The sequence below is a fragment of the Salvelinus fontinalis genome, chromosome 10, assembly GCF_029448725.1.
Source record: "Salvelinus fontinalis isolate EN_2023a chromosome 10, ASM2944872v1, whole genome shotgun sequence".
Lineage (NCBI taxonomy): Eukaryota > Metazoa > Chordata > Actinopteri > Salmoniformes > Salmonidae > Salvelinus > Salvelinus fontinalis.
This window is the reverse complement of record NC_074674.1, coordinates 30298969-30428067: the sequence shown is the minus strand read 5'-3', so window position 1 is coordinate 30428067 and position 129099 is coordinate 30298969. Positions and strand designations below refer to the sequence as shown.

The 129099-nt window shown below is 42.2% G+C and overlaps 7 protein-coding genes and 9 non-coding genes across 25 annotated transcripts; 10 read left to right on the top strand and 6 right to left on the bottom strand.

Moving 5' to 3' along the window:
• Positions 1-7889: 7889 nt before the first annotated feature.
• Positions 7890-12742, bottom strand: LOC129863993 (procollagen C-endopeptidase enhancer 2-like). Its single transcript, XM_055936506.1, has 9 exons — positions 12528-12742; positions 11039-11147; positions 10683-10941; positions 10407-10531; positions 10076-10212; positions 9238-9617; positions 9068-9145; positions 8523-8693; positions 7890-8370 (listed from the first exon to the last, which is right to left on the bottom strand). Exons 1-9 carry the CDS (start codon positions 12629-12631, stop codon positions 8240-8242), a joined length of 1494 nt encoding a protein of 497 aa, XP_055792481.1. The 5' UTR covers positions 12632-12742; the 3' UTR covers positions 7890-8239.
• Positions 12743-19771: 7029 nt separating this feature from the next.
• LOC129863992 (period circadian protein homolog 1-like) lies at positions 19772-31688 on the bottom strand. Its single transcript, XM_055936505.1, has 17 exons — positions 31495-31688; positions 29831-30452; positions 29444-29697; positions 29210-29331; positions 28884-29085; positions 28374-28754; positions 28096-28249; positions 27704-27944; positions 27422-27536; positions 27020-27271; positions 26766-26924; positions 26365-26670; positions 25149-26248; positions 24883-25048; positions 22380-22557; positions 21972-22122; positions 19772-21806 (listed from the first exon to the last, which is right to left on the bottom strand). The coding sequence occupies exons 2-17, from the start codon at positions 30145-30147 to the stop codon at positions 21492-21494; spliced, it is 4413 nt and encodes a 1470-aa protein (XP_055792480.1). The 5' UTR covers positions 30148-30452; positions 31495-31688; the 3' UTR covers positions 19772-21491.
• A 7798-nt stretch (positions 31689-39486) lies between these two features.
• On the bottom strand, positions 39487-56384 carry LOC129863991 (vesicle-associated membrane protein 2-like). The gene is made up of 5 exons (XM_055936504.1): positions 56031-56384; positions 45426-45528; positions 45020-45178; positions 44789-44840; positions 39487-44526 (listed from the first exon to the last, which is right to left on the bottom strand). Coding segments are annotated over exons 1-5 (333 nt in total). The 5' UTR covers positions 56033-56384; the 3' UTR covers positions 39487-44509.
• Positions 56385-67316: 10932 nt separating this feature from the next.
• On the top strand, positions 67317-67450 carry LOC129864255 (U8 small nucleolar RNA). The gene has a single exon (XR_008761218.1). It is a non-coding gene; the product is annotated as a U8 small nucleolar RNA (small nucleolar RNA).
• A 344-nt stretch (positions 67451-67794) lies between these two features.
• On the top strand, positions 67795-67876 carry trnas-gcu (transfer RNA serine (anticodon GCU)). The gene has a single exon. It is a non-coding gene; the product is annotated as a tRNA-Ser (tRNA).
• A 404-nt stretch (positions 67877-68280) lies between these two features.
• Positions 68281-68354, top strand: trnat-agu (transfer RNA threonine (anticodon AGU)). Its single transcript has one exon. It is a non-coding gene; the product is annotated as a tRNA-Thr (tRNA).
• A 486-nt stretch (positions 68355-68840) lies between these two features.
• On the bottom strand, positions 68841-68922 carry trnal-uag (transfer RNA leucine (anticodon UAG)). The gene has a single exon. It is a non-coding gene; the product is annotated as a tRNA-Leu (tRNA).
• A 183-nt stretch (positions 68923-69105) lies between these two features.
• On the bottom strand, positions 69106-81251 carry LOC129863990 (uncharacterized). 3 transcript variants are annotated; one of them, XM_055936501.1, is made up of 5 exons: positions 80678-81251; positions 71817-71874; positions 71532-71564; positions 70421-70578; positions 69106-70251 (listed from the first exon to the last, which is right to left on the bottom strand). In XM_055936501.1, exons 2-5 carry the CDS (start codon positions 71863-71865, stop codon positions 69526-69528), a joined length of 966 nt encoding a protein of 321 aa, XP_055792476.1. In that variant the 5' UTR covers positions 71866-71874; positions 80678-81251; the 3' UTR covers positions 69106-69525. The 3 variants fall into 3 exon arrangements, with proteins under 3 accessions (XP_055792476.1, XP_055792478.1, XP_055792477.1); XM_055936503.1 differs by having other exon boundaries at positions 80684-81251; XM_055936502.1 differs by lacking the exon at positions 80678-81251 and having other exon boundaries at positions 71817-73728.
• A 9659-nt stretch (positions 81252-90910) lies between these two features.
• LOC129863987 (trimethyllysine dioxygenase, mitochondrial-like) lies at positions 90911-100887 on the top strand. Of its 8 annotated transcripts, none has more exons than XM_055936496.1 (8): positions 90911-91029; positions 91411-91585; positions 94886-95062; positions 95778-96057; positions 96838-96957; positions 99295-99531; positions 99863-100001; positions 100191-100887. In XM_055936496.1, the coding sequence occupies exons 2-8, from the start codon at positions 91414-91416 to the stop codon at positions 100320-100322; spliced, it is 1257 nt and encodes a 418-aa protein (XP_055792471.1). In that variant the 5' UTR covers positions 90911-91029; positions 91411-91413; the 3' UTR covers positions 100323-100887. The 8 variants fall into 8 exon arrangements, with proteins under 8 accessions (XP_055792471.1, XP_055792470.1, XP_055792468.1 ...); XM_055936495.1 differs by having other exon boundaries at positions 91408-91585; XM_055936493.1 differs by having other exon boundaries at positions 90911-91231.
• A 503-nt stretch (positions 100888-101390) lies between these two features.
• Positions 101391-109525, top strand: LOC129863983 (H/ACA ribonucleoprotein complex subunit DKC1-like). Its single transcript, XM_055936480.1, has 15 exons — positions 101391-101496; positions 102533-102591; positions 102709-102795; positions 103145-103236; positions 105481-105665; positions 105778-105842; positions 106257-106383; positions 106480-106610; positions 106888-107031; positions 107143-107263; positions 107467-107585; positions 107812-107915; positions 108264-108303; positions 108448-108600; positions 109025-109525. Exons 1-15 carry the CDS (start codon positions 101445-101447, stop codon positions 109088-109090), a joined length of 1545 nt encoding a protein of 514 aa, XP_055792455.1. The 5' UTR covers positions 101391-101444; the 3' UTR covers positions 109091-109525.
• LOC129864266 (small nucleolar RNA SNORD17) lies at positions 102850-103062 on the top strand. Its single transcript, XR_008761228.1, has one exon. It is a non-coding gene; the product is annotated as a small nucleolar RNA SNORD17 (small nucleolar RNA).
• On the top strand, positions 103282-103361 carry LOC129864257 (small nucleolar RNA SNORD83). Its single transcript, XR_008761220.1, has one exon. It is a non-coding gene; the product is annotated as a small nucleolar RNA SNORD83 (small nucleolar RNA).
• On the top strand, positions 105973-106184 carry LOC129864267 (small nucleolar RNA SNORD17). Its single transcript, XR_008761229.1, has one exon. It is a non-coding gene; the product is annotated as a small nucleolar RNA SNORD17 (small nucleolar RNA).
• LOC129864262 (small nucleolar RNA SNORA36 family) lies at positions 106668-106800 on the top strand. The gene has a single exon (XR_008761224.1). It is a non-coding gene; the product is annotated as a small nucleolar RNA SNORA36 family (small nucleolar RNA).
• LOC129864256 (small nucleolar RNA SNORD83) lies at positions 107312-107389 on the top strand. Its single transcript, XR_008761219.1, has one exon. It is a non-coding gene; the product is annotated as a small nucleolar RNA SNORD83 (small nucleolar RNA).
• Positions 109526-109671: 146 nt separating the features above from the next.
• Positions 109672-126754, bottom strand: LOC129863989 (55 kDa erythrocyte membrane protein-like). Its single transcript, XM_055936500.1, has 12 exons — positions 126281-126754; positions 114909-115037; positions 114659-114737; positions 114397-114482; positions 114184-114252; positions 112633-112829; positions 111759-111862; positions 111539-111619; positions 111343-111423; positions 111043-111245; positions 110856-110930; positions 109672-110681 (listed from the first exon to the last, which is right to left on the bottom strand). Exons 1-12 carry the CDS (start codon positions 126401-126403, stop codon positions 110505-110507), a joined length of 1404 nt encoding a protein of 467 aa, XP_055792475.1. The 5' UTR covers positions 126404-126754; the 3' UTR covers positions 109672-110504.
• Positions 126755-129099: the final 2345 nt, after the last annotated feature.

Below are 129099 nucleotides of genomic sequence, written 5' to 3'. Positions count from 1 at the left end.
GAGGAGGGAGACAGGTGGCGCGGGTCTTGGACAAAAACTCCCAGAGATCCTGGTAAACATCCGGGAATGTTGGTCTGGAGGGCAACCTCAGGACTCTCAACCGACGTGGAACCATAAGGTAAGGGAAAGCAGGTCCTCCGTCATCTGGCTGCTCAGGCAGTAATCTCCATCCTCGACCAGGAGATGGTGGGGTATGGCGTTGTAGCCATGGGAGGCCATGAATGACTTTGTGTACGGGTGCCTCGATGAGGAGGAAGGGAAGGCTTTCTTGGTGCAGGGGTCCCACTGTGATGGTGAGTGGTGCTGGGATGTGTGTGATTGTGTGGTCAGTGGTGTCACGTTCCTGACCTGTTTTCTGTTAGTTTGTGTATGTGTTAGCTGGTCAGGACGTGAGTTTGGGTGGGCAGTCTATGTTTTCTGTTTCTATGTTGGTTTAAGGGTGACCTGATATGGCTCTCAATTAGAGGCAGGTGGTTTTCATTTCCTCTGATTGAGAGCCATATTAAGGTAGGTGTTTTCACACTGTTTGTTTGTGGGTGGTTGTCTCCTGTGTCTGTATGTATGTTCGTGCCACACGGGACTGTAGCGTTTGTTTGTAGTCGTGTACCTGTTCGTGCGTTCTTCAAGTTATATGTAAGTTCGTGTCCAGGTCTGTTTTCATCGTTTATTTGTTTTGTAGTTTATTCAAGTATAGTTCGTTTTCTGTCTACGTCGTGTTTGTTGTTTTGTCGTGTCTTAAATAAATCATGTCATCATACCTCGCTGCACATGGTCTTCAGATCCCTCTCTCCTCTCCTCGTCTGAGGAGGAGGAGGATTTAGAGAACCGTTACAAGTGGTTGATTATCCAGCGCTTGAAACGGAAAGGAGAGCGGGTAAGAGGTTATGTTCAGGGAGGAGGCAAGGGCCTGGTCAATGAAATTCCTCACGGCACTGGAGTCCACGAGAGCTGTAGAAACAACACACGAGGAACAGCCAGCTAGTGAAATCGGTACTAAAAAGGGTTTGGCGGAAAGTGATGATGATGGAATACTCACGCCTACCCCAGGAGACGGATAATCACGAGGCCATCCCTCTGCTCTACTGGATCCCGGGTTGGGATGTAGTGGACACCGTTGAAGCTGGTACCCCTCCTTTTTTATTTATTTTTATTTCACCTTTTATTTAATCAGGTAGGCAAGTTGAGAACAAGTTCTCATTTACAATTGCGACCTGGCCAAGATAAAGCAAAGCAGTTTGACACATACAACAACACAGTTACACATGGAGTAAAACAAACATACAGTCAATAATACAGTAGAAAAATAAGTCTATATACAATGTGAGCAAATGAGGTGAGATAAGGGAGGTAAAGGCAAAAAAAAGGCCATGGTGGCGAAGTAAATACAATATAGCAAGTAAAACACTGGAATGGTAGATTTGCAGTGGAAGAATGTGCAAAGTAGAGATAGAAATAATGGGGTGCAAAGGAGCAAAATAAATAAATAAATACAGTAGGGGGAGAGGTAGTTGTTTGGGCTAAATCATAGATGGTCTATGTACAGGCGCAGTAATCTGTGAGCTGCTCTGACAGCTGGTGGCTGGTGGCTGGCGTTTGACAGTGATGAATGGAGGTCGTTTGACCGCTGACCCATTACGGATGCAGCCAATGAGGCAGTGATCGCTGAGATCTTGGTTGAAAACAGCAGAGGTGTATTTAGAGGGCAAGTTGTTAGGATGATATCTATGAGGGTGCCCGTGTTTACGGCTTTGGGGTGGTACCTGGTAGGTTCATTGATAATGTGTGTGAGATTGAGGGCATCAAGCTTAGATTGTAGGATGGCTGGGGTGTTAAGCATGTTCCAGTTTAGGTCGCCTAGCAGCACGAGCTCTGAAGATAGATGGGGGGGCAATCAGTTCACATATGGTGTCCAGAGCACAGCTGTGGGCAAAGGGTGGTCTATAGCAGGCGGCAACGGTGAAAGACTTGTTTTTAGAGAGGTGTATTTTTAAAAGTAGAAGTTCAAATTGTTTGGGTACAGACCTGGATAGTAGAACAGAACTCTGCAGGCTATCTTTGCAGTAGATTGCAACACCCTTTGGCCGTTCTATCTTGTCTGAAAATGTTGTAGTTAGGGATGGAGATTTCAGAATTTTTGGTGGTCTTCCTAAGCCAGGATTCAGACACGGCTAGAAAATCCGGGTTGGCAGAGTGTGCTAAAGCGGTGAATAAAACAAACTTAGGTAGGAGGCTTCTAATGTTAACATGCATGAAACCAAGGCTATTACCGTTACAGAAGTCATCAAAAGAGAGCGCCTGGGGAATAGGAGTGACCACAATAGGGACAGAGCCCCAGCTGTCCCCGACGGCATCGCTCAGCGGCGGAGAGGCGTGTGGCCCCTAACTCCATGGGTTCAGGCTCTGAATCAGAACGTTCAACGAAGGAGGGAGAGAGGTGATGCTACCGACGCTCCCGAAGAAGGTTATCCAGGCGGATGATCATCGCGATGAGTGCGACCAAAGAGAGGGTGTTGTCTCAGCATGCCAACGTCTGGACCGCTTTACGCAATCCTCTTCTGAATAAGGTGCGGAGCGCCGGCTCATTCCATCTGCTGGATGCTGCCACTGTATGAAAGGTGAGGGCCTACTCCGAAGCAGTCTGGCCATCCTGCCGCAGTTGGAGTAGGCGCTCATCCCCCTCTCTGCCCTCCGGTGGATGATCGAAGACTCCTCTGAACAGAGCCATGAACCACTCATAGGAACCCAGCTCCTCTCCTCTCTTCCAGACGGCCGTAGCCGACTACAACGCCTGCCCGGTCTGCAGGGAAATAACCGTGGCAACCTTGGACCTCTCAGTAGTGTGGTCTCCAATCTGTTGAGTGAAATAGAGGCAGCACTGGAGGAGGAAGACACAGAATTTGGATGGAATCCCGTCATATTTGTCCGGGAGGAACAAACAGGCATCGCTGACCTGGGCAGACTGCTGAATGGGCTGAGGTACTGGCTAGCTGGGTCGACTCATGGTAGAAGATCCTCCACTCATTCTAGGTGACGGCCCTTGAGGAAGATCTAGACGTTGAGGAACACTGAGGACCTCATCCATCGCAGTCCCCGGTTGCGCCAGCTGGTTTTGGTATTAGTGAAGTAGGTCTCCCTGTTCGTCGACCATCTTGGAGATGTCTTGGGTTGGCTGCTGCTTCCATTTTGTGAGACAATATTCTGTAAAAAACACGCAGGGAGTCAGGAAGCAGGTGTAGTCGGCAAGTTTAATCTGAACGAGCATAGAGTGAATACAAAACAGGAGTAGCGTCTGAACAAGAACACAGAAATACTGCCTGATGGGTAATACAACGGAGTGCTAGATAAAGGGAAAGTAATCAGGGTAGTGACAAAGTCCAGGTGTGCCTAACGATGGGGCGTAGGTATGCGTAATGATGGTTGCCAAGTGTGCGTAGTGATGGGTTGTCAAGGCCTGTGGTTAGTAGACCGGCGATGTCAAGCGCTGGAGCGGGGGAGCGGGAGTAGACGTGACAACAGCAACCAGTGGTTTAAATAAACGGTCAACCCAATTGTAAATGTGAACTGTCTCAAATGTGGTTATAACAGTTATGATGTGTGCAATGTCATTACGCAGACATTATGTTAACACACATTATCATAGCATTATGTTGGCAGTCTACTGTAACTGCAGCCATGTATAATATGACTGGTCTCCTTGGTTTTTAATTCTTAAAATGTTCCGAACCAAAATCGCCCAACCAAGGATAATTTAGCTATTTGATTTTGGATTTTAGGGTGCTTTAGGTATACATTTTTTGTGGATGAAACATTGAATTTGACTTACTGGTATAAGTCCATAGAAACAGAGTTTCATACATGGATAAATAGAGAGTCAAAAAATAAATCAAAAGGAAGTTTGTTTTAAAGGGTAGGTCCTATATCTGAGAGCTATAGGAAAGATAAGGAAATTATTTATAGTTTTTTTTACCCATATTTAAGCCATTTTTGGGCACTAAACTACTTCCATATACAGTATACTTCCATTATTTTTTTAAACTGGTACAGGGATACCTTCAGACTAGTCTTGTGAGGCTTGAAGGTGTTTTAAAGCACAACCTGGTCTCATAGACCTAACATATTTGTAACACTCAGATTAGTATGATAAGGCAAAAATTAAATGAGAGTGGTTGGTCATATAACGCGAATGTCTAGCAAACCTAAGGTTGTGTGTTTGAATCTCATCACGGACAATTTTAGCTAATTAGCAACTTTGCAACTACTTACTACTTTTTAGCTACTACGGAGCTATTTGGCATGTTAACTAACCCTTCCCCTAACACTAACCCTAACCGTAACCATTTAACTTAACTCCTAACCTTAACCCTAACCCCTAACCCTAACCCCCTAGCCTTGCTAACATTAGTCACCTAGCTAATGTTAGCAACAACAAATTCGTAATTCGTAACATATATGTTTTGCAAATTCTGAACATATTGTATGAAATGGATGATGGACATCCACAAATTAATACATACCATATGAAACGTAACATACAGTATCATACTAAATGGAGTGTCTCGGCTTTACGTACAGAATAATACAAAATGCTCTGAGACCAGGTTGCAGCCTAGAGAAAAACAACCAACATGTACATGTTTGTGAGAGTCTCACCTTTCCATAGAGAAAGAGTGTGCAAAGCTGTCATCAAGGCAAAGAGTGGCTACTTTGAAGAATCTCAAATATAAAATATAGTTTAATTTGTTTAACAATTATTTAGTTACCACATGATTCCATATGTTTTATTTCATAGTTTTGATGTCTTCACTATTATTCTACAATGTAGAAAATAGTAAAAATAAAGAAAAACCCTGGAATGAGTAGATGTGAACAAACTTTTGTCTGGTAGTGTACGTGTAGGTAGAGGTAAACTACGCATAGATAACTATGCATAGATAATAAGTAGAGAGTCGCAGCAGCGTAAAAATGGGGGGGGGGGGGGTAGCAATTTGCAAATAGTCGGAGTAGCCATTTGGTTAGCTGTTCAGGAGTCTTATGGCTTGGGGGTAGAAGCTGTTAAGAAGCCTTTTGTACCTAGACACGCCTGCCACGTGGTAGCAGAGAGAACTATGAGTAGGGTCTATGACTAGGGTGGCTCGAGTCTTTGGCAATTTTTAGGGCCTTCCTCTGACACCGCCTGGTATAGAGGTCCTGAATGGCAGGAAGTTTGGCGTCAGTGATGTACTGGGCCATACGCACTACCCTCTGTAGTGCCTTGCGGTCGGAGGCCAAGCAGTTGCCATACCAGTCAGGATGCTCTCGATGGTGTAGCTGTAGAACTTTTTGAGGATTTGAGGACCAATGGCAAATATTTTCATTCTCCTGAGGCATTGTCGTGCCCTCTTCACTACTGTCTGGTACTACACTGCCAGGTCTCTGACCTCCTCCCTAGAGGCTGTCATCTCATCAGTGATCACTGTTGTGTTGTCTGCAAACTTAATTATGGTTTTGGAGTTGTGCTTGGCCATGCAGTCATGGTTGACCAGGGAGTACAGGAGGGGACTGAGCACGCACCCCTGAGGGGCCCCCGTGTTGAGGATCAGCGTGCCAAATGTGTTGTTACCTACCCTGACCACCTGGGGGCAGCCCATCAGAAAGTCCAGGATCCAGTTGCAGAGGGAGGTGTTTAGTCCCAGGGTCCTTTGCTTAGTGATAAGCTTTGAGGGCACTATGGTGTTGAATGCTGAGCTGCAGTCAATGAATAGCATTGTCACGTAGGTGTTCATTTTGTCCAGGTGGGAAAGGGCAGTGTGGAGTGCCATACAGATTGCGTCATCTGTGGTTCTGTTAGTGCGGTTTGCAAATTGGAGTGGGTCTAGGGTTTCTGGGATAATGGTGTTGATGTGAGCCTTAAAGCACTTCATGACTACAGACGTGAGTGCTACGGGTCGGTAGTCAATTAGGCAGGTTACCTTGGTGTTCTTGGGCACAGGGACTATGGTGGTCTGCTTGAAACATGTTGGTATTACAGACTCGGTCAGGGAGAGGTTGAAAATATCAGTGAAGACACTTGCCAGTTGGTCAGCGCAGACACTTGCCAGTTGGTCAATCTTAGTCCTGTATTGACACTTTGCTTGTTTGATGGTTCGTCAGAGGGCATAGCAGGATTTCTTATAAGCGTCCGGGTTAGAGTCCCACTCCTTGTAAGCGGCAGCTCTACCCTTTAGCTCAGTGCGGATGTTGCCTGTAATCCATGGCTTCTGGTTGGGGTATGTACGTACGGTCACTATGGGGATGACATCATCGATGCACTTATTGATGAAGCCAGTGACTGATGTGGTGTACTCCTCAATGCAATCGGAAGAATCGCAGAACATATTCCAGTCTGTGCTAGCAAAACAGTCCTGTAGCTTAGCATCTGCGTCATCTGACTACTTCCGTATTGAGCAAGTCACTGGTACTTCCTGCTTTAGTTTCTGCTTGTAAGCAGGAATAAGGAGGATAGCGTTATGGTCAGATTTGCCAAATTAAGGGCGAGGGAGAGCTTTGTACGCATCTCTGTGTGTGGAGTAAAGGTGGTCTAGAGTTTTTTTTCCCTCTGGTTGCACATTTAACATGCTGGTAGAAATGAGGTGAAACGGATTTAAGTTTCTCTGCATTAAAGTCCCCGAACACAGAGCGCCGCCTCTGTATGAGCATTTTCTTGTTTGCTTATGACCTTATACAGCTCGTTGAGTGTGGTCTTAGTGCCAGCATCGGTTTGTGGTGGTAAATAGACAGCTACAAAAAATATAGATGAAAACTCTCTTGGTAGATAGTGTGGTCTACAGCTTATCATGAGGTACTCTACCTCAGGCGAGCAAAACCTCGAGACTTCCTTAATATTAGATTTTGTGCACCAGCTGTTATTTATAAATAGGCACAGACCGCCACCCCTTGTCTTACCGGAGGCAGCTGTTCTATCTTTTGCCGATGCACAGATCGGACCTCATCCAGTTTATTATGCAATGATTACATATTGGCTAATAGGACTGATGGTAGAGGCGGGTTACCCACTCGCCGTTGGATTCTTATAAGGCACCCCGACCTACGACCCCTATATCTTCGTCTCTTCTTCATGTGAATGACAGGGATTTGGGCCTTGTCCGGTGTCTGAAGTTAATCCTTTGCGTCCGACTCGCTAAAGAATCAATCTTCGTCAAGTACGAGATGAGTAATCGCTGTTCTGATATCCAGAAGCTCTTTTCGATCATAAGAGATGGTGGCAGAAACATTACGTACAAAATAAGTTACAAATAACGTGAAAAAACACACACAATTGGTTAGGAGTCCGTAAAACAGCAGCCAACTCCTCCGGCGCCATTATACATTATTACATTATCTGCTCACCGATTTGAAGGCTCCAATGCCGTTCCACCTAAAACACAGCCAAAACATCTGTTATAGATGCGGTAAAGAGGTCTTGGAACTCGACCAAAACAATGGAATTGCCATGGAAACGCGTGGGGGAATCTCCTTATTACCCCCCAGCAAAATTTGCCTACATTAGACTATTGTTTATAAGTGTATTTCAATCTATACGAATATCCACTTTGTTTGATAAGATCTGTTTAATGTGCGCCAATTCGAGGTCCTTCTTCTATCCCCCACAGTCTGCGTTCCATTGACCTCTTTACCGCATCTTTGAGGTGTCTATTGTCAGTTAACGCTTGATCTGATTGAATCTAGTCCTAAATGACTGTGAACTGTAGCAAGCAACTGTGTATACTAATTCTTTGAGAGGGTGGTGGCACCTGTGTTGTGTCATTGGAAGGTCTACGCTATTGTAAATCTGACCACTAGGTGGCAAACCATCATTGTGTTGCTGCAAAAAAATATAAAGTCAATGTAATAAATATTTACAACCAACACCATGTGTTATAAATCCTTTATTTAGAAACATAAATTACACATTTAAGGCCTGACATTTGCATGTGTATAAAACTACAAAAATAATACCATATATAGCCCTATTATGAGGTGGGTAAAACTGTTGCTGTGTGATGCTTGTCATTTCATCTGAAGCAGTGAGAAACCCATGAAAGGAGTTTTCAGAAATTAAGTTAGTGTCATCAAACATTAAGTGAAAAAACAAGACCGTTCCGTTTCGGTAAGGACTTCTCAGGAATAAAGATCATTTTTTGGCACCATAACCTTGGTTGTCAAGGTATCCATGCATGAGACTGGATTTCCTGGCCCCTGATTGGTGGACTGGGGTGTGAGGTTAGCATGGTTGGTTGTTGATATTGGTCAGCAGTTTGTGATATGGGGCCTTGTAAAGGGCAGTGAAAGCCCCAGGAGCCATTGTGCCACGCCCATCCTCATCCACATGGCCCATCAAGATGTAGGGCATTCCTGAGAAATAGATTAAAAATAAATGTACTAGGCATTCCGACAATACTGTCTATGATGACACAACAGAATTGAATGTCAGCAGTATGTACGCATTTGTGCGTGCAAAATATTGTACATGCTAGTCAGATTGACTGGGAAGAAAAATAGGGTACCTCTGCGGATGACAGGACACTTCTTGCAGGCTGACACCAGTTTGACAGACATGTTCTCTCCAGCCTGGGTGATGGTCAGCCGGCCAGCCTTGTAGGCCTTGATGAGAGACACACCGATATAGACGCTGCCCTGAGGACCAGGGGTCAGCGCTGTCACCTTACCCGTGATCACTGAAAGAGAGAGATAGATAGATTAGATGTGCACTGGTGTAGCTGTGTTTATGTACTGTATATGGTGTGACTGCTGTGTTTAATTGCCTAAGAAATGCGGTGAACTTGCTGTGAACTCAGAATTGCTGTGTAATGATGGTACAGATTGTTAAGCTTGATTAATTTGGCTATCCAGTGGTCTGGAGTGGTCTAGTGGTCTAAGCTACTCCTGCTGGAGCACATGTTCCATGTACTGCTGCCAGCATGGGTTCAAATCTGACCCACTGCCCTTTCAGCATTCTCTCTCTCTTCTACCTTTCACCTCTCTCGATCCAATAATCATACAAAATATATTTTTTTATTTGGCAATGATGCTGCTGTCTAGTGGAACTCACCAAATTCGCTGGCACAAAAACTGCTCTTGATGTTTCCATCCCTCTTACATGCCTTTGCACACAGTGGGTTCAGGGGAACTAGAAAATAACACACATATGTCACACAAACACACAGACTTATGTCTATATAAACTCAGCTCTTGCTAAACCAGTGCTGCAGCTTCTCTTACCTGGCCTCTTTCCGTCTGGTCTAGTCACTCTGGTCCTGTCTGAGCCTGGCCTATTTGGTGGGCGGGTCCTGACTGGTTTGACTGGTTTGGGTTTGACAGTGTGCTCCTTGGGCTGTGGGGTTGAGGGGGCCTGGTATCTGTCTGTAGTGGGTGGCTTGGTGGTAGTAGTTGTTGTGATGACTGTTCTCTCAGGTAGGATGGGTTTGACTGCAGGCCTTCTGGGGACTGACTCTATACGAGGTCCTGATCCTGTATTGTCTACTGTGGGGGTTCTGGATCCACGGGGGACGCTGGTGTAACTGGCCATGAAGCCATCGGATGTCACGCTGAGGTCAGACACAAACTGCACAAGGAGCACGTTCCCATTGGTCACAATGGTTCTGTGGGCGGAGAGTGATACAGAGGGAGGATTGGATCAGAGTGGAGTACAGTGAGATGTATGCTCGCAGCTAAAGGAAGTTCCAAAGACAAACAGACATACTGGTGTAGGATCTTCATTTTAGCCAGTTTCTACAGCAGGAAAATAATCCTGCAATAACAGGAAAGGTGAATTATTATGTGGATTAAAATTAATAATAAACATTTTTTGTAGGGGTTGATACATTTTTCATAATTAAGTTAAAATCAAGTCTGAAATTTCAAAGGGTAAATTATAAACTTCAGAAGCCTTTTTAAACCTCAAATTCACTGCATTGAAGGAAAGTTCTCCTGCAACAGGGTGATCAAATTAAGATCCAACATCTGTATATCATCATAGACTTAGACCACAGATAAATATAAGCGTAAACACAGGAAGTCAGACAAACACACAAACAGAGTACATTCTTGTACCACTCACTGGGGGCTGACGTCTCCACAGTATTTTCCAATGAGTCGAGAGTCATCTTTCTCTCCACCGTTGAAGAAGGCCACATAGTCAAAGCGGCAGTAACTGTCTGACTCCAAATCAAATTTATCAAACTTCACCTCAATCACCTAACCCACAGACAGAAATAAACAGAATGACAAATACGTTACTTACTAATAACATCACTTGAATCTCCAATATATTTATACATTTAGGTGCACATTCGGTTCTGTGGTTTGTGCAACACAATGACAGCATAATTTACAGACGTCCATGCAGAATAAGGAGCATGAAAATCTGAGCATTGTGGGTAAGGAATGACCTGATCAGGCTCTACTGTGACGAGCCAGGAGCAGCTGATGCCTGCTGGGTAATTCTTCTCAGGCCAGTTGGGTGTTTTTACTTCACCCTGGGCTTTTGTCATCTTGCCTCCACAGAATTGGTGATCTGAAATTATTCATAAACAGATCAATAAATAATCAAGTGAATACAGGATTTGACATTGGTATTAGCCTTTGATACAGTGAGCTAATGGACATGGGAAATTAGAAAGCTGTTGTTCCTTAGAAAAGAGCCCAAGTTATACTGTAAAGCTCACCATCCACATGTGGTTTTCCTCCATTGAAGTAAGCAAGGAAGCCCCTCCCTCCAGTCTCAGAGTCAGACACCATCTCCAGCATCATGGTGTTGGTGGTGGAGATGAGAGTACCCGGCCTGAACGTTCCACAGAACCTCCCCAGTTTCTGCACCATGTTGGAGTGGCCGTTGTACACATCCAGGTAGTCATAACGACACATGGCGTCGGCCTCCATGTCGAAGATGCGGAAGGAGAGCATGACCACATTGCCTTCTGGGACCTGGAGTTCAGAGAGGGCAGAAAAGGCTTTAAGTCAGTCTCTAGGCAACATTCTGAGTAATAGAGGAGTGATATGTAGTGCAGGGCTAGTGACTCACTGTAATACGCCAGGTACATTTGCTGTTGGGTTTGTAGTAGCTTGGAAATCCTTCACTGCCCACAAAGCCTGAGTCTGCAACCATGTCTCCTCCACAGTGAAACACAGGCCTGAGAGAGAGCAGGGTGGGAACCCAGTGTTGTGGTAAGCATTAGCCAGCGTTTATCATATGCTGTATATAATACATTAACCTTGAGTTTGTGACTCTCGTGCATGTGCACACACACATGCACACACACGTGCACGCACACACACACACACAGACAGAAAATCATACACACACACACATCCTGACGTACAAGTATTGTGACTCACCTCCTCAACAGAAAATCTCTAAATCCCTAAGGCACCCCAATGATAATGCCTCCCCTTGGCACACTGGTTTCATGAGAATTGGGAGTGTGTGGGGGGGGGGAGTATAGACAGGATGGGGACTGGACAAAGATAGTGGGGGTTATGGTGTCCTTGACTGGGGGGATGGAGGTTGACAGGATGAGGACTAAGTTAGTGGGGGTTATGGTGTCCTTGACTGGAGCTTCCTCAAGGAGACCTCCCCTTAAATGTGTGCTTTAATTTCTCCCTTCTGCTTGTCCCAGTTTCTAACCCCGGCATGTCCAAGTCTGCTCCAATATGTAATCCAAACTCCTTTTTCAAAATAACACAAAGCTTGCTTTATACAACGGAAAAATCCCAAACCTAGCCTATTGCCAGAATACTTTCATGGATAAATATATTATTTTATGCCAGAGGCTTCACAGAAAGTCATGGGGACAGACACATTGGAGACTGTCTGTACAGAAGACAGAGCTGCTGGGTGCACTTCTAACAGCTGGGTCTTGTCAACTGGGCTGAAGCAAAATAAGTCATCCCTTTTATGGAGTGTCAAAAAAGCTAAATAAAGACATTCTCAACAAGAAACGAAACAAACGTTGTTCTCATTGGCCACTTGTTAAGAAAACCAGTCAATTACCATTATTCCAACCTGAGAAACTTTTCCAGGGCTCTAGCCAATACAGACCAAATCTAGAGCTCATTGAGAAAGTTCACATTATAGGAGCTCAGACATGCAGAACCCCAGCAGAGAGAGAGGCCAGCTGATGAGAGCCTAGATGTCCAGTCAGTCCTGATCCAACCCCACACAGGCACATACAGACAGAACCCAAAGCATTAACATCTGGGGGAGCTCAACCACATCAACATCATGGACCAGTCAGTCACAACCACAACAACACTCCCATACCCCCAAGCAAATATACACATGCAGGAAGCTCGGATAGGGAGTTTTGAGCACACTGCGTGAAATCTGAACATGGCACACTAACAAAAGTACTCTGTGCACTCTCTAGAAATGGCTATGGTATATTTAGAACCATATAAATAATGTAAAGTGCATCCTTGTGGATATTGCCCAAATGGAGCCATCACTGTAAAGCCTCTTGCAAACAGACATTACACACACACCAACAACCTCATACACCCATATTCCCTACCTGGTGTAGTTAGTCCCTGGCTGGCTCTGGCTCTGGCCCTGTGCCCATCCTAAACAGAGAGCCAGGAGAACAGAAAGACCCCAGATACAATCCTCACACTTCATAATGCCGAAAGCAGACACAGTAAGAGGGCAAACCAGAAGAAAGAGACGGGAGCAAAGAGTGGAGAGAGATGGAGGACGTGGGGAGGGAGCCACAGGAAGAGAGAGAGTGAGGGAGAGAGAGAGAGAGAGAGAGAGAGAGAGAGAGAGAGAGAGAGAGAGAGAGAGAGAGAGAGAGAGAGAGAGAGAGAGAGAGAGAGAGAGAGAGAGAGAGAGAGAGAGAGAGAGAGAGGAGAGAGAGAGAGAGAGAGAGAGAGAGAGAGAGAGAGAGAGAGAGAGAGAGAGATGCTAAGAGGGTAGAAGGAACTAGAAGGAGTCATGACGGGGGAGACAACGCAAGGGGGAGGGGAGTGTTTAATTAGAACCAGATGCTGTCTCAATGTTAACATTTGCCTCAATGAAACAGAGGGGGGGGGGGGGCACAAAGGAAAGAGAGAACTAAAAGAGAGCAACAGAGACTAACTTCGCACAATGGCTGGACAAATGTTTGTGCAATGGATTCATTCAAAGGCATAAAGAACTGCACCTTTACAACCAAGGTCACTTCTCTTTACATTCCAGTACGGCCATCTGACCAGTGACCACTACACTCTTAGAAAAAAGGGTTCCAAAAGGGTTCTTCCACTGTCCCCATAGGAGAACCCTTTCGGGTTACAGTTAGAACCTTTTTTGGTTCCAGGTAGAACCATTTTGGATTCCATGTAGAACCCTCGGTGGAAAAGATTCTACCTGGAACCAAAAGGGTTCTATCTGGAACCAAAAAGGGTTCGTCAAAGGGTTCTCCTATGGGGACAGCCAGATAACCCTTTTAGGTTGTAGATAGCACTTTTTTTTCTAAGAATGTACCTTGACTGATGTATTTAGATCAATGGTTCTTTATCAAACTCATGACATTTTTGATATTCATGAATATCATTGACAGGTTAATCTAAGCAACATTCCAAAGTCGGAAGAATGTAAAGCTACACCCAGTATCTGCAGCCCTCTAGAGCTCCACATACAGACAGAATCCCAGTTAGAGGGGCTTTATCTGCCCCCACAATGCAACCAGATAGGGCACAACACTCCAGAGAATGCTGGGGGAGTGTTTTCCATGATGGCCCTATAACCCACATCGCTCGGCTGGGGCCTGTAGAGGGAATGCTGTTTCATACAGGCCATAAAAACAGCCTCATTCAGGGGGACAGAGCAGTAGAACCATGATCAAAGCCCAGGGGAATCCAGAGGAGGGGCATTGACATATGTCTATACATTCACATCCCCTAGTCATAGACAGATGGTCTCTCATTTTAACATGGATTCATGACTTACTGATTGATTTATATAAGCTAGCTAGAGTCAGGGGTCTGCTTGAAATGTTGTTATGGTTCAGTAATTATAATGTTATGATGTGCCCTCTTATCAACAATGCTATGGAACGGCTGCGCGTTAGCTTGCCTTGGACTCCAAAGTCAGTGTCTGCTGAATGTTGTACAGATGTAGGAGCTCAATTTGACACCTCTTTTGTTCCTGAGAATTTTCCTGCACTACAGGAAATGCTCATTTGTAGTGTATTTAAGGTTTAAAAAGGCTTTTAAAGTTTGTAATTTCCACTTAAAAATGTCAGACTTGATTTGCCCTAATGAAAAATGTATCAACCCCTACAAAAAATGTCAATTAATTGTAATTCACATAAAAATTCAAATTTCCTGTTGCCGCAGGATTATTTTCCTGCTGATGCAAACTGGCTCAAATTCAGATACTACATCTGCATGTGAGGCAGCAGTGGAGGCAAGTGGGAGGAGCTCATTGTAATGGCTGGAATGGAATAAATTGAACAGTCTCAAACTCATCAAACATATGGAAACCACATGTTGGACACCATTCCATTTACCCCATTCAAGCCACTATAATGAGCTCGTCCTCCTATAGTTCCTCCCACCAGCCTCCTCTGAGAGTCAGAGAGCGCAGGAATGTGGTGACTTGCAGAGTGAGTCCGCTTGGGGGGCGGATGGTGTCTGTGTTTAAGGGCTGCTAGACTGTAGGAGTATGAGTAACCCTAACACCTGGCTGGAGTCCAAGGGTGTAGACCTCTGTTTCTGCCAGGATTCCAGAACAGTCCATCACGATAGACACACATCCCTGCAATGGGGCATTATGGGTTTTTGGTGGGGGAGGGAGGGAGGGCTGGATGGAAAGGAAGGTTCTTGGAGCAGAGAACAAGACATGAACTGAGGCGATGGAACGAAGGGGGTGGGAGAATGAGATAGTTTAAGTGCCACTACAACCAAGGGATACTCAACAGTGCCAAGTATTTATGCTGTAGATTGAGTCATGTTTATTTCAATCCCCCCTGCACACTCAAAACATCTCTGGAACTAATTAGGGGTAAAAAGGATATTCAATAAGAGATGCGTCAAGGAACGATAGAGAGAGATGCATGAAATGGAGTGACAACAGCCTTCCATGAAGAATGAGTGAGGAGGGTGACAAACTGCAACTGCTGTTCTCAGAAGAATCATAAACCATCAAATCAAAGTTTACTGGTCATGTACACATATTTGCAGATGTTATCACAGGTGCAGTGAAATAATTGTGTTCTAGTTCTAACAGTGCAGTAATATCTAGCAATACGATAACAACACACACATCATTCAAAAAGTACAAAAAAAAGCTACAAATTAAAAAATCCGAATCTCTTCTCTCTCCTGGTGGTTTCACTCGAAAGCATTCGCTCCTACTTAAAAAAGATCAGTGTCCACTACATGCACACACACAGAAAGAATATAAAATCCCTCACAAATATTTACTCTTGCAATAAAGATGTAAAAATATCCAAGCACACGGAGTAATGGGTGCGTCAGGTTATTCAGAGAAATGTCCAAGGCAAAGAGAAACAGTAAACGGACACTAAATTAGACAGTGTGGTGTCCATAATCATGAGAAGGAGGGTGAACATTATGGATATAAACAGCCAATAGGCCTGGTCACCACACGTCTTCTGGGAAGTATTGTGTTTAGATTTGGATCATAGACACTGAGGGAGCAATGAACTTGAGACGCAGAATTTTTTAATACAAAATGGTTAGATATTGACATTTTAGCAGACGCTCTTCTCCAGAAGCAATTAGGGTTAAGTGTTTTGCTCAATGGCACATTGACAGATTTTTCACCTAGTTGGCTCGGGGATTCGAACTAGCAACCATTCTGCCCAACATTCTTCAGCACATTCCCCGCCAACTCAGGTCTCATGGGGAAATCCATACTCTACTTCAGTGGTATTCAAAGTCGGGGTCACAAACCTCAAAATGTAACATATATAGATACAGTTGAAGTCTGAAGTTTACATACACTTAGGTTGGAGTCATTAAAACTCGTTTTTCAACCACTCCACAACTTCCTTGTTAACAAACTATGGTTTTGGCAAGTCGGTTAGGACATCTACTTTGTGCATAACACAAGTAATTTTTCCAACAATTGTTTACAGACAGATTATTTCACTTATAATTCACTGTATCACAATTGCAGTGGACCAGAAGTTTACATACACTAAGTTGTCTGTGCCTTTAAACAGCTTGGAAAATTCCAGAAAATTATGTCATGGCAATAGAAGTTTTTAATAGGCAAATTTACATAATTTGAGTCAATTGGAGGTGTACCTGTGGATGTATTTCAAGGCCTACCTTCAAACTCAGTGCCTCTTTGCTTGACATCATGGGATAATCAAAAGAAATCAGAAAGACCTCAGAAAAAAAAATGTGGACCTCCACAAGTCTGGTTCATCCTTGAGAGCAATTTCTAAACGCCTGAATGTACCATGTTCATCTGTACAAACAATAGTACAGAAGTATAAACACCATGGGACCACGCAGCCGTCATACCGCTCAGGAAGGAGATGTGTTCTGTCTCCTAGAGATGAAAGCACGGGAGTGGCAGCATCATGTTGTGGGGGTGCTTTGCTGCAGGAGGGACTGGTGCACTTCACAAAATAGATGGCATCATGAGGTAGGAAAATTATGTGGATATATTGAAGCAACATCTCAAGACATCAGTCAGGAGGTTAAAATGGGTCTTCCAAATGGACAATGACCCCAAGCATACTTCCAAAGTTGTGGCAAAATGGCTTAAGGACAACAAGGTCAAGGTATTGAAGTGGCCATCACAAAGCCCTGACCTCAATCCCATAGAAAATTTGTGGGCAGAACTGAAAAAGCGTCTGCGAGCAAGGAGGCCTACAAACCTGACTCAGTTACACCAGCTCTGTCAGGAGGAATGGGCCAAAATTCACCCAACTTATTGTGGGAAGCTTGTGGAAGGCTACCCGAAACATTTGACCCAAGTTAAACAATTTAAAGGCAATACTATCAACTACTAATTGAGTGTATGTAAACTTCTGACCCCTTGGGAATGTGATAAAAGAAATAAAAGCTGAAATAAATAATTATCTCTAGTATTATTCTGACATTTCACATTTTTAAAATAAAGTGGTGATCCTAACTGACCTAAGACAGGGAATTTTTACTATGATTAAATGTCAGGAATTGTGAAAAACTGAGTTTAAATGTATTTGGCTAATGTGGACGTAAACTTACGACTTCAACTGTATATATAAAGTGCATTCGGAAAATATTCATATCCCTTGACTTTTTCCACAATTTGTTACATTACAGCCTTATTCTAAAAGATATAAAATTATTTTTCTCTCATCAATCTACACACAATACCCCATAATGACAAAGCAAAAAATACTTAAATATTTTTTTTTGTAAATGTATGAAAAATGTACAACTGAAATATCACATTTACGTAAGTATACAGACCCTTTACTCAGTACTTTGTTGAAGCACCTTTGGCAGCAATTACAGCCTCGAATCTTCTTGGGTATGACACTACAAGCTTGGCAATGACACTACAAGCTTGGCACACCTGTATTTGGGGAGTTTCTCCCATTCTTCTCAGCAGAACCTCTCAAGCTCTGTCAGGTTGTATGGGGAGCGTCGATGCACAGCTATTTTCAGGTCTCTCCAGAGATGTTCGATGGGGTTCAAGTCCGGGCTCTGGCTGGGACATTCAGAGACTTGTCCCGAAGCCACTCCTGCATTGTCTTGGCTGTGTGCTTAGGGTCGTTGTCCTGTTGGAAGGTGAACTTTCTCCCCAGTCTGAGGTCCTGAGTGCTCTAAAGCAGGTTTTCATCAAGGATCTTTCTGTACTTTGCTCATTTTATCTTTCCCTCGATCTTGACTAGTCACCCAGTCACTTTCCTCCAGACGTGACGCTTGGCATTCAGGCCAAAGCGTTCAATCTTTGTTTCCTCGGACCAGAAAATCTTGTTTCTCATGGTCTGAGAGTCCTTTAGGTGCTTTTGGCAGACTCCAAGCGGGCTGTCATGTCCCTTTTACTGAGGAGTGGCTTCCGTCTGGCTACTCTACAATAAAAGCCTGATTGGTGGAGTGCTGCAGAGATGGTTGTCCTTCTGGAAGGTGCTCCCATCTCCACAGAGGAACTCGGGAGCTCTGTCACAGTGACCATCAGGTTCTTGGTCACCTCCCTGACCAAGGCCCTTCTCCACCAATTGCTCAGTTTTGCCGGGCGGCCAGCTCTAGGAAGAGTCTTGGTGGTTCCAAACATCTTCCATTTAAGAATGATGAAGGCCACTGTATTCTTGTGGACCTTCAATGCTGCAGACATTTTTTGGTACCCTTCCCCAGATCTGTGCCTCGACACAATCCTGTCTCGGAGTTCTATGGACAATTCCTTTGACTTCATGGATTGGTTTTTGCTCTGACATTCACTGTCAACTGTGGGACCTTATTACAGGTGTGTGCCTTTCCAAATTATGCCCAATCAATTGAATTTACCACAGTTGTAGAAACATCTCAAGGATGATCAATGGAAACAGGATGCACCTGAGCTCAATTTCGATTATCATAGCAAAGGGTGTGAATACTTATGTAAATAAGGTATTTCTGTTTAATACATTTGCAAAAAAATTTAAAAACCTGTTTTTGCTTTGTCATTATTGGGTATTCTGTGAAGATTGATGAGGAACATTTATGTAATCAATTTTAGAATAACACATTTTGTTTTGTTACAGCCTGAAATTCAAATGGATTAAATGTATATTTTTTTGTCACTGGTCACTGGTCTACAACATGGATCCTGTTGCAAAACAATTAACTTTTTGAATAAACACATTGTTATTTTGGGGGAAAATACAATACATTACTGAGTACTACTCTCCATATTTTCAAGCAAAGTGGTGGCTGCATCATGTTATGGGTATGCTTGTAATTGTTAAGGACAGGGGAGTTTTTCAGGATAAAAAAAAAGAATGGCGCTAAGCAGAGAAAAATCCTAGAGGAAAACCTGGTTCTGTCTACTTTCCACCAGACACTGGGAGATGAATTAACCTTTTAGGAGAACGATAACCTAAAACACAAGGCCAAATCTACACGAGTCGCTTACCAAGAAAACAGTGAATGTTCCCGAGTGGCCTACTTGAAAATCTATGGCGTGACCTGAAAATGGTTGTCTAGCAATGATTAATAACCAATTTGATAGAGCTTGAAGAATTTTGAAAATAATAAAATGGGCAAATGTTGCACAATCCAGGTGTGGAAAGCTCTTAGAGACTTACCCAGAAATACTCAGAGCTGCCAAAGGTTGTATTAGTGGTGTGAATACTTGTGTAAATGTGATATTTCCAATCAATTTGCAAAAGTTAAAAGAAAAATGTTTTGACTTTGAAATTATGGAGTATTGTGCGTAGATGGGTGAGAAAAAAACGATTTAATCTATTTTGATTTCAGGCTATAACAAAATGTGTAATAATTCAAGGGGTATGAATCATTTCTGAAGGCACTGTACAACTGTTTTTGAGAAAGACAATTTGAAAGATCAATAAATACATAAAATTTCATTTTGATAAGAGATATAAATGCAATGAATTGAAGGTTATTTGTTCACGTAAAAAAAATCTAAATTTACAGATTTTAAGGTTGTGTCATTAGATTTGGGGTGGGATCGCAAAAAATTCTTGAAAAAAAGAAAAAGACAAAAAATGGGGATTGAATTTCTGGTGGAGAAAAAAAAAGGGCTCAACGCTGAAAATGTTTGAATACCACTGATCTACCGCATAACAGATAATAGCAAACCAAGCAAATATTAAAATAAAAAGCTTGATATTTATGGTTTTCAAGAGAGAGATTAACATGAGTGCATTCTAGCGTATAGGTAAAGTTTTCTAGAGGACTCTACTGCTAGGCTAAAAACAAAATAGACAATAATTTGAGTCTCTGTTCTTTAGCCCAATGGTGAACAGTCTGGCATCTGTTGAAAGTACAGTTGACTGGCACAATGCCCTAACCATTTGGCCATGAGTCCATCCGTGGGTGGAGGTGAGAGTGCCAGTATAAGAAAAGTCCCTCTGCCTCCTTGCTCACTGGGCCAGTGTCCAGCAGTTCTCAGTCCCTTCCTGCACATGGAAAAGACAGTGTAATGTTCAGAAACACTTTGCACTTCGTTTTGCAATTCCAGAAAGGGAGAATACAGACGATTTGATTTAAGAAGCGGTGGACAATAAAACAGCATTCTTAGGGATATATTGGTGGCATCTTTAAATTACTTCAATGTGTTCAAATATCTAGCAATGTGTTCAAATACCTAGTTCAACCACCGTGGCCAACTTCAGAAAGTCCATTTTGTATCACCCATCAGGCTGCTGCCCTTGAAATTAGCCTAAAACAATCTGTCACAACACCCTCTAGTGGCAGAGAAGGCAGAACACATGACTAGATTTTAGCTACATTCACATCCTCCTACACACCACAAGAGACAAAAAAGAAACCAGAACCAAATTATATATTTCATTTTTTTATATTACATAACAAAATCCTCCAAAGAGATGTAATAATAGTGACCATCAAATCATTTTATTTACACTAATGAAATGGAGAAAAAGTGAGGGAAAAAGGGGCAGCAGAACATATTGGCTTTCACCAACTCTGTATGATCAAGGCCTGCTCTTGTAAAGCTCAGTCAGCCCTACTCCTTTCCTCCCCACTCTCTCACATCACTGTATGGTCCAATCAGCAAGACTGGCGCCATCGGGTCTGTTACCGTGGGAACACCCATCTCTACTCCACCTTTTTGTACAGAAATACCCATAACGATGCAAACAAAAACATGGTCTTTAGAAAATGTGTATTTCTCTGGGGGAGACAAAATAGTCAGGATGTTTGCCCAATAATGCTTAAAGCGCGTTACAAGCATTGCAGTGTCAAATTATATTACAATAAAATGAACCATTCAGAACATTACATTACAGCCCACAAAAAAACTGTAGTATGCCTGCTCTTGGTTGATATACTGTAATAAATACACTGTACAATAACTGAAATTACTTTGAAAATATTAAAAATAATTATACCAAATATATTTTTCAACATGAATTTTGGATTTCATTTTTTTTTTACGACTGATTTGACAATTTTCCAATATGGACATTGGACAATTAAATTACATTGCGTTGATACACGCAATAACTTGTAAACTACCAAATTGTCACTACAGGGGAGAAAAACCCCAAAGCAGTGAATTACAAATGGAACATGTCTTCAGTCCAGTGGACCAGGCACCAAACATGCCAATAAAATATTTACCAAGGGCTTCTCTTTCCAGTTTACAATTTGAAATACATCAAATATTTACACCTTCTTAGATGCAATATATATTGAGCTACATTCTCCATGTGTTTAGACAGGAACAGGTATTCTTTGACTCCTTATTTTCACTTCTTTGTTCCAACACAACACATAGACCGTGAGCTTGGCCCCCGTCTGTCCCAATGCATTGTGGTTTACAGTCATTGGCCATATAGAAGTCCTCAGTTGCCATTTACAGCCACAGAGTCCCCTTTCTCTGTTACAGATGAGGATGTTACCTCCAACTCCTTCACTCTGGTGTCCTTACAGTCTCCTTCCTGCTCCCCTTGCCTCTCAGCCTCACCCCCCTTAGTGTCTGTCTGGGGAGCTTGTGGTGGAGAGATGGAAGTGTCTGTTGCCATTGTAACATGTGTCTCTGTGTGTGCAGTAGCCTCTTCCTGTAGCTGTAGGACCCCAGTCAGATCCATGTCCTGCAGCTCCACATCAAAGGGCCGGGGGGCGGAGGTAGCTGTAGGAGAACCGCACCCGGTACAAGTCTAAACACAAGCAGAGGGACAAGAGATGAATAAACACATCCTTTACAAGTACATTATTTTTTGTATTACTCTCCACTGTCATCTATACTGATTCCTGTGAATCTTTGGGGTCGGAGAGGCAGGGTGTAGCTACTAGCTCCAGTGTGTGTCTGTGTGCTGACTTACAGGGTTGTTGATGGCCTGTGGCAGGCGTCCGGTGCCCATCCAGGGGTGGACCTGGATCAGCTCTCTCTTCTGCTCCTCAGTGAAGTGTGGCTGCTGTTTCTGCACCGCCCTCAGTACCATACGATCTTGCCTTAGAACAGTCTCCCTGTCCCTGTAAAATCATACACATGTCCATAGATAAGCCATAGTCTAAAATGTTGTATTAGCAGCATAATGGTGTGTGGAGAGCTTCTATTTTTCAGTCTGCATTAATAAATAATATACAAATATACTACTTGCATTCCATGCACATCAATCATAAATACAATAAATGCTACAGCTATTTAATTATTAATCATGACTGGTTACGGTAACTATGATTACAATTGCCATGACTACAATTGTGCAGTGACCATGACGATTTCTTACCTGGTGGGCATTTGGTACGTCATCATAACCTTGTCATCTGTGTTGGCCATAAGGAGCCAGATAGGGTCCTGAAGGACATACTTCATGAGCTGGGCCTCTTCAGCCCCGCCTGCTGCCTGCTTATGGTCGTTCTCCGATGAGTCAATGCTGCCAAAGTACTTGCTGGTGTTGCTGCTTCCTGTGGTTGAAAAAGAAACATGTTCAGTTATGTTCTGAAACGATCAGTCATTATATACACTGCTCAAAAAAATAAAGGGAACACTTAAACAACACAATGTAACTCCAAGTCAATCACACTTCTGTGAAATCAAACTGTCCACTTAGGAAGCAACACTGATTGACAATAAATTTCACATGCTGTTGTGCAAATGGAATAGACAAAAGGTGGAAATTATAGGCAATTAACAAGACACCCCCAATAAAGGAGTGGTTCTGCAGGTGGTGACCACAGACCACTTCTCAGTTCCTATGCTTCCTGGCTGATGTTTTGGTCACTTTTGAATGCTGGCGGTGCTCTCACTCTAGTGGTAGCATGAGACGGAGTCTACAACCCACACAAGTGGCTCAGGTAGTGCAGCTCATCCAGGATGGCACATCAATGCGAGCTGTGGCAAGAAGGCTTGCTGTGTCTGTCAGCGTAGTGTCCAGAGCATGGAGGCGCTACCAGGAGACAGGCCAGTACATCAGGAGACGTGGAGGAGGCCGTAGGAGGGCAACAACCCAGCAGCAGGACCGCTACATCCTCCATTGTGCAAGGAGTAGCACTGCCAGAGCCCTGCAAAATGACCTCCAGCAGGCCACAAATGTGCATGTGTCTGCTCAAATGGTCAGAAACAGACTCCATGAGGGTGGTATGAGGGCCCGACGTCCACAGGTGGGGGTTGTGCTTACAGCCCAACACCGTGCAGGACATTTGGCATTTGCCAGAGAACACCAAGATTGGCAAATTCGCCACTGGCGCCTTCTGCTCTTCACAGATGAAAGCAGGTTCACACAGAGCACATGAGCACATGTGACAGACGTGACAGAGTCTGGAGACGCCGTGGAGAACGTTCTGCTGCCTGCAACATCCTCCAGCATGACCAGTTTGGCGGTGGGTCAGTCATGGTGTGGGGTGGCATTTCTTTGTGGGGCCGCACAGCCCTCCATGTGCTCGCCAGAGGTAGCCTGACTGCCATTAGGTACCGAGATGAGATCCTCAGAGCCCTTGTGAGACCATATGCTGAAACATGCACATTTGTGGCCTGCTGGAGGTCATTTTGCAGGGCGCTGGCAGTGCACCTCCTTGCACAAAGGCGGAGGTAGCGGTCCTGCTGCTGGGTTGTTGTCCTCCTACGGCCTCCTCCACGTCTCCTGATGTACTGGCCTGTCTCCTGGTAGCGCCTCCATGCTCTGGACACTATACTGACAGACACAGCAAACCTTCTTGCCACAGCTCGCATTGATGTGCCATCCTGGATGAGCTGCACTACCTGAGCCACTTGTGTGGGTTGTAGACTCCGTCTCATGCTACCACTAGAGTGAGAGCACCGCCAGCGTTCAAAAGTGACCAAAACATCAGCCAGGAAGCATAGGAACTGAGAAGTGGTCTGTGGTCACCACCTGCAGAATCACTCCTTTATTGGGGGTGTCTTGCTAATTGCCTATAATTTCCACCTTTTGTCTATTCCATTTGCACAACAGCATGTGAAATGTATTGTCAATCAGTGTTGCTTCCTAAGTGGACAGTTTGATTTCACAGAAGTGTGATTGACTTGGAGTTACATTGTGTTGATTAAGTGTTCCCTTTATTTTTTTGAGCAGTGTACAAATATCCATGACCATCAGTGCTAAAAAAATAATAATAATCTGTCCGGTGTTAAAACCTCTTTAAGGATCAATTTTCGCCCAAAATTACATACCCAAATCTAACTGCCTGTATCTCAGGCCCTGAAGTAAGGATATGCATATTCTTGATACCATTTGAAAGGAAACCCTTAAGTTTGTGGAAATGTTCAAATAATGTAGGAGAATATAACGCATTAGATCTGGTAAAAGATAATACACAGAAACAAACATGTTTTTTTATTTGTACCATCACCTTTAAAATGCAAGAGAAAGGCCATGATGTATTATGCCAGCCCAGGCGCAATTTCAATTTTGGCCACTAGACAGCAGCAGTGTATGTGCAAAGTGTTAGACTGATCCAATGAACCTTTGCATTTCTGTTAAAAATGTTGTATCAAGACTGCCCAAATGTGCCTAATTGGTTTATAAGTACATTTTCAAATTCATAACTGTGCACTCTCCTCAAACAATAGCATGGTATTCTTTCACTGTAATAGCTACTGTAAATTGGACAGTGCAGTTAGATTAACAAGAATTTAAGCTTTCTAACAATATCAGATATGTCTATGTCCTGGGAAATGTTCTTGTTACTTACAACCTCATGCTAATCACATTAGCCTACGTTAGCTCAACCGTCCCGCGGTGGACCGACCGATCCTGTAGAGGTTAAACTCACTTGTGTCACTCCCTGAGGTGCTGCATCCATTAGAGCCAGAGGACCCGGAGCCAGAGGACCCGGATCCAGAGGCAGCCGAGCCGGTGCCTGAGCAGGCGTCCTCTTGCAGCAGCAGGTCCAGCAGGTCACTGGAGGTGGACATGGCGTCCTGGTTATCAACATCAGCCTGGAGGAAGGGAACACAGGAGATAGTGGTTAATGACAAGAACTCACTAGACTCAAAACCTTTTTGGAATTACATTTTGTTGAAATAGTTTAAAACCCACATTATCGTACTCTTTGGCATCACCCTTCATGTTGCTGTTGCGGTTAACAGAGCCTTGACCTCCGACCTGAGACGACGAGCCAGGTGGGGGTGGGGTCTGCTGCGCCCCTGTTGACATGCCCTCCTGCCTGTTGCCTGGCAACTCCTCCAGCTGCAGCAGGTTGAGGGGGGAGGAGCATCGTGACTGGAAGAGGGGCGAGTTGGTCCCTTCCAGGGGGGATTGGCATGTGGACTGAGGGGTGCTGGAGCGGAAGTTGCCACGTGGGACAAAAGTGGGATCAATCCTGGGTAAAGCAAAGCAAGGAAGCCCGGGCACCGGAATGGGATTTGGGAAAGGTAATGTTGGGTTGGGATTGTGAAAATGTTGTGGGATCATCGACAAAGCAGGATTGACGTGTGACGGGTTGTGTTGAGCTAGAGGCATGCCATTCATCTGCGTCACATCAGGGTTGAATTGAGCCAAGACAGGATTGAGTTGTGGTAGTGGGATAGCCTGGTTGAACTGCGGTAGTGCCTGGTTAAGTTGTGCCATACCAGGGATACTGGGGTTAAGGTGAGGCATGGCTGTGTTATACTGAGGCATGGCTGTATTGAGCTGGTTGAGCTGTGGTACACCTCCATTGAGTTGAGGGAACATGTAGTTCGGCAGAACAACCATCATCGGGGGAGCCATTGGCATGGGGATCTGATTGGCATGCAGGGGGTACTGGAAGCCTGGCTGGGGGCTGGGGTAACCCAACTGCATGGTGTTGGGGTTCACCCCGGTGTGGGCCAGGAGTTGTTGTTGCACGTTGGGGTAGAGGGGGAAGAAGGGTAGGACCCCTGGAGGGTACTGGGACACGGCAGGAGGGAGGCTGGCCACAGAGGTGGGCCAGGAAGAGGACGAGGTCAGGGGTCCCTGCATCATTAGGGGTTGACCCATGGGGAACATGGGGCCTTGCTTCCCCTGCCCTTCCTTTCTGGAACTTCTGTTCATCCCTGAGCCTGTCTTGGGGCAGCCCCCGTGCTGGGAGCCCTCCTGCTGGTGCCTCAGCCTCTTGGCCCCCCGGCCCCTCCTCCGTCCGTTACCACCTGCTGGGTAGTCCTTCGAGGTGTGCACTCCTGACACACACACACACACACAACGGTTGAGCTGCATGGAAAAACAATGGATTCTCATCCACAATCTTTCACAGACATAATAGAAACTAAATCTCCACTTGAAGTGTCCATCTTACCTTTGTGTGTGGTGGTGTGTCCTCTCAGAGGAGGACCGGGGTCCAGCATGCGGAGCTGTCCCAGGTCCCTGAACCGGCTCAGGAACACCTGTTCCTCCTGCAGGGTGTGGGCAGACAGCACCTCCTTGGTCAGACCCAGGCTGCCTGAGCATCCAGCCGACCTGCGGCTATCCCTCTCAGGCTGGGCAGGGCTGGGTGTTGCTGGGCTGGGAAAGGTCGAGGGACGGGGGGTCACTGCCGTGGTGATGGCGTTGTTAATGGCTGGGGTGGTGGTGGTGGGAGGTGTCTCCTCCATCATGATAATATCTGCAGGGAATAAGGTTGACAATATATTTGAGACTAGAGAGAAGAGACAGAGGGAGGTAAAGAACAGCCAGTCAGATAAGAGGGATGTGTCCTACCTGACTCTGGGGGCTTCTTGTCCCCTACATGGACGATGGTGCTGCTGAAGCTGCATTGGGACGTGAGAGAGACAACACTCTCAGCCTTGCAGTGCAGCGCCAGAGGGCTCATCTGTGGCCCCCCTTTAGACCCTTCCTTACCCTGTGACCCTTCGAGATCTGTAGGGAAACAGACATTTGGTCCAAAATACCTGCAGACCTTAAGAGGCATAAAAAATACATAACAGGATTTCAATAGGATCTGTATTGTATACCTTTAGCTGTTCCAGACAACTCCCTCTGCTTGTCATCGTCTGACGTTGATGATGTGGTGCAGGAAGAGGAGCCACATTTCCTCTTCACTGTGTTGGGAACGTTACAGCTCTCCAAGTAGCGTACGATGCTGTCCAGACAGTTGATCTGCTGGTAGGAGTAGTTGGCTGACGGATCTTTCCTTGACTGCACTGAGGCCAGGGTTTTAGTTGGCCCCAGGTCTTTGTTTAAATTCTCTGGCATCACCAGGTCTCCTGAGAAGAGGAAAAGGAAATACTGTTAGAATTTCCTTTTCATCTCGACCCTTGTGGTTATACTTTTGTAATGAAAACGTTCCAGACATTTTAGAGCACCTCATGATAAGACATTTTACTACAAATATGACTACAAAGTCAAGTGTTTACCAGCGCTGGCGTGTTTGCGGAGCGGTGGGCGGTTGCGGGACTCGATGAAGACCTGCTGACCATTGGTCTTCACCATGTGGACGTCCTTACACATCTGCTGGAATGTCATCTGCTGCTGTAGGACAGATAAGAGGGTAAAGAGTTAGACGATGACACCTCAACTTTCTTCTGAGTCAATTCTATTAATTAAAATAATGTGGTTACAAAATAGTAACAAACTACAAGTTATAAAGTACCTTGCTAAAATCTGCATAAAACATCTGTGATTGTATTAGTACTCACTGGTCTCTGGATATTCATCTGGATGATCCCCTTGGTGGAGGGGCTGCTGCTGCCTGAGGAGCCCGGGCTGGGCCTGTGTGACTGGGATCCGTGGGAGCTGCAGTAGCCCTGGGAGGCACCACTGTGGACAGGCTGCACCAGCACACGGTGGATCTGCTCACTGAGCCTGGGGATCTCTGGAGACATGGCCCGCACCTCCACTTCCATACTAGGGGTGAACACATCTTCGTTCAGGGGACTCCTGCAGATGAGGCGAGAAGGACAAGGGAATGGGGTTTAGAACAATGCAATATGTACTGCTTGATAGCTACACAAATAGGTTACAGTTCAGTTAAAATGTGGCTATTGCAAGCTTGTGAAGGTCATTGACGTAGCAGAGGGTGACTACTCACGTTCTGACTTTGTGTCGACCCACGATGAAGGCAACTTTGCGGCTCCAGGGGTTGACGAAGGAGGACCAGCTGGTATCTATGGTGAGATACTCCCCGTTCCGAGCACACATACGCAGGGGCGAGTGTTCAAAGGGCTGCCCTGCTGACTGGAGAACTGAGGGGAGAACCAAATATGTTAAAACTATGATAGAGTATAACTACATAACCATTCATCTATTTGCTGGTTTCTAAATCCTTACAGAATGTATAAGGCATGACTGTTGGACAGGGGTACTCACTCTTCTTGTGTATGGCCACCATGACAGGCCTGTCATCAGGGTGGAGGTACATGAGGACAGGAGTCCCAACCAGGTCCTGGGGCAGGTAGCCTAGCAACGGCACAGCTCTTTCATCTACTTCCTGAAAGAGACAGCCAGGGGTGTGGCTAGTGTTAAAAATCCTCTTGTCCGCTGGGATGCGGGGAGCTTCGTATCCTGAGTGCACCTTCTCAGCGATGAGCAGGCAGCAGGGCTGTGGTTGGGACATGTCGGAGTCCCGTAGGGTTAGCTGGTAGGGGGTCATACGGAAAGGGTAGTACCGCACTTCCCCCTCACTGTCCCTCCCACTACTGATACGGCAGAACATGGATTTCTCCTGGGTGCAGTCCACAGGGGAGGTCACTGTGCGAGATCGGGGGGGGGGGGGGGGGGGGGGGGGGTACATTAACATGACATACACATGCAAAAATGTGATCATCCATTTCCATTTGAATTCAGAGCTAAATTAAAGGACTTCTGTAGGAGACTTACTGGAGCCAGTACAGGAGGCCCAGGGGGGCAGGCGGCAGGGAGCCGTGCTGCTGTAGAAAGTGCTAACGTCCTGGGGGGCCAACAGCTCAGAGAAGAGTGTCCCCTGGAGTCGATTGGGCTTAGTGCGCAGCATGGGAGAGGCCTGGGGGGAGATGTACACCAACTTCCCAGAGAGGAAGGACACTCCCACTGAGAACGTGTCCTGTAAAGGAGAGAGAATAAACAAGGGAGGCTAGAACAATGGTTTGTTGGGTTTAAAAGCTTTTAGTCTGTTTGAGAGCTGTTGGTCTGGTTCTAGTAGATGAAGATTGTTCTCTAGTTCTTACCGTGTTCTGGAGTGTGTATTCAGAGGTGATGTTGTCCAGTTCCTCTGTGGTAAAGGCAGAGAGGTCCAGACTGCAACCGTGGCTCTCCTCCACACTCCACTGGTGATAATACTCCTGATTCGCTAAACACACACGTATAAACAGTATATAGATAGTAAGCTTGCTATTTCATGCTAAAGCCACACAGTATACAGTACATCTAGCAAAAAGCAGGCTCAAAAAGCAGCATCTTACCTCGGACTTGTTTGACACAGTTGAGTGCATACTGCAGGGAGGCCAGGGTGCTGGAGCGGCCTTTTGCCCGGTGGTCTGCAGGCATGCGGATCTTTAGCTCCTTCAGAGCCTTGAGCAGCTCTCTCTGGGTCTGCAGCCAGGCTGGCTGGTCACTGCTGCATCCGCTGGTGGACGGGTGGTCCTGCTCCGAGCTGCCACTCAGCAGGCTGTAGACCATAGAGCTGTTGGGAGGGGAAGGGCTGTGGGAGTTGGCACTGACAGGGGCAAAATAACATGACGTTATTACCACTGCTGAGCAGACACTTTCATAGTTATATAAGCGGTGTCTATCGCCTACCATCTGAAAATGGTTGTGGTGTTTCAAATATGAATTGTTAAATGTGTTACCTTTTGCTCTCTGTTGTCTCCATGGCAGAGTCCTTCCCGTTATGGGAGCTGCTGCAGGCTGATGCCTCATGCCCCATGTGACCTTCCACCTCTCTCTCGGCTGAGTCGTTCCCACTCGAGTGGGCATCTGTGTCATCGGAGTTTGAGGACTTGCCCCCAGACCGAGTTCTCTTTCCATTGGAGCTACCAGAGCTGCCAGTCTGACTTAGTCCAGACTCAGGGGACTGGCAGCCCACCTTCAGTCCCACCACATTTTCTTCTACACCTACTCCACTAGTGTCATTTCCAGAAGTGGTGTATGCATTCTCATCACTCATAATAACCAGTATGAGTGATTTACTATTGCTGTTTGACAAAAATGATATGTCAAAACAAAGAACTGTGACACTAATACTGCTACTAGGTGGGTCTACTAGACTTAGATAGAGTCATGGTTTGGTCAAGTAAAAATGAGCCAGAAGATAAACTACCATGTCTCATTGATCTTGAGATTGTATTTTTTTTTGTAAATACTAAGCTTATGAATCTGATAAGCCAATTGAAGAGAAGATGGGTGAAACCTTTATCAGTTTGCTCTTCCTCATGGGCACAGTCAGTGTGTGAAATGGTTTTGACAGAATACCTGATGAAAGAAACAATTCCCAATTTATGAGTGGTGAGTAACATGACATCATGAGTCATACATCTGTGTAAAGACAGTGTTACATCTCATCTGCAATTAAACATCAATAAAATGACACTGCTGTAAAAGTTAGTGTTCACCCAAACTACAAATGTACATAACTAATTGGCTTGATTTTAAATAATCTAAGGTCATATGAGCATCCAAGTAAGGACTTTCTAAGTAAGGATTTAACTAATTGCAAAAATATTAATGTTAGGCTCCAAACATACTCAAAAAGTTGTACATAGCCCAATGTCAATCTATTAAGACATTCAAATAATATAGCTAGCTAGGGGAACTATCCTTTTCCCAACAACCTCACATTCATTTTTGGTGGGCTCAAAAAACTTGCTCTCCATATATTCCATTGACCATAATAAATCATTACATCACTTCGAAGGAACAGTTAACCGATGTCAGGTGACATAGGGTAAATAAACTAACTTTACAGCCCATTTCATTATCTGGCATGTCTTGAGGGTTTACTGTAAGTAGCAGGAAGACACCGTTGGGAGATATTATTGTTGACGACAGAAGACAACGTGGGCAGGATGACCCCGGTGGGGGATGTTTGTGTTGACGACAGCGAAGGCAACGTGCCTCAGCTAGACTGTCTATGGCACAACCCGCATGCGCTAATGCATTTATTCTACCTGACACAAGTCTGGCAAAAATAGTTCTCACTTGTAGGGAACACGAAATGACCAAAACAACATTAAATTGTACCTCGATATCTGACCGTATATTGAAATGTGTATTGATATACAACATAAATCCTTTAACGTGTCAATACTCTTGCCAGCATGCCACAACAATGCTAGCTACACTAGCCAATGTCAATGCTGTTGCAGATAGCTTGATCATAAAAAAAATAAAAATGATTGCTAGCTAAGTTAGCTATGTAGCAACTATTTATTGTACTAATAATAATCTAGGTAGCAAATTAGCGTTACTTTTACCAGTTAGCTAGCAAGGTTTTGATCAAAGTTGACATTCTCACCTTTTTCCATGAAGAAAAAGTACGCTCCGTGGTATTTTTTTTTTTAATGTCTTCAACAATATATTCTGTAAAGTTACGCTTAAAATGATTGAAATTGCAGAAACCTAGAATGACATCTTTAGCGAAACAACTCAACGTGAATCGCCTATAACTACACAGAATGTGTAGAGAACTGCACATTCGCTTTATATGACTGGGAGGGAACACGGAAAATAACACGTGTTTGCTCCCACGTGTTGCAGTGATTGGCCCACAACTAACACTGACTCCGCCCTAGTGCAGTGTCCCTGGCCTGGCGAATGCATTCATTGGTTGAGTAGGGCGGTGTCTTGACTGCACGGGGCTCTGCTATGCTTTTCTGTCACGTTGTCCCAGCGGTGCCCTGTCGGTTCCAAAAGCATGCTCGAACGTTTGTTGGCAACGTGCCTCCGTCAATACTCTGAATTGGCGACATTTCCTCACCCCATCCTTTCCTTGTGTACTTTACTTAACACATGCATGTTAACCATTGTAGGGGTTTCTTTATATCAAATTGTTTCCCCATACTAACTCTGGTAATAATAAAGGAAACAATGCATGGAAATTGGTAGGACACATTTTAACTCAATTCCAGACGTTATCCATAGGCCGACTTAATGAGCATACAAATTCTACTGCAGCAGTATGACAAGCCTTTGCACAGACATAAATCATTTCCGCACCAAAAGTCTACACTACTGCCAGAGGAGGAACCCCCACCCCACTGATAACACTAGCCTACTATTAAAGTTATGTCCTTAATTGAACCGTTAACACAGAGGTATTAAACCCTGGTAAAAAGCTGTGGGATGGGCCTGGAGAAATATAACCCCTCTCAAATTCATAGACAGAGCCATGGAGGCAAGGACTGACCATCCATTAAATCCAAAAAATAGTTTTAACCATGTTTTGAGGTTATACAGTGTTTGTTTACATGTACATTGTTTATAAACATTGGAGTAAAACAAGCTCATATATTTGGTTCTGATGGGGTATGACAGTTGAACTAAGCTCATGACGCATTTATACTTTATATTCTTCAAGAATCAATGGGTATCATTCATTTATAAGTCCAAAAATTGATGTAGCAAATAAAGATTCTAGCTTTAAAAGACAATTCATTCAGTCCCATCCCCTTTAATTGTTTTCAGATTCTAATTGTTTCTAGATCCTTATGATATTTTAATTATTTATATTGTTTACATATCCCTTTGGGCATTAAAATGAAATATCATTTAATCTCAGGCAGTAACACCAACAACATGTGTCATGTGGTGCAGCTATGGGGGGTGACACATGGGGTGACATGCATTCACAATTCAATGAAGTAATTGTTATGGTAAACATCCACTGGGTGGTGCTACTGACTGTTTGGACCTGCCTACCTGGGGTGTATTCATTCAGCCGATTCTGTTGCAAAAAAAAATCTTAAAGCTGCAATATGTAACTTTTGGGGCATTGAGTTATAGATCTGTCATTCTCATTGAAACAACATCTAGGAAGCAGTTGATCTGTTCTTTTAATTTTTTACCTTCATTTAACTAGTCAGTTACTAACAAATTCTTATTTACAATGACAGCCTACCCCAGCCAAACCCAGATGACACTGGGCCAATTGTGTGCTGCCCTATGGGGCTCCCTATCATGGCTGGATGCGATACAGCCTGGATTTGAACCAGCAACTGTAGTGATGCCTCTTAGCACTGAGATGCGGTGCCTTAGACCGCTGTGCCACTTGTGAGCCCACTATGTACTGTGTGTGCTATTTCTATGCTTCCCATTCTTAAGTTTAATTTTTGCATCTTTTCCTTTGGGTTTTGTACACCAGCTTCAAACAGCTGAATGCAATATTTATGGTTATTGGACATATATTTCAAATCAAAACAAATCAAATCAAACTTTATTTGCCACATGCGCTGAATACGTGTAGACTTTACCGTGAAATGCTGACTTACAAGCCCTTAACCAACAGTGCAGTTCGAGAAGACGAAAATATTTACCAAGTAGGCTAAAATAAAAAGTAACAATAAAAAGTAACACAATAAGAATAACAATAACGAGGCTATATACAGGGGGAACCGGTACCGAGTCAGTGTTCAGGGGTACAGGCTAGTTGAGGTAATCTGTACATGTAGGTTGGGGCAAAGTGACTATGACGAGGTAACAAACAAACAGCGAGTAGCAACAGTGTACAAGGGGGATCAATGTAAATTGTCCGGTGGCGATTTTTATGAATTGTACAGCAGTCTAATGGCTTGGGGGTAGAAGCTGTTGAGGAGCCTTTTGGTCCTAGAATTAGCACTCCGGTACCGCTTGCCGTGTGGTAGCAGGGAAACAGTCTAAGACTTGGGTTACTGGAGTCTCTGACAATTTTATGGGCTTTCCTCTGACACTGCCTATTATATATGTCCTGAATGGCAGTAAGCTTGGCCCCAGTGATGTACGGAGCCATTCACACTACCCTCTGTAGCGCCTTACGGTCAGATGCCGAGTAGTTGCCATACCAGGCGGTGATGCAACCGGTCAGGATGCTCTCGATGGTGCAGCTGTAGAACCTTTTGAGGATCTGGGGGCCCATGCCAAATCTTTTCAGTCTCCTGAGGGGGAAAAGGTTTTGTTGTGCCCTCTTCACGACTGTCTTGGTATGTTTGGACCATGATAGTTCATTGGTGATGTGGACACCAAGGAACTTGAAACTCTCGACCCGTTCCACTACAGCCCAGTCAATGTTAATAGGGGCCTGTTCGGCCCGCCTTTTCCTGTAGTCCACGATCAGCTCCTTTGTCTTGCTCACATTGAGGGAGAGGTTGTTGTCCTGGCACCACACTGCCAGTTCTCCAACCTCCTCCCTATAGGCCATCTCATTGTTGTAGGTGATCAGGCCTACCACTGTTGTGTCGTCAGCATACTTAATGCTGGTGTTGGAGTCGTGTTTGGTCACATAGTCGTGGGTGAACAGGGAATACAGGAGGGGACTAAGTGCACACCCCTGAGGGGCCCCAGTGTTAAGGATCAGCATGGCAGACGTATTGTTGCTGTCTCTTACCACCTGGGGGTGGCCCGTCAGGAAGTCCAGGATCCAGTTGCAGAGAGAGGTCTTTAGTCCCAGAGTCCTTAGCTTAGTGATGAGCTTCGTGGCCACTCTGGTGTTGAACGCTGAGCTGTAGTCAATGAACAGCATTCTCACATAGGTGTTCCTTTTGTCCAGGCGAGAAAGGGCAGTGTGGAGTGCGATTGAGATTGCGTCATCTGTGGATTTGTTGGGGCGGTATGCGAATCGGAGTGGGTCTAGGGTGTCCGGGAGGATGCTGTTGATGTGATCCATGACCAGCCTTTCAAAGCACTTCATGGCTACCGACGTGAGTGCCACGGGTCGGTAATCATTTCGGCAGGTTACCTTCGCTTCCTTGGGCACAGGGACTATGGTGTTCTGCTTGAAACATGTAGGTATTACAGACTCGGTCAGGGAGAGGTTGAAAATGTCAGTGAAGACACTTGACAGTTGGTCTGCGCATGCTTTGAGTACACGTCCTGGTAATCCGTCTGGCCCAGCGGGTTTGTGAATGTTGACCTGTTTAAAGGTTTTGTTCACATCGGCTACCGAGAGCGTTATCACACAGTCATCCGGAACAGCTGGTGCTCTCACGCATGCTTCAGTGTTGCTTGCCTCGAAGCGAGCATAAAAGGCATTTAGCTCGTCTGGTAGGCTCGCGTCTGGGTTTCCCTTTGTAGTCCGTAATAGTTTTCAAACCCTGCCACATCCGACGAGCGTCAGAGCCAGTGTAGTAGGATGCAATCTTAATCCTGTATTGACGCTTTGCTTGTTTGATGGTTCGTCTGAGGGCATAGCAGGATTTCTTATAAGATTCCGGATTAGTCTCCCTCTCCTTGAAAGCAGCAGCTCTAGCCTTTAGCTCGATGCGGATGCCTGTAATCCATGGCATCTGGTTGGGCTATGTACGTACAGTCACTGTGGGGACGACGTCATCGATGCACTAATTGATGAAACCGATGACTGAGGTGGTGTATTCCTCAATGCCATTGGATGAATCCCAGAACATATTCCAGTCTGTGCTAGCAAAACAGTCCTGTAGTGTAGCATCCTCGTCATCTGACCACTTCCGTATTGAGCGAGTCACTGGTACTTCCTGCTTTAGTTTTTGCTTGTAAGCAGGAATCAGGAGGATTTCAGATTTGCCAAATGGAGGGTGGGGGAGAGCTTTGTATGCATCTCTGTGTGTGGAGTAAAGGTGGTCTAGGATTTTTCCCCCCCTGGTTTTTCATTGGTTGCACAAAATTTGGTAAAACTGATTTAAGTTTGCCTGCATTAAAGTCCCCTGCCACTAGGAGCACCGCTTCTGCATATTCTTCTTTGCTTATGACCTTATAGAGTTGGTTGAGAATGGTTTTAGTGCCAACTTCGCTCTGTGGTGGTAAATAGACGGCTACGAGTAATGCAGATGAGAACTCTCTTGGTAGATAGTGTGGTCTACAGCTTATCATTAGGTACTCTACCTCAGGCGAGCAATACCTTGAGACTTCTTTAATATTAGACATCGCACACCAGCTGTTATTGACAAAAAGACACACACCCCACCCCTCGTCTTACCAGAGGTAGTGTCTCTGTTCTGCCAGTGCATGGGAAAATTCCGCCAGCTCTATATTGTCCGTTGCTTCATTCAGCCACGTCTCGGTGAAACATATGATGATGTTACAGATGTTACAGTTTTTAATGTCCCGTTGGTAGGATAATCTTAATAATAGGTCATCAATTTTATTTTCGAAAGATTGCACGTTAGCACGAAGAATGGAAGGCATTGGGAGTTTGCTCGCTTGCCTCCGGATTCTCAGAAGGATCCCCGATTGGCGTCCCCTTTTCTGGCATCTTTTTTTACGCAAAAGGCGTTTATCTGGGCCTGTTGCAGTGAAAGCAGGATATTCTTCTCATCGGACTCGTTAAAGGAAAAAGTTTCTTCCAGTTCGCGGTGAGTAATCGCTTTTCTGATGTCCAGAAGTTCTTTCGGTCATAAGAGACAGTAGCAGCAGCATTATGTACACAATAAGTAAAAAAATAAGTTACACAAAACACAGAAAAATAACAGTGGTTTAGATGGTACATTGATTCTCTACATTTGCTTGTTTTGTCACGTAAACTGAAATTAAGCAAACTTTTTGAATTTTAGCAAACAGGAAATGGTGTACTGATTTCTGCATATTGCACCTTTGAACAGAAGCAAACAGAAATGAAACAGGGATAGACCTACCTGAATTTGTCCAATAGAAACTGTTGTTTGCTCTGTTTGCATCCATTTGGTTCTTGAACAGTAAACTGTTTCCGTAATGAATACACCCCTGCTGAGGCTTTCTCCTGACAAGACTGCATTTGCAATCTCTAGGCATTGTGAGGGGATATACCTATAAACACTAATGTCAAACCAATGAAATGTTGACTCAAACCTATATTTCCTATGGCAAAAGTGTAGAAATCTGTGTTATAATAATTCTATGAATGTGCTGTGTCCATTTCAATTACAGTTGAAGTCGGAAGTTTACATACTCTTAGGTTGGAGTCATTAAAACTTGTTTTTCAACCACTCCACAAATTTCTTGTGAACAAAATATAGTTTTGGCAAGTCGGCTAAGACATCTACTTTGTGAATGACACAAGTCATTTTTCCAACAATAGTTTACAGACTGTCACGTTCCTGACCTTATTTCCTTTGTTTAGTCTTTGTTTAGTTGGTCAGGACGTGAGCTGGGTGGGTGTCGTCTATGTTATGTATTTCTATGTTTAGGTTGTCAATTGGCCTGATATGGTTCTCAATCAGAGGCAGGTGTTTTACGTTGTCTCTGATTGGGAACCATATTAAGGTAGCCTGTTTTCACTGTTGGTTTGTGGGTGATTGTTCCTGTTCTTGCGTTCATCTGTTTTTGTGTTCTCTAGTTCGGGACTGTAGCTTCGTTGGGTTTTCGTCTGTTATTCTTTTGTTCATTATTGAAGAAGTATTCTAATAAATATGGATACATACCACGCTGCGCTTTGGTCCTCCTCTCCTTCTACCGACGGAATCCATCACACAGACAGATTATTTCACTTATCACTGTATCACAATTCCAGTGGGTCAGAAGTTTACATACACAAAGTTGACTGTGCCTTTAAACAGCTTGGAAAATTCCAGAAAATTATGTCATGGCTTTAGAAGCTTCTGATAGGCTCATTGACATCATTTGAGTAAATTGGAGGTGTACCTGTGGATGTATTTCAAGGCCTACATTCAAACTCAGTGCCTCTTTGCTTGACATCATGGGAAAATCAAAAGAAATCAGCCAAGACCTGAAAAAATATATAGTAGACCTCCACAAGCCTGGTTCATCCTTGGGAGCAATTTCCAAACGCCTGAAGGTACCGCGTTCATCTGTACAAAGAATAGTACGCAAGTATAAACACCATGGGACCACGCAGCCGTCATACCGCTCAGGAAGGAGACGCTTTCTATCTCCTAGAGATGAACGTACTTTGGTGCGAAAAGTGCAAATCAATCCCAGAACAACAGCAAAGGACCTTGTGAAGATACTGGAGGAAACAGGTACAAAAGTATCTATATCCACAGTAAAATGAGTCCTATATCGACATAACCTGAAAGGCCGCTCAGCAAGGAAGATGCCACTGCTCCAAAACTGCCATAAAAAAGCCAGACTACGGGTTGCAACTGCACATGGGGACAAAAATCGTACTTTTTGGAGAAATGTTCTCCGGTCTTATGAAACAAAAATATAACTGTTTGGCCATAATGACCATCAATATGTTCAGAGGAAAAAGGGGGAGGCTGGCAAGCCGAAGAACACCATCCCATCCATGAAGCATGGGGGTGGCAGCATCATGTTGTGGGGGTGCTTTGCTGCAGGAGGGGCTGGTGCCCTTCACAAAATTGATGGCATCATGAGGTAGGAAAATGATGTGGATATATTGAAGCAACATCTCAAGACATCAGTCAGGAAGTTAAAGCTTGGTCGCAAATGGGTCTTCCAAAAGGACAATGACCCCAAGCATACTTCCAAAGTTGTGGCAAAATGGCTTAAGGACAACAAAGTCAAGGTATTGAAGTGGCCATCACAAAGCCCTGACCTCAAGCCTAGTGGGCAGAAGTGAAAAAGCATGTGCGAGCAAGGAGGCCTACAAACCTGACTCAGTTACACCAGCTCTGTCAGGAGGAATGGGCCAAAATTCACCCAACTTATTGTGGGAAGCTTGTGGAAGGCCACCCGAAGCGTTTGACCCAAGTTAAACAATTTAAAGGCAATGCTACCAAATACTAATTGAGATGTGATGAAAGAATTAAAAGCTGAAATAAATCATTCTCTCTACTATTATTCTGACATTTCACATTCTTAAAATAAAATGGGGATCCTAACTGACATAAGACAGGGAATTTTTACTAGGATTAAATGTCAGGAATTGTGTAAAGCTGAGTTTAAATGTATTTGGTTAAGGTGTATGTAAACCTCCGACTTCAACTGTACGTACAACTTCATCTGAGTGTACAGTTCACACACAGTGTTCTTCTTTCTGACTTGGCCTTTGGTTCCTGCTTTTTGGAGTGGATTCACAATGTTGGTGATCTGAACACTCAACAAATGTTGTCTTGACTAACATGGATGGATACCTTCCCATAGTAACCCTAGCTAGCCTAAATATAATTGTATAATCCACATCTTCTCTCCAGGATGAGGAAACCCTAAATAGGTGAGAGATTATGTGTATGATTCATACATTCCATGAAAGCTACGCATGCGATGGCTGTCTGCTAAAATATTTTGTGAAGACAATTTATAGTTATTTTAGGTTCATGTTTTTGGTGTGTGATTAATCTCTTTCTTCCTCAAATTCAAGTGAGATATGCCATCCTGTCTTGGTGACATATGACAAATATATCTGGTTTGCAACACAGTTGTACATAAATCAATTCTATTTGGACCCATTTTATCATAGATTTTATTTAATTTCATCATTAGTTTCAAACACACGCACACCCACGCTGGGAATTTCTAACTCGGAACAATAAACACACGTCATCAGAATGATTGGTTTTCCAATATATATATATATATATATATATATATATATATATATATATATATATATATATATATATCCATGATGTTCATCAATATAATAAGAGATTTACACTACAATTGTTTTTTTATGTACTTCTGGTTTTAAATTGGTTTCCTCTGGTACATTGTAATCCACTTTGTTAAATATCCAATCCCATTCAAAACAAAAACACAATAAATAAAATAAAAAAGACTGAACAGAACACATTACCCATGATCCCCCAGTCTATTCCCTCCTGAAAGGCAAGGCAAAAAGAGGCAATGTTGACTGTCACTCCCCCAACCGCAGTCCTCAAAGAACAAAATAATATTCCCTCCCCAAAATGAACAGCTCAAACAAAAATAAACATATTAACAACAGAGGAATCTGTTTCGAATCGTGACACCATTCTAAGAATTCTGGAAATTTGACTAGAGGGTAAAAATAAAATGTATTTTTCCAGTAACATCCCATTTCCTTGACTTGTCTGACATGGTTAACATAGAGGTCAAGTCTTTATTTAATCTTTCCTCCCCTTCCAATGTACACACAACCGAAGCCATTGACATCATACCAAAGTTATTACTAACTTTATGCAAATTACAAAGAAAACATAGGGTCTGACATTTTATTTGATAAATTTCATGTGTTTTAGTTAGAGCATTGTGATTTTATTGTCAACCTGTGAAGGTCCAGTGCCTCAAAAGGTTGCCTCCTATGTTGAATCCACTGAGCACCTCTTAGGGTTGGCAATAACACAATATTCTCATCCACATCATATTCTAGCCCCACAAAATGCACCCAGAATACAACAGAAAAAAGTGCCTGGACATTAAAAGTTGCGCAGACCCATCCTCACAGAGAAAAAAGGCAACAAAAAATGAGCACTCACAGAACATAAAGTTGTCTATTTTTGTATCTAAATTTACTGAGCACTCTTAGGACAACCCTTGGATTTGTGAACAACACAGCAGTCCTACCCCGACCCGTAGTGTCATGTCGCTCCAATCCACTGAGACAATAATAACTCGAAGGCAGCCCTCTATTTTTTGTCACCTTCAAAATTGTAATTATTTGCTATTCAAATGTTTATATAGCTTCATGTAGTTTTTTGTTTTCACATTGTAGATTTGATGAACTGTTATAATCCCTGACCTGAGGAAATAGGAACCCCTTCCCCCAAATATACCCCCACACTACAACACCAGACAATACAGACTTGTTTTTCTACATGTTTTGTTTGTTTTGTTAAACAGCTATAGATAACGTTCATATTTTTTTTATCTTTAAATTGTTGTCAGCACGACAGAGACACACAAAAGATAAATTGTGCTATTATTAGTTATAGGAGCATATGTCTAAAGACTTGGTACAGATTAAAGTAGTTTTATGGTGGGGGAGGGGGATGAAGCACATTTTACTTAGGTTTGGATTCTCTTCAAATAGCACATAATGTCACCATCTATTTGCCGGTATAACATGTTGACTACGATCTGAAAGGGTTAAAAGGTCATGTGACTAGGTATTTTGGGTTAAGGGTATGCTTTCAAAAACAGGTTCCAGTACTATTGCTGTTAAAGTGACTCGGATAAAATATGTTGTGTTCCTCTACTTGTTTTTGATGGCAGTTGGCAGCATAGGCAAGAAAACCTGGTCTTTGGTAATTTCCCTCTGAATTAGTTTGCTCTACTTAAGTGAAATAAAGGGGGAGGGTGGGGGATTTGCTTTACAGGGAGATAAGGCCATTTCCGTTAACATGTGTGTGATAGAGAGAGAGAGAGAGAGAGAGAGAGAGAGAGAGAGAGAGAGAGAGAGAGAGAGAGAGAGAGAGAGAGAGAGAGAGAGAGAGAGAGAGAGAGAGAGAGAGAAAAAGAAAGAAAGGAGAGAGAGAGAGAGAGGAGAGAGAGAGAAAGAAAGGAAGGAGAGAGAGAGAGAGAAGGGGAGAGAGAGAGAAAGAGAGAAGGGGAGAGAGAGAAGGAGAGAGAGAGAGAAAGAGAGAAGGGGAGAGAGAGAGAAAGAGAGAATGGGAGAGAGAGAAGGAGAGAGAGAGAGAAAGAGAGAAGGGGAGAGAGAGAGAGAAGGGGAGAGAGAGAAAGAGAGAAGGAGAAAGAGAGAGAGAAGGAGAAAGAGAGAGAGAAAGAGAGAAGGAGAGAGAGAGAGAGAGAAAGAGAGGGAGAGAGAGAAAGAGAGGAGAGAGAGAAAGAGAGAAGGAGAGAGAGAGATGCTAAGAGGGTAGAAGGAACTAGAAGGAGTCATGATGGGGGAGACAATGCAAGGGGGAGGGAGAGAGAGTGAGGGGGGAGAGAGGGGGGTGAGAGAAAGAGCAAGGGAATATCTGTGTCGTTTATTCGTAAAGTGATGGGTGGTTGGGGAGGCCTCTGCCAGTGAATATTCCTTGAGCATACCTGGAAAAATGGCAAACTTGACCCGTCTGAAAGAGTCAGTGGGCTAATCTGTTACCTCATCACTCTGCTCATCGAATTCAGTTGTCATGGAAACAGCTTGCCCACATCGGTAAGGTCTAAGTGGCCTAATCTGTCAAGATAAACTAGGGATATTCCCAGGGCGGCAGTGTTTCACCAACACACACTCACACACACATTCACAGTGTAGGATCCTGAATCAGTGAGGGGGGAGCTGGGGACGGAGGTGAAATAGGAGGATGTAGGAAGTATGCAGACCCGGTGGAACATAGGGGAAGAGGTCATGTTGAAGTGACATAACCTATGGGAACAACTATATATCCCACAGTTCCAGGGGTCTTTCTGTTACTACTCATAACGTAGACTAATAGAGCTGGCAGATCGATAGCACTAGCAACAGGTAGGCCTTTACAGGGGCATGGGACAAGAGGTGACCATGCAAGAGCAATCCATTAAGACCATACCATTAAGGGCACCAATGAGAAAATAACAGAAAATAAAAGCCTCTCCCTAGTTTCTTGGCAGTGTTTATCTTACAGAGCTGAACCGCAAAAAGACACATACACGCAAAAAGGTAGAGAGGAGCGCTGCTTTGAGTTCAGTCTCCTCTTTACATGTCTGCTTCACACAAACACAAAAATATGCTATATAAAATATACTCTATTACTATGTTTAAAAAAGAAAAAGGCAGTAACTAGGGAGAAATGAAAGAAAGAGAGAGAACAGCAGCACTAGCTAAACGCTCACTCTATCTTGTGTGCTGGAATGCTAAGACGTTTTTCATGACATTTCTAGGAATGTTCACTTAAGTTTTACAGCAACTCTGAATCTGTCGATGAAGCTGGTACCCATGACCCAAGTTAGTCCCTTTCTCTAAATCATCTTGTTCATCTATGCCAGTTGCTTCATCTATCTTAATACTTGTACCTTCACTTTCAAATAAGGCTGAGTTGTCTGTGTATGTGCTCATGAATAGGTGAGGTTTTGCTGCATGAGGTTCTCTCTCTGCCGGTCATTCTGTTGATCAGTCAGACAGCGGTCATTCTGTTGACCAGTCAGACAGCGGTCATTCTGTTGACCAGTCAGACAGCGGTCATTCTGTTGACCAGTCAGACAGCGGTCATTCTGTTGACCAGTCAGACAGCGGTCATTCTGTTGACCAGTCAGACAGCACCATCAATATCAAAGTTCTTTGTGCATTTCACACCACCTAAACGTTTTCAGTCAGCCATTGCCCCTACACAAAATAAAACTTGGATGGGAACATTTTGACCATTAAGGTGACACGTTTTGATCAGAGACTAAGGCTTTACTGTGTCATTGTGATTATTTAGTTAGTAATGACATCTCTGTAGGATTGGTGCATTGTCACAGCAACTTTATGCAATTTTATGTTGCTGAAATGAACAAATTAATCAGGTTCAAATTACGATGCACCAAACAAAAACTAGTAAGCCCTCCTTTCTATCAATATTGTTATTTTCCCCACTCTGGCTTGTTATATTGATCTCTACAATAATATTTACGGTAACTTTATACAGGCTATCTATTTTCTGTTTTCAAAGATACTTACACATACATGTGCTACAGTGACAGCATTTGTACTAGACTGCCATGAAGGAATGTTCTCGAAATAAGACACTAAGTAAAATAAAAAACATCTACAGACATTGGTCCAATTCTAATGGCAGTTTAAAAAGAGAAGGTATATGACTCGGAAACGACAGACAGGGAAACAGAAACAGAAACAAAGAGAAAGGGTGAAAGGATTCTGAAGAGACAGTATGGCTAAATGGTATAGGAGAGAGAAAGCGAGAGAGAAGCAAAAGATGGAAGAAGAGGATGGGAATATTGATGAAGTACCTCGGTTAAAGGAGACTATGTCACTGTGCAAAGATGCACCTATACTCAATGTGAGACAGAGCAAGAGAGAGAAATCCAGAGACAGGCAGAGACAGTGAGAGAGAATGTGCAAGATATACACACTCTGATTAATAGGCAGTAGTTCAAATCTGAAGCATAAGTAAAATTAATACAAAAATTAAAAAATACAAAACGCACACCCACACACAACCTACAAAAACATTATATCAGAATAAAACTCTACAAAGAACTATATATATGTCTGGTATATAACTATTATCACCAGGGTCATCATTTTCCTTTTCTGTTGTCATCGGTAACAATCACAACAAGTATTGGGGTCTGAGTATGAACGACAGATTAGAAAAGCAGGAAGTATTTACAAAGGAGGCAGGTCAACAGATTTACAGGACAAAGATTGACAGGAGTCCAGAGGTGAGGCGGTGGAAGCAGGGGCTGAGGGGGTCAGGGGGTTCGGGGCAGGGTCACATTGAGAATATTTAGGAGCAATTTAATGAATTCAACGTTAGTGGATCATTTTCTCGTCAATTTAAAGGATGTTCTGTTGCAAGGAAGCGGGCAGTCTTGACTGCAGACTGGGGTAGGAGCCACTCATCTTAGGTGCTGAAGTAGACTGGAGAGAGATAATTAGAGAGAGAGCGAAAGAGAGAGCGAGAGAGAGAGAGAGAGAGAGAGAGAGAGAGAGAGAGAGAGAGAGAGATAGAGAGAGAGAGAGAGAGAGAGAGAGAGAGAGAGAGAGAGAGAGAGAGAGAGAGAGAGAGAGAGAGAGAGAGAGAGAGAGAGAGAGAGAAAATATATATATATATAATTTTGAAGCAGAGAGTATATCTTCATTCAAACTGCCATGGCAGGAAGAGTGTGGGTGTGAACCTTACCGATGAGGACGATGAGGACAATCGCACATATCAGCCCCAGGATAATCATCATCTAGAGGAAGCAGAGTTGGACATGGAGAGGCAGTAAATCAGGGGGGATGGAACATGAGGTCAAACACAAGGTATACTTTTAATCCATTTAATTATGTTTTAACATGAGTCTTAAAAGTCTCAAAGGAAATGACTATTATCATGAATTAATGTACTATCTATCCCAGTCTATACCCTTACCTTGGCATTCTTCCACCAGTACTTGTTCTTGAGTTTTGCAGCGCTGGTCTCGAACTGTGAGGCTCCAGCCTGCAGGGCATCGGCCCGATCATCCAGCTCTGACAGCTTCTGATCACGCTCCAGAACCTTATCCACGTTTACACGCATGATATCCACCACCTGGGGAGGGCAGAAACATGGGCCGAAAACGGACGGGGTGAATCACTCAATCATCTCAGACTGAGTGGCTGTGTGTGTTCTCCACAGTGTCACATAGAGTAATGTATTGTTTACATTAGTGTGTTGGACACGCATTCATCCAGTTCATGTCAGCTTGTGACTATTCACAGCATGTGAGCAATGTAAATATATTTCTGTGGGTCAGTATGTGCGTAATACAAGGTGAGTCTGTCTGCATGTTCCTCACCTCATCCACCTGAGCCTGTGTCTGTTGCAGGCGGCGGTTGCTGGTGAGGTTGGGAGGTGGCGCCGCTCCGTCTGCGGGGGCACCGGCAGCAGCTGGGGCAGACCTGTCGATCAAACACAACTCGTCAGTCTATTCACCTTCAATGATGTAAGAATTAACATTTATTAATGCATTCATCTACTAAATAGGCAAACCAATCCCTTTGGTACATAGAAGTGAAATAAGTTACTATCAAATCATGGCTGCTTGGAATTATTCTTTTCTTTTTAAAGTGTTCTACTCCGCTAGCCAGCACCTCGCCTAAACAGGTGTTCTACTCCGCTAGCCAGCACCTCTCCTAAACAGGTGTTCTACTCCGCTAGCCAGCACCTCTCCTAAACAGGTGTTCTACTCCGCTAGCCAGCACCTCGCCTAAACAGGTGTTCTACTCCGCTAGCCAGCACCTCTCCTAAACAGGTGTTCTACTCCGCTAGCCAGCACCTCTCCTAAACAGGTGTTCTACTCCGCTAGCCAGCACCTCGCCTAAACAGGTGTTCTACTCCGCTAGCCAGCACCTCGCCTTAACAGGTGTTCTACTCCGCTAGCCAGCACCTCTCCTAAACAGGTGTTCTACTCCGCTAGCCAGCACCTCGCCTAAACAGGTGTTCTACTCCGCTAGCCAGCACCTCGCCTAAACAGGTGTTCTACTCCGCTAGCCAGCACCTCGCCTAAACAGGTGTTCTACTCCGCTAGCCAGCACCTCGCCTAAACAGTTGTTCTACTCCGCTAGCCAGCACCTCGCCTAAACAGGTGTTCTACTCCGCTAGCCAGCACCTCGCCTAAACAGGTGTTCTACTCCGCTAGCCAGCACCTCGCCTAAACAGGTGTTCTACTCCGCTAGCCAGCACCTCGCCTAAACAGGTGTTCTACTCCGCTAGCCAGCACCTCGCCTAAACAGGTGTTCTACTCCGCTAGCCAGCACCTCGCCTAAACAGGTGTTCTATTCCGCTAGCCAGCACCTCGCCTAAACAGGTGTTCTACTCCGCTAGCCAGCACCTCGCCTAAACAGTTGTTCTACTCCGCTAGCCAGCACCTCGCCTAAACAGGTGTTCTACTCCACTAGCCAGCACCTCGCCTAAACAGGTGTTCTACTCCGCTAGCCAGCACCTCGCCTAAACAGGTGTTCTACTCCGCTAGCCAGCCCCTCGCCCTAAACAGGTGTTCTACTCCGCTAGCCAGCACCTCGCCTAAACAGGTGTTCTACTCCGCTAGCCAGCACCTCGCCTAAACAGGTGTTCTACTCCACTAGCCAGCACCTCTCCTAAACAGGTGTTCTACTCCGCTAGCCAGCACCTCGCCTAAACATGTGTTCTACTCCACTAGCCAGCACCTCGCCTAAACAGGTGTGCATTTCTTTCGCCTCCAGATTGCTTGGAATTATCCATCATCACAGTACTCACTGAGGCTGAATCTCAACCTTATAGGTTTGGATCAAGTCAACAGCTTGAATGGATGATGGGAAAAGTAGGCAGATTATCTCTCTTTAATGAGCCTCAACAACAGGCTGAATGGTTTACAAATACTGAACAGTAACATCCAACACCAGGATCCAAGGGCCTAGATAAAAGGATCCACCAAGCATGAAATACAATGATAAGAATCAGCTGTGCTTACGACCCTTTTCCACAGTATTCCTAACTCCCACTACTGAAGCACATTCAGTGAGATTCTGAATGAATCCAAACCATCACATTCTCTGTCCAAAGAAGGCACCTACATCTGAAAGCTGAATAAAAAGCTGAATAAATTGATAAATTATGCTCTCTCTCTCTCTAATTACAGACAGGAATAAAATGTTTTTACAATCAAGATGATAGAAAATTGAAAGAAAGCTAATCATAATGTCTGGCTGGCATACTATCTGTCCTAACAGAATCCTCATAAAGGAAACATGAAGATGACCCATAAATTCTGCCTGTCATGTCTGGCAGACATACCATCCTGACCTACATCCCTTATCTAGGCATTTTTAGGGCTGTTCTAAGGGGAAACGAATGGACGACAATCATACATCCTGAAGCAATTACCACATGTCTGGTCCTATCAATGTATTCTGTCCATGTATTCTAACCATCTACAACTGGGTACAATAACTCATTACTTCTCACCAAACTACATGAATGTGGCGTCTTTGTTATCGTTATGAGCTCACTGCAGTTTTTTCAAAACCTTGACTATTTGACCATTTAATTCAAAATAACACTGGCAAGGCCCAAAACATAATGATGCAAGGGAGAATGCCAGGTAGTCCTTCCACTATGTGTTAGTAACTCACTATGTGACCATGGAGTTGAGCTGTGTTGGTAACTCACTATGTGTACCATGGAGCTGAACTGTGTTAGTAGCTCACTATGTGACCATGGAGCTGAGCTGTGTTAGTAACTCACTATGTGACCATGGAGCTGAGCTGTGTTAGTAACTCACTATGTGACCATGGAGCTGAGCTGTGTTGGTAACTCACTATGTGTACCATGGAGCTGAGCTGTGTTAGTAACTCACTATGTGACCATGGAGCTGAGCTGTGTTAGTAACTCACTATGTGACCATGGAGCTGAGCTGTGTTGGTAACTCACTATGTGGACCATGGAGCTGAGCTGTGTTGGTAACTCACTATGTGACCATTGAGCTGAGCTGTGTCGGTAACTCACTATGTGACCATGGAGCTGAGCTGTGTCAGTAACTCACTATGTGACCATGGAGCTGAGCTGTGTTAATAACTCACTATGTGACCATGGAGCTGAGCTGTGTTGGTAACTCACTATGTGACCATGGAGTTGAGCTGTGTTAGTAACTCACTATGTGACCATGGAGCTGAGCTGTGTTAGTAACTCACTATGTGACCATGGAGCTGAGCTGTGTTAGTAACTCACTATGTGACCATGGAGCTGAGCTGTGTTGGTAACTCACTATATGACCATGGAGCTGAGCTGTATTAGTAACTCACTATGTGACCATGGAGCTGAGCTGTGTTAGTAACTCACTATGTGACCATGGAGCTGAGCTGTGTTAGTAACTCACTATGTGACCATGGAGCTGACCTGTGTTGGTAACTCACTATGTGACCATGGAGCTGAGCTGTGTTGGTAACTCACTATGTGTACCATGGAGCTGAGCTGTGTTAGTAACTCACTATGTGACCATGGAGCTGAGCTGTGTTAGTAACTCACTATGTGACCATGGAGTTGAGCTGTGTTAGTAACTCACTATGTGACGATGGAGCTGAGCTGTGTTGGTAACTCACTATGTGACCATGGAGCTGAGCTGTGTTGGTAACTCACTATGTGACCATGGAGCTGAGTAATATAAGCATATTACAAAGGAGGAAGTTTACAAACACCTTAGCAAAATACATTTAAACTCAGTTTTTCACAATTCCTGACATTTGATCCGAGTAAAAATTCCCTGTCTTAGGTCAGTTAGGATCACCACTTTATTTTAAGAATGTGAAATGTCAGGTATAATACTAGAGAGAATTATTTATTTCAGCTTTTATTTCTTTCATCACATTCCCAGTGGGTTAGAAGTTTACATACACTCAATTAGTATTTGATAGTATTGCCTTTAAATTGTCTAACTTGGGTCAAATGTTTCAGGTAGCCTTCCACAAGCTTCCCACAATAAGTTGGGTGAATTTTGGCCCATTCCTCCTGACAGAGCTGGTGTAACTGAGTCAGGTTTGTAGGCCTCCTTGCTCGCACATGCTTTTTCTGTTCTGCCCAAACATTTTCCATAGGATTGAGGTCAGGGATTTGTGATGGCCACTCCAATACCTTGACTTTGTGACCAGGGCTTTGTGATGACCAATCCATTTTGCCACAACTTTGGAAGTATGCTTGGGGTCATTGTCCATTTGGAAGACCCATTTGTGACCAAGCTTTAACTTCCTGACTGATGTCTTGAGATGTTGCTTCAATATATCCACAGAATTGTCCTTCCTCATGAAGCCATCTATTTTGTGAAGTGCACCAGCCCCTCCTGCAGCAAAGCACCCCCACAACATGATGCTGCCACCCCGTGCTTCACGGTTGGGATGGTGTTCTTCGGCTTGCAAGCCTCCCCCTTTTTCCTCCAAACATAACGATGGTCATTATGACAAAACAGTTCTATTTTTGTTTCATTAGACCAGAGGACATTTCTCCAAAAATGCTTTTTTATAGCGGTTTTGGAGCAGTGGCATCTTCCTTGCGGAGCGGCCTTTCAGGTTATGTCGATATAGGACTCGTTTTTTCTGTGGATATAGATAATTTTGTACCTGTTTCCTCCAGCATCTTCACAAGGTCCTTTGCTGTTGTTCTTGGATTGATTTGCACTTTTCGCACCAAAGTACGTTCATCTCTAGGAGACAGAACACGTCTCCTTCCTGAACGGTATGATGGCTGCGTGGTCCCATGGTGTTTATACTTGCATACTATTCTTTGTACAGATGAATGTGGTACCTTCAGGCGTTTGGAAATTGCTCCCAAGGATGAACCAGACTTGTGGAGGTCTACAAAAAAAATTCAGAGTTCTTGGCTGATTTCTTTTGATTTTCCCATGATGTCAAGCAAAGAGGCACTGAGTTTGAAAATAGGCCCTGAAATAGATCCACAGGTACACCTCCAATTGACTCAAATTATGTCAATTAGCCTATCAGAAGCTTCTAAAGCCATGACATTATTTTCTGGAATTTCCCAAGCTGTTTAAAGGCACAGTCAACTTAGTGTATGTAAACTTCTGGCCAACTGAAATTGTGATACAGTAAATTGTAAGTGAAATAATCTGTCTAAACAATTGTTGTAAAAATTACTTGTGTCATGCACAAAGTAGATGTCCTAATTGACTTGCCAAAACTATATTTTGTTAACAAGAAATTAGTGGAGTGGTTGAAAACCAAGTTTTAATGACTCCAACCTAAGTGTATGTAAACTTCCGTCTTCAACTGTATCTTTTTTTTGTTTCAGTGTGGTGATGGCGTGTATTGTGTCTCGCCAGTATTTCCAGCACCCAAGTAGAGCAATAGTTGTGTAACTGTAACTGCACCCCCAAGCAGGGGTCATACACTGTACACTAAATGGCTTTAGGGAAGTAGTAATTTTCATAATAGCTCTAACTGTATGTGAGAGTGAGTATCACACTCAATGTTATTTAATTTGAAGTCTCTGTAGCCTTTTTATTATTGTATAATCATATGGGTATCATATGGATAAGTGGGAAATAATTAATACACAGCATTGAGTATGAACCGCTTTCAATCTTGTTTCTCAACTACATCTTGAGGCTGCCTCCTGCCTGTAGTGACCCCCTTCTTCCAGCAGAGTGAGACAAAACTCAGTATAAAGGTCACCTTTAAGTCCGTCACACACAGCTAATCTCCATGTGGCTACAAATCCTTCTGTAAACTCCTGATGTTTTCGTTTGCTTGGCTTTATCAGTCCAAAGCAAGCCCGGTCTGAAAACACTCATTTTCTGGCTTGTGTCATTTTGTCAAATGAATCATTATGCTAGTGTAACGGATGTGAAATGGCTAGCTAGTTAGCGGGTACGCGCTACTAGCATTTCAATCAGTTACGTCACTTGCTCTGAAACCTAGAAGAAGTGTTGCCTCTTGCTCTGCAAGGGCTGCGGCCTTTGTGGAGCGATGGGTAACGACGCTTCTTGGGTGACTGTTGTTGATGTGTGCAGAAGGTCCCTGGTTCGCGCCCGGGTATGGTATAAAGTTATACTGTTACATTGGTGCCGTGACCCGGATCACTGGTTGCTGCGGAAAAGGAGGCGGTTGAAAGGGGGGTGAGTGTAACGGATGTGAAATGGTTAGCAGGTTCGTGCTACTAGCATTTCAATTAGTTACGTCACTTGCTCTGAAACCTAGAAGTAGTGGTTCCCCTTGCTCTGCAAGGGCCGCGGCCTTTGTGGAGCGATGGGTAACGACGCTTCTTGGGTGACTGTTGTTGATGTGTGCAGAAGGTCCCTGGTTCGTGCCCGGGTATGGGCGAGGGGACGGTATAAAGTTATACTGTTACACTACCCAAATCTTATACACTGCTCAAAAAAATAAAGGGAACACTTAAACAACACAATGTAACTCCAAGTCAATCACACTTCTGTGAAATCAAACTGTCCACTTAGGAAGCAACACTGATTGACAATAAATGTCACATGCTGTTGTGCAAATGGAATAGACAAAAGGTGGAAATTATAGGCAATTAACAAGACACCCCCAATAAAGGAGTGGTTCTGCAGGTGGTGACCACAGACCAATTCTCAGTTCCTATGCTTCCTGGCTGATGTTTTGGTCACTTTTGAATGCTGGCGGTGCTTTCACTCTAGTGGTAGCATGAGACGGAGTCTACAACCCACACAAGTGGCTCAGGTAGTGCAGCTCATCCAGGATGGCACATCAATGCGAGCTGTGGCAAGAAGGTTTGCTGTGTCTGTCAGCGTAGTGTCCAGAGCATGGAGGCGCTACCAGGAGACAGGCCAGTACATCAGGAGACGTGGAGGAGGCCGTAGGAGGGCAACAACCCAGCAGCAGGACCGCTACCTCCGCCTTTGTGCAAGGAGGAGCACTGCCAGAGCCCTGCAAAATGACGTCCAGCAGGCCACAAATGTGCATGTGTCTGCTCAAACGGTTAGAAACAGACTCCATGAGGGTGGTATGAGGGCCCGACGTCCACAGGTGGGGGTTGTGCTTACAGCCCAACACCGTGCAGGACGTTTGGTATTTGCCAGAGAACACCAAGATTGGCAAATTCGCCACTGGCGCCCTGTGCTCTTCACAAATGAAAGCAGGTTCACACTGAGCACATGTGACAGACGTGACAGAGTCTGGAGACGCCGTGGAGAACGTTCTGCTGCCTGCAACATCCTCCAGCATGACCGGTTTGGCGGTGGGTCAGTCATGGTGTGGGGTGGCATTTCTTTGTGGGGCCGCACAGCCCTCCATGTGCTCGCCAGAGGTAGCCTGACTGCCATTAGGTACCGAGATGAGATCCGCAGAGCCCTTGTGAGACCATATGCTGACACATGCACATTTGTGGCCTGCTGGAGGTCATTTTGCAGGGCTCTGGCAGTGCTCCTCCTTGCACAAAGGTGGAGGTAGCGGTCATGCTGCTGGGTTGTTGCCCTCCTACGGCCTCCTCCACGTCTCCTGATGTACTGGCCTGTCTCCTGATAGCGCCTCCATGCTCTGGACACTACGCTGACAGACACAGCAAACCTTCTTGCCACAGCTCGCATTGATGTGCCATCCTGGATGAGCTGCACTACCTGAGCCACTTGTGTGGGTTGTAGACTCCGTCTCATGCTACCACTAGAGTGAGAGCACCGCCAGCATTCAAAAGTGACCAAAACATCAGCCAGGAAGCATAGGAACTGAGAAGTGATCTGTGGTCACCACCTGCAGAACCACTCCTTTATTGGGGGTCTTGCTAACTGCCTATAATTTCCACCATTTGTCTAATCCATTTGCACAACAGCATGTGAAATTTATTGTCAATCAGTGTTGCTTCCTAAGTGGACAGTTTGATTTCACAGAAGTGTGATTGACTTGGGAGTTACATTGTGTTGTTTAAGTGTTCCCTTTATTTTTTTGAGCAGTGTATATTTTACTGGGAGCCTCCATTATGTTAGTGAGGTCTAGGTTGGTCGTGTTTTTTCTCATCTTGTTTACAGGCCAAATCCTGCCCAGTCTCTTTCACCTTCATTGCAGAAGGGGCCATCGTCATTGCACCGCGAGGAAAAGCGAGATGAACGATGGAGGAGGACGGTTATTGGCAACTCACCCTGTGTGTTTTGTAGATCCTTCCCCACATTGCCTACAACAACCATTGTTTTCTCAGGGACTCGAGATAAAAGCAGAGGGTGGATTGTGTGCACAGTGACGGGGAAAATATTCAAAGTGAACGACAAAATGGATTGTGTAAACTAACCTCGGAAATGAGACTAATGGAGTGTCGACAGCAGCCTTGGGGGAAATCCAGGGCAAGACCACGCTGTAAAGGGGTTACCATGAATTTGACAGTAGCTTACAGGCAGCTTGGTGGCAATTAAAAGTCTGTATATCATATTAAAGTACACCTACTGTAATATACATGTGGTATCAAATCAAGTACTCTGTAATGACACACAGTACAATACCGTACATTTTACTGTATTATACTGTAGAAAAGTAAATGCTACCGTGATTGGAATGAATTCATTGATTAATTAATTGAGGGGAGTGGTTTGTATTTCACAGAATTTTTCTGTTATTACAACGGATTGGTGCAAGCAGGTTTACTGCTAGGTAAAGTGTTCACACATTACATCATATTAATGAATATTTGGTGTTTTATATCACTTGGACTTCTAAATGCCTTAAATAACAAAGGCTTCTAAATTGACAGCGACTACAGGGCAAAACAGACCAAAAGGACTTGGCAAAACACTCAACCATTTAAGGTTTAAGACTTGCTGCCACTCCAATCTGTCCACTTTAAATTGATGGGGCTCTAAAACCAAATATAAGTTAAATTGGTACAACATTCTCACTCACAGGTGCAGCAAATATGCCTCAAAATATGTTAATGAGCCAGAAACAACAATACCATGCATCAAACTAGTGGTCAAAGGTTTTTGTCAGTCTAAAGATACAGTATGGTACTGTATTCTGTGGGATGGATTTACAGTAAGAATAGAAATAGAGCCATTTCCCCACAAGACACCCTAATTTACAATATGCTGCAGTAAAAGGTTTCAGAGTTGTTTTACTGATAATACCTAAAATGACTATATTAATTACAGTTGTATTTTACAGTGCAGGCCTAACTCACATTGGCAACGTCCTCAACCAATATGATGGGAAAAAAACGTCCCTTGTCAAGCAAATCAGCCTATCAGCCAGTTAACAGTTCATATTCCCTTTGAAAAACAGCTGTCATGCTCAGCTTGATCATTCTACACACACGCACACGACAATTAACCTTTTGTTATTAATAGGCAACTACATTAACTAGTAGGCCTAACTACACGTCTTTCTTCACTGCTTTATGAGCTGTATATGACCGATTGACATAAACATTTAAATTAAGCATTTACAAATAGTCTTTCATCCATTACGAGACAGCGCTCACACACCATAGTCACAAAGTGGACTAGCCTGTAAATCGGTTTCAGCACTGTGGGAAAACAACGACAGGCAGCGCTGTCCAGTGTTGAAAAGTAGGATTGGCACGGGCGTTGCATGGTTCCCCAACATTTCTTCCATTTCAGTTAGCATAAAGAGAGGGGGTTTCATGTTTGTTGAAAAGGTGAGGGTGGTCCTGAGTTTCGTCTGAAAGCAATGTCACCACCAATTTATCGGGGGCGTTACAGTGAGAAAATAGGATACATGCATAACCAATGGTATGGCTACATGTGTTTATCAACAGCATGTTGAAGATGTAACACTGACATTTGTTGCCTGGCCTCAACGAGATGTACCGATAGTCTGTTTCAACACCTTGTTTGTATGCACGAATCAGCAGAGAAAAGACTAACACGGCCATCTTCCCTGGCAGTGAAACACCTGCGTCCTGTAACCTAGCAGTCTAAAAAAAAACAAAAAAAATACAGACGAGTGAACATAATAGGGCTATAGCTTGTCAAGGAAAGGATCGGAAAACGGTCACATCCCCAGTGTACTCTTGAACCCTCAAATAAAATACTTAAATCGCGCGACAATCGACAGATATGAGCGTCAGTTACCCCCACCCCCACCGTTGGTTAGCAATATCAAGTAGGCTAAACCCATAAAATTGCTAATAATAGTCTACTCTACATCCATTACATCCAAGATAATATGTATGTGTTGCTTCTCTAATAAGATGTTCAACATGTTGAATTAAATAAAATATGTTATTAGGTCGAAGTTGCTCATAATAAGTGTCTTTTGAGCAGTATCCATTCATTTGTCTAGAAAGGAATAGCAGAAACCAATCCAAATAACCAAATTAGAAATGTGTAGGTGTTCTACTTTCAATTCCAATTTCATTTTACAAATGGATATTCAGATAGCCTACAGACGAATAAACGGACGTCAACCCATTCAAATCAAACCAGTATAACCCGGAGAAAACGCGTGCATGTCCAATTCCAATGAGAAGAAAATACATATTTTAAATGTGAATAAATATACCTAATTATAAATAGCCAACGTGACTGAAATATGTTGTAATGAAATATGGCTGACAACAGGGGCCAATGAGTAACCGTTATTCGACGCCTATGGAATAGCCTATAGGCTAATGTTGGATATATCCTATTTAACCTATGTGTGTTATAATGTGTTGTCAGTAAATGTTGATAAATAAACATCAAATAGTAAATATAGTAAATCAACACAATGATAATGCAATTATAGTGTTCTTTAACCCTGACGCACGATTCAAATGCCATATATGCCTTGGAGACAATTGTTAATTTAATTGGCTTTCTAAAACCATTTATGAACAACAAATAGGCTTGCACCCTGCTACCCTACCGACCATGGAATGATACATTCACATTAGACAACAAGCAAACAAAGAAAATACATGTCACCAGTAGGTTAGGCAACAGGGTGATACTCACATTTCTTATGATGGTTTATTAATGTACGCAAATCCGACTGGAATGTAGGCTATTCGCCTAATAAGTGGCTATTGAGTGGGTTGCCTTCAGCGCTTTTTTTCCTCTCGCTCCCTCTCAATTGATTCCCTCTTCTGGCGTTTTATATAGGAGGGAGTGATAATGTTTACCACCAATATGTGTTTATTTCCCCCTTGTAAATGTTCCACTTTTCTCCGTTCGTGTGCTTCTTTTATGCCGCAACTCGCCAATATCGTTGTATTATAACTGTGCTACCGCTAGACTCCTCTGTGTCAGTACTGTAATGAACATGTTATAAACAGACACTTGGATTAGGGGAACGAAGATGGTTTGATGACGTCATTCGTCATCCAGGGAGCCGCAGGTTTAAAGGGGTGGTCAGCCAAAGGAATGGTAGACATATGGCAATGTGCCCATATACGGTCAAGGTTTACCAGGGGTTGATCAGTTTTAAAATCCATAAAAATCATAATGGTTAGGAAACTATGTCATTGAAAACCATAATGTATTAGTTGAAAAGGCAGAGTAGGCTATTGTCATTTTGAGGGTGGACCTCATTAAAGGTGGATGGAACGTCAACAAAATGGCGTTCCTTGTAAGGGGGTGGGGTGAAACTCCAGCCTCATTGAAACCAGCAGGTTAATCACGATAATTGAGATTTAACTATCGTGGTGTATAAAGGTTGGATATTTTTAAAATATTTTTATTTATTTAACCTTTATTTAACTAAGGTTAACTACCGTGGCGTCTACAGGTTGGATATTTTTTAATTTTAAAAAAATGTAACCTTTATTTAACTAGGCAAGTCAGATATTAACCTGATATTAATGCCTGGCAACACTTCCATAGCCTACAGTGGTGGAAAAAGTACCCAATTGTCATACTTGAGTAAAGATACCTTAATAGAAAATGACTCAAGTAAAAGTGAAAGTCTCCCAGTAAAATACTACTTGAGTAAAAGTCAAAAAGTAATTTGTTTTAAATATACTTAAGTATCAAAAGGACCGAAGACAGCCTTTTAACAAAGTTACTTAAAACTGTTTTACTTTTGTTAATTCATTTGTACACATTTTAAAGGCTTTTACAGAATTGGATGTTTTTTGCAAGAAAAATTACTTTTATTCATGGTTGTTTCTATTGTTTTTAACAACATGTACTTACATTTTTTAAAATGTAATACTCGAATGCTGTTTTATGCTTTTATGACGTTTTTATGTGTATAAACGATGTAAATGAAAATGAGCTGTTTTTAAAGGAAATTGATAAATAAAAACTTTCCAAAAGAAAAAAAAGTATCAAAAGTAAATGTACTTCCTAAAATATACTTAAGTATCAAAGGTAAAAGTACAATTATAAATAATTTCAAATGCCTTATATTTAGCAAACAGCACCATTTTTTTATTTATTTTGTATTTGCAGATAGCCAGGTGCACACTCCAACACTCAGACATAATTTACATGAAGCTGATTGAGAGAATGCCAAGAGTGTGCAAAGCTGTCATCAAGGCAAAGGGGGCTACTTTGAAGAATCTAAAATATATTTTGATTTGTTTAACACTTTTTTGGTAACTACATGATTCCATATGTGTTATTTGATAGTTTTGATGTCTTTACTATTATTCTACAATTTAGAAAATAGCAAAAAATAAAGAAAAACCCTGGAATGAGTTGGTGTGTACAAACATTTGACTGATATTGTATATTTAAGCAATAAAGCCCAAGCGGGTGGCAGGGAGCCTAGTGGTTAGAGTGTTGGTTCAGTAACTGAAAGATTAGTAGATCAAATCCCAGAGCTGACAAGTTAAAAATCTGTCATTCTGCCCCTGAACAAGGCAGTTAACCCACTGTTCCTAGGGCCGTCATTGTAAATAAGAATTTGTTCTTAATTGACTTGCCTAGATAAATAAAATATAGGGCCAATATACCATGGCTAAGGGCTGTTCTCACGCACGATGCAACGCGGAGTATCACACACCCCCGAGGTGCCTTATTGCTATTATAAACTGGTTACCAATATAATTAGAACAGTAAAATAACTGTTTTGTCATACCCGTGCTATACAGTCTGATATCCCACGGCTGTCGGCCAATCAGCATTTTAGGTTCGAAACACACAGTTTATTAAAATAAAACAATACATTCCACTAGCTAGCTACATCCGTTATGTTACATTGTATTTAGTATCATTAGCCCATTTAATGTAATGTCATGCAACAAATATGTACTCTGGACAACAAGTGACATAAAAAAATGTGAAACCACATTACTTTATACAGCTAACAATTTCTGCTGTACTATTTGTCAGATATTCACAATTTTATGTCAAGTATTTTATTTTTTCATCAAAGAAGTCAGCTTCCAAATGTGGAAGGACATGCGCACCACTCTTTTGTTGTTGTTGTTGTCATTTTAGCAGACCAGAGTTGTAACGCCAGGGTTGTGGGTTCGATTCCCATGGGGGACAAGTATGAAAAATGTATGCACTCACTACTGTCCTCCTTATCCAGAGCCACACTTCCTTTGAGCACAAGGGTGCCCTTGACATTAACGATGAGCTTTTGACTCATTTCTAAAATGTATTTTATTATGTTTAACTAGGCAAGTCAGTTAAGAACAAATACTTATTTACAATGACAGCCTACATACAGCCTCAATTTTAACCAGGGTGTCTGTAGTGACACCTCTAGCACTGAGATACAGTGCCTTAGACCACTGCGCCACTCTGGAGCCCTGAAGTTAACAATAAATAAAAAAATTATGGGCCAAGTTAGCTAGCTGGAAAAAAGTATGGCCAGATCACACAAACATTTATTGTGAGATGCTAATACTAACTACATCGTAATATATTGGCAATACATTTTACATACACTGCTATATTGTGTTTGAGTGACTAATGAAGACTCCAGATTGAAGGATGCAAATGTAGATTGATCCAGGCAGATGAGACCTGCTGCTGACAGTCAAGAATTTTGACAGGTTACCAGTATGGAGCGAAATAGCTGCCAAAAGGTTGAACATATGTATCGTTAAGATCGTAATAAAATCCATAAGTAAATTGTTAAGATTGTAAGAAAAGCCATGCATGAAACATGAAACATGAAACGTAAACGTTAAATTACATCTGTAAACGTACTATGTTACAACTATGAATGAACATTTACACGTTCAATTCTTACTTTACGCCTCCCTTTACTTGGTTACAGACCTTTTTTATACGCACAAACTTTTGTCAGTAATGTGGCATCTGCAAAGGACATTAAACAAACGTAGCTAGTCAAAGCTAGCTAGTCATATATGCTTTTTTTGTTGATGAGATGAAACTGCCAAAACTCTGAAAGGTATTATTGTACGTCAGAATTGCAACACAAGATTTGTTCTAGCCTAAAATCTTAGCCCGTAATCGTAACATGGTGTTTGTATGTTCACAGGTGAAATTTTCACAAGTGGATTTTTCTTACGATCCTAACAATTTACGTATGGATTTTCTTACGATCCTAACGATACGTACGTTCAACCTTTTGGCGGCTATCTGGCTCCATATACCAGCCAGTGGCCTTTATAGCACCCTATCCTACATTACCATCCTACACTATATATACAAAAGTATGTGGACACCCCTTCAAATTAGTGGATTCGACTATTTCAGCCATACCCGTTGCTGACAGGTGTATAAAATCGAGCAAACAGCCATGTAATCTCTATAGACAAACAATGGCTGTATAATGGCCTTACTGAAGAGCTCAGTGACTTTCAACGTGGCACAGTCATAGGATGCCACCTTTCCAACAAGTCTGTTTGTCAAATTTCTGCCCTGCTGGAGCTGCCATGTCAACTGTAAGTGCTGTTATTGTGAAGTGGAAACCTTTAGAAGCAACAACGGCTCAGCCGCGAGTGCTGAAGCACATATCGCATAATAATCATCTGTCCTCGGTTGCAACACTCACTACCAAACGGCCACTGGAAGCAATGTCAGCACAAGCACTGTTCGTTGGAAGCATTATTAAATGAGTTTCCATGGCCGAGCAGCCGCACACAAGCCTCACCATGCACAATGCCAAGTGTCGGCTGGCGTGGTGTAAAGCTTGCCGCTATTGGACTCTGGAACAGTGGAAATGCGTTCTCTGGAGTGATGAGTCACGCTTCACCACCACTGGCAGTCCAATGGACATATCTGGGTTTAGCGGATGCCAGGAGAACGCTACCTGGCCGAAAGCATAGTGCCAACCGTATAGTTTGGTGGAGGAGAAATAATGGTCTGGGGCTGTTTTTCATGGTTCGGGCTAGGCCCCTTAGTTCCAGTGAAGGCAAATCTTAACGCTACAGCATACAACGACATTCTAGACAATTCTGTGCTTTCAACTTTGTTGGAACAGTTTGGGGAAGGTCCTTTCCTGTTCCAGTATGACGATGCCCCCGTGCACAAAGCGAGGTCTATACAGAAATGGTTTGACCCGATTGGTGTGGAAGAACTTAACTGGCCTGCACACAGAGCCCTGAACTCAACCCCATCAAACACCTTTGGGATTTATTTGAACGCCGCCTGCGAGCCAGGCCTAATTGCCCAACATCAGTGCCCAACCTCACTAATGCTCTTGTGGCTGAATGGAAGCAAGTCTGCGTAGCAATGTTCCAATATCTAGACGAAAGCCTTCTCAGAAGAGTAGAGGCTGTTATAGCAGCAAATGAATGACATGCTCGACGAGCAGGTGTCCACATACTTTTGGTCATGTAGTGTATCACCACTAGCTTACACAGCTTATCGATATCTTGCCTACTGGAACCTATGAACCTTGTCAGTGAGGTGTTAGTTTGCTAATATAGATGGCACAAACATGGCTAGCGTACTGTTAGGCTAACTAACTAGCTCGCTAGCTACAATTATTTATATATACATAATTGGTTAGCTATGTCTTGTTAAAAACGGTAACTAGCCGTGCATGTCCAACTGGGTGTCCAGGTGGGTGTCACCATCACTCGACTTCAGCTGTATATAAGGCTGGGTACCATGAGATATTGCTCTAAATCTGGTTTTCATCAGACAGCAACTTAGTTGAAAAGGTAAATGCAATGACTTAACTCTGTCTAGATACAGTACATTAAACACAGTGATGGGGTTGACTGATGACTCACCCTGAACTTATTTCCACTGCTCTATCGATAGCTCCATACATTCATCATTGAGAAGAAACTCTAGAGGGCTAGGAATCTCCTGGTATCTTCTTGCTTTGTAAAGTGTTGTTGTCACGCCCTGGCCTTAGTATTCTTTGTTTTCTTTATTATTTTTAGTTTGGTCAGGGTGTGACATGGGTATTCATGTGGGTTTTGTAGTGTCCAGGGTGATTGTAAGGTTTAGGGGGTTTATTTAGAGTAGTTGGGTTTATGTTTAGTATAGTTGTCTCCTGTGTCTGTGTATGTAGTTGCCCCACAAGGGACTGTTTTCGGTTTGTTTGTTTTTCGGTTTATGTAGTCTGTTCCTGTTTCATGCGTTCTTCGTTATATGTAAGTTCTTATGTTCAGGTGCGTCTACGTCGTTTGTTGTTTTGTTAGTGTATAATCGAGTTCGTGTTTTCTTTAATAAATATGTCTTCAAACTCCGCTGCATATTGGTTCAATCCCTGCTCCTCCTCTTCTGATGAAGAGGAAGAGGAAAGCCGTTACAGTTGTAGCCTGTATGGAAATTGTTTTGCCGACATTGTTGGGGAGTAGTGAACTGCAGTACATATAGTTCAACAAGTAATTGAACTACATTTTGCAGTAGCTTGGTGGTAATAAACTAAATTGAAATCTTGGTAGTGTTTTCAGTTGATAATGACTTTTTTGCCATGTAGCAGTGTAGCTAATTACTGGAACTACACAATCCTGTTTTTTACAAAAAGACAAAGAAATATGGGTGAAGTAGGCACTGATTTCCTTTCTTTTTTGAGGCATCAGACCAGCCTAATTCGCATTTGAAACATCGTTTTTGTGTTTAATAGGCAAAATTACACATTCTGTTAACATATAACCCATATGACCCAACATACAAAGTGATATGTTCTTACAATTTGTAGTCTATGACATTTGAGATTTACATATGACCATTTTTCACAAAGCAGTTTGTATGTAGTGAACTACTTTTACAAATTAACTTTAGTTAAGTAAACTATATTTTTCTTAATAGTAGCTTTAGTTTAGTTTTACTTCTTCCAGTATTAAGTAATTGGTAACTTGGTAAACTATATTTTCAGAGTAGCTTCCCCAACACTGTTTGCCAAACAGTAAATTAATTAACAGTTTCAAAATATCTACATGCGTGTCACATTACTGAAGTGTGTTATCAAATTATGTGCAGCATGAGTGAGGAGCTAGCAGTTGCAACACAGAGGTTACTCTTGACAGGCTTGTTAGAAATGAGTAGCACTGGCTGTACCTTGCAGCAGTTTTACACAAGAGGCACCGTGCTCTCGCGCTGTAAAGGGGACATCGGCTGCACTGATAGTCTAGATCAGGGGTCGGGAACCTATGGCTCCCGAGCCAGGTGTGGCTCTTTTGATGATTGCATCTGGCTCGCAGATAAAACAAAATATTCACACTTTTTATTTTTTTTATTTTATCCCCTTTTCTCCACAATTTTTGTGGTATCCAATCGCTAGTAATTACTATCTTGTCTCATCACTACAACTCCCGTACGGGCTCGGGAGAGACGAAGGTCAAAAGCCATGCGTCCTCCAAAGCACAACCCAACCTGCTTCTTAACACAGCGCGCCTCCAACCCAGACACACCAATGTGTCAGAGGAAACACCCAGTGCACCAATGTGTCAGAGGAAACACCGTGCACCTGCCCCCCTCGGTTAGTGCGCACTGCGCCCGGCCCGCCACAGGAGTCGCTGGAGTGCAATGAGACAAGGATATCCCTACCGGCCAAACCTTCCCTAACCCAGACAACGCTAAGCCAATTTTGCGTCGCCCCACGGACCTCCCAGTCTCGGCCGGCTGCGACAGAGCCTGGGCGGGAACCCAGAGACTCAGGTGGCGCAGCTAGCACTGCGATGCAGTGCTCTAGACCACTGCGCCACCCGGGAGGCCTATTCTCACTTGTTTTAATCCATCCATCGATTTTTCACTGCTCATGTCCTGTTCAGGGCTGCAGGAGCAATTGGCCGTTATTTTAATTAAATGATACTGGCCTACATTGGCCGTTGCTAGGTAAAACAGGTAAACGCCTCATTTTGAATCAGTCTGCTCGGTCATTAGCTCAAAGCTAACCCTTCGACGAAGAAGATGGCGAAAAGAAAAAAAGATGACGAGTATCGTACATTTCAGGACGAATGGACCGAAGAATTCGCCTTTGTGGAGAGAGCAGGTTCTGCGGTGTGTCTAATTTGCAATGACAAAATTACATCGATGAAACGGTCGAATGTAAAGCGGCACTTCGACAAATTCAGAGGCGTATTATACTGACATTTAGTTGAATTCACTTTTAAAATATATTATATGGCTCTCACTGAAATATATTTCAAATTTTTTTGCTTTCATGGCTCTCTTAGTCAAAAAGGTTCCCGACCCCTGGTCTAGATAGTTGATAGACTAGCAAAGGGCTACCAAAAAGATCAGGCCGACAGATTATCGGTCGTTCTCTAGTTGGCTCCCATTCAAATTAGCCCCAATGTTGTATTTTTAAATCTTATTCACTCTCTTAAACTAAATATCATGCCTGTTTTCTCATTCGCTGGGAATGTTGTTTGGAAAGTCTGATACAATATAATTTGGTTGATATCGTTATCAACCTGCATAACCCTTAAAAATATAAATGTTAATGTGCAGGGTGTGCTATTAGTGGTTTCTTTTTTTGCAAAAAAGCATTTATTTTGCTAAAATTGTAGTGGGTAGTTCCAGTAGCAGTATTCATTTTGTCAACAATAACTGTGATGAAAGATATTAGTCAACAACCTATTTTTCCTGATGAAAACTAATGACAATAACGAGACCAGATGCCCTGAAAGAAACGATAACTATAACAATTTATTTTCATTTTTGTTTGACGAAAATGTAACAAGATGAGAAATCCACATGAGACTAATGGACATTCAATTTGACATGAAGCTCCTTTTAATCTGTTTTGTCCAATCATAAATGCATGCCTTTGCAGAATATTTTGTGCAATCTTCTCATTGGTGGGTAATGTCCTTCAGTTGTGCAAGCAGTCACAGCAGTCAACCCTCTCTCTCTCTTTTGAATTGATGCGCAGCCAGGAAACTTCAATTGTAATTTACCAAAATAAGAAACAATAATGTCTTTGGTCTTCTTTGTTTTCATATAGGCCAATTTGGCTCTAATCACATCAGAAGCTCTATTTGCCATGTGCGCTGTTATTCATCTATCTATGTTGCTGCTCTCGTGATCCACAAATGTGAGTTGTTTCTTTGTTCAATTGGAAAAACGAATGCTATTTGCTGAATACTAGGAGTGAAAGCACTGTTATTTACCATACTTCGAGGGATATGATGGGGAGAAAATCAGAGTTGTAAATTGTTTAACCTGCAGCCAAGACTATATAGCCTATACATGGTTAATTATGGCTGGCATTGGTTCAAATCTGCCATAATAATAATGTTGCCAGCTAAGGTATACGAGGGGATGGTAGGCCTAGTTGGACAAGGCTATCTGTGCACAAGATGGAAGATAAAGGTAAATATTATTTAATGGAAAGAAAATGCACTGACTATTATTTGACTATAATGACTGTGACTAAAACTAGACAAAAAATGACCAGACCTTTAGTCGACTGATGATATTTTTGTTTTTACGAAGGATGAAATTACTAAAACGTGACTAATGCTTAAAGGTATTTTAAGACTAAATCTAAGACTAAAACTAAATCTAAAATGGCTGCCAGAATTAACAATGTCCAGTAGTTAGCTACACCGCTACATGGCAAAAAAGTACACTGAACAAAAATATAAACGCAGCACATAAAATGTTGGTCCCATGTTTCATGAGCTGAAATAAAAGATCCCAGAAATGTTCCATATGCACAAAAAGCTTATTTTACTCAAATTTTGTGCACAAATTTGTTTACATCCCTGTTAGTGAGCATTTCTCCTTTGATAATCCATCCACCTGACAGGTGTGGCATATCAAGAATCTGATTAAACAGCATGATCATTACACAAGTGCACCTTGTGCTGGTGAGAATAAAAAGCCACTCTAAAATGTGTAGTTTTGTCACACAACACAATGCCACAGATGGCTCAAGTTTTGAGGGAGCATGCAATTGGCAGGCTGACTGCAGGAATGTCCACCAGAGCTGATGCCAGATAATATAATGTTAATTTCTCTACCATAAGCCGCCTCAAATGCTGCACAACCGCAGACCACATGTGCCCATGCCAGCAAGGGCCTCGCCTTCTTCTCCAGCGGGATCGTCTGAGACCAGCCACCCAGACAGCTGATGAAACTGTGGGTTTGCACAACCGGATAATTTCTGCAAAAACTGTCAGCAAAAGTCTCTGGGAAGCTCATCTGCGTGCTCGTCATCCTCACCAGGGTTTTGACCTGACTGCAGTTCTGCGTCGTAACCGACTTCAGTGGGCAAATGCTCACCTTTCGATGGCCACTGGCGTGCTGGAGAAGTGTGCTCTTCACGGATTAATCCAGGTTTCAACTGTACCGTGCAGATGGCAGACAAGGTGTATGGCGTCGTGTGGGGGCGAGAGGTAAGCTGATGTCAACGTTGTGAACAGAGTGGTATAACCCCACCACCATGGTGGTGGTGGGGTTATGGTATGGGCAGGCATAAACTAGGGATAACAAACACAATTGCATTTTATCTATGGCAATTTCAATGCACAGAGATACGGTAATAGATCCTGAGGCCCATTGTTGTGCCATTCATCCGCCGCCTTCACCTCATGTTTCAGCATGATAATGCACGGCCCCATGTCGCAAGGATGTGTACACAATTCCTGGAAGCTGAAAATGTCCCAGTTCTTCCATGGCCTGCATACTCACCAGACATGTCACCAATTGAGCATGTTTGGGATGCTCTGGATCGACGTGCATGACAGCGTGTTCCAGTTCCCGCCAATATCCAGCAACTTTGCACAGCCATTGAACATCTATGTGAAGGAGATGTGTCGCGCTGCATAAGGCAAATGGTGGTCACACCAGATACTAACTGGTTTTCTGATCCACGCCCCTACCTTTTTATTTTTTAAAGGTATCTGTGACCAACATACGCATATCTGTATTCCCAGTCATGTGAAAGCCATAGATTAGGGCCTAATTTATTTATTTCAATTGACTGATTTCCTTATATGAACTGTAACTCTGTAAAATCTTTGAAATTGTTGCGTTACGTGTGTATTTTTGTTCACTGTAATTAACTACTGAAAACACTACAAATATTTGAATTTAGTTAATCTACCATCAAGCCACTGCAAAATGTAGCTGAATTATTAGTTGAATTACATGTAGTGGCGCTACTCCCCAAGTATGTGTAGTGTAATGTAATAACTAATGTGGTATGGTGACAGGGAGTGATATAGGCTAGGACCAGATAGGAATTAAAACATGATGGAAAACATTATCTGTAACTTTAATTAATCAGTAAATTCATATTGAAATACACTGGGTCAGCTGTACCCTGCTGCTAAAACTGTTTTCTGAGTCCTACTGTTGAATCTGTTTACGAAGTGTGTTTCTTTCTGTCACTGTCACGATAAGCAAGTGCAAAATACATTTCCATGGGGGCACAGTCTTGCGAGTTTGATATTGTGTTAGTACATTTCTGCTTCGTGGAGCATCCGCGCACCTTTGCCATCACCAGTAAACGGGATCAATACTGGAGTAGCAGTCTCGCGAGAGCTAGTTTATTTCGTTTGTTATCTTTTGCATTTATTCAGCGAAATAGCACAGTAATTAGGACGAAGTTCACCGCATGAGGTTTGCTTGTAGAAATTATTTGTTGCAGTTTAGATGATAGAACAAATGTTATATTTAAAAAACAAATAAACGAACTGGAGTAAGCACCAATAGGAAGGCTGGTGGTGCTGAGATTATGCTAATATTCGCCGCAAAGCATTCTCATCAAATAAGCAGAGGATCTTGATGTTTCATGACATGTGCGTAAATATAACGATAGGCATACAAAATATCAACTTTTTCATGGTGCTGACATGGACTTAAAATTAGAAATATATCAGTATAGTCTAAAAATGTAATCTTGTAACCGTGATATAAAATGACTTGCCACGCATACTTGAGCATCGCTGCCATGTTAATGCTTTATCGTCAGTGAGGTATATCCTTACCTGTTACTTCAGAAATGAAGTATCAGAACATGATGAATGGAGTTAGATGAGATATGATTATTCTCACCTGGCCCTCGGAGAAACGCAACACTCCGGGGATCCTATTCTGATTAACTGGCGACGTAAGAAGTTGTTAAAAAAAGTAAAAAGGTCCAAAACAGTTGTTCATTTTGTCAATAGTTTGTAATAAAGAAATACAAACGCAGGACATCTATCCAATTCTAGCGAACTGATTTGAAAACAGAGGTGAAATAAATAAAAACTTGATGACTTCCGTCCATGCACACAGATAAGATTATCTAAAAACACGCCACTTCGAAACGGCTAATGACTTTTTTGTAGCAGGTTATAATTTACGCAGCAGGTTTGGAGAATTAAGTTATGGGAAATAGTATTGAAATCTCAAATTTGTTAGGAGGCAAAATATATGCAATTATGCAGTTAATTTACGTGATGACGAGGTGGCCGAGTGGTTAAGGCGATGGACTGCTAATCCATTGTGCTCTGCACGCGTGGGTTCGAATCCCATCCTCGTCGGTGGAAGAGATTTTGTCCTCGATGGGAGATTTGTAATTGTAGATACATTTTCGTTTCACATTGCATTGTTAATGTTACGTATAAGTCGATTTCTAAACGAGTATTTAGGGAAATTCAATTCTTGGAGATTTTGCAAACAGTGCGGTGATTACCTCTATCGACATGCAATGGAATTCAATGTAGGCCTCTCAAATCCTTTATAAATCAGGTACATTTTCTATATTTGACTACGGCAGTTACAGGACTGGGTCATAGCGATACATTTGAAATGCAAACGCCTACTTTTTTTCGTGACCATTAAATAACATTATATTAATAAATATAGTCTGAATTAAGCTACAATTTGCAATTATTGAAATATATGGATAGCGTACAAAAAACATTTCGCTCCATGTATTATCAGTGGTGCCGTGGCTTAGTTGGTTAAAGCGCCTGTCTAGTAAACAGGAGATCCTGAGTTCGAATCTCAGCGGTGCCTTTTACATACAACCGCTCAGCTATCACCTAATTTGAACAGAAATGCAAATGTCGCTAAATTATTAATTTTTAAGTGTTTTGAAGTATACTCTAGCTATATTCTTATGTTACCATATATACCACCATGTTCACATGTTACTGAACAAGCTATCACAGAATTAGATGCTCATCTATGTTTCTCAAACGTCAAATTTCGAAGTGTTTAGGGTTAAATTTAGGCACTAACTCCGAATTTTTAAGGTTAGGGTTAAATTTAGACATTAACTCCGAATGGTTAAGGTAAGGCTTGGGATAGTATTTTTTTATATTTTTGTGTTAAACCTTTCTATTGCTGGATTCGAACATACAACCGGAGACAGCAGCTTACCCTAGCAACAAAAAAAACCTACTTCAAAATAATACCCGGCTAAACCAAATGTCCTCGGACATGTGCTATACATGTCGAATACAGACTTGAATCACTGGTGACCTGGACTCAAAACTCAAATGGCAGCGGTGGGATTCGAACCCACGCCTCCTGAGAGACTGGAGCCTAAATCCAGCGCCTTAGACCGCTCGGCCACGCTACCTTACAGAATCTCTAGAGAAATGTTTTCCAAAACACAAGTCATAGTCAGCTACATGATAATGTACTCATTATGCTTCAATGTCCCTTATTACATACTCACTGGCACACAAATACTGTATGTCGTCCTGCTAATTACTCTAGCTAGCATTAGTTTGTAGTAACAGCATCCAAATCATACAAAATGCACACAAAAAAAGTTGTATTAGTCCTACACATTTTAAATCTATAAAACAGACTGTCCAGATAGATCGTTTAATTTACAGTTTCAGTTCTCACCGCTGGAGGTCGACCTTGTACCACAAACAATTTCAAATGGGACGTGACACTCAGTTAGAAAAAAGATTAATTGATAACAGACACACACACACACACACGTTGAATACAATATATTATAAATCCGTTGTCTCTACAACTCAAAACAATATTCTCTGATGGAACTGAGAAATGTCATACATGGGGGGGAAATTGTTTTTGTGTACAATTGTGTTTGTTATGGTTTTGCTCACAGTCCTACTGGTTGCTCACAGTATTTGGTAAATTACCTTCTGTTGTATTGCAGTACTAATGTGTTGTTTGTACTTAGATAAACAAAACAAAAAACTGTCTACTGGGGGTCAGGTGCTGGGTCAGAATAGCGGTAAGGGTCAAAGAGGTCACGTCCCCAATCATAAGGGTCAGAAGGTGCTACTGTCTCCTCTGTGGCCATTTCTTCTTCTTCTTCCTCCTCCTCCTCCTCCTCAACAGGGGCCACCACAACAGGTGGGAGAGTAGGGGGTGGTGGTGGCTCAGTCACCTGGACAGAGCGAGGTGGGTGATCGATCAGGCAGTCAGGGTCCCAGTAAGGGTCGCAGTCATACTCCATCCCTTTAATGACAACGGGAGAAGGAGGTGGGAGAGACTTCTTAGGAGGGGGTGGAGGTGGGGGAGGTGATTCAACAGCTGGCTCTACAGGTGCTGCAGGAGCTAGCTCCGCAGTACCGGCAGCGGCTATGACCACCTTGCCGATTTGGGGTTTGCAGGTAGGGTTGTAGCGTGGGTCACAGAGGACCGGGATGGCCCCTGCGGGCAGGTAAACGATGTGAGCTTTACAGAGGGGGTCTTTAGGGTTACACAGATACAGGACATCAGCCTCAGTTAGAGAAAGTGTTGCTGGTGTAGTAGGAGGGGGCTGAGTGGAGAGAGGCACTGTGGTAGTGGTAGGAGCTGCGGTGGTAGGTGGAGGGGTTATCACACCCAGGGCATTCTGGTAGCTGGATGCGTCTGGGCCATAGACCTGCTCTAGGTGACGCATCTGCTGATACAGTATCCTGATCTTGTCAATCTCATACAGCTGGGAGAAATGGAGAGAGATCCACACAGGATTTGAGAATGAGAGGTAAGTGATCAGATTGTCTGAGGGATGGGCAGATGACAAGAACCTGAATGAAATCTTGTTAAGATTCATTATAATGCTGCAATAAAATTAAATAAATCTCTCATGATGTGATCCCTTTACTCACTCCTTCAATATGGCCTATGCTGTTGTAGAATTTGTAGTAGGACTGGAAATCAGGCGTGCCGCGGTGCCACTTGGGATCCGGGTCAACGTTCCGTTTGGAGCGTGACTGAGACAGGAAGCCATGAGCCTGGGCAGAGTCGATGCTGACCTCCCCTACAGCTGCATTTAATGACAGGAATCATGGTGGGAGAGAGGGGGGTTGGAGACAAAACATTTAAGCAAAATAATTAGAAAACCTCTTTCTCACACGCGTGAACAATCTCTCTCTCACACACACACACACGTCAAACATAAATCAAAGAGTAGGCTACGCAGTAAAACAAGCACGTGCTGATGTTTTATTTTCTAATATTAGGGTCATTCCACAAAATGAGTGCCTTTTGCATCCCTTTGATATTTTAAGTAGAAAAATATAGAGAATTTTAAAAGCCTGTTATATTAAATGAAGTGCCCTTTAATATAGACCACATGGAGAATTCAATAAATCTGATTTTGAATACAAAAAAGCATTTAGCATTTTGACATGTCCCTCCATCAACCCTGTATTACTTCTAGGAAGATTTTAACCCATTTAATCCCAAAAGTTTCACCATCATTGTAAAGCCCTAGTTATTTTTTTGCTTTGACAAGTTATTTCTGAAAAAGATGATTATTTATTTCATGTGATTAGTGATCATTTACATTTTTCCCTCATTTTAAGGTCAACCCTGTTACGTGAACTGAACTCTCGTTTTAATATGGTGAAACAGTTTTTTTTTTTTCAAAAGAAACATTGAACATCTAATAGTCAAATCATAGTGTAAATGCAGGTGAACTGTTGTTTTGTGGTGGAAAACTGAGGGTGTCGAGCGTAACACATCAACCCTGTTACCCATAGATAGACAGGCTAGAAATGTTTTAACAATTACATTTTTTTTGTGAATCTTGCAGTCAATGGTTACTTTATTTAACACTTAAAAGGCACTTATAAGTCTTTTAACCTTTTGAGATGGGAAAATGTGTTTTTTTATTAAGTTGAACATGTGCTCTTTATGACAGAACGTTCAAATCAAAAGTTTTTTGACCAAGTTACACTTCTCAAAATGCACACAATTGGTGGAACGACTCATTACCTCTAGCCTTCAGAGGTGTAGCATCCAGCAAACCTGCAGAGAGGGATCAGGGGTAGAGAATATAAACAGGGTCAGAGGTGGAGAGGAGGCTTTTGCTGCAGAAATATCTGCACTCAGAAGTTTATGAAAACAATATAACATTTTCTATTTCATAAAATCTCTTTGCATAATCACTTGCATCTACTGAAATAATCTTACTTTTGCAATAGAAAGATAAGATCCCATTCTATAGGCTATATTTAGTTGCCATCTAGGCATAAATGTTGGTTTAATGTGGAAACAGACCTGGCAGTAGGCAGCATAGTGTCCCCGTCAGGAGAACCTGAACAATCATCTTTGCGCCCTGGAGAACACACAGGAAGAAGCATGACTGGCGTAAAATACAGCTTGAATTCTGTTTTGATCATAGAACACACTAACATGCTCACCCAGTAGAGTTATACTGGCATGCAGACCAGCTACATGTGCCAGGATGATCAGAGATAAACTGACAATTCACAATGCTCCAGTTTCTCTCATATTTGAAACTGTCAACATTAGCCTGTACTACCTGCATAAAATAATAGCTAATCTAGATGACTTCACGAGATTTTAATTTACCCAATGAATCACTTCAATCATCGTTGTTCTTATAACAGATTAATTACATTACACAGGACCCTAAACTGGAATATAAAAGATTTTCCCACTTCACTCCAGAAAAGGCTGTTATAGGTACGCAATCAACCTTTCCCAATAATGATAAATATATGAATTGAATTAACCTAGCCAGGCCTCTTGACCACCCTAATAATCAAAGTATATATTATATTAAGTACATCATCTGCAAATCATATTATTACTTACCTGTACTTGTATCTCTTCACTGTCCAGTGTCAGCAAGACAACTTTATAGTTCATAAATACTGTACTCAACACCACTCATAATTTGGGTGCTTTCCATTGGCTATTGACCCCAAGTAACTCCACCCCTTGCACCTCTACCATCCTTTTCTTCTTGATATGTGGAAATGGTTAAAGCGCTCATTAAGCGCTATTATAAGTGCGTACACGAGGGAATAAAGCCAAACTTAAAATGAAATCCAACTCGCTGTAAAATGGTGACATTCAGGCACCCGCTGAGGGCTGAAAAGGTGCATGGGGAGACAGGGTTCCTTGATGTTATGGCCCCACTCCAGCAGCGTATGGTCCTGTTAGAAATACTCAGAAGATCTCAACTCACAAATATATTGTAGGCCATCTCTTTATGTCATATCACTACCAGTATGGTATGGCATGAACCTCATTACCTGACGCATGCATGTAGGCCAAATTAGTTCATACATTTCCCAATACAGAATAAGTTTTTCAAAAAGGTCAAATGCAGCAATTTTTATCTCAATATCAAATCAATTCTGTGTAAGAATTAAGTATCTTACTGTGATTCTTTTTGACCATTTTAATTTAAAAACAAACAAAAACAGCTTCTTAGCAAGCAATTTCTCAAGCAAGAATTTTGCTAGGACTGTCAGGGAGTGTTCTGAGTGGGGAGGGGGAAACTGAAAATGAGCTGTTATTAGCAGAGAGGGTTGGAACCATCTTTCTTATTGGTCTATTAACTCATTTGCCGCATGGTGATGTCACCATGGAAGGCCAAAACTCCATTCCACCATGACATTTCAGGCAGTCTTTTCAAACAGCTCTTACACTAAAAGGGATTTATCATTATATTCACAATTTCACATATTATTGCAACTTCATAGTATAAAAATAAATATAACACACAGAAAAATCGTGTTTTTGACTGCACTGGGCCTTTAAGCTCTGTTCAGACGTGTGTTGGACTCGGAGGGGGTAATACAAAACAGCTATTTTCCTGACAAACCTGGTTGAACGGCAAAAGTAACCCATTCTCACAAAACAGATGGAGTTTTCTGTTTGAACTTCTGTTACTGGCAAATTAAACATTTGGTTGGGGGTGTACGGTTGACTTCTGTTTCAGTAAATACTGCTTAAAAAATGATATCAAAACCGCTCTTTACCTGTTGTCACAGGTTACTAGAAATGACAACACCTACGTTTCTTTGATGGTCAAGTAAATATTTAAGACAGGCTAAAAGTACACCGAACATAACCACATAGCACCCATACAGTGGGGCAAAAAAGTATTTAGTCAGCCACCAATTGTGCAAGTTCTCCCACTTAAAAAGATGAGGCCTGTAATTTTCATCTTAGGTACACTTCAACTATGAAAGACAAAATGAGGAAAAAAAATCCACAAAATCACATTGTAGGATTTTGAATGAATTTATTTGCAAATTATGGTGGAAAATAAGTATTTGGTCAATAACAAAAGTTTATTTCAATACTTTGTTATATACCCTTTGTTGGCAATGACAGAGGTCAAACGTTTTCTGTAAGTCTTCACAAGGTTTTCACACACTGTTGCTGGTATTTTGGCCCATTCCTCCATGCAGATCTCCTCTAGAGCAGTGATGTTTAGGGGCTGTTGCTGGGCAACACGGACTTTCAACTCCCTCCAAAGATTTTCTATGGGGTTGAGATCTGGAGACTGGCCAGGCCACTCCAGGACCTTGAAATGCTTCTTACGAAGCCACTCCTTCGTTGCCCGGGCGGTGTGTTTGGGATCATTGTCATGCTGAAAGACCCAGCCATGTTTCATCTTCAATGCCCTTGCTGATGGAAGGAGGTTTTCACTCAAAATCTCACGATACATGGCACCATTCATTCTTTCCTTTACACGGATCAGTCATCCTCATCCCTTTGCAGAAAAACAGCCCCAAAGCATGATGTTTCCACCCCCATGCTTCACAGTAGGTATGGTGTTCTTTGGATGCAACTCAGCATTCTTTGTCCTCCAAACACGACGAGTTGAGTTTTTACCAAAAAGTTATATTTTGGTTTCATCTGACCATATTACATTCTCCCAATCTTCTTCTGGATCATCCAAATGCTCTCTAGCAAACTTCAGATGGGCCTGGACATGTACTGGCTTAAGCAGGGGGACACGTCTGGCACTGCAGGATTTGAGTCCCTGGTGGCGTAGTGTGTTACTGATGGTAGGCTTTGTTACTTTGGTCCCAGCTCTCTGCAGGTCATTCACTAGGCCCCCCCCGTGTGGTTCTGGGATTTTTGCTCACCGTTCTTGTGATAATTTTGACCCCACGGGGTGAGATCTTGCGTGGAGCCCCAGATCGAGGGAGATTATCAGTGGTCTTGTATGTCTTCCATTTCCTAATAATTGCTCCCACAGTTGATTTCTTCAAACCAAGCTGCTTACCTATTGCAGATTCAGTATTCCCAGCCTGGTGCAGGTCTACAATTTTGTTTCTGGTGTCCTTTGACAGCTCTTTGGTCTTGGCCATAGTGGAGTTTGGAGTGTGACTGTTTGAGGTTGTGGACAGGTGTCTTTTATACTGATAACAAGTTCAAACAGGTGCCATTAATACAGGTAACGAGTGGAGGACAGAGGAGCCTCTTAAAGAAGAAGTTACAGGTCTGTGAGAGCCAGAAAACTTGCTTGTTTGTAGGTGACCAAATACTTATTTTCCACCATAATTTGCAAATAAATTCATTAAAAATCCTACAATGTGATTTTCTGGATTTTCTTTTCTCATTTTGTCTGTCATAGTTGAAGTGTACCTATGATGAAAATTACAGGCCTCTCATCTTTTTAAGTGGGAGAACTTGCACAATTGGTGGCTGACTAAATACTTTTTTGCCCCACTGTATAGGCCATCAGTAACAGTTTGCACTGTCAGACATTCAAATTCTATGGCTCTAGGTCACGTTTCTTTTTTACCCTTACTTTGGGGAATTTAGCCAGAACCCCCGGAGTTAACACCCTTACTCTTACGATAAGTGCCATGGGCTTTTTAGTGACCACAGAGAGTCAGGACATCCGTTTAACCTCCCATCCAAAAGACGGCACCCTACACATGGCAATGTCCTCAATCACTGCCCTGGGGCATTGGTAGAAAGGAGTCTACATTAGAGAAATGAGCATAGAAGGATACACACACACAGCAAGCTTCTGTCAAATTGCTTTCAGAAATTACATTGCGCTACTTTACGATCACCCTGAGGGAGACAAATATCACAGAAAAACATTGTACCGCTGTGATCTTTAAGGAAAATACAGGTACCTTGTCATCATGTTCTCCACGGGGAATTGAAAAAGCACAGTGAATCACTACCCTTCATAAACCAGACAGGCGCTCTGGCAAGGGGCATCCTTGTTTAGTTCTTTACTTTGATAACACAGTCACTACAATCTAAAATACATCAAATGAGTATTAGGCCTATTTGTAAACCTATAGAAACAATTATTTAAATGTTTTTTTTTACATGAATGGAAAAGTGGGACTGAGGGGTGGCAATATGTCAGTAAGGGACTTAATCTGGGTTGTAGTCGTGGCAGAGGCCCCCTTAACGGGCAAGAGACGCACTTTAAGGAGGCGGAGGCGTCTCAGAGAGGTGCTTAAAACAGGTGTGAGGGGGGTGGGGTAGGAATCTGAGATATGCACTGAAACGGTGGGGAGACCCTGACAAGAAACATTCTCACCATAATAATCGTATATAATATCCTGTAATGATACAGCAGAGGACTATAAACCACTTTCCTGGCCAACCTGTCCTAACCAGTATATCCCCCACGCCCTTCAAAAACAAACATTCCAAGGAAATGTTTGGGGCGTACATTAAGACAACATACTACCATTATATGGCAGACAGTGGAGATGACTAATATATACTTTTGTGATAATACTGTTAAAAGGTAGTCTTTCACAGTTGTTTGTCTTTGATACCTCTACAATGCTTCACATTAGGGATAAAACACTGTGGTCAATAGTATTTGGGGTTTTAGGCTGGGTATCTGTAAATCACTTTGTGACTGCTGATGTAAAAAGGGCTTTATAAAATACATTTGATTGATTGATATAAACACCAATATGGAATGAAGTTCAAAATATGTTATTCGTCACTGGCCTTACAAGTTGGGATGTTGTAGCTAGGAGACTGCTATCCTCCTCAAGACCAAGGGAATAGATTGGTATTGCCAAAACTTTGGTTAGTTGTCAACGTAATAATAAGTGCTACTTTGATTTACGAGTCGACATTCAAAGCTGTATTATTACAAAATACCTTCAAGTTACAGTAGAGTTCACTTCATACTTCGACAACACCTGGGGTGATAAACTACGTCTAGACAGAGTCTCAATGCAAGATGGATAGGGTTTATTTCTTACTTGTTCATCCAAACATACACTTCACATTTCAAATACCTTGTGTAGTGTTTGTCATGTGATCTTACGATCTTCCACTAAACTCCTATCTGTATGAGTTAACGGGCCTGTTTGTGCTGTCCCTTCCCATGTTTGTCACATGCTTCGTAAACAACAGCTGTAGTTCCGCTCCAGTGGTCGCTCTTGGCCAGTGCTGTCAGACCGAGACAAGTGCAATGCCCCTTAAGATTGCTGGCAATTGCTCAAGACTCCGCCTCTCAACACAAGCTAGTCTTAGTTGCCCCATTTAGAATGTAAAACCACATAGAAGCATAGCACATGATCCGCAACTAGTTGCACTAAATTCCAACAAATTAGACAAAACAGAAATGACTGCTGGGATGTTCAGGGAGAGAGTCAGTTGTCAGACTTGAGTCACACATAGCCTATCTGAGCAGCTAGAGGTCCCAGGTTCTATATGGGTCACAGAGACAGCAAAGGTGCAAGATAATAGGTTAATTTGTGTTGACAAGGGGTAGTGAGTCAAGAGGGCGATCAGTTCCAGTCATAGCCAGTTTTGCATGGGTTTGCGCAGCAACTCAGATGCACACAGGCTGACTGTTCACCTAGCAAAGCTGACCAGAACTAGCAGCAACATAGTTGGATGTTTTCATGGGATCTAAACATTTGTGAATTCACATCACATTTGCACAGCAGCTGGACTCGGCTTTGCTTATAGCTTAAAGGTAGACTCAGTTAAATGACGTTGCCACGTGCAACCCTGCAGAGATTGAGATGTGCGAGATGCAAAACTTGCTCTCACACGGTCACACACAGATATCTGCACATACGCACAGGTTTGCTTCACGCTGTTAGAGGGCGGTTGCCATGGGACCAAAACAGTGGAGAAGTTGAGCCTTGCGCTTCAACGATCTTAGTTGTTGCGGAAATGTACCCACTATGCTGTTTACGTTTTGCATCTACATCATATCGCTGAGTCTACCTTTAAAACCCACACTAGAGATCCCTGGCAATGTTATTTGCGGCAACTGTGACCAAGGAATTCTTACCCTCTGGTGGAACTGGCTGAGTGGTGCACCTTATGAGTCAGGAAGTGCTGGTTTTGCAGTAGGTCTGATGAGTTTATCTACTTGCACAAACAGCACTTTGGACACCAAGGGGCATAATGAACTAGTTCAATGGATGCCATCAATTCCAGAAAATATGTAATTGGGCAAATAGAATGAAGTAGACTTCTTGTTGGATGAGCACGTCAGAGTTTAGCAGATAGGACGTCTGCTTTGTGACAGAAGTGCTCACATTGCGGTAGGTATAGGGAATAACCATTACCTGCACTGTAAGCACTTTATTACATAGTAGACAAAGTAAACCTTGTGAAGCATCAGGGGTCTCTGTACATTTCATTTAATGTAATTAGGGGGTGAAGTGTTAAAAAGATGAAAGGAAATGTTTTATGTATAGACTCTTCCAAGTTCCCACAGTCCACAACATTTACGGATGGTCAATTTGAACCAATCCTAGGGATCTGAAACCAGGAATCAAGTTGGCAGATACAGTGTCTTCAGAAAGTATTCACTCACACCCCTTGACTTTTTCCACGTATTGTTGTGTTACAGCTTGAATTTAATATGGATTAAATATAGATTTTCTTGTCACTGGCCTACACACAATACCCAATAATGTCAAAGTGGAATTATGTTTTTTGAAATGTCTTGAGTGAATAACTATTCAACCCCTTTGTTATGGCAAGCCTACATACATTCAGGAGTAGAAATGTGCTTACTTCTTAGGAATAGGGGGCAGTATTTTCACATCCGGATGAAAAGCGGGCTCAAAGTAAACTGCCTGTTACTCAGGCCCAGAAGCTAGGATATGCATATAGATTTGGATAGAAACCACCCTGAAGTTTCTAAAACTGTTAGAATAATGTGAGTATAACAGAACTGATTTGGCAGGCGAAACCCCAAGCACAATCCATCCAGGGAAATTTTTGGGGGTAATTTTGTTTTCCAATGCTGTTCTATGGGAAACCTGATTTGTCAGAATGTTTTTTGTTTTGTTTTAAGGTATCATATTCTTCCTGGGGTGTATATGAACAGATTTCAATAAGATTTCATGTTGCTAAAATGCTGTCAGTTTCCCTTTAAAACAGTTAGAGTTTAAGGGCTGTGATAGGAGAAAACTGAGGATGGATCAACAACATTATAGTTATTCCACAATACTAACTTAATTGACAGAGTGAAAAGAAGAAGGCCTGTACAGAATAGAAATATTCCAAAACATGAATCCTGTTTGCAACAAGGCAGAATGTGGCAAAGCAATTGACTTTTTGTCTTGAATACAAAGTGTTCTGTTTGGGGAAAATCCAATACAACACATTACTGAGTACCACTCTCCATATTTTCAAGCATACTGGTGGCTGCATCATATTATGGGTATGTTTGTAATCATTAAAGACTGGAGAATTTTTCAGGATAAAAAAGAAATGGTATAGAGCTAAGCACAGGTAAACTCCTAGAGGAAAACCTGGTTCAGTCTGTTTTCTACCAAACACTGGGAAGTGAATTCACCTTTCAGCAGGACAATAACATAAAACATAAGGCCAAATCTACACTGGAGTTCCTTACCAAGAAGACACTGGAATGTTCCTGAGTTACAATTTTGACTTAAATCTGCTTGAAAATCTATGGCAAGACCTGAACATGGTTGTCTAGCAATGACCAACAACCAATGTGACAGAGCTTGAAGAATTTTTCAAAGAATAAACAGGCAAATGTTGCACAATCCAGGTGTGCAAAGCTTTTAGAGACTCACCCAGAAAGACTCACAGCTGTAATTGCTGTCGATGGTAACATGTATTAACTCAGGGGGTTGAAAACCTATCTAGTCAAGATATGTGTTTTATTTTTCATATTTTTTTTGACAAATGTTCAGATTTTTCTTACATTTTGACATTGGAGTATTTTGTGTAGATCGTTGATGAAAAATTACAATTAAATACATTTTTATCTCACCATGTAACAACAAAATGTGGGAAAAAATCAAGGGCTGTGAATACTTTCTGAAGGCACTGTGTGTCCCACAGTTTGAAATAGACTGCTCCAGGCCAGGTGCAGGTACTGGGGAAATAAAATTGTATCCACAACATTGGGCATGTTTAGGTCTGAATAGCATTTAATGAGATCACAATCTCAAAGAACCTTAATAATATAACATTCATTGTAAAAAAAAAAAATTGTAACCATGACCCTGGATTGAACTAATTGGGGTTGGTTAGAGGTTGATTGTAAATAAGCGTTTCACACATGTGACCATCCCCTCCCCGCATAGATCTACCTGACAGTACATGTATGCGCTATGCAACCTTATTAGAGCGCCAGTATATATATTTCAGAAAAGCTAGCTGGTTTCGAATAAATAGGTTTCAGTAAGCAGTCAATTATTTGCCAACACACTGATTGTGAAACTAAACTTCTAAAATTAGGTAATAAATTACACATGACAGATCAAACAATATAGTTTAGGTAATCTTTGCTAGATAAAATCAATCTGGTGATGCACTTTCAGACCTAAACAAACGTTGGGCTCATTGAGATTTTCGTCCTTACAAATGCAGCTAACATTTATGCCACTTTCTTCAGGGGTAGCTATTTAACGTTACCCTCCTACTTCAGAAATCCCTTTGTTGTGTAGCTAGCTAGCTAACGTTAGCAAGATGGATAGTGGCGCGTTTAGGTTTACACGCCTGATACAACCAAGTTGTGGACAAGCTCCATGGCGAAAATTGCCTAAAGACTTGAGCATGCAAACAATTTAGTTTGATGATCAAAGCAACATCAAGGCAACAAAAACAATCTAAAATAGGCGCGCATGCCAAACCAAAAACAATTCGTTACTAACCTGTACCTTGACTTAAAAACGCAGACTTTGTCGCCGGTTGTGCGGCTCACTTCTTACAAGCCCAAATTCCATTTTCTTCACAGAACCGTTCACACAATCTCTCCAACAGCCGCTGTTTTTGTAAACAAAGAAGCACATGGCTTCACAACCATAGCTATATTCTTATTTTCTTCCGCTCATCAAAAAGCTAGTACCTGCACTCTTTAAATGTTTTTGACCTTTCAGACATCTCAAAACATGTTGCTCTAGTAAAACTTCCATACGTTATCAACGAAACAATACATTTTTACTTGAAAAAATATGAACGTCTTCAACATGCCGCTTCCATGTTGCAAAACAGGAATGTATTCATTACTCGGATTCCGTTGCCAAACATTTGGCAACAGAAACCGTTTACTTCAAACGGAAACTATAGTTTCTATTGGGTCAAATGCAGGTAAATCCCTCCCGGTTCCGTTTGCCTCTGTTTGCTTCCGTTTGGTTCCTAAAGTAAATGGTATAATGTTTCCGTTGCAATACCAACAGATAAAACGTTTTGCAACAGAATTAGCGTGATGAATTACACCCCAGGGCGAGCAGTGAGTCGTCCGCGGAGATCCCTGCCCGCGCGCACAGGATGGATGGATCTTTAGGGGATTTGATTAATGCCTCGATGCACTTAATCAAACTTCCTCAGAGTGACGCATAGGGTCAGTAACTACGTACAACACTTCGATTGTACTTTTATCAATTTATCCCTCACGGGTCATCCACAAATAACAATATATCATACCCAAATAATGTTCTTAACCCATTTTAGAGGTTCAAATGTATTGGGACAAATGTATGTCTAGTAAAGTAGTAAAAAGTTAAGTATTTGGTCTCATATACGTAGCACGTAATGACCTCATCAAGCTTGTGCTCTTTGTTTTGGTTGTGTTTCAGATTATTTTGTGAAGTTAATGGTAAATAATGTCATTTTGGAGTCACTATATTGTAAATAAGAAACACTTCTACATTAAAGTGGATGCTACCATAATTACGGATAATCCTGAATGAATCATGAATAATGATGAGTGAGAAGGTTACAGACACAAAAATCATACCCCCAAGACATGCTAACCTCTCATCATTACAATAACAGGGGATTAGCATTTGGGGGGTGATATTTGTGCATCTGTAACTTTCTCACTCATTATTCACAATTAATTCAGGACTATCCGTAGTCATGGTGGCATCCACATTCTGTAAGGTTCTGTATTTATTTTCTTAATCAAATTTGTGTTCTGTTTCGTGTTCTTGAACGTAGCCCTGTTTCTTTGTGTTCTTGAATTTAGCCCTGTCTTTCATTTTTGTTCATTGATTTCACCTGTGTTAGTTACTCACCTGGTCTCATCAGCTCCTTATTTAGTTCAATTCATTCTGTTTGTGCCTTTGTGAGGTACTGTTCGTTTTGACTCGACTAAGCCTTTTCCTAGTTCGTTAGTGAGAACCAGTTACAGCCTTCAGTCCTAGTTTTGATTCGCCTGCCTGTGTATGGCCATTGCCTGCCTTCATCGAAGGCGTAATAAACACCTGCTGCCCTCTGCATGTGAATCTACACCTTTTCTCCCTGAGTATTCATTACACATTCATGTAGAAGTGTTTAGAAACATTATTTTCTTATATAGTCCAAAATGACCATTTCTACTGGGCACAAAATCATCTGAAACACAACCAAAACAAACAGCAAATGAATGCAACATATTTGTGGAGTCACAAGCTTGATGTAGTCATTGTGTGCTATGAATATGGGAACAAATACTTCACGTTTTACTACTTTACTGAAACATATTTGTGAATTTGTCACAATACTTTTGCTCCCCTAAAATGGGGGGACTATGTACAAAAAGTGGTGTTATTTCTAAACGGTTCACCCAATATGGATGGAAATACCCCCACATTAAAGCCGATGGTCTTCTCTTTAACCCCATACCCATTGTTTGATTTCAAACCAAAACTTTTGAAGTATAGAGCCAAAAGAAGAAATACTTCACTGTCCCAATAATTACGGGGGCACTGTATATTTAGTTTGGGAGTGTGTGACATGGGGGTTGGAGACATGTTGATTATGACATTACTAAGAAAAATGTGTATCAACAATGGCAGCACTGAGCCTTGCTGTTGGAAAAACACATCAGTGTCCGACTTTCGCCTGTAGCATATGCACCTTCCCCGATTTCACTCCTCGACAGTAGTCTGCAGTCGGGAGCTTCAGCCTTACCATCCAAACATTCCCAATATTGTATCCTCTATATAACTCGCCTGTTTAGTTGTATTAAAAAACTGTTTGTTCAGCCATTCCTACGGGGAAAGAATAGTGTCTAAGGTCTGATGTTAACACAGGCTTAGGAGATCTTATATGTTTGATATATGAGATAATAAGTCAGTAAATTGCAGTCCCTTAAAATACTGAGTACCTCTGGCACCTCCCTCATTTGCAAAGTTCTATTGTGGGGCACTTAAACATTTATATTGTGAATCTTTCTTGGGCATACCAAGTGTTTGTTGTGTGAGACAATAGGATATAAGACAATATTGGTTTCTATATGTTACATATTGCTGAAAAATACCTCAATAAGCCTGATGTTGGCCTCGTGTTCTATAGTGTGCGCTTCATACCTGTGGGAAACCTTCAACGAGAATGATGGCTCCAACATACGCTACCCTCACTCGCCCACTATTCAAGTAAGACCATTTTCGCAGATCATTTGATTACCATTAGGCCTATAGTAGAGTGAAAACGTGCAATGTATTCGACAAGTAATGCTAATCTAGTATACATATTTATTTTACTCCTTTTTCGTGGTATTTAATTGGCAGTTAGTCTTGTTTTATCGCTGTAACTCCTATACCGACTCCGGAGAGGCGAAGGTCGAGAGTCGTGCGTCCTCCGGAACCCAGCCGAACTGCACTTAATCCGGAAGCCAGCCGCACCAATGTGTCGGAGGAAACACCGTACACCTGGCGACCGGGTCAGCGGGCACTTCTCCCGGCAGTGCGTGATGGGCCAAGAACATCCCTGCCGGCCAACCCCTCCCCTAAACCGGACAACCTGGCTGGTTGCGGCAGAGCCTGGACACGAAAGCAGAATCTCTAGTGGCACTGCGATGCAGTGCCTTAGACCACTGCGCCACTTGGTTGACCCCAAGTAATGCTAATCGAATTAGAGGGTCACAGCCAGAAGTCATAAACCCCGCCTATTTCTACAATTTATCTTCTTAAAATGTGATTTTAACCTAACCTTATACCTAACCCTAACCTTAAATTAAGACCAAAAATCTAATTTGTGTTTAGATCAATATTTACGATATATCAAATTTTGACTTTGTGGCTGTGGTAACTAGTGGAAACCTAGAGGCGCAGTTCTGAAATGTTTAAGAAATTCAAGAATGTTTTTAATTTTCCTTGTAATGTCAGCCCTGCCTCAAATACATTTAAGTAATAAACATTTCAGAACCTGGACCAAAACTGGATTATGCCAGTGTAGTATACCAGAGGGAGGCAGAAGAAAAGTAATGATGTGTCGGAGTGGAAAGTTGTAATCCATAATCCATTGTTCTATATTATGGTAGGCGGTTTTAGCAACAGCAGTGCTGGACTGTGGTCGTCATGGATGATAGTTCTGATGGTATGGGTGGGGATGACGAAAGTCATGGACCTGGATGGTCTGTGGTGAAAAGGAAAAATAATGTCCCTGCTATAAGCGCTGCTGACACTTCTAGTGTTGAGGACGTGAAGGTAGTGAAGAACAGAAATAATGATGTGTCGGAGTGGAAAGTTGTAATCGTGTTTGATGGGACCACGGTTCTCATCTACACCCTATTTGATTAACCAATGCTGTTAAGAAAGAGATAGGGGAAGTCACATTAGCCCAGTTCATTGGTAATGGTAGACTGTATATAATATATATGTATGTAATATTTTGTTCTGACCATGTTCAGCAAGGGAAGATTCTGAACATGAAAACTCTCAATGGGAAGAAAATCACAAGTCATGTCACTGGAGCATTGGCTAAGTTGAGGGGGGTCATTTCTGGGGTTCTACTATCTATGTCCATAGATTAAATAAAATGTAGAGGGGGGCATAGTGGTTGAAGCCAAAAGGCTGTTCAGAAAGAAAGAGCGGCAGAGACCCACTCCAATTTGCATACCGCCCCAACAGATCCACAGATGATGCAATATCTATTGCACTCAGCACTGCCATTTCCCACCTGGACAAAAGGAACACTTATGTGAGAATGCTATTCATTGACTACAGCTCAGTGTTCAACACCATAGTGCCCTCAAACCTAATCACTAAGCTAATGACCCTGGGACTAAACTCCTCCCTCTGCAACTGGATCCTGGACTTCCTGATGGGCCGCCCCCAGGTGGTAAGGGTAGGTAACAACACATCCGCCACGCTGATCCTCAACACAGGGACCCATCGGGGGTGCGTGCTCAGTCCTCTCCTGTACTCCCTGTTCATTCATGACAGCACGGCCAGGCATGACTCCAACACCATCATTAAGTTTGCCGATGACAGAACAGTGGTAGGCCTGATCACCGACAACAATGAGACAGCCTATAAGGAGGAGGTCAGAGACCTGGCCGTGTGGTGCCAGGACAACAACCTCTCCCTCAACGTGATCGAGACAAAGGAGATGATTGTGGACTACAGGAAAAGGAGGACCGAGCACGCCCCCATTCTCATCGACGGGGCTGTAGTGGAGCAGGTTGAGAGCTGCAAGTTCCTTGGTGTCCACATCACCAACAACCTATCATGGTCTAAACACAATAAGACAGTCGTGAAGAGGGCACGACAAAACCTATTCCCCCTCAGGAGACTGAAAATATTAGTCATGGTTCCTCAGATCCTCAAAAGGTTCTACAGCTGCACCATCGAGAGCATCCTGACTGGTTGTATCACTGCCTGGTATGGCAACTGCGCAGCCTCCGACCTCAAGGCACTACAGAGGGTAGTGCGTATGGCCCAGTATGTCACTGGGGCCAAGCTCCCTGCCATCCAGGACCTCTATACCAGGCGGTGTCAGAGGAAGCCCCTAAAAATTGTCAAAGACTCCAGCCACCCTAGTCATGGACTGTTCTCTCTGCTACCGCATGGCAAGTGGTACCGGAGCGCCAAGTCTAGGTCCAAGAGGCTTCTAAACAGCTTCTACCCCCAAGCCATAAGACTCCTGAACAGCTAATCAAAGGGATACCCAGACCCCTCTTTTACGCTGCTACTCTCTATTTATTATCTATGCATAGTCACTTTAACTCTACCTACATGTACATATTACCTCAATTACCTGACTAACCGGTGCTCCCGCACAATAACTCTGTACCGGTACCCCCTGTATATAGCCTCGCTATTGTTATTTTACTGCTGTTGTTTAATTATTTGTTACTTTTATTTTCTATTTTTTACTTACTTATCTATTTTTTACTTAACACTGATTGTTTCTTAAAACTTTAAGCATTGTTGGTGAAGGGCTTTTAAGTAAGCATTTCACTGTAAGGTCTACAGCTGTTGTATTCAGTGCATGTGACAAATACAATTTGATTTGATTTGAGAAGTGAAAGCTTGTCAGTATTATTAATGTTTGAGAATGTTGTACCTAAGAAAGTACAGATAGGCTTCCTGGCTTTCACTGTTAGAGAGTTTGTCCCGCCTCCACTAAGGTGCTTTAAATGCCAAAGGATGGGACATGTAGCGGCTCTGTGCAAAGGAAAGAAAAGATATGCAAAGTGTGGAGGGGAACATGATTATGGTGAATGTGGGAACAATGTTAAGGTTAAATGTTGTAATTGTGGGGGGGGACACAGTTTAGCATGTGGTGGATGCCAGGTGCAGAAAGAAGCTAGAGAGGCCCAAAGATATAAAATCACTCATAATGTCTCTTATGCAGAGGCTGCAAGGCAGATTGGTTGAACTATTAGGCAGAATGATGGAGACAATAGGGTCAGTCCTGGAATAAGTGGACCTACTGTAGGAAATGTTGCTTAAATTGGTCCAGACACGGATACAAGAATGTTCAGAAATCTTGCTCTCACAAATGTGTTGTTTCAAAGGGCACCTTAATAGTTCATCAGATTGACTTCAATAGCCTTCATTGGAAAGGTTATCAGACCTGCCAAGTTGAAGATCACTGTGGAAGCAGCAAGGGTTTTTAGGAGTAACAGATGTTACTGTCGCCATGATTGTTGATATGTTGACTTCTAATGATGGAATGTCTCAGTATGATGTTAATAAGAGTTCTGTTTTTTGTTATCCTTCAGTGGAATGCCAGAAGCCTTATTGCTAACAGTCAGGAGTTTTAAGAAATATGTAATAGATTTAGAGATCCAACCTGATGTGATATGTGTTCAATAAACATGACTTAGACCACATCTTGCTACGTTCATAAGAGAAGGTCTTGTATATCGTAATATAACTGCCCCATCTGAATATGAATGTGTGATCGTGGAAATCTACAGTGCAGGTAGTAATATTAAGTTACACAATTTTACATGTCACGTTCTGACCATAGTTCTTGTGTGTGTGTTTTTCTATGTTGTGTCTTGTTTGTCCGTTTCTATGTTTGGCCTAATATGGTTCTCAATCAGAGGCAGATGTTTTGTGTTGTCTCTGATTGGGAATCATATATAGGTGGCTTGTTTTGTGTAGGGGATTGTGGGTGGTTGTTTCCTGTCTCTGTGTTTTTGCTGCACCAGATAGGGCTGTTTCGGTTTGCCACGTTTTGTTATTTTGTAAATGTTGTAAGTGTTCACAGTTTCGTTTGTAATTAAACATGTTGAACACGAGCTACGCTGCGTCTTGGTCCGATCCCTGTTACACCTCCTCTTCAGACGAAGAGGAGGAAGGCTGCCGTTACATTACAACCGTTGTCGTCAACTATCTGAAGCGATGTTTGATGAAATATCAGGAGAATTGGGCTCTAGATAGATATGGTGCTACTGTTGCCTCTTCTTTGGATGCTGTTTTTACCAAAAATGAGATGCGTTCAGCCTTAATAGGCTTTGGAGATACAGCCCCATTTTGTGATCAGTTGTGTTGTAATGTTTAAGCATTTACCTGATGAGGTCATGATTGTTCTCCTGGGATTATTTAATAAGATTTGGAGTGAGGGGTTATACCTTCTGGTTGGAAATGTGCAGTAATATTACCTTATGTAAAGCCTGGTAAGAACCCTTCATGTGTGGATAGTTATAGACCAATAGCACTGACCTCTAACTTGTGTAAACTGATGGAAAAGATGATAGTCAATAGATTGTCATATTTCCTGGAGCATAGAGGTTTATTGAGTCAATGTCAAAGTGGATTCCGTAAAGGTAGATCTACTTTGGACGCATTAGTAAAGATGAGCAATGAAGTTAAACTCTGGTCATGAAAAAAGGGATGGCTACTGTCTTTTTTTTTGCCATTGAAAAGGCTTATGACACTATGTGGAGAGAAGGCCTACTGATTAAGATGGAAAGACTTGGTATTGGTGGGAGATTATATAACTGGGTTTTGGCCTTCTCATTAAATCGCTCTTTTTGAGTTAAAATTGGATCCATTTCATCTGATGACTATGGAGTTGACAATTGTATTCCTCAAGGCAGTGCGATCAGTCCTATTTTGTTCAACATTATGATAAACGATGTATTTTCAAATATAGGCAGGGGTATTGGGGCTTCCCTATATGCTGATGATGGAGCTTTTTGGAAGAGGGGAAGGAATGTCTCTAGTGTGATCAAATCTATTCAACAAGCTACAGTGGATGTTGAAAGATGGTCGATTGACTGGGGTTTTAAATTGTCTGTGGCGAAGTCTTGCTGTATATTCTTCTTGGAGATGAAAGTTGCTAATATACAGTTGTTTCTGTATGGACAGTCTATGGGGAGGGTTTCTAAGTACAAATATTTGGGTATATTATTATTTTTGGGTCAATGAGTGATATACAAGGAAAGATCATGTCATAAATGTTGTAACAAAGTGTAAGAACGTGGTGAATCTTATGCGCTCGGTCTCCGGGTTATGAATGGGGTGCTGACAGACAATCGTTGATGTATATTTATAGAGCTCTGATCAGGACAACAATTGATTACGGGTGTATAGTTTATGGAACAGCGGCAAAGACTTAGTTTCAGAAGCTGGACAGAATCCAATATATAGCTTTAAAGATATGTATTGGTGCATTTAAATCAACATATTGCCTTACTAGTGGAAGCAGGTGAGATGCCTTTGGATATATGGCTTAAAAAATTGTAATTAGCTTATTGGGTTAGGTTGAAAGGATGTGAGGTTGAGCATCCCACCGCTGCTGTTCTAGATGACTGTTGGGAATATACTAGTAGACAAGGCAGTGGTTTTGGTTGGAAAGTTGAAAAGTTTGCTGATGAGAGTGGTTTGAGGGAGATGGAGGTTGGCCCTTCTGTGGTGATAGAGGATGTTCCTCCATGGTTACTCCCAGATCCTGTTGTTGATCTAACCTTGGTAGAGAAAAGGAAAGATTGGTCAGAAGTCAGTAATGTAGGGAAACTGGTTGACAATTACCAGTGGCGACCCGTCATTCAGGGCAGTTTTGAGCCCCACATATTTAGCCTGTTTTGCATGTTATTTTGGCATTAATACGTGTCACATATCAGTTTGCAAACAATGTAAAAAAAAATATATATCAGAGTTAATAAAGCCAAATACAAACATGGTCTCTTTTTTGTTTTCTTGAGTAAGGCAGCCCCAAAATGCAGGTGTTTCAGCCTAGCTCACCTTTCTGTGGTGGGGCAAGCCAGCATAAAATACGGAGCGTTGCACCGTGATTAGCTCAGTGTTCTGTCACTCATGGGGACACTACGTCAACGCCAAGTCTAAGGGTAGAGCTCTATAATTCTAGCCCCTTGGGTGCTGCCATAGAGTTACATTAGAAGTGCCCATCCAAGAAGGCTCAAGGTCATTGGCCACAGATAAAATGATGCCAAGTCACTTTATATCACAGGTGTCAAACTCATTCCACGGGGGGCCGAGTGTCTGCGGGTTTTCGCTCCTCCCTTATACTTGATTGATGAATTAACATCACTAATTAGTTAGGAACTCCCCACACCTGGTTGTCTAGGGCTTTATTGAAAGGAAAAACCAAAAACCTGCAGACACTAGGCCCTCCGTGGAATGAGTTTGACACCCCTGCTTTATATCTACAGTAGCTTGGATTGGACTGATCATGTCAACATCATACTTTCTAAATCTTAGCTAGCAATCATCATCATGAATCAAGTTGACAATCTACTGAAAAATCCTTTTTAATCCTTGTCATATGAAGATAAATAATGAAGAGAAATTATAGATAAAATGTATCGGTGCTTATTGGCCATTGGACATAAACATTACACAACAAGTTGGAAATCGCAAATTCAACAATGAGTGGTTTGGAAGGAATCAGTGGCTAAGTGCAAGCATTGCAAAGCAATCATTAGCCTGTTATTCAGTGGAGTGGTTGTGTGGTCCCAAGTCTAAGATTAAGGGTCTCTTTTCCTAGTTTAAAATGATAAACATTCAACATTGGCCATGCTGTCAACGAAGCATGATTTGTGCCATACTCCAAACAACTGTTAACACAGAACTGGAAAATCTGACTTTAGTGAGTTCAAGACAACTGGGAACTTGGGAAAAACGAGCTAGGACTGGGAAAATACGTTTGAGTTCCCAGTTGTCTTGAAAGCACCATAAATCCAGAGAATGGCAGACTTTGATGACAAAATTTGCCCACGAAGGACTGCCGCCAAGGTGAGTCCAAAAATGTCTTGTATGCTGCTGCATAAATGATGTAATATGCCACTACTACACCAATTCTCTCAATTCCGCTTAGGACATTGTACATTGAACTCTTCATTACTTTTGATTGGCAAGCATGTGAATGGTTTGTGTCTGGAGTGCATGGTTGACGAAACAGTGGATCATGTGGATCACTGGAGTGGATCAGTGGATCGTGTGTTGTTATATTGTTGTTATATTGTTGCATGTTGAAGAGAGGGAAAGATTGAAGTTTAGGGTCATTGAGGTTGGTTGGGGGGGTGGAAGGAATTTAGGGGATGGTGGAGGGTCTTAGAAGTTAGTAGGGCTCTTTTTTATTTTCTCAGGAGTAATGAGTTAGGTAGGAGGATTTAGAAATGTTGTAAACCGTGATTGACCACACACTCCAGCACAGTAGGTGGCGGCATATACCTTTAACGTTGGTTTGCGGACCGCCATTATATCGAAGAAGAAGAAGAATAAGAGTGGATCCTCTCGCTTCGCCTCTTCCTCTATGCTGATAGCTATTGTACCTCTTTGGTAGTTGCTAACTAGCGGTTCTTAGCGTCAACGTTAACAAGGTACGTGTCCAAAGTGTACTATCCTGCAATGCTAGCACGCAAAGTATATAAACGACTTGGAAAAAACTAACTTGCATAATAATTTATCTCATCGATTGTCAATGTAGCTTCATCGAAGGTCCAAGAAGTCTTAATTCCAGGTCACAGTAATTAGTGTTGCTAGCTACATAAACACAACTGACTGGAATCCACACGAGCTCCGGTGTGTGAGTATTGCATGATCAGATCAACAGAAGCTGATTTGTTATTAATCACAGCAATTAAGATGGGGAAATTATCATTTGTGCGGGAGTCGATGTCAGACTCGATCAAATAACGTATAGTTGTGTTCTGAATCTGTCCATGAAGAGTGTTCCATCTACATTTATTTTCCATTAGCAGACAATGTCTTTGGCTCGGATATTGTGCCGTTTAAATGGCTATTTGCAACCCATATCGAAAGCACGGGCTCCTTTAGTCTCTGGATTCATACGAACCCAGAATGAAGTGAGACGTTGGCAGCATACTGCTCCACAATCGACGAGTTGTCACTGGCAGCTTCAGGAAGACTGCCTTGGTAAGTATGACTAGTTCTATCAGCCCTTTACCAAACTCTAAATTAACATTTTATTTGCTCTAGACAGTCTGTTTTTGAATACAACTCCATATGTGTCTGCCCTTCTTTGAGGCTTTTGAAAAGCTCGCTGGTCTTTGTAATTGAATCTGTGCTTGAAGTTCAATACTTGACGGAGGGACCTTAAATATGTTGTATGTATGGGGGACAGAGGAAGGGTTAGTCATTATAAAATCATGTCAACACTTATTTAACACAGTGAGTCCATGTAATTTATTATGTGATTTGTTAAGCCACATTTTACTGCTGAACTAATTTAAGCTTGCCTTTAACGAAGGGGTTGAATACTTATGAAATTGCTATTTTAGTGCTGAATTTTCTATTTATAAAAAATATATAATTTTTAATCCACTTTGACTGAGTATTTTGTAAATTGTGGACAAAAAATATATAATTTTAGTCTGTTTTAATCCCATTTTGTAACACAATAAAATGTGAAGAAATCAAAGGTGTCTGAGTACTTCTGCCATGCACAAATAATAATAATAATTGCATATGTCCTAACCTACACCTTTTTTAAAGTAATAAATTCCCTCTCAGTGCCCTTGAGCACCTAACCCTAATTGATCCTGTAAATTGCTCTGGATAAGAGTGTCTGCTAAATGACTAAAATGTATATGTTAATATTCATAAGCATGTAACATTACACACTTGCTCTCCGCTGGCCTCTCTCCTTAGCGCTTGTGGCGTCCCAGGAAAAGCTTACATTTTTTTTAATATAACCTTTTATTTAACTAGGCAAGTCAGTTAAGAACAAGTTCTTATTTACAATGACGGCCTACCATAGAACAGTGGGTTAGCTGCCTTGTTCAGGGGCAGAACGACAGATTTTTACCTTGTCAGCTCGGGGTTTCGATCCAGTAACCTTTCAGTTACTGGCCCAACGCTCTAATCACTAGGCTACCTGCCACCCCTGAATGCTACAATAGAATAGATTGTTGACTAGGGGGGGGGGGGGGGGGGGGGGGGCTGATCCCTGCCTAGACCAGGCAGGGATCAGCAACTGGATTCAGCCGTGGGACAATATTTTTTTCTTGAGCGGATTGTCGGGGACCGAAACATGATTACAAATAATTTGTAGACTAAATTGACCTCAAGAAGCCCAAACAGATATATTTTAACATCATTTCAAACCTTGCTTACATTTGTGTACAATGACATCTCTGTTATGCATGGTGTTAGGTTCTAAATAACAGGGTAAAAACTGACGGACAACTACGAAACGCTCAAACCGAGTTTATTCACCCAATGGGTCAGACAGCTGAAAATACATATTCACACAAGCATTGGTATAACCCTTCCTTCTATGCTGAGTCTCCTCCTTACACATCTGAACAGCCAATGCACCTCTGTTGCTAGACAGGACTTTAGTGATGCATGTTCTGTCTCAATTCATTTGACCTGAACTCAGCCCAAATTCTGCTGTCCTTTTGACTTGTACCAGACTGTGGCCCTTCTCCTTCAAATCGAATATCTGATGTCTAACAATAACACGTTCTGACAGAATGTGAACATTCTACATTACCCCCACTCCCTCAGGGACATGAATAAGGATATTTCATATTTTCAAGTCAGAACCCATCAGTGGGAATACTTGAACAGGTTTCCTAAATTAAAATCACTTATAACTGATTTTCTTGGTGATTTTACAGTCTTAAGTCCCAAATGTTTTTAATATATACAGTACCAGTCAAAAGTTTGGACACACCTACTCATTCAATGGTTCTTCTTTATTTTGACTATTTTCTACATTGTAGAATAATAGTGAAGACATCAAAACTATAGAATAACACATATGGAATCATGTATTAACCAAAGAAGTTTTAAACAAATCAAAATATATTTGAGATTTTTTAAAGTAGCCACCCTTTGCCTTGATGACAGCTTTGCACACTCTTGGGGGGCCAAATAAAACCAACCATGGGCCAAATTAGGGCCGCCAGTTGGGGAACCCTGTAATAGTCCATTTGAATGTTTAAATACAGCAGCCAAAGGAACTCAAGAGTTTTTGAAAGAAGAGACCCACTGGGCACAGATGTCAGTTCAATGTCTAGTTTTGATTTACATTTGGTTGAGTAGTCAACTAATGTGAAATCAACAAAACATGTCAGTTTCATTGGATTTAGGTTAAAAGTTGGGTAGAAAAAAACATCATGCCGTTACGTTGATTACTTTTTGCAAATCCAATCAGTTTTCCACATTGATTCAATGTCATCACATATATATATATATATATTGTTTTGGTTGAAATTACATGGAAACAACATTGATTCAACCAGTTTTTGCCCAGTGGGGAGAATGCGCAATGGCGATAGGCTATAGCAGTTATTTACAGACCCATAACCATTCAATCTTCATAAAGAGAAGCAAAAGCCATCTTCATCTTATTCTAGTCCTGTATTATTCAAACATGTCATTACAATGATGAAGATAAGAGAATGATTGTCCTAAGAAGAAAAAAAACATCACATTTCATGTCTGTCATTCCTGATGGCAATTTCCCTTGTCACAACTGCATTCACTGTTATGCCATGATCAGCAGGAACTCTAATCCATCCCCATCTGGGTGAGCGGATAAAGGTTTGGTAGAATAACCTGTAAAACAAAATATGTTGTGTATCTCCTTAAGTGTTCCTGTGAATTTTTATTATGTGGATAAGAAAGACCAAACGTGAACTTAAGACAAGGATTTGTGAGTATAAGAGCTCCATTCGCAACCACAATGAGGGAGGAGATGGGGAAAAATGACTTATTGGATGGACCACTTGGCCACTCTTGACTCAGCAGGTCTCAATGGGGAATATCCCTTTTCTTATTTTTTTATTTACATTTTTTTTTTCTCACTCTACACTGCTTTTTATTGTGGTAGATGTTCGACACAGTGTCCAGGTCAAACTGTACACAACAGTGACAGTCTGATCCTCCAGTAACAGTCTACTGGTCTTTCAGCTCCTTCAGTCTCCTGATGGCCGACTTCACTGTGATGTTGTGTTGTATGTCCAGGCGCCTACACCAACAGTCTTCATGCAGGACCCACAGTGCCAGATACCAACAGCCTTCCTTTTCTTGTTTTTAATATACCCTCCTATAGGCTATGACATCATAATGTATCTTTATTGTGTTTGTGTATATATATTTTACATAGTAAATCCTAGTCTGGAACTGGCACTTCACACTTGAATTGGCCAATTTTTACATTATAGGCTAATATGTACTTGTAAATCTGACATTTTGATTTGGCAGAGCTCAGCTATGGAGGGCTTGTGATGCACTTTGCCTATGTGTGGCTACGGGATCATTGCCAATCTGCCTCCTGCTTCAATAGCAAGACCAACCAGAGGAACCTGGATACAGCAAATGTGGAGCTAAACATACGTCCTGCCAACACCAGGGTGGATGATGAGAATATCTTCCTCACATGTAAGTCTTGGTGTAAAGATTTATTTTCCCAACTGAGGGATGGAAAATATTCTCTACCCAGTTCGTCTCACATCACATACAGTATGGTGGCTTTCTTTGTTTTGATTTGTTGTAGATTTTTTATTTATTTTTATAATAATTCTCCAAATGAAGAGCTATAGTTGGTTTTGGCATGAGAAACAGTTTTCTTTGGAACCAAAGTGAAGAATTGAGCTTGTTTTTTTCCCCCCCTTTTAGACCCTGTTGGAAGCCCACATTGTGGAGTAGCCTAGCCTAAAAATGATCTTCTCCACTGCCAAACCTGAGATAGTTATCTTCTTAAAAACAAGCATCTTTTGGGGAGACCTTTGACTCTTGAAAAAAGGTTGTAATGTACTGCAGATATTGCTGCCATATGCTTTATTTGAATTACATGTTTGTACAATGGTACATCTTTTCACAAGGCATTGGTTAAACTAACTGTTCTCACTTACTCAAGGTGTAATCGGTTGAACATTTCAGTGAGGTACTGAATCTAGGTCAGTTTGATGTTGTCAAGAACTCTAAATCCATGCCAGTAGTTAAGCCTATCATTTGATCATTTTCAACAGTGAACCGCAATCCCATTTTCTTTATGGCAGAACTGTGATCTATGCACCTATTGTTACTCATCCATTCTTTTTAACAGTTATTGAATGTATAATAGATGGAATTGTCTTTGTTTTGTCTACCTCAGGGCCTGATGGTCATGTGACAAGGTACAACCTGAACTGGCTGGCTCAGAACAGCTATGAGGTACAGAAGCAGAGTGCCATGCAGCCACACATCATCTGGAACTCTGACATCTATACCAGTGCCAAGGTGCCCTCTGCTAACTGGGACATGTTTATGAGCTGTGATGATGAACTGAAAAAGTTCCTTGGGGGCTTTCTGCTGTACGGCATTGCTTTTGTGGAGGGTGTCCCGCCGACTATTGAGGCCACAGAGACTCTTACCCAGAGGGTCAGCCTCATCAGGTATAGTAAGCCCCTCTGTGATTGCCTGGGGTGGGGTTGAGGGGGCTTAAAGGTAATGGCATACCACCCACCACAATGCATACGAAACATGCATGGTTTTAGAGTGAGGGATTATTTAATAAGGAATGAGAACAAACACCCCAGATATCTATTTTTGGGGGAGCATTAAATATGCTTGATATTTATCAGGGTTGGCTTGTTTACACTCTTTGTTTTGCAAAGTAACAGTGCTACAGAGAAGGTTTTGGTTTCCTTGACATCAACTTTGATACGTTTGTCAAGTTAACATGCACAACAGACTTCTCTCTGCAGTTGGAATGGAGGGTGGAATTGTCAAAAGAATGGGCATTGTTGCACTTTGACAGTGTAGTGAGAACGGAGAGGTACTTTGTCCTCATTAATCCACCAGGTCTGTTCATTAAGGACTCTGCAGGTGGTGTGGTTTTGAAGTGTCAAACGCCTGAGCAAGCGCACTAATCCCTCTTTGTACTGGACTCTACTTTGGGGTGAAGGGAAGGGAGGGAGGGAGGAAGCAGCGTGTTATTAGAAATGCATTGCTCATGGTTGCCAGATGAGGCCATTTTCTTATTCTAGTCCAGTGAGTATATTTGGTCATCAGAAGTAATTGCCCTCCTCCTGACACCCCAAAGAAACTAAATATCACTCACTATTTGGATCACAGTTGCCATTATAATCTTATTTGAATTGTTATTGTACTGTATAATGTTTTAGGTATCACTTTTGACTCTACTTTGTGTTTTCATTCTTGTTTCCTACTAGGGAGACTATGTATGGCAAGATGTGGAACTTGATATCCGATTTCTCCCGAGGAGATACTGCCTACACCAAACTGGCACTGGACCGTCATACAGACACCTCATACTTCCAGGAGCCATGTGGGTAAGTATTTAGATGTTCACACATGGATAGGTGTTATTTGAACTGTATTGGAGTGATCATGTCAGGTCAAAGTAGCAAGGCAGTACACATGTTGATCTGTATATTGGTTGGGTTGAGATTCCTCAGATAAAGACACACTTTAGACATCTACAGTGCCATCGGAAAGTATTCAGACGCCTTGACTTTTTCCACATTTTGTTACATTACAGCCTAATTCTAAAATTGATCAATTAAAATCCTCAGGAATCTACACACACAATACCCCATAATGACAAAGTGAAATAGGTTTAGACATTTTTGCAAATGTATTAAAAATAAAAAACCTACCTTATTTACATAAGTATTCAGACCCTTTGCTCTGAGACTCAAAATTGAGCTCGTGCATCCTGTTTCCATTGATCATCTTTAAGATGTTTCTACAACTTGATTGGAGTCCACCTGTGGTAAATTTAATTGATTGGACATGATTTGGAAAGGCACATACCTGTCTATATAAGGTCCCACCGTTCATGTCAGAGCAAAAACAAAGCCATGAGGTAGAAGGTATGGTTCGTAGAGCTCAGAGACAGGATTGTGTCGAGGCACAGATCTGGGGAAGGGTAACAAAACACTTCTGCAGCATTGAAGGTCCCCAAGAACAGTGGCCTCCATCATTCTTAAATGGAAGAAGTTTGGAACCACCAAGAGTCTTCCCAGAGCTGGCCGCTCGGCCAAACTGAGCAATCGGAGGAGAATGACCTTGGTCAGGAAGGTGACCAAGAACCCAATGGTCACTGACAGAGCTCTAGAGTTCTTCTGTGGAGATGGTTGTCCTTCTGGAAGGTTCTCCCATATCTGCAGCACTCAACCAATCAGACCTTTATGGTAGAGTGGCCAGACAGAAGCCACTCCTCAGTAAAAGGTACATGACAGCCCGCTTTGAGTTTTCCAAAAGGCACCTAAAGACACTCAGACCATGAGAAACAAGATTCTCTGGTCTGATGAAACCAAGATTCTACTCTTTGGCCTGAATGCCAAGCGTCACATCTGGAGGAAACCTGGCACCATCCCCATGGTGAAGCATGGCGTTGGCAGCATCATGCTGTGGGGTTGTTTTTCAGGGACGGTGAGACTAGTCGGGATCAAGGAAAAGGTGAACAGAGCAAAGTACAGAGATCCTTGATGACAACCTGCTCAGGACCACAGAATGGGGCGAAGGTTCACCTTCCAACAGGACAACAACACTAAGCACACAACCAAGACAACGTAGGAATGGCTTCAGGACAAATCTCTGAATATCCATGAGTGACCAAGCCAGAGCCCCGACTTGAACCCGATCGAACATCTCTTGAGAGACCTGAAAGTAGCTGTGCAGCAACACTCCCCATCCAACGTGACAGAGCTTGACAGGATCTGCATAGAAAAATGGGATAAACTCCCCAAAATACAGGTGTTCCAAGTTTGTAAAGGTGCTTCAACAAAGTACTGAGTAAAGCGTCTGAATACTTATGTAAATGTGATGTGTATTTTTATTTTCAATAAACTAGGAAACAGTTCTAAAAAGCATTTTTTTCTTTGTCATTATGGGGTATTGTGTGTAGCTTGATGGGGGGGGGACAATTTAATAAATTTTAAAATAAGGCTGTAACCTGGAAAAAGTCAAAGGGTCTGAATACTTTCCGAAGGCAGTGTATGTATATAGGTTATTGTGTTAGGCTATTACAGTGATGTTACAAAAATTGACAGTTGTAACAACAGATCCAGCTTTGGCCTTTTTTAAAGACATGCTCCAGAGCTTTGGCGGCTTGTATGTATTTTTTTAAACCTCCCACTTTGGGCTGAATGTGTCAATGTGTAGTTCATATATACATTAGTGTCTTATCTCAATTAGCCACAAAATCCCTAATTTGAAAGGGGCTGTTTTCTGGAAGTCATTTTCCCTGCTTTTTCCCCCACGTGGGCCAGCTACTAGCGATTTGAGTTCTAGCCAATGAGCTTTAGCCCTTTGCCATTTGAGTGACCGCTAGAAAGACGCACGCACACACAGCAGAGCGAGAGCAATGTGGTGCACATATGTGATATGGTATGCCATTTTCTGGGACCACTTTTTGCTTGTGAGAGCTACTTTCTGAACTACTGGCTAAAAGTATACAAAAGTACCGGAGAATCTCTTCAACTGATAAGACACAAGCCAGACGCACATTGCTATGCCTCAGACATCTTGATAAAATAAGTTATAGTACAACATGAAACTAAGCTCTCCCTTGGCCTCCCATCAAATGACAGGGCAATAGCCACTTACTGGGCGTTTCATAATAACATGTGACTTACTTTGATGCCATTGACTTTGACTTGCAGGATCCAAGTGTTCCATTGCCTTAGGCATGAGGGAACAGGAGGAAGGACACTACTTGTAGATGGATTCTATTCTGCTGACAAAGTGCTCCAGAAGACGCCTGAGAACTTTGATCTGCTAGCACGTGTTCCTATCAAGCACGAGTACATTGAAAATGCCAGCGACCACCGTAACCACATGATCGGCATTGGCCCTGTGCTCAACGTGTATCCCTGGAACAATGAGGTGTACATGATCCGGTATGAGCAATCTGTTGTAATTTGAGATGCGTATGTCTCCCTGAATGTCTTGCTTTAAACATATCTTTAAACGTCATTGGCCGTACAACCTAACATTAACCAGTCTTGGTTACCTATTAACTTACAATGTTGTATGCGTTTTAAAAATTATACACCCATCAATACAAATTAACTCACTTTGGAAGGTTCTTAGTGGAAGGCTCAGGATCTGGCGCTCATACGCAGCAAAACTTGTGTTATTCCATCTCCTTTGAGATCAATGTTATGAATATATGATCTGATATTGAGTATTAATATGGTATCACCTTCTGTTTGGTCGCCTGTCTTACAGATACAATAACTACGACCGTGCAGTCATAAACACAATCCCCCATGACATTGTCAAGCGATGGTATGTGGCTCACAGAGAGTTGACCACAGAGCTGAGGAAGCCGGAGAATGAGTTGTGGGTCAAACTGAAGCCTGGAAAAGTAAGGAAAAAGTTGCCTTTTCATCGAGACAAAGGATTTAGCACTACTTGATCAGTTGAACAAGATATTGACATGGGGGGGGGGGGGGGGGGACAACCCACACTTAACTGTAAACCACGATTAAGCTGTAGGTGATGGGTGGTCTTACAAAATCTTAAACAAAAAATATGTTCCCTCTTTTTCTGTAAGGTTCTCTTCATTGATAACTGGCGTGTTATGCATGGCCGGGAGTCCTTCACAGGCCTGCGGCAACTGTGTGGCTGCTACCTGACCAGAGACGATGTCATGAACACTGCCCGCTCCTTGGGTCTGCAGGCCTAAGTGAAGAGCCACCCTGAGTCTCCAACCCTTCCAGCCAACACCAAAGTCCTTTAGAGATAAAGCACCATCACCCAATCAGTCATACATGTTTAAGGTGACCGAAAAGTCTTGTAGAATCAAATCGTTTTTCTATGAGTATTTACTGAGTGAAATCAAGTATTTCCACTGCATGAATGCAGTTATATATTGTTAATGCAGAACTAAATGCCATTCCTAATATGGGCATAAAATAATTGTACTGTACTTTAGAAATGTTCTCTACCCAGAAATATTTTACATGTGGAGATATTGTTAGACTTGTTGAAGTCAAGAAAATGGACTGTGATCTGTTTGGGATTTAAGATTTGTAGACATGCATTAAGCTCTTGTCACAACAATCATCTTTTGAACTGGAACTTAACATAGAGGTGTTTAACTAGATTTTTGGCTTTGTTTTAGGGATTCGTTTCTAGTATTTCTGAAGTACTTTTGCTAGTCATTTGTTTATGAATGTATTAGGAAATGTTGCCTTGTTTACATAATTAAATAAATTGGGTGATTTTTCAGCACCTTTTCTCCTGATTTATATTGGGTGACTGTATTTTTTTTAAAATATTTTTTTGTCATGCCCAGATAACAAGGGAGTTAATTATACATATCTCTGATGAAGCCATATCCAGCATTAAAAGGAAAGTACAGAGCCGCTTGGCAAAATGTTCTCGAACGTCGCAGATAGCAAACCCATGAATAGAGCCGATGTGATTCCTTAGTCTACATGTCAGAGAAGCATGTTTGATCTACATAGAATTAGGCTATCAGAAGTTGAACGTTCCAAAACGTTAAATCCTGCTGAACGCGCCCCAGATTAAAGTTATTTGGTCTGGTTGTCATGCATAGACCGTGTGTATATATAAAGGTAGCATGTTAACAGAACATGTTTTATGTTGTCTCGAGCGCATAGAATTACACATACTACCATCTTTGTTGAAACTCCGCTCGCGCGACGCTTACTGTTCGAACTATTTCTCATTTGGTTGGATTTGGAATGAACTATCGCGAGGCTTGGTGAGGCGGTAGGGGCTTTTTCTTAAAGTCATGCGTACTAAGCACGTTTCGTGCTTTCCGGGATCCCATTGAGCACACATGTTGCCCTCAAGTCAGTTGCACAGCAGACCGAAGATGGCGGACGTACAAAGTAAGTAGCCCTTGCACAGTCTAACAGTACTATCTTATTTCAAAGTAGCTAGCTACAACTGCTGTGGAATTTTAGGTGTTTGTTGTATATGTTTTTATTCCTAGGAAATTGTGAAATCCTACCAGCAGCACTGCACCCAACATTGAGGCATGATCAAACAGGCGGCCACGTTTCCATTAACTTCGCATGACCCCATCGTAAACCATGTGGTTATCAAACTAGCTACACTTATAGCAGTATATTAATTGATGTATCTAGTTTAATTTACCTGCGCATACTCTCGGATTGTGGTATTGCAATCATGCTGAATTATGATGGTAAGATGCCTAGTTAACTTAAACCACCAAGTCGTCATAGGTAACGTAGTTACTAAATAACGTTAGTTGGCCTCTGTACACATCTAGATGGCAAGTAACTAATGATGTAACTATTTAACTATCAACTAAGTACACGATTTTGTGTAACAGTCGTGCCCAAAGGCAGCCTCGGAACCTTATCCTAACTAACGTTACGCAATTTTGTTAATATTCATACGCAACTAAAGGTTTCATCCAGACGCTGAATGAATGGTGGCCACGTGGTCTGAAACGGTCCTGCGAATTCATTAATATTAACGACTTTAAGTTAACTTGCTTACTTGCAATATCTGAGTTGAATATGTGTCGTTATACACGTTTCTGTGACTTCGGACACCGTACATAATTGGGTAAAATTTACCCGTGAAGGCACATTTTTAGCACTAGCAAAAGTACCTCGTGTCGGCCACGTGGGAGCCCTTTGCCAATATGAGACGGTTATTAGCTATCTATCAATTAACTGGGTAAACTCAACGATTGAGTTTAGTTTTATTAGTCGTATTTACGGGACGTGCATGGGTATACATCGTCAAAAGAAGTGCATACAGTATGTACAAGTTTCTTCTCGACAATCCACTTCTGTTGAAAACGAGGGGGAATCCTCTAATATGGAAACGTCATGGAACGAAACTTGTTTGTTGCTGGAAAGTAACATTATCCCTTTGTTTTTTCCTTTCAAGTGAACTCTGCGAAAAAGCAGAAGAAGAAGGAAAAGACCATTGCTGTTGATGACGTTGGGGTAAGTCCTTACAGTAAATGACTGATGCGCCAGTTCGCTACAAGTTTTTTCACTGTTAGATTCAAATGGTATGAACATGGGTACATTTTTCCTAAATTCCTCATTTTTTGGGTACAGGATATTCAGGAGAGTGGAGATTTCCTCATCAAACCAGAGTCCAAAGTTGCTAGTCTGGACACATCTCAATGGCCTTTGCTGCTGAAAGTGAGTTTGGCTACTCTTGTCCTGTCATCCATCTGTAAAAGCAGGATGCTGTTTTTGAAATGATGAACTTGTTTATCCATTCGCTGAGTGCTGCTGGGCCCTGGCCTTGCAGCCCCCTGTGTCTGTTCTTGACTCAGGAGGTTCAGCGGCTTGACTCTATGCTTTTGCCCCAGTGTTCTACTGGGGTTAACTGCGTTGGGGGCAGGTGTGCTGGTGCAATGGTTAAGGGACCGGCCACAACTAAGACGAGCATAAACTCCTGATCACATCCCTTCCTGTTACATTTGGTTATTTGTAAGGTAAATTCTTAATTCTAACTTCTCCCCCTTTAACTCATTTTGTCATGTAGAATTTTGACAAACTCAACATCCGGACGGCTCACTACACGCCCTTGCCAAATGGCTCCAACCCTCTGAAGAGGAACATTCAGGATTATGTTAGGTAACTTTTGTTATTTTTTGCTCAGTCTTGTAAAACAGTTATGGAGCCACATGATGAATGTAAATAGATTGCACTAGCACTATATGCAAAGATGACTCCTTATCTATCACCCTTGTCTGATGGCTCCACTAGAGGTCGATTTTAATTAGGGCCTATTTCAAGTTTGGTAATCAGTAATCAGCTTTTTGGATGCCGATTACATTGTGATCCACGAGGAAACTGCGTGGCAGGCTTGACCACCTGTTACGCGAGTGCAGCGTCAAAGGGACCTTGTGGCTGCAAGGAGCCACGGTAAGTTGCTAGCTTGCATTAAACTTATCTTATAAAAAACAATTCATCTTAACATAATCACTAGTTATCTACACATGGTTGATGATATTACTAGGTTAACTAGCTTGTCCTGCGTTGCATATAAATTAACAGGCACCGCATTGATTATCATCGAATCAGTCTACTTCGCCTGACGGGTGACGATTTAACAAAAGTGAATTTGCGAAAAAAGCACAATCGTTTCACAAATGTACCTAACCATAAACCTCAATGCCCTGCTTAACCTTTCTAGGACACACGTTCTGCTAGCGGAACCCCTCGACAACATTCCGCTGAAAAGGCAGCACGGGAAATTATTATTATTATTATTATTTTTGAAATATGTCCAAAAAACACAGCTGTTCTCCCAGACAAAGATAGGAGTCACAAAAAGCAGAAATAGAGAGAAAATTAATCACTAACCTTTGATCTTCATCAGATGACACTCATAGGACATCATGTTACAGAATACATGTATGTTTTGTTCGATAATGTGCATATTTATATCCAAAAATCTCAGTTTACATTGGCGCCATGTTCAGAAATGCCTCCAAAATATCTGGAGAAATTGCAGAGAGCCACATCAAATAACAGAAATACTCATTGTAAACTTTGATGAAAAGATGCATGTTTTACATAGAATTAAAGATACACTTGTTCTTAATGCAACCGCTGTGTCAGATTTCAAATAAACTTGACGGAAAAAGCAAACCATGCAATAATCTGAGACTGCGCTCAGATCGAAATAACATTTCTCCGCCATGTTGGAGTCAGCAGAAATATGAAATTACATGATAAATATTCCCTTACCGTTGATGATCTTCATCAGAATGCACTCCCAGGAATCCTAGTTCCACAATAAATTGTTGTTTTGTTCGATATTGTCCATTTATTTGTCCAAGTAGCTACTTTTGTTAACACGTTTAGTACACATATCCAAACGCTCGTGCAGGTCCAGGCGAACTTCGGACGAAAAAGTTATATTACAGGTCGAATAAACTTGGCAAACTAGGTATAGAATCAATCTTTAGGATGTTGTTATCATAAATATTCAATAGCGTTCCAACCGGAGAATTCCTTTGTGTCTATAGAAGTAATGGAACGCAAGTTGATATCAAGTGGAATGCGCGGGACCTGGCTCTCTACCAGACCACTGACTCAAACAGCTCCCATTCGTCTCCACATCACAGTAGAAGCCACATTCAAGGCTACAGACTGTGGGCATCCAGTGGAAGCCGTAGAAAGTGCCAACAGATCCATACCCCACTGGGATTTCAATAGGCGATGAGTTGAAAATCGACCAGCCTCAGATTTCCCACTTCCTGTTTGGGTTTTTTCTCAGGTTTTTGCCTGCCATATGAGTTCTGTTATACTCACAGACATCATTCAAACAATTTTAGAGACTTCAGAGTGTTTTCTATCCTATAGTAATAATAATATGCATATATTAGCATCTGGGACAGAGTAGGAGGCGGTTCACTCTGGGCACCCTGTTCATCCAAAGTGAAAATGCTGCCTATCCCTAAAAAGTTAAAATCAATACACAGATCTGTATTTTTTCCCCCTGCGTATTTAGTTCAAATAGATTAATGTTAGCAGGCAATATTAACTAGGGAAATTGTCACTTCTATTGCGCCCAGTGCAAGCAGAGTCAGGGTATATGCAACAGTTTGGGCCACCTGGCTTGTTGTGAACTGTGTGATGACTGTAATTTGTCAGAATTTTACATAACATTGACGGTTGTGCAATGGAACAACAATATTTATACTTAGGGTTGCCACCCGTTCGATAAATTACGGAACAGTTCCGTATTTCACTTCTGTATTTCGGTCGACTTCTAGGCTCTACAACCGATGCCCTTTTAAAATATTGAAGTGTTGTCTGTGATTTAATTTTGCTCCACTTTAACCCGATCTCTATCCATGTGATTTTCAGGACCGGCTTCATCAACTTGGACAAGCCTGCCAATCCCTCCTCTCATGAGGTGGTGGCCTGGATCCGACGTATCCTGCGAGTGGAGAAGACTGGCCACAGTGGCACCCTGGACCCCAAGGTGACAGGCTGCCTCATTGTGTGTGTGGACAGAGCCACACGACTGGTCAAGTCCCAGCAGAGTGCAGGTGAGTCCCTTTGTATCCCAACCCCTTCCTGCTCTGAATGTTTACTTCCTGATGGTGATGTAAACACATTAAGATTGGCCTCTCCTTACTACTCTTCTGCCGTCTGTTTCAGGCAAAGAGTATGTGGGAATTGTTCGGCTGCACAATGCTATTGAGAATGAGCACACACTTGCTAGGGTAAGTTCTCTTGTTGATGCAGTTTTTACTCCTAGCATGGTTCAGAGTTTGTAATTTAACTGTAAAAGTATGCTTCTGTAAAATTGGTGACTGCTTTTGTAATAATAAGTTACTGCCTCTTGACATGGATGTGAGATGATGACCGTGTTTATCCATTCTCTGAGTGCTTGCTAGGGTCCTACTTTCTCTGTGGTGCTCATGCCTGTTTTAGCCGTGAGTGTCTGCTGTGCCCCTGGCTCCACTCTGCCACCTCAGTGTTCTACTGGGGCAGCTTGTGGTGGGGAAAGGGGCAGGACTGGAGGGCCCTGCGATTAACAAAGACGAGTTGACACACCTGATCACACATTAGTAAGGAAATTGGTGTCATACCAGTGTTGTGGGACATCGTGGGTAATCCTGCGCTTTTTTCTTCAGGGTATTGAAACCCTTACAGGAGCTTTGTTCCAGCGACCACCACTCATCGCAGCTGTTAAGCGGCAGTTGAGAGTTAGGACCGTTTATGAAAGCAAACTCATTGAGTATGACCCAGAGAGGAGATTGGGTGAGGAATCCAATTATTTATTTCCCTATGCTCAGGTTAAAAATGTTTGTCAGTGCTGCTGTTTTAGAGATGATGATTTTAACTTATTTGTTGCAGGTATTTTCTGGGTGAGCTGTGAGGCTGGGACCTACATCAGGACCCTGTGTGTCCACCTGGGGCTCCTCCTGGGTGTTGGTGGTCAGATGCAGGAGCTGAGGAGAGTTCGCTCTGGTGTTCTGGGAGAGAGGGTGAGTCTCGTACCTCTCATACTCATTTGGCCGTGTTTTGTCTGGTTACATTGTGAGGTCCAAAGTGTTGAGTTCGGTTCTGGGCCTCTCCCCAGTCCTGGTAATTATTCTTTGGCACAGAAATGGCATAGAGTGGCTCTGAATAGAAAGTGGACATGCCAGCCACTTGATTCCACTCTAGCCAACATGTTATGGGAATGTTGATACTTAGGCCTATGTTCTGCTTAATGTGTCATGTATTTTGAACTCATTCGATGTTGGAATGTGTTCTCTGCAGGACAATTTGGTGACCATGCACGATGTGCTAGATGCTCAATGGCAGTATGACCACAACAAGGACGAGACGTACCTTCGCAGAGTCATCTACCCACTGGAAAAGCTTCTAATATCTCACAAACGTCTGGTCATGAAAGACAGTGCAGTGAGTTCTTGTTTTCTGACTCTTAATTGACAGTCGATGTCATTTTCCAAGCGTGACCCTGTGTAGAGGACTGAACAAGTTTTTGAATGAATTGTATGATTTTCTCCCCAGGTGAATGCGATATGCTATGGAGCAAAGATCATGCTGCCTGGTGTCCTTCGATATGAAGATGGCATTGAGATCAACCAGGATATTGTAGTTATAACGACCAAAGGAGAGGCTATTTGTATAGGTGAGCAATAGAAGTATGCTGTTCTGCAAAGCAGTTGGTTTTTCAAAGGCCACATGATGATCTCATAGATGGCATTAGCACTTTGTGCAAAGATGACCTATTATCTATCACCCTTGACTGATGGCTTAAAAAAAAAAAAAAAAAACATCTCCATATGCATATTTATGCTCCCATCTCAAGTTCGTTTCCTTTCAATTTTCCAGCTACTGCCCTCATGACGACTGCAGTAATCTCCACATGTGACCATGGTGTGGTGGCCAAGATCAAGAGAGTCATCATGGAACGAGACACCTATCCCCGCAAGTGGGGCTTAGGCCCAAAGGTAATGCCTCTTGTGCAAACTATTGGTAGTCTGCCCATTTACATTTGAGTCTTTTAGCAGCTGCTCTTATCCAGAGTGACTTACAGTAGTGAGTGCATACATTTTCATACTGGTCCCCAGTGGGACTCATACCCACGACCCTGGTGTGTGAGCCACACGGGACTATAACAGTTTATGCTTTTAGTCATGTATCAGGAAGATTCAAACTCTGATTTGTAATGAACAGGCTAGCCAGAAGAAGATGATGATCCAGAAGGGTCTGCTGGACAAACATGGCAAAGCCAACGGCAGCACTCCATCAAACTGGAAGGAGGGCTACGTAGATTACAGGTGTGAAACCAGTCTGGTAGGGGCCTAGATGGAGCAGTTTAGTATGCATGTTGTGATTCTAGTCAGCAGACAGTTATCCCTTTCTGGTCTGCCCTGTGGTCTCTGAGGGAGTCAGTCTGCAACATCAACTCTCGTAGCTCAGCAGAGATCTGGTAATGCATTCTGCCTGGCTGGCAGCTGAGCTGTGTGAACATTCATAGCTACTATTTTCCACCCATGTGTGGTAACTTGCAATCCAAACGTTTGTCAACAGTTGTTCAGTAGTTTGTGCATGTAGGTGCATTTTGTTAATCGGTCTTAAGGAATGAGTCTAATACAAAGAGTAACATGTTGCCTTCTCCATTTCAGTGCGTCCAAATCCAAGGCTGACGGAAATGGTGATGCAAAGGTATGCTAACATGAGTTGATACTGTGGTATTGATTGATTTGAAATGGATCAGTATTGGGACGCACTCCAAAGAAGGTATAGTTTATTCCATGTATGAACTTATGTGCATACTGAGATGGACTAAACAATGTCTCCGTCTTTCAGAGGAAGCGTGAAGACAGTGACAGTGATGCAGCAGCACCCTCGGCTCCTTCCACTCCGTCGGCAGAAGAGAAGAAAGAGAAGAAGAAGAAAAAGAAGGAAAAGAAGCAGAAACTAGAAGCGGATACGGAGCCAGCAGCAGAGACAGACGGAGAGGTGTGTTTCTGCTTCTGGTCAGACTGGACAGCAGTATGACCTTGTGGCTCTGGTCTATGCTCTGGTCACAGGGAGAGACATGTTGTGGTTTTCAGCAGTATTTTCTCTAATATACATCCAGTTAATGGAGTGCCTTGCCTATCACTGGTGCACTGGAATGTTTATATATCCTATGCAGAAAGTTATCCCTTTCCAACCTACTTGTTGTCTTCAGAGGGAGTCAGTCTGCTACATTATTGCAGGTGTTTTTCTAGCATGAGCATTTGGTCATGTTGGTTCCTTACATCTTCTACACCTATTTTGTAAGCAAAGTCACTACAGCTACACCCAACATGCCTCAAACTGCAGAGGGCATTTTCACTTAGGACACTTGAATTGCTTTAAACATTAGCCAAAGGAATAACAAATCTCTTCTTATGCACAGGTTGGTGAGAGTGCCAAGAAGAAGAAAAAGAAAAAGAAGAAGGAAGCAGAGGCAGAAACAGAGTGAAAAGCTTATGAAGCACACGGACAATGAAAGGACCATAGAATGAGTGCCTGGTGATATTTACCTAACAGATGCAATGGGCGCTGAAGAGGCAGCAGGCATAGCAAGAACCCAGAGTTTTAAACATTTTTTGTTAATCAAGTCTGTGTCCGGAGTGGCTGCACATGGCCCACATGGATAATCATAAGGGGCTTGGACTAGGTAAGGCTTGTGATCACGCGGCTAATGGTTGCCATCTCAACCACCACGGTATGGATGTTTTTGTACTCATGACAGTGACATTTAGCTTTGACATGTTTTAAGTACTCCCTGTGTTGACAGCAGTATACTGTGTGTACCTCTACATGAAATGCGATCCATTTTTTTATATTGTGCTGTAAATACAGAAACCTACTGTGATCATAAATTGTAATTTGAAATGAATATGCTTTTTTGTAACTGCCTTGGTGTCATTTTTCTACCCAGTTGCTGGGATCTCTGAGGTTATTTTCTCAGTGTAATGACTTGACGGATGGAGTGTGAATAATTTATTTAATTTCTTATTCGTACCTTTTGCACCAAATGAGTGAAACTTCGGTCAGTAATATGGAATGCGGGGGTTTAATGGTTTGAGGGTGCCTTACATCATGGCATGAGGTATATATTTCTGAGTTGTAACCAGTACTGATGTTGTCAACAGAATGATTCACTTAACATGACAGACATGACAATTTCATGTAGAACACATCTCCCTGTATTTTAACACATTACCAGGTATATTAATACAGCTATGCATAATTTCATGACTATTAATATTCAACCCAAGTTAAGGATACTGATAAACTTGTCAGGTAGTGGCATTGCGTTCACAGTAGTGGTCCACTTTAATTGTTAATAGACTAACTCCTATCTGCAGCCATATGGTACCAAAAGCCTGATTCACTAAGGTTTTACAAACATGTAAATTATCCCTTTGGTTGGGATCATTATACTTTCTCTGAAATACAATATCTATTGCTTTTTGCTTCTGTGAAACTTAGTTACAATTACATAGTGATTAGCTGCTATGCAAAGAATGGTGTATGAGTAACCAGGGTCTGTATTCACAAAGCCCCTCAGAGTATGCGTGCTGAACTTTTTTATCTTTAACTAGGCAAGTCAGTTAAACAATTCTTATTTTGACAGCCTAGGAACATTGGGTTCACTGCCTTGTTCAGGGGCAGAACGACAGATTTTTTACCTTGTCAGCTCGGGGATTTCATCTTGCAACCTTTCGGTTACTAGTCTGGCCATAATCTTTTCCCATTATGATCTAAAAGGCAGCTTATCTTAGATCAGCACAGTGAGACACTTTGTGGATATTGGCCCAGGTTTTGTGGGGGTGTGATATTGCACCAGCTTTTGTTAAATATATGATGGTTCTTCAGGGGCACACAGGTCAGTAGACCCAGGAAACAGGCACCCATTGTGGGGTGGAGGTGGCTTGCTCTATCCCTTCCTCCACTCCTTTCACACTCTCATCAATATCATTGTTAACCAGCTGCACATCAAAGAAGTGGCTGTAGCTGGAGAGGATGGCATCTGACTCCTTCTGGATCAACTGCACTGCTTCTGACTACAAGGAAAGGTACAAATGATCAGACTACAAAGTCAAACTCCTGAGGGGTTCATCTCATTACAGACTGGAAATGTTGATACCGTAGTGTGACTGGTTGGAGAGCCATATTGCGAATGGTCCTTAATTGAAATAACCTTCATTCCTGGATGTAAGGAATGAGCAGTAGCGTACCTGAGTAGCTGAGTTGGTGGGTGCAATGAACACCACCAGAGGTGCAAAGTCTGCCGTCCTCAAGAGTTTCAATGTCTGCATAACAATAAAAAAGAAGCCAAACCATATTGTTATTAATCTGACATCTGAAACAAATACCTTATTCTGCTAACCTTGGGTTTGTGTAAATAGTTATTTCTATGCCTACCTGTGGTTCAACATCCAGCAGAGCGATTTTTCCTTGATCATGGATCTTCTGGATAGTCTCTATTTTGGTTCCAAACATGAACCCCTGGAAGCTGCCATACTCCAGCAGCTCATTCCCAGTGATGCACTTGGTCATGGTGTCGTTGGAGATGAAGTAGTATTCCTGCCCGTTCTCCTCGTCCTTACGTGGGGGTCTGGTGGTGTCTGTTGTTTGGATCGAGCCACAGTTAATGGTGGGTTTGGGAAAACAAATTGCTCTCAAACCAGATAGAAGACCATTAGAAGTAAAGGCCCTACTTACGTGGTGCTGGGTAGGCAAACTTCTCTGGGTATTTGGTCAGCAACAGGCTTTTGATATGGCTCCTTCCTACACCCGGTGCACCTGCACAGAGAGAGGTTCAACTACTCACTTTTAGTGTGACAACCTCAAATATTGGGTTTAAAATGAGGTTAAAGGCAGGCAGGTCTCGCTTATGATGATCATATATGGAGCTTACCAATAAGCACCAAGGTTTTTCTGCTGAAGGCAGGGAGCCGAACAACCTCTTCATAGGAAATCACGTCCAATTGGTCAAAGACTAACAATGGAGAAGAGAATAAATAATTGCTGGTTTAGGGATCTAAAACAATGCCATGCAATGTCAAAAACATTATACATCTAGTTAGTATAGGTAGTTCTCAAGATTGTATTGGGTATAAACAAATGGCAAGTCTTACTAGAGCTGTGCTTGGCCAGATACTTGTCTTTGCACTTTTTCTTCTTTCCAAAGGGGCTGCAGGATTGGGTGCCCTCTGTGGCCTTGCTTTTACTTGCCATCCGCCTGGAGCAGAAAGGAGAGACTGGGGGTTACTCACACACTGAATATTTTAGAGCGGGTCTCAACTTAAAAAGAAGCCAAACCATATTGTTATTCGTCTGACATCTGAAACAAATACCTTATTCTGCTAACCTTGGGTTTGTGTAAGTAGTTATTTCTATGCTTCTACACCTGCATTCTAGCTGTTTGGGGTTTTAGGCTGGGTCTCTGTACAGCACTTCGAGATATTAGCTGATGTACGAAGGGCTATATAAAATAAACTTGATTGATTGATTGAATGTTGAGAGTTAGAGTAATAGAATACACAAGGTGCATTTTTGAATTTTAGTTGTGCATCAGCAGTTTTTCTCTTGTTATGTCAGTCACTGACTCACTCAACAAACTAAATTAGGATTAAGATAAGGCCATCCCGATCCTAGGGATTTCAGTGCTTAAACATATTGATACAACAGCAGCTAAGATGGGGAGAAGTCTGTCCATAATAAAACGTCACTCTAACTTCTTAACAACACTATCAACAAGGCAGGTCCTACAGGCCCTAGTTTTGTCGCACCTGGACTATTGTTCAGTCATGTGGTCAGGTGCCACAAAAAGGGACTTAGGAAAATTGTAATTGTCTCAGAACAGGGAAGCACGGCTGGCCCTTGGATGTACACAGAGAGCTAACATTAATAATATGCATGTCAATCTCAGTGCTTAAAGCAACGTTGAGGCAAAAGCTTTTTTACAGGTAATCAGAAGTGGGTGTACTCTCCTACTTTGTGTACTATTACCATTCTTGAAGTTCTGGGGAGGGGATGAGTCCAGCGAAATCGGCGGTAGAGCTGTCCACCCTGCCTTGCCACCAATTTGGGTCCTGCTTGTTAATGATATGAATGATGTCACCCGTTTTAAACTTCAGCCCTGCCTCTTTGCATGGGATGAGGTCATCTTTGGCAGGGTCGTAGTCAACCTGAGCCCTCATGTACATCTGTGGAGGAAGTAACACAGAACTGCTGCACACATAGATATGGCTGAAATGACATGATGGCCTTTCTGGCAACTGGGAAATCATGTTCACCATCTGTGCATTGTGGTTGATATGTTTGTTGTAATGACGTGTAGCACTAGCATATGGTGCAAAATCGTCTATTATTCTGAATTAACTCAGGAGATAGTACTCTGGCTCAGATTAAATATACCTGTCTAAACAGCATCCTAGATGTTAGAGTTAGAGGGTAATATATCAGTTAATGGGTCAGAGATCCTTCCTGTGCTATGCTCTATGATGCAACACACAGAGGATCTAGCAGCATCCACAGGAGGGATTTGGTCTGTAAAAGGTTATTGTTTTGTATATATTTACCGTATAGTTTAGGACAGGCTACTAATCTATCAATTAGTAAAATGCTTAAATTTGGACTCTCATCACTGACCACACTATCCGTGCAGTTATCATAATGCCTGGACAATGGACATGCTTCTGTTATTATGGAATTGACAAACATGAATGCTATTACACTGTTTTCCAATTAGTTTACATTCATAAATGAAACTCATTTCTCAAAATGTTGAATTATTATAGGTTGAGAGGCAGACTGTTGGGGGAGATATGATTGCATAATGTGACCAGCAGATGGCAGAGTGAAACGCTGAGCACTGCCAATGTGTTTCAGTTCAGTTCGCCAGTCTAACATGACTGATGATCTGTATATTAGACCATTAGTGGAATCTAATGGGTGTATAGTCATCAGTGTCTTTCATTGTCTTAAGGGTCGGGTTCGCCTGACAAAAGAACAAACTCAATTTAATCAAGAGAATTTGGGAGAAGACATGATTGGAGGTACAGGATGGTACCGTATCAAAGATGTGGTTATGCTTCAAGCATGGTATCGTAGAGAAAGAACCTTAACACTGCGGAACCATGTTTATCTGTCTTATTACAATGGTGGTAGTGAATAATCCAGCAATTTGCTGATATGGTCAAAATATAATAGGAATAGTATGTAGATGACGTTATAACACGTGACTAGAATAGGTTATGAGTCACCAATAGATGACTAAATAAAGTGACTAATGCCCTCTGTAATAACTGTCAACCCCTTGTAAACTAAAGGGTATACTATTACACTATGTACTATACCTGGTGTATTTCTCTGATGAAATCATTTGGGATATCATAGCAGAACTAGTACAACAAAAGAGTGTAACCCTGCTTGAATAGTAACCATTTCTTTGATCATGCATGCAGTTGAAATTCGATTTCAGGGTGCAAAAAAATGATAAAATCAGTCCTTTCATAAAGGGGAAAATGTGCAGATCCAATGGGTCATTTATTGTCTTACCTCACACACAGGAGAGCACCTTGGTTGGTTGGGGATGATTTTCATTGTGACTACTCCGTTGGTATCTTTCTGTAATGGAGGATGACAACCATTTTACTTACACTCCACACTATCAAAACTAGGATTGTGAGATTACAACATGTCACCCATTCTCTCAGGGGCAGAATGCTCTTTAGTATAATTTGTGTTAAAACAGAGATGGTAGCGACTTGCCAGGATCTTTTGTAGCTGGTCGACAGATTGGTTGGCCACACTCTTTCCATTGATCTCTGCTATTTCATCCCCTTCATTTAGATAACCTGGAGATGGACAACAAATGATCAGCACAGTACAGAGGATCAGTATGACCAAAGAGTGTTATCAGGCAAATAACTAATATCTATTTGCTACACAAGTATGGGAATACTGTTACTCTTCTAATACAAATTCATTACAATCACTTCAGTATGTCAGTCAGTGTGGTTGAGTTCTGTACCTTGTCTGTGTATCATGCCCCCATGTAATATTCTGGCCACAGTGCACTTCTGTTTTCCATTACATTTTAGAGTCACCCCCTAAAGGCAAAAAGCATGAGTCATGAAAACAGCACATGACAATCTTTCCTCAAAATGACAGATTGAGTCACTGAGAGATAGAGAGGAGAGATGAGGGAAATAATGGAGAGAGAAAGACAGAAAGAGACTGAGAGAGAAAAAAAGAGAGTAATTAGCATCTGAATGGTTTACCATGGGCTCTGAGGGATTCTTTTCAAACGCCACCTCGCGCATCCTGGTTAGCTCAGTTCCGTTCATGTGAGCAGCACTGCCGTTGGTGTATACTTCAGCTCCCTTTGTCTCATAGGCTGGCATAAGCCCCTATGGAAAAACATGTCAACACTTAACATCAATAGGCATAGGAGATGGATTCATTAACATGGCTTACTGGGGTGAAAAACTGGGGTGAAAAACCCAATGTGCACACAACTGGAATGCACTTCTATACAAAATACAATTTTGGATTATCATCTTGGCAAAATGTCATAATCTGTCCAAAACATCCAAGTTTGGAAGGTTACTAGGTGTCAATGGTTGGCCCTATTACTTTTATAAATTGTGAGGCAGTGCAATCATGAAAATAATTTGTAATATCTCGTGCCAAGCACCCAAACAACTCAAAATGATAAATAATTGCCCGTTGCAGCAGTACAGCTACAATTAGTCAAATTTTGTGGGCTAGGAATAAATAAATAGATTGTTACAATGAGCTAAACGTTCTGATCATCTGATGTCACATAATTAGAACACTGGCATTTCCAGTGGCGTTATTAAAAGCTTTTTTCGTCTGCATCCCAACAGCCATGTTTCATTTGCAGTTTCAGCATCTGTTCGAGGTTAAAAATTAACTCCACATTTTCACCAGCTCATTAGGCAGGGACAACCCACGTCCGCTACTCTGGTACACAAAAGGTTGTCATGGCTACGCCTGAGTGAAATCGTGTTAAGAAGAAAAGTATTGATATGAAAAAACAAATCCCTCATAAAGATGAAGACATACATTACATCCACAAATAACAACCCTGACTATTTGACCACTGTCTGGCTGTGAGAACACTGATTGGTGTGTAATGTCACTCAAAGGAATGTGGCCTTTACTGGTGATCCCTCCACTCCACCAGTTCCATTTCAACCAGGTTTGATTGAATCCAATGCCAAATGCTTAAGTACACCAAAAGTACACTATGTTTATGACCATGAAATACCACAGCAGCAAATTCAAAACATAGATCCAAATGTACACCATGAGATTCTTTTAGTCTAGATTGGAGTCTTTCCTTTCCTTAATTCCACATAGCAATAATTGAAGTGGGACCTCCTGTGGGATTTGGCCTGTTCTGCTGTGTGGATGTCCCTCCATTACACATGCTTTTATCACATTAACGTAATCCCTTTTACTGCCCCCGGCCACATGGGCATTATGACATTGCTAGCCCTGCCAGGGATGAGTAAAACCACTCACGTGGATGGCCATCATACTAATTTAGCCCCTGACTGTTCTGTACATGGACCCCAGGGTGACAAAGGTTACTTACCACCGTTATTGTGCAATAATGAAATGAAGCCTCCTATACTCCCTGTAGGAACATGCTGCCAGCTACGGCAGCAAAAGTTTGTTATCTAACATAGATACGTTTGATTATCTTTTCATAGATAACTGCTAGTGTTCCTTTACTGTTAGCGATCTCAGGCTGTATAGGGACATGGAAAGTAATAACATTAGTTCAGAGAAATCACAAGGTGACTTCGTCAACCATGCAAACAGAAACACCTTTTCTTTTTAGATGCGTTAAGAATGTGTTCAATGTGTTTGACCACACAATGCTGACACAAATTAATTTGCAGTGACTCTGGCAGCTTTGTTTTCACAGTTATCCACTCACATAAAAATAATTAGGCCTATAAGAAGGGGGTAATCTGTCATAATCATTCTTTATATGAATGGAAATCAATACCCCAGTAGTTTTGTCTAGTCTAGTCAGATCCACTGGCTAAAGGAACGGGAGGTGGCGATGATGTCTTTGAGAGAAAACTACAAGGCCATAAAAATGATTAACAACTCCAATGGCAATGAGCTGTTACTTCCATCATCATAATTTCACAAAGGCATTTCCTTTATCTTATTTGTTTTAGTCTCTCCTTGTTCCTTGTAACTGAATGTACCCTCTCTCACATTGGACCCTCTCTCACTATGTACCCTCTCTCACTATGTACCCTCTTTCACTATGGACAGTCTTTCACTATGTACCTTCTCTCAACACGTACCTTCTCTCAGTATGTACCCTCTCTCACTATGTACCTTCTCTCACTACGTACCCTCTCTTACTATGTACCCTCTCTCACTATGTACCCGCTCTCACTACGGACCCTCTCTCACTATGGACCCTCTCTCACTATGGACCTTCTCTCAGTATGTACCCTCTCTCACTATGTACCCTCTCCCACTATGTACCATCTCTCACTATGAACCATCTCTCACTATGTACCTTCTCTCACTATGTACCCTCTCTAACTATTTAATCTCTCTCACTATGTACCCTCTCTCACTATGTGCCCGCTCTCACTACGGACCCTCTCTCACTATGGACCCTCTCTCATTATGGACCTTCTCTCAGTATGTACCCTCTCTCACTATGTACCCTATCCCACTATGTATCCTCTCTCACTATGAACCATCTCTCACTATGTACCTTCTCTCACTATGTACCCTCTCTAACTATTTAATCTCTCTCACTATGTACCCTCTCTCACTAGGAACCCTCTCTCACTATGTGCATTCTCTCACTATGGACCCTCTCTCATTATGTACCCTCTCTCACCATGGACCCTCTCTCACTATGTACCCTCTATCACTATGGACCCTCTCTCACTATGGACCCTCTCTCACTATGAACTCTCTCTCGCTATGTACCTTCTCTCACTATGTACCCTTTCTCACTTTGGAACCTCTCTCACTATGGAGATGCCCAGGCTCTATTGTAACATCTTGTGTGGAGTCTTGAGTAAAATCCTGAGCTAGAGGGAAATTGACCCTGACAATATCCCCCCCTAAATTTGAATTGACTTCAATGCAAAAACACCATGAAAACACTAATGGCTAAGGCGCCTTAACATCTGCACCTTGTTTGTTTGGTGCAGCTGCAGCAGCCACTGGCACTGGCCATGGGGAATGGTGGAGACTGAGAAGGGTGTGGCTATTGTCACAGCAGCCAAGGGGGGCCAGAAGTAGAATGGATATGTAGCAGGCCCTGTTTGGGGAAACCTAATCATGCAGAGTCAGGATTCCCCCTCCTCTTCCCTTCACCGTGTGTCTGAGATGGAACAGAACAAGGTCACACACACACACACACACACACACACACACACACACACACACACACACACACACACACACACACACACACACACACACACACACACACACACACACACACACACACACACACACACACACACACACACACATACACACACACACACACACACACACACTAGACTTTAACACCATGTGGACTAGCCTGCAGTGTTCAAGGAAAGCCTAGAGGTGTCTTATGGTCAATGTAAGTATACATGTTGTTTACTTTGCAACATAATACAGATATTTACAGGACACCAGTACTAGGAGAGTAGAAATAGTCCCTGTCATCAATGTAGTACAGCTCTCTCTGGACTGCATCCCTCGATAAACTCTGATGAAATGACATCCCCACACAAGGGCATAGAATGCAGTAAAGAGTGCATAGAGCGCAGTATGCTGCTTGTCCATTAAGATGCACCAGTCCTGTAGGAGACACCTGGGGCTTAACAGTTTCACCATCATACAGACAAACAGGTTGAAGCCTTGAACGTTCATTACTCATATTGTTCAGCACACAGAACTGAGTCATAAAGAGACAGGGAGGGCTCACTCAGCCCCCAACAAATCCTCCTGCGAAGTGCTGACCCTGGTTGGACTGAGAGGGAAGTCACATGTCTAAAGGAAACCGTCAGACTTTGGTCTAAAGGTCAACTGGTATCATCTGGATAATTAATATATGTAATAGCAGAAAACAGCCGAGAATAGCAGGAGAACACACAGCACTGTAATGTATTGAATAAGCTGAACTTACAAAGTTGCAAAAACCTTTTACTTTCCAATGTTGTGTTAATGATGACCAAGGCACACATGGTTCCCACTTTTACCTCCCATAGTCTGTCCACTGGTCTAGGATTTTAAGATCACCTTTGTATAATTGACAAGCTCCAGGTTTCCTGAAGCTTTATTTGGAACTTCTGAAGTGAGGACCAAGGTTATTTTTTTTGTTGAAAATCCCATTTCCATAGTTACAAACAAGAATCAAGAAGGTGTGCGTCTAAAGTGAGACATAAAAAGAGAGCTTACAGCCTTTCCATACCCAATAACCCCCTTTATCTCATATTGCTGAACTAGTCAAGGAGTCAGGAATGCAACATAGTATGATACGCTATCTGAAAAAACAGTTACAGGCTCCAACGTGCCAGGGTGGATTCAACTGTGCAGTTCATTGGCACTCCCAGTCTCCCAGAAGAAAAACACTCTGTTCTTCTGTGGCTTCCTACTCCAACTGCACCGAGCAGTGTCAGAGGGTAGGGGGGTCACGTGATCTCAGAGTCAAAGAAAAACAAGCTGTCTTGAATTCTTGTTTTTTTTGTACAAGTGAGTCATTGGTGCTGACCCCTGATCTCATTGTGTGAACAGAGGCCTCTGGGAGTTGTAGTCATGCACCAGTGACCGACGCAAAGTATCTACGGATCAATGTAAGTAAACATGTTCACAAATGAAGATAGTTCACTCAGACAGACAAAATGGTCTGTTCCGGTATACTTAACTGGGTGTGTCACCCATAGACATCAATGCAATAGCAGCTAAGTCTGGTCTACTAAGTTCATTGACTTTAATTGAACCAGAAAAAAAACTGAGAAAAAAAACAGTGAGTGTGTTTTCTCGCTTCCTCTTCCATCTCTGAAGGAAGCTTGGTTATTGAAAGGGAAAAGGAAAAAGTGGGGGAGGGGTGTAAAAAACAACAGGGCCATGTTTTTTTACCAGACAGCTATGAGGCTCAGTGTTGTGTGTTCTTTCATTTGTCTGTGGTTCCCATCATCTAATCCAGTGTTGAAGATGGCTGTGAATACACCATTTGAAAGAAGAAGTGTTCCAGTGAAACAGGAACAGCACAATATTGCTAGACAAATAGTTTAAGGTGGAAACTGGATCTAATGTCTCTGTAACTCTGTAGGTTTATTAGTTGGGCTTTATTGTGCGGGATTGTTTGATGTGTACTGTTGTACATGCTGTATGTCACGGTTGTTCGTGTAAGTTGGTTATTTTCGGAACTGATTAGTTTCCCTAATCATTTGTTTAAGTGGCGTCGTTTTCACCTATGTGGTGATTAAAGTAGTCTCCTGCGTCTGACTTCTCCCTCCACTACACCCCGGGCATTACACCTACGCTCACATGTTCAGTTGTAGGCATTTTGTTTAGACAAGCTCATGTTGGATTGGGTCACACTTGTGTTTTGCTAAAACATATGTTTTTAGATGGTAATTACAAAGGCATAACTACAGTGTGCCTACACATTGTAACAGAGAATACATACTTAAAAACCCAATGCAGCTGTTTTTAAATCAATATACAATTATTTCAGGGTAACAATTAAGTACTTTACTGTAATTTATTTCCATTAAAGAGGGTAAAAATAGCTGTTTTATAGCCCCCCCAAATTTCTCAAGCAAGAATTTTGCTAGGACTGGCTGTGAGTGGTCTGAATTGGGAGGGGGAAACTGAAAACTAGCTGTTATTGGCAGAGATGTTTGGAACTCTCTTTGTTATTGGTCTATTAACCAATTTTCCACATGGTGATGTCACCATGGAAAGTTGAAACTCCCACCCATGCAAACCTGCTGATTACAAGGTCCTGTGTAAATTGTATTTTTAACCAGCAACTATCAGGAATGACACTGATAAAATGTTTTCACACTTTTACAGTGTTAGCTTCATCAGCTGTTCTACAATATTATACAAAACACAGTAAACATATATTTTTAACTGCACTGGGGCTTTAACCAATGTAACGCATATAATCGCTTTCTAATTAAAATATCATGTTTGAGGGATGTCAAGGCCAGCAAAGTTTGATATGAAATCAGAGAGCAACATTGTCCATGGGGTCATGTTTTTTGTTTAAATGAGGAGATGAGAGCATGGAATGTAACACAAGCACATTCACAATGTTCTAGTGTCTGTCTGTCCCTGTTTAATCCTATGGGTCCCACTGTAACGCCTGCGTGTTTTGGACTTCTAACTTGTTGTACCATTGGATTTGTCTATTTCTTCTGCATCTGTAGATACCAAACATTAGTCTGTGTGATTACGGGGGCTGAGCTAGAGTGGTGTTTGTGAGACAAGGACGGATCCCGAAGGGGCCCGTACTTTGTACAAAAAGTCTGTAGAGTCCCGAATGGTTTGAACTATTAAAAGCTACTGTCACTATGAAAAGCTGAGGCTGACGAACCTGCACATGTTCTGCTCTATGATGCTCACAAGCTATACAAGAGTCGTTAGAAAGTAAGGGGTTCTTCTATAGAAGATCATAGGAAGTCCCAGGAAATAGTGTCTCAAATTTTGCAATAAGCTCACATAGTTGCTGTCACAAAATCCAAACTTCATACAGTTGTCACTAACTAGTTGGATATTCATTTCCCATTGAGCAAACAATTTATGTACATACAGCATTCATATAAATTCCTTTTTATCAGGTTTTTGCTTTGGCGGACCTATTTTTGATTTATTTACATTTGTCAATAATATTCATGAATGCAACTGTTTATGTCAAATTGTTTTGTGTTCTACTTGCAGCCATGGTTGTCCTGAAAAGGACTTCATTGGCATGTAGCCTCGAGGTTAGCACGTTGGGCCAGTAACTGAAAGGTTGCTGGTTTGAATACCGGAGCCAACAAGGTGATAAATCTGTTGCTGTGCCCTTGAGCACGACACTTAATCCTAATTGCTGTACAATGGCCATGACCCTGGCCATGACCCCAATCTCTGTGGGTGTCTCAGGAGGAGTTGGGATATGGAAAAAAACACATTTCCATTATACACTTGTGTAAAACAGGACAAATATAAGCACCTCCAAAATGATTATTAAATATAAGGGCTGGACATGCTAAATGAAAGTCGGATAAATGAAAAGATGATTTTTGCTGGGGTCTAGGGACTGATAGGGTTAAACTGCACCAATGGCACAGGGGTTTAGGATGGGATACATTGTGTGTTAGGCAGACGTAGCTATGTGTCTATTTATAGAAAGCTGCAGTTCTTTAGCCTGGATGATTAGGCTAGTCTCTAGTGAAACATGACTCAGTGTGTGGCAGGCAGGAGCAGGCTGAGTCTGCACATGTCAGGCGGGTAACACACACAGGAAGCCTTATTTACACGCAAGCAAATACAAACATACTGCACTCTAATCGATCTGGCTAGAGTCGCTTTTCAGTTCAGCTATAGACACAAAATACACACTTGCAGTCCAAGGCAAGCATCACAAAGATGGAAAAGTAAAGTCAATGTTGGACACACACACATACATGCAAACAATGAGACACCAGCACTCATCTCTACGATATTCCAGATCTCACAATAGATGCAGATTTCACATTTCAGCTTCTCGTTGAGGTACACTTTAACATGAGGCTCTGCACTAGGTTATTACACATGATGTCAGGGAAAGACTCCATGTAAGGCTTCCCTTCTCAGCACTCAACGTTTAACAATGTTAAAGTTGCTACTTCAATGTCACTTTCAGACATACTTTGTTTTACGTATCAATCAGGGGACATGTTTTCCTTTTTGGAAGTATCATGACTTCTTTCGAACTTGATTGGCTGACTTTCTCCCTCACTCATTTGCTCCTCCTTCACTGATCAAGCAGAGTGAACCACTGGAACCTATGTTATAGAGACATTGAACCACGGGTCATTTCCCGTTTCACACTGCGTATTTAAATACTGTATCCCTGACGTAGATCATCAGAATATTTCTACTACTGTACATTGTATTTTAATTACACTGTTTATACAAATCAAATCAAATCAAGTTTATTTTATATAGCCCTTCATTACATCAGCTAATATCTCGAAGTGCTGTACAGAAACCTAGCCTAAAACCCCAAACAGCAAGCAATGCAGGTGTAGAAGCACGCTATACACACTGCATATTTATTTATACACTGGATTCTTGACATTGCTTACTCTAATACGTCTACTGCTGTACATATCATTATTAGCTGATCTTGTATCAATTCTCCTGGTGTACATACATATAGATTGAATTTGATTACTCCTACAGTGCTATTTGGCTTGTTAATCAGATTTATCCCATCGTTCTTGATTTCTTGTATTTTTTTTCTGTCCATTACATTTTAATTGCTTGACATTTTACTGCATTGTTGGGAGCTAGTAACATAAGCATTTCGCTGCACACGCTATAACACCTGCTAAACTGTGTACGCGGCCAATAAACGTCCATTTTTAAAATGTTTTTATTTAACCTTTATTTAACTAGGCAAGTCAGATAAGAACAAATTCTTATTTTACAATGATGGCCTACCCCTCCAAACCCTCCCCTAACCGGGACGACGCTGAGCCAATTTTGCACCGCCCAATCACAGCCAGTTGTGATACAGCCTGGGATCGAACCAAGGATCGAACCAGGGTCTGTAGTGACGCCTCTAGCACTGAGGTTCAGTGCCTTAGACCGCTGCGCCACTCAGGAGCCTAAAATAGAGGGTGACCCATTCCTCAAGTAAATCCCATCAAACTCCAGGCAGTAGGGGCCCTACATGGCACTCGAGTGTGTTAATATGGGTGATTGTTAATAGGACAACTGATGGCTACAACCATCAAACTAGTAGTAATGTAATACATGTATACTTATATTGATCAGTATTGCATCAATTCAGGCAATTTATCGTGATATGGATTTTTGTCCCTATCATTCAGCTCTACCATGCACCCTAACCCTAATCCTCTGACCCTGACCAGGCCTATTGTCCAATCATCACATGCCAAGAAATCTCCCCTTGAGGCAGACAAAGGAGAAGAGGGGATTGTTCGTTAACCTCCTGCCTGCGTCAAATAGGTACACCTGGCTCTGCATTTCACCCAAGCAAGCAAACAAAGACAAGGACTTGAGAATGTCAACCTGATCTAGGGGACTGAGGGGATTAACAATCAGCCTGGGCTCGGCTAATCTACTACAATAGTGCCTCATCAAGAGGCTGATAACGTTAAGTCCTCACCTGTGGGGTTAAAGGTCCATGGTGAATTGTGTGGTTGGAATGGGATCATACTACTGCTGTAAGACCATTAAAAGACACGTGGAACTCTATCACAAATAATTAAGAGGACAGATGAAAATCCATATTAAAACATCCAGAGCAGGTGTCTCAGTTTGTAAAAAAATCCCTTGATGCAATTGCAGCTTATTATAGGAGCGTAACACATTGTTGAATTGAGATGCTGTACATGGTCAACATATGTACATGTCTAAACAAGTGGAAAGAAGTGTTAAAAACAGTAGTAGGCCTATACTGTCTATGAGTACCAATGTCAGTCCCCTCTTCTAAAGGATACAACTACCCATTATGTAGACATCACATGTATCTTCCCTATTGCTGTGAAACTGTTAACCTGTTTCCTCTATGTGCCTGGTGTGTGGTTTCTGTTCCTTGTTAGAGAAATAGCAGAACTGAATCTTACTTATTACGACTTGTCTGGAACAAATTAAGATGGGATATGACAAGCACTGAATTTTTCATGATGCAGTAATGTCTTGGGAGTGACCTAGACTGAAACTTTGAACATGTGCATGACATAGGTGAAATTGCCACATGACCCCCCCCCCCCCCCCCCCCCCCCCTTGTTATAAGTAATGGCAGAATGTGTATAATTGCAGGAAATTAGCTTCAACAGTCATATTTGGGCTCGAAGTTGACCGGTCCAACTCCTACTTCTCAATTTCCAAACAGAAATGGAGTGTGCCTTTGGTGGTTCAGTGATGTGTAATTCTGGTAATGCGCACCGCGACCGACGTAGCTAGTTTGCTAACTAAGCTAGCCACTTGTAGCTAGCCAGTAACTCCTCCAGTATGTGTTGACGTCATTTCACAGCATTTGTTTTTGAATGGAAGCTGTAGAGATCAATAAGATCTGTAACCAAATATCTTATTCATCACCTTTTTTTGTTGTTGCATTAAATGACCTGGTATGAAGGTGCATTGGTCAGTTATATGACTGTACGTTTGTTTATGTGTAACTCTGTGTTGTTGTTTTTGTGGCACTGCTTTGGTTTATCTTGGCCAGGTCGCAGTTGTAAATGAGAACTTGTTCTCAACTGGCCAACCTGGTTAAATAAAGGTGAAATAAAAAATGTATAAAAAATATATAGTTTAAAGCTGTTACTCTTGCGTTTTTGCCCAAAGTCGACCTTTAAAGTACCTGTCCAGTGTTTCCAGATTTTTATGAAATATGCCTATAATTAATTACAATATGAGTGAAATAGTTTTCCTTCCAAAAAATGGTAATTAAGTATGTTAAAAAGCAGCTTTTCTGTTGTGGGTGGGTGTAGTCCAACACCTGTGTGCTTATACCGGTCATTCAAAATATTCATGCGAGTAGACCGCTGATTGGCCAGCTCAACTTCCTCAGGAGGATGACGCCATCCTCTATGAGGAAATAACAAGCATTTTTTTTTAAATGGTCTGCTTGAGATACAAGTTTGAGGTGGGTTTATTTAAGTGTTTTTTTCTACAATTTATGCTTTGGCCACAAATACGAATATAGAATGGGTCAACAACATTATTTGGGTATGAGATAACAAAATATTCACTGGACAGTTACTTTAAAACCGCAAAATGTTCTCCTAGCCTCATGGCAACATTTGTAGAGTAGCAGAACATTTGCTTTAAATCTGCAAAATGTTCTCTCATCCTCATGGCGAAATGTGTAGAACAGCATGAGATGAGCAATAAAATTACACATTTTTCTGCATTGTGCATTGTTGAAATGCAAGAAGTAACCGTTTTCCTAACAACATTATTTGAGAATGAGTTAACAGAATATTCACTGGACAGTTACTTAAAAAATGCAAAATGTTCTCTCTGCCTCATGCCAAAATGTGTAGAGTAGCAGGGAATTAGCTTTCAAACTTTAAAAGGTTCTCTCATCCTCATGGCAAAATGTGAAGAATAGCATTAAACCTATATTTAATCATGTTATGAAAAACACAAAAAGCACATGAACACCAAGATGATCGTCTTAAACCGGGTTGTATCAGCGCTGACCAGCGCATCCTCTTACCCCCTGCGTCTTAAACTGATGCAATGAAGTTGATGGACACATCTGTATTGCTTTACAACATAACCAAGGAATTAATGTAGGCTACAGCCTTCCATATAGGCGTATAGTCCTACTGCTTATCTGATTAAGACATTTTCTATAATGATACTATTATGGCAATCGTATGAATGTATTGTAGAGTAAACCGCTTACCTTTTCCGCCTTTGGTTTATTTTGGAGGAGCTGCTCCAGGTACAGGTCGGAGAGGGCTGTTCGAGCGCTGTAGTCCCGCTCAAGTATGACAGCAGGTTCGTTTTTATTGGATTTTAAAGTCATCTTAACTGGTTAGCAAAAAAATAAAAGTGAACGTGATGCGCCCTTGTTCAAGGTCCGCAATAGGCTGGTCCTAGGTGTAGCAGGGCAAGGGGAAATGAGTGATAAGGAACCCTGGCACTCTGATCAATTGCTGTTCTAGGTTAAAGTCCGTGGTTTTGATCAAGACGGAGGTAGCATTATTGCATTATAGGCTGCAAGGACACAGCTGACAAAGCAAGAAAACATTCCAGTGCTAAAGGAGGCTGGCTCAATGCAGCTTCCTCAGTGGTAGAGCTCTTACGTGCTGCTGAGGGCAGAGGGGAATACGCTACGAGAGGCTACCTTCATGCATAAAGGCAGTATTACAGCGTCACTGGTTTTTACATCGGACTGCTATATGAAACACCTGGGAAATGTCGTACACCAGTAAAGACCACTTCAGCCTAGAGGATACCCCTCAAAATGGTGTTTTCTTCTAATCTCGACGCAGTGTCTGCAGACACCATAGAAGACAGCCAGACACATATCTATGGAGCGATGTACACTGAAAACTAGACTGAAACCAATAATGCTCATGAAAGAAAGTTTAAGGTGATGAACAGTAAAATCATGTTTTTCATGAAATTAGTAGATATTTGGATTAAACTAGATCAAAGTATGATGACCAAAGTAGGAAAAATGACTGTTGCTTCTACATTGATAAAGTTTGATCATAAAGTTACTAGTCCCCTCCCCCATGTCAAACACCTGGATTCAGGAGGCAGGATTATTAAAGGAATAAGGTGACATCATTGCAAAACAAAATGACATAATTGATGCAATTTCAGTGTTGTTTGAATTGCTTTGTGTATCACCACATTAGCTTGAGGTGATTTTACTGCAATACTGCTTACTGCATCCACATTTCTTGATACAGTGCCTTCAGAAATGATTCAAACCCCTTAAATTTTTCCACATTTTGTTGTGTTACAACCTGAATTTTCAATGGATTAAATTGAACATTTTTGTCACTGGCCTACACACAATACTCCATCATTTGAAAGTGGAATTATGTTTTTCGAAATTATTCAACCCCTTTCTTATGGCAAGCATCATTTTTAATCACTACCTCATCTCTGTACCCCACACATACAATTATCTGTAAGGTCCCTCAGTCAAACACAGATTCAACCACAAAGACCAGGGAGGTTTTCCAATGCCCCGCAAAGAAGGGCACCTTTTGGTAGATGGGTCAAAAAAAGCAGACATTGAATATCCCTTTGAGCATGGTGATGTTATTAATTACACTTTAGATGGTGTATCAATACACCCAGTCACTACAAAGATACAGGCGTCCTTCCTAACTCAGTTGCCAGAGAGGAAGGAAACCATTCAGCGATTTCACTATGAGGCCAATGGTGCCTTTAAAACATTTACACAGTTTAATGGCTGTGATAGGAGAAAACTGAGGATGGATCAACAACATTGCAGTCCTTCTACAATACTAACTTAATTGACAGAGTGAAAAGAAGGAAGCTTGTACAGAATACAAATATTCCAAAACATGTTTGCAACAAGGCACTAAAGTAATACTTCAAAAATAATGTGGCAAAGCAATTCACTTTTTGTCCTGAATACAAAGTGTTATGGTTGGGACAAATTCAATACAACACATTACTGAGTACCACTCTCCATATTTTCAAGCATAGTGGTGGCTACATCATGCTATGGGTATGCTTATACTCTTTAAGGACCGGGGAGTTTTTCAGGATAAAAAAGAAACAGAATGGAGCTAGGCACAGGAAAAATCTGTGAGGAAAGCTGCTTTTCACCAGGCACTAGGTGTCACGACTTCCACCGAAGTCGGTCCCTCTCCTTGTTCGGGCGGTGTTCGGCGGTCGACGTTACCGACCTTCTAGCCATCACTGATCCATTTTTCATTTTCCATTGGTTTTGTCTTGTCTTCCTTCACACCTGGTTCCAATCCCATCAATTACATGTTGTGTATTTAACCCTCTGTTTCCCCTCATGTCCTTGTCGGAGATTGTTTGATTGTATGTGATGTGTAAGTTATGTGTTGGTGTGCGACGGGTTTTGTACCCACTTTTGTTATTTTGGTTTTTGGAGTTTTGTCAGCACTTATTAAACGACTCCGTTTATACCAAGTTCGTTCTCCTGCACCTGAATTCCCTGCCACCAACACGCACCCATTACACAAGGAGATTAATTCATCTTTCAGCAGGACAATAACATAAAACACAAGGCCAAATCTACACTGGAGTTGCTTTCCAAGAAGACAGTGAATGTTCCTGAGTGACCAAGTTAAAGTTTTTACTTAAATCTACTTGAAAATCTATGGCAAGACCTGAAAATGGTTGTCTAGCAATGATCAACAACCAATTTGACAGAGCTTGAAGAATTTTGAAAGGAATGATGGACAAATTAATACTTTCTGAAGGCACTGTAGGCGTTTCAAAGAACTGTCAGTCAACGCTAGCTCATTAATTCAAGCTCCCCGCCCACTCAGCCTGTCTTTTCAAACTTTCTGTTAGTTAGCCATACATCAAAAAAAAAATCAGTATTTCTATCCCCAAAAAATATTATGAGTTATATTTTAGTCACTCTAAATACTATTTTACATGGGATTCAGAATGATTGTTTGGGACCTTCAAAACATTTGCATCATATAGCCAAGGCCTAATAACCATGGTATATGCTACTGGTGAAAACAGCCAACT

Bases quoted from the DNA above. Each gene is read 5' to 3' on its own strand.
- LOC129863993 (XM_055936506.1), bottom strand. From the start codon at position 12,631: ATGAAGTGTGAGGATTGTATCTGGGGTCTTTCTGTTCTCCTGGCTCTC. The intron at 11,148-12,527 runs GTAGGGAATATG...GCTCTCTCTCAG, and splicing joins CCAGGGACTAACTACACCAG to GCCTGTGTTTCACTGTGGAG. The intron at 8,371-8,522 runs GTACCCTATTTT...TCTATTTCTCAG, and splicing joins GTGTCCTGTCATCCGCAGAG to GAATGCCCTACATCTTGATG.
- LOC129863992 (XM_055936505.1), bottom strand. From the start codon at position 30,147: ATGAGTGATGAGAATGCATACACCACTTCTGGAAATGACACTAGTGGA. The intron at 27,537-27,703 runs GTGAGTACTAAT...TCTGTCCTACAG, and splicing joins AGATGAATATCCAGAGACCA to CAGCAGATGACATTCCAGCA. The intron at 22,558-24,882 runs GTGAGTTTAACC...TTTCAACCACAG, and splicing joins CACCTCAGGGAGTGACACAA to GAAGCAGCAACACCAGCAAG.
- LOC129863991 (XM_055936504.1), bottom strand. The intron at 45,179-45,425 runs GTGAGGAACATG...TGCCCTCCCCAG, and splicing joins CACAGGCTCAGGTGGATGAG to GTGGTGGATATCATGCGTGT. The intron at 44,841-45,019 runs GTAAGGGTATAG...TGCTTCCTCTAG, and splicing joins ACTGGTGGAAGAATGCCAAG to ATGATGATTATCCTGGGGCT.
- LOC129863990 (XM_055936501.1), bottom strand. From the start codon at position 71,865: ATGATTGTTCAGGTTCTCCTGACGGGGACACTATGCTGCCTACTGCCA. The intron at 71,565-71,816 runs GTCTGTTTCCAC...CCCTCTCTGCAG, and splicing joins ACTATGCTGCCTACTGCCAG to GTTTGCTGGATGCTACACCT. The intron at 70,579-71,531 runs GTAATGAGTCGT...CATTAAATGCAG, and splicing joins TACACCTCTGAAGGCTAGAG to CTGTAGGGGAGGTCAGCATC.
- LOC129863987 (XM_055936496.1), top strand. From the start codon at position 91,414: ATGTCTTTGGCTCGGATATTGTGCCGTTTAAATGGCTATTTGCAACCC. The intron at 95,063-95,777 runs GTAAGTCTTGGT...TGTCTACCTCAG, and splicing joins TGAGAATATCTTCCTCACAT to GGCCTGATGGTCATGTGACA. The intron at 96,958-99,294 runs GTAAGTATTTAG...TTTGACTTGCAG, and splicing joins TACTTCCAGGAGCCATGTGG to GATCCAAGTGTTCCATTGCC.
- LOC129863983 (XM_055936480.1), top strand. From the start codon at position 101,445: ATGTTGCCCTCAAGTCAGTTGCACAGCAGACCGAAGATGGCGGACGTA. The intron at 105,666-105,777 runs GTGAGTCCCTTT...CGTCTGTTTCAG, and splicing joins CAAGTCCCAGCAGAGTGCAG to GCAAAGAGTATGTGGGAATT. The intron at 106,611-106,887 runs GTGAGTCTCGTA...TGTTCTCTGCAG, and splicing joins CTGGTGTTCTGGGAGAGAGG to GACAATTTGGTGACCATGCA.
- LOC129863989 (XM_055936500.1), bottom strand. From the start codon at position 126,403: ATGACTTTAAAATCCAATAAAAACGAACCTGCTGTCATACTTGAGCGG. The intron at 111,620-111,758 runs GTAAGACTTGCC...CTCCATTGTTAG, and splicing joins TCTGGCCAAGCACAGCTCTA to TCTTTGACCAATTGGACGTG. The intron at 111,424-111,538 runs GTAAGCTCCATA...CTCTCTGTGCAG, and splicing joins AAAAACCTTGGTGCTTATTG to GTGCACCGGGTGTAGGAAGG.